Source organism: Lynx rufus, unplaced genomic scaffold (assembly GCF_022079265.1).
Source record: "Lynx rufus isolate CCGP_SWC_20201006 ecotype Redwood Valley unplaced genomic scaffold, mLynRuf1.p SCAF_9, whole genome shotgun sequence".
NCBI classification, from domain to species: Eukaryota; Metazoa; Chordata; class Mammalia; order Carnivora; family Felidae; genus Lynx; species Lynx rufus.
In genome coordinates this window covers 41,408,132-41,552,310 of record NW_025814897.1, presented here as the reverse complement: position 1 = coordinate 41,552,310, position 144,179 = coordinate 41,408,132, and positions in this window count along the sequence as shown.

Sequence of the window (144,179 nt, the reverse complement as noted above, 5' to 3'; positions counted from 1 at the left end):
CTACGTGTTCTGCATTGCATTAGCTTATGTATCCAGTCCTCTTACTGCTTAGTGATCCTTCATATGGTTCCAGTCAACTCCATCCACAGAGACAAATACTTTAATGATCCCCATTTTGCAGCTGAGGAAATCAAGGCTTAGATAGGTTAATTCATCTACTTAAGATTACTTGGCCAAGAAGAAATAGAGCCAGATGATTTTTCTACTTTACCATTTATCTAATACATAACAACTGTTAATTGTCCTTACTCTATATTCCCAAAGCAATCTGTATAAACTTATGTCACTGCCTTTATAGCACTCTCTTGCAATTTTGTTTGTCCATCTTTCTTGCCATACAAGAGAAGTTGGCCATTTCTTATTTATGTCTATGCCCCGTTGCCTAACATAGTGGCACCATCTTCCATGGAATAAGTAAACATTTGTTCATTAAATTAACTGTTTGCCTTTGCTTAAACTGTACCAGAAAACTAAGAAGATGTGGATGGAAGTCAAGGACAGGCATACTAAACAGCAAGAAAAAGCCAAAATTTAAACTTTCTACACAATCTTATCATACTTAAAACTGATTGACCTAATACAAGCAATGTTGACCTCAACCCAACTTCTGCTTTATCTGAAGGAAGTTAAGGAATGAGCATTAGCACAGAGACAAGCTTTTTGGGGCTAATGCAGATGTGCCTCTAAGGACCAAACCCGAAGAGCAAAAGGAGAACTCAAGTGACAGCTCTGCTCTGACCAATACTAAGAATGTTCAGTGATTGGCGGCTGCACACTTGAAGTTTATCTAAGTTTAAATCCTGGGTAACTGTACACCCTTCATGAATTAGCTGGTGCCCTACACAGCTGTGACCCACAATGAAAAAGGAACTTATCTTCAGTTTAGATGTGTCGGTTATATTAGTTTCAGTGGCTTTTTATAAAATTTCCATCGCCTGGCAATCATAGACACTTTATCTTCTCCTCAGGGCCCATAATTGTCCTATTAAAACTAATTATGAGTTTTAATATCTCAGGAAATATCCATCAGCTCAATAAATGTTTAAGAGGAAACTCAAAGCTGACACCATACTTTTTATTTGTAAGGAGTGTCCAGACCAGAAAAACAATCCAACAAGCTGTCCTCTGGAAGAGATCTCAACCTCTCATGCTACAGAGAAATGAATGTGTTCATTTCTTATACAGTAAAGATATACTGAGCACTCACCATGTCCAGTTAATGTGTAGTGCATAATGAGTGATACCTACATAAATAGATAACGCCCCTGCATGTGGGGGCTTATCATCTACAGGAAAATGAAAACACAAAAATACTTAAATTATAATGTGATAAGGGATTTTATAAAAGATTAATCAACTTCTACAAAAGAACAGAGGAAGAACAGATTCATATGCACTTGGTTGGGATGGATGAAGGCTTCACAGAGAAGATACTCTATGAGATGTGTATCAAGGATGGATAAAAGTTTGGCCAGCAGACATGAAAAGAAAATGTCTATTGAATATGTTGTGTCCAGACACTATCTTAATAACAGTAATGGCTAATTTTTTTGGAGAGATTCTATGTGCCATACACTGTGCTAAGGGCTTTACATGCATTATTTCATTCAACCTTCAAATCATCCCCTATGAAAAATACTTTGATTCATTTAATAAATGCCTTTTGAATACCTACCATGTGCCAGGTATTGTTCTAATTATTAATATTATTCTCAAGATGAAGATGCTGAGGCTTAGGGAATCAGCAGAGGTGGTATTTGGACCCACATGCTCTCCAGTATGATAGTAGAGTGCTATATAACTTCCCACAGTGTTCTAAAGTCAGGCTGTCCAATATGGTAGACATTAGCCACATGTGGCTACTGAGCACTTGAAGTCTGGCTTGTCGGAATTGAAATGTACCACGAATATAAAATACATAAGAGATGTTAACTTAATTTTTTTTTTTAATTTTTTTTCAACGTTTATTTTATTTTTGGGACAGAGAGAGACAGAGCATGAACGGGGGAGGGGCAGAGAGAGAGGGAGACACAGAATCGGAAACAGGCTCCAGGCTCTGAGCCATCAGCCCAGAGCCTGACGCGGGGCTCGAACTCACGCACCGCGAGATCGTGACCTGGCTGAAGTCGGACGCTTAACCGACTGCGCCACCCAGGCGCCCCAACTTAATATTTTTTAAAATATAAAATATATCTCATAATTTTTTATATCATTTATATATAAAAATGATAATTACTTACTTGAGAGTAAGTAAATAATTCGGCTTAAATAATTATGCTATTAAAATTAATTTCATCTGGTTTTCTGATTTTAATGTGGCTACTAGAAAGCTACAAATTACAAATTTGTCTGGCATTAAGCTTTATTGGACTGCTCTGGAGATGACAAAGATGAGTACAAAGATGCTCTCAAGGTGACTGAATTGTAGTCTAGTGGGGGAGATGGGACAGTATACACAAAGCAGTATGATGCAAGGCATGTGATAATTGCCAAATTCGGGGGGGGGGAGAAAAATACTATTATTTAAGAGCTCACAGAAGACAAAAATTTCTTCTAAGATAATTGGGTATATTTACTGGTTTAGTTACAATTGACTTTTTACAAAATTTCAAATCTGAATATTTTCTCCCACCTATAGGCTATCATGTAAATACAAAGAAGTGCTGAAGCCCAAAAGAAAACCTCTAAGTATGACTTTTGATGGTTCAATCAGCTACATAGAAAGTGAGAATAAAAATGGATTAACAAAATCTATGGCAGCTCTGGAACTCAATTAGCTCAGAACTGTTTAATAAGTAGATTTCCTTCATCTAGTAAACATTTCTTAAGTGCCTATATAATGCTGAAATTAAGATAATAGATTCCACTCATAGTTAACCTATTGGATCCCTTTTGCCTTCTCACTCATACATTACAGGAGAAATGGCTAGGAAGAGAATTGACCAACAGGTACACAATTGGGTGGGTGTGAGTGGGGAAAGCAAGAGTCCTACAACATTCACAAATTAGGAAGTAGCCTCTGAATAAAGAGACTTAATTGGATCAACATAGTAGCTCCACTGGGATTTCACCCGTTTTTCATTTTTGAATAATTTGAAAAATCTCCATCTAATTTATGAACCAGCAGGATGTTGTGAAAGATAAACAAAGCTGTCTGCAATTTGAATTTCTCCTGACTTTGTCCAGCTCCAATTTCACATTTACCTCATTCTCTCAATTGTTATGGACTACTTGCTCTTTGACAACTCAAAGCACCAGATGTGCTTCAAACCAAGAGGCCAAATTCTTCTCCTGAGAATTCTTCTCCATGGGAATTCCTATAAAAAGTGCCATAAAAAGTGAATCTTCCTGGCAGCATTTTGAAGGCGAGCTCTTTGTTCCACATGGCATCATGTTACCTGGAGACCATTCAGCATTTGTAGTTCTGGAGCTGTAACTTTCAAATGCACATGTGATACAAGCAAGACTCCTTGAGACATGAGAACATATTGAGATGTCATTGTAATTACACAGGACGTAGACCTGGCCAGAAAGCCAGAACTACGTGTGTGTAGAGGTAGTTTGCTTCAAGCCAGTTCTTCTCTCTCCTCAACTCCCTGAGGCCCAGCCAAAAATCAAGACAAACCAAAATTGTGTGAGCACCTTCCTAGAATTGCAAACACTGACAACAAACTCTCCAGTTTATAAGCCAATGCTGAGTCTCCACCATATAGTAGGCACACTACTGACTTTATTTCTTACAATGGTGCTAACTAGACGTTATTCATTCCCATTTCAAAAATTAGGAAACTGAGGTATTTAGCAACTAGGATCAATGTTTAGCAACAATGATCAAAGCCAGAAGAGTTAAGATGCTTTCCCATAGTAGAACAAAGTTTGAAAGACAGGCTTATCTGAACCTATGTCCATGCTCCCAACTACAGGACATAGTTCCTACCACAATATTTCTTATTTTAACAATGTATGAATGCATCCTTCCCATAAGTGTGTGAACTATTTGATATAATTGGGCAAATCAAGACATGACTGTTAGCCATGTTTTCTCATCTGTAAAATGGATTAATGATAAAAGTTCCATCATTACATCTGGCTGTGAAGTGGTCATATGTGGTCATTTCTGCATATGTTTTATTTTGCCTAACCATTCCCCATTTCGTTCAACAAAGTTTTTGAAATGGCTTGACAAATGCTCTAACTGCTCTAGGCCTCTATTTTCCATCTAGAAATGGGAATAATAATAATACCAGCCTTGTGCTGGCACATAGGGTTGATGGAATGAAATAATGAATCTGAAAACACTTTATTGCTAGGTGCTATACCAATATGACTTTTCAGGTGACTACCGAAGCTGAGTAAGAGTTTAAGAATCTAGAGTTTTATTTTATTTCTTCTCTTCATGCATAAGAGAGTAAAGTGAAGGCTAATAAAACACTTCATTTCCTTGTTTCTAACTTTTAGTTACCAACAAACTTGGGATGTGCTTATTTTAATTAATTCATCATGTTCCTAGTTCTCACAGCTTCAAGAGTCCAGAAAAATAAATAAATAAATAAATAAATAAATAAATAAATAAATAAGATAGCAGATTTCATCTGCTGTCAGAATCTGCTACCTGAAAGAAACTTTCTGGAAAGATGGGTGAATACTGAGTGGTGTGCTTTGGGGATACTTAATAACAATCCCCAAGGTATCATTTTCTGGACAGCTCCATTCTGTGAATAAGGTCAGAGAGTAAAGTGAAGCCCTCACAGGTAAATATTGAACCAGGTGTTAAAACACCACCAGACACCATACATAAATAGCAGCTGCTGGAAGGAATGTGGAGATCTCATCACCTGGCAACAGCTCAGATTAAGGCTTCCTTGTGAGAGATGTTGGGAGAAGGAGGGAGAAGGAAAATCAAACATCCATGGTGTGTGGCCAGGCCTCCATGTCTGCACACAACAAACTTCCCTCAAAAATGCAAAGGAAATTACTCAGGGACTGTTAGAAAATAGACCACGGAAAGGGATTCTTCTGGAACAGGAAGTGGGAATGAAGTCAGTCTAGGCTCTTCTGTAACTCTGATCTTCCTACATATGTTTGATGATCCAGAGATGTCCTATGGGGAACTTGGTGCTGACGTGGCCCAGCTTTTTATTCTGCACAGTTTGTGCCAGTCACCCACGTACAGAGAAGAGAAGGAAGCTGGCGCTTATTGAGCACCATCCATAGAACCACGTTCTAGGTCATGTGCTGGGTAGTTAGTTCTCATTCTCACTCTATTCTCCCAAGAGCATCACAATTACTTCCAGGTTACAGAGGAGGAAACTGAAGCTCAGAATCATGCTCAAACTATGTAAGTAATCATTGATCAAATTAGGATTCAGTTCGGGTATCTGTTATTCCAAATCCCATACTTTTTCTGCTTTATCAAGTCCAACACTGTCCCAGCTGTACTTACTCCTAATGGAACTTACCTCATAGTCCTACTCACCCACCATTAAGCACATGGTGCTCCACATGGACTTGGCTAGTTTAAACCTAATTAAGCCATGAACTATGCTCCCTAAAGATTTTCACTGGTGTTGCTCAATTCTCTATTCTATTTTTTCCATTTGGTATCCAAAGAGAATTTAAAGTAGAATTTCTTATACTTAAGCTTTATTTATTTTTAAAAAAAATTTTTAATGTTTATTTATTTTTGAGAGACAGAGAGACAGAGCAAGAGTCGGGGAGGGGCAGAGAGAGCGGGGAACACAGAATCCGAAGCAAGCTCCAGGCTCTGAACTGTCAGCACAGAGCCCGATGAAGGGCTCAAACCCATGAGATCATGACCTGAGCTGAAATCGGACACTTAACTGACTGACCCACCAAGGCTCCCCTATACTTAAGTTTTATTTATAACAGATATTAGTGCTTGAAATGGTTACTAAAAGCAAATGATCCAAGTCCTCTAATTTTACAGATTAGGAAAATGAGTCACTAAAGGGTTAAGAGTATTCGTTTAAAGTCACATAGCAGTGAAGATAATAAGAGTCTAAGCCTATGTCTGTATCAGGATATCTTGAGATTCTGGGTCCTGTAATGTAAGAGTTATAGAAACAAATAGAATAGGGGCGCCTAGGTGGCTCAGGCGGTTGAGCGACCGTCTTCAGCTCAGGTCATGATCTCATGGTTTGTGAGTTCGAGCCCCGCGTCGGGCTTTGCGCTGCCAGCTCAGAGCCTGGAGCCTGCTTCTGATTCTGTGTCTCCCTCTCTCTCTGACCCTCCCCCACTCATGTTCTCTCTCTGCCTCAGAAATAAATAAACATTAAAAAAAATTTTTTTTAAATAGAATATATATTCTATATTCTATATTCTATATATATATAGAGAGAGTGTATATACATAGAGAGAGAAAGAGTTCAATTAGGCAATGTTATGTTTCCATCTAAAGGGATGACAAAATTAAGCAAACACATATAATAACGTAAAATAACAAGCAAAGGCCTAGAATTTAAAGCCAGATGATCTGGATTTCAATCTTACCTTTGCTTACTTTGTGATCCTGAAAAATATTATTCAACTCCTTCAAACTTTGGTTTCCTTATTTACAAAATGGGAATGTTAATCCCTACCTTAATGACTTTGAGTATTTAAAGGAACAACCTAGGCAGAATACCTGGCACAGCCAGGCATATAGTTTCTATGCAATAAGAATCCAATTTTTCCCTTCACTTCTTACAAATTTAAGAAAAAAAACACAAAAGAGGTAACATCACTGCTGCCATGCTTATTAACTTATTTTTTCTCCTGCACACTTAAATCCTAGAATTGTGGGTCATGCTTGAAAGAAACAAAAGACTCAAAACAACGTTAGGCGTCTAAACACAATATACAACCTGGTTACTACTCTAGCATAAAAAATTCATATAAAAACATCCACAGTTACCACATTATTTATTCATGTTGTCATCTGCCCATCAGCACTGTGTCCCCCCATGAGTAAAGCTGTTTGCAGTCCTAATTATACTCATCACACACTCACAATATCATGTTTTAATGTGATTCAGTCAACACCACTCTTCCTTTGGCACAGCTTGGCTTCATACTCTTCCTCTTACTTTTTTCTTGCAAAAAATTCCACTTAATCCTATGCCATACTCCCTGACTCCCTCAAACAGTATATAGAGTCAGGTGTGGCAAAAGTTAATGTGCATGAATTCAAATGTGGCAGTACACCTCTGAAAGCAACCTGGTACAGGCTATGACCAGACTGCTGTTGAGCTCAGTCTGCTGCTAGGATCCTTGCTCTTCCACTCCCAAATCCTGGAGTCTGTCTGAGTCCTAAGTACCCAGGCTGGAAGCCAAGAAATGCACCTCTTCCCATTTCCTAAAATGAATAAGAATTTTCTGTATGATAAGAAAGTGTTCCAAGACTAAAGTCTTCTCAGGACACATGTTAGGAATTAAGACTTAATATTTATTTATTTATTATTATGTGGATTTTGTCTCCAATTTAACACTGTCCTCTTCAATCAGAATCACAGATTTTGACTCATAGAAAGTGGCAGGCCATTCTTTCCTTTCTAGAATATTAGTTCAAATCTGTCTGCACTGATAATGACAGGCAATCGTCTCCAACTGTGTATGTTCTGTCTGTTGGTTTTAATTGAGTGTATACTCAGCAAATATTCATTGTCACTAAACTAATTCTGCTCAGTCTTTCTGGAATTTTCAGCAGGGAGAATGGAGAGGAGAGAGAGAGAGGAAGGGGGGAGGAGGGAAGGAAAGAAGAAAAGCAGGAAGAGAGAAAGAGGAAGGAAGGAATGAACGAAGGAAGGAACGAAGGAAGAAAAGGAGAAAGGACAAAAGATCACACATATTAAGACCCACAAAATTCTGGATGTCATCAGAGACAAAATGGAAATCATGCTCCCACACTTTATATGGGTGACTATAGGTCACTTTATAGGGACATGGTTTCTTTAGCTCTGCATCACCTGTGCCCCACCCTCTTGTGGTCACTGGGTCAATCCTCAACAACTCTAGGCCAGGGAACTCAGCAATAAGGCAGGTCACTATGAACCCTCTAATCCTATCATAGTTCTAATTATTGGGCTTCTTTCTTCTTCCCATGATGAACCTTCCCTCTTGCCTTCCTATCCTAGAATTTAAATTCATATCACTTTCCATAGTTAAATCCCTGCCCTTCCTTGATGACCACCCAATATACCATTTCCTTCTACCATAAAGTTATTATTATGAACTAAACATCATGTAAACCAAACCTTTCATATTTTACTTTAATCCTTACAAAATCCATTCAACACAGGTGTAATTATAAACAAGGAAACTGAAGAGAGAGGTAACTCATTAGAGTCACGCAGTGGTAAGGAAAGAATGGAATTTTAAATCAGTTTTCTAGAACCTATTCTTTTGAACGAAGCACTAGTAATGTCTCTCTTATTCTTGCCTTGAAGAGACTCATAATCTAGCAGTATATGGAGATAAGAAAATAAGTATCTAGCAGTATATGGAGACAAGAAAATGACACATACTCGTAAACTGTTACATTCGCTGAGGAAGAAACAATCCATTCTTCCTGGGAAGGCTGTGCACAACTTTACTTTTATGATGAATTTAGAAAGACAAATGAAAGCATGAGGATGAGCTTTCAAGACAAAAGAAATACACAAATGGCCAGTAGTAGTTTATGGTTAGAATTAAGGTGTGTGGTAGGAATGAGAAAACAGAAGAAGCTAAAAGGTTATTGGAGACTAATTAGAGAAGAATGTGAATTCACACTAGTAAGTTAGGACACAGACCTAGAACAATGCTTTCAATAAAAATTACCTTTTCCCATAGCTGGAGAATGAATGAGAGCTGAGAGAAACCAGAAGCAGAAAGGCCATAATTACAGCCCAGATTGAATAATGGAGCCTGATTCAGGTCTGTATGGCAGGTGGAAGAGAAACAATTTGGAGGCGGGATTAAAAGGTCTATAACTGATGGCCAATTCGGTTATGATGCTTGACAGTAAAGGATGAGTTGAAAATTCTAGTTAGGCAATAGTTCCCGAAAGCTCACTAACCGCAAACTAAGAGATACATCTTGAAGCACTAAAAAGTATAATTAAACCAATGTGAGAAAGTACTAAACCATACAGTATGTTTATACAATGTGTAAGATCATGAGCAGGTAGTCTAAAATAGTGCTTCTCAAATTTTAATGTGCATACAATTCACAGGAATTTTATTAAAATGTGGATTCTGGTTGAGTGGGCCTGGTTGAGGCCCAAGAACTTGCGTTTCTAACAAGCTCCAGGGATGCTGACATTGATGTTGGTCCACAGACCACACCTTGAATAGCAAGGGTATAAAATGCAAAATGGAGATCTTCAAGATGCTTCCAGGCAGATGGTGACTATGTAACAGATCAATAAACCAAACTGCCTGTGGAAGATTTGAGGGTGTGTGGGGTGGGGGGAGGGATAGGATGGATATATCTTATCTTTTGTGAGTGCTGAAGGAAAGCCAACCATACCTTCCACAAAGTGTCCTGAGTGCTGCTTGCAGAGGCCACAGGGACCTAGATGTCTTGGCAGCTGTCCTGGGCGGTCTTTTCAATGTGTGAGATGGAAAGAATGAGGCCCATGAAACTGCCGGGTTACTTCCATCACAGCCAAGAACATTCACCTTCTACAGAGTAAAGGTTCCCCTGGCTTCTTCCTTTGCCAAGACTCAAAGACTTGTCCTGGAGATGGAGATGAAAACATTCTGCAGTCAGCTCCTTAAAGAATGCTAAAAACACACACAAGAGATCTTTGTCCAAAAGTAAATAATTATTGGTTGGCAAGTGCTTAAAACAGTGGATGGGACAATACATGCATTCTGTTCTCTCTTTACCAACAAATGCCTGCCAGCTTTTAACCTGCAGGTGTTGCTGTTGCTGGTTCCAGTTTTAATCTAGTTTCATAATGAAGGTATTCAACAAAATTACTTTTTAAGAAATGCATGCTAGCTTCCACCCAGTTAATTTACTGCTGTTTCTATAAAATTAAACTCCAAGAACTTGAAAACTCAGCTGAGACTGCCAGTGATTCCATGCTGATAGCTAACTAAGCGATCGACTCCTCTCTGCTTGAACGCTTCCAGTGCTGGACAGCTCACCACCATTCCAAGATCTGAGTACACCTGCCAACTTTCCCGGAAAATACTAACTTATGTTATCCCAATCTGGCTTCGTGATTCTTTCATTTAGTAGTCCTAGTTCTACTTTGTAGAGTCACAAAGGAAAATGTAACCTCTCTTTCAGATAAGAGTTCTTCAAATGTTGAAGACAACTACCATGGGCCAACACCATCCACAGCTATCCAGGTCAAAAGTCCTTAGTTCTTCTGACTACTCCTCATGTAAAATGAATTTAAAGCTCTATGATTGTCTGTACTCTAAAAGTACTTTAGCTTTCCTCTTAAACTGTAGTGTTCTTAAAGGGAAAAACCCAAATGTGACTTTGAATAGCATGAATTAAAATGTGCCTAAAATCCTTTCTTTATGTTACTTATTTCTTTTCACCTTAGTGTATATTAAGATCATACTAACAACAAGGCAGAAACAGAAAAAGACTATGAATATTGTGAACGAAGGATCTGATATCAGTAATCTAGTTCCAACTCTTACTAGCTGTGTGACCAAGTTATTTGACCTAAGTTTAAATTTAAATTTATAAAATAGAAAAAATCAAACTTAAAAATTAAAGATGGACATGATATTTATAGATAAATGTATGCTAAGTTCCTAACAATGCCTGGCACATAGTAGACATTCAATAAACTGTAGTAATTACTATTAATTTTGGCGTTTAGGTGAGACATGTCAATGGTTAATCTACATTCCATTTACAATCACCTTAAAATCCTTAAATCCTTTTATGTATCACATTTCATTAGCACAATTATTTTATGGTAAAACTGGTGACATAAATTTACCTTTACCTATTTAAAACCTTTATTTCTTCAAAACATTTATATGTTATTTCAATCACTTGAATTCTTTATGGATAATAATTCTAGCATCAAATATTTTAACTAATATTTTTCTCAACTTTGAACTGTATAAAATTATGATCATTAACTGAATGGCATGTCATGCTTAAAATGTTTTCAAAGAATGCAAGAACTTGTCTTAAAAAACAACAACAACAACAACATGGCATTGTTTAAAATGTAAAAAAAAAAAACAAAACAAACAAAAAAAAAAAAAACCAAAAACTATACAAACACACACATACACAAGGTTGAAGGAAGAGTCCTACGCCTCATAGAACTATCCTTCAGATACACAGTGACTCTTTGAATCTAGCCCTTGTACCTCCCGTCAATCACTCTGTTCATACTAAATCATCCTATGATGTTCACAAAGATATCACAGGAGACTCTGACATCATAATAAAATCAAAACAGGTATCATATTATACCTAACCCACCAAAGAAGGAAATGATTCTACCTTGAATGATTTCTTCTTGGTGAACTCATGAAGTCTAATAAAAACCTCTCCTTCCACTTCTAAATGCTTACAACATTTCTCCTTTCCTTTTAAAGATTATATTTGTTTAGAGCAGTTTAGGTTCATAACAGAACTAAGAGGAAAGTACAGAGTTTTCCCACATACCTCCAGCCCTCACACAAGCATAGCCTGCCTTATTATCACTACCCCCCACCAGGGTGGTACACTTATTACAACTATTGTCTGTAACAACTTATAACTGACACATCCTAATAACCCAAAGTCCATAGTTTTTCTCAGGAATCACTCTTGCTGTTGTACATTCCATGGATGTGGACAACTGTATAGTGACATGTAACCACCATTATAGTGTCCTACAGAGTATTTTACTGCACTAAAAATCTTCCATGCTCTACCTGTTCATCCCTTCCCTCTCCCCAGCCCCTGGCAACCACTGACCTTTTTACTGCCTCCACAGTTTTGACATTTTCAGAATGTCATATGGTTGGAATTATACAGTATGTAGCCTTTTCACACTGGTTTCTTTCACTTAGTGATATGAATTTAAGTTTCCTCCAAGTCTTTTCATGACTTGATAGCTCATTTCTTTTTAGCACATAATACCCCATTGTCTGGATGTACCACAGTATTTTTGTCCGTTTACCTACAACATTTCTTCCTAATAATCCCTTTTCAAATCTTGACCAGAATTGTTAAAAAAAAAAAAAAAGACGACAACAACAACAACAACAACAACAACAACAACAAAACAGTCTATCACTAACACGAAACTAAGGTTGATAAGAAAAAATTACTTCACATACCCCTTCCACATAATGTCTGGTTAAAATAGAGAAGTATTTTTCAAACATATTTTACAGAGAAAATTATTCCAGGAAGATGCTCCATTAACAGCTTGGGAATGGCTAAAAACATGAGACTGTCTTTGAGATTTTACATTAAAAATTTTTTTTTAATGTTTTTATTTATTTATTTATTTTGAGATAGAGACAGAGCATGAGCAGAGGAGGGGCAGAGACAGGGGGAGACACAGAATCTGAAGCAGGCTCCAGGCTCTGAGCTGTCAGCACAGAACCCGAAGCAGGGCTCAAACTCACATAGTGTGAGATCATGACCTGAGCTGAAGTCGGATGCTCAACCGACTGAGTCACCCAGGTGCCCCAAGATTTTACATTATAAAAGCTACTAGGGTGCCTGAATGGTCTAGTTGGATGGGTGTCCAACCCTTGATTTCAGCTCAGGTCATGATCTCACAGTTACTGAGTTTGAGCCCCCTGTGGGACTCTGCACTGACAATGTGGAGTCTGCTTGAGATTCTCTCTCTTTCCCTCTCTCTCTGCCTATTCCCTGCTCACTCTGTCTCTCTCCAAAAATAGATAAACTTAAAAAAATAATAATAAACCTACTAAATAAGAATTCCTATAGAAAAAAAAAATCCAATTTGTTGAAATTGAAAGTTCCTCAATATATTTGGTCACAAAATTATTCTCCTTAGACCACACACGGAAACATCCCTTATAAGTTTTTCAAATCTCTTTCTTTAATCAAAGGTATTGAGGAATAAACTTCCCTCATATAACAAGAGATAGCTGTTTTTTATTATAAAGTTTGATTAGTTCTTTTTTTAAATTTTTAATTTTTATTTTAGAAAGAGAGAGCACACAAGAAGGGGAGTGGGGCAGAGGGAGAGAGAGAATCTTAAGCAGGCTCTATGTGCTGAGAGCACAGAGCCCCATGGAGAGCTCAATCCAACAACCCAGGAATCGTCACCTGAGCCAAGGTCAAGAGATGGACACTCAACCAGCGGAGCCACCCAAATGCACTAAAGTTTGATTAGTTCTTACAAATATATACACTCATGTGTAAACACCAACACAATAAAGACAGAATATTTGTATCACCTAAAATATTTGTCTTGTGCCCCTTTATTATCAGTCCCTGAAAGAACTACAACTTTAGGCAACTATTGATTAGATTTCCCTTTTCTAGAATTCCATGTAAATGATAACATATGGTATATACATTTTTGTTTCTTATATCTTTGCTTAGCATAATGTTTTCAAGATTCAGTCATGATTTTACACTTATTGGTGGGTCATTCCTTCCTTTGTGGCTGAATAGTCTTTAGGAATCCATCGTACAGATATATCAGAATTTGTTTATCTGTTCCCCTCTAAATACACATTTGCATTGTCTTCATTTTCAGATTATTATTAATAAAGCTGCTATGTATATTCGTGTATAAGATTTTGTGTAGACATATTCTTTCACTTTCTTGAGTGAGTGAGGTGAATTTCAAAGAAATTGTCGATTTGTTGTCTAAAGTGTGTTGAACCATTTAACACTCCTTTACATTTTACATACATGAGTGTTCTAGTTGCTTCACATATTTACCAATGACTGGTGTTGCCCAGAATATGTGTTCCGTTCTCACTAGGTGGAATGTTTTCTGTCAAGTCCTATTGGTTAATAGTTACAGTTGATATTCTTCCTGAGTGTATCTCTACTTTTAATTTATCAGTTTCTGAGAGAGGATTTTGAAATCTTTAAATGTAATGTTAGCTCTAATTCATTTCTACTTTCATCTCTGTCCATTTTTGCATCATGCATTTTGAAGCTCTATTATTAGGTGCACTGAAATTTGTTAGGTCTGCATGATGATTCAACTTCTCAATCATTAGGAAAATTTCTCTCATTATCTTGAGCAATATTATCTGTTTTGGAGAATATTTTGTCTAATACTAATATGGCTATTCCTACTTTCTTTTGACAGCTTTTATTTACTTTTAAGCCATCTATGCATTCATATTTAAGTGTTATTGCAAATAGTATGTTTTTTTTACGGTCTGATAATCTCTGCTTTTAAATGTTATGTTTACACAACATATAGTTAATATAATTATCAATATGGTTGATTTCAATCTATTGTTATTTGTTTTCCATTTATCCCTTCTATTTTTATTCCTTTTATTCCCTTTCTGTCTTCTTTTGTATGAAGTGAACATTTTTATGATTCTATTTTATCTCTGCTGGTTTATTAGTTATATGTCCTTTTTTAGAGGATGTTGCAGACTTTACATTTATATCCTTAGTTTATCAAATATTATGCCATTTCACATATAATGTTAAAATGGTCATCTCCCCATCCTGCTGTTCTTTGTGTTATTACCATCATATATTTTACTTTTGCTTTTCTTATAAACCCTATGATATATTTGTGTTTTTTTGTAGTAAACAACGAATTATCTTTTAAAAAAAGCCCTAATATTTACTATTTCTGTTGTCCTTTTTTTTCTCTACATCTATGGTTCCATATGGTATTATTTTCCATCTGTCTGAAGAACTTCCTTTAATATTTTTTTATAGTGCAGGTCTGCCAACAATGGATTCTCTCAGCTTCAGTTGTCTGAAAAAGTTTTTATTTTGTGCTCATTTTTGAAATATAGTTTCATTGGATATAGATTTCTAGGTTGAAATTGTTTTCCCTTAATAGCTTTAAAAATAGCTTTTTATTATTTGCTGGCTTCCTTTGTTTGGGATAGGAAGTATGAACACATTCTTATCTTTTTTTTTTTCCTTTATGTAATTTTTCATTGGTTTTCTGGTATATATCCTGCTAGAAGTTCAATGAAATTTTTGGATTTGTGTGTTTATAGTTTTCATCAGATATGGAAAACTTTTCAACTGTTTTTTACTAGATTTTTTTCTACACCCTCCTCCTTGAATTTCAATTACACATTGGCAAAGCTAAACTCCTGGGTATTGTCTATCAGATGACTGAGACTCTCTTAAAATTTGTAAATCTGGGGCACCTGGATGGCTCAGTCTGTTGAGTGTCCGATTTGACTCAGGTCATGATCTCACTGTTGGTGAGTTTGAGCCCCACATGGGGCTCACTACTACCAGCACAAAGCCTACTTCAGATCCTCTGCCCACCCCCTCTCTCTCTGCCCCTCTCTTGTTCATGCTTTCTTTCAAAAATAAATAAACATTTAAAAACAAGTTAAAAAACATTTTTAATTCTTTTTTCTCACTATGCTACCTTTGGGGTTTTTTGTTACTGATTTCCAGTTCAGCAATCTTTTCTACTGTAGAATCTAATCTTTTAGTAAGTCCACCCAGTAAATTTCTCATTTCACAACTCAGCAAGATACCATGCTGTGCCTTACTTCTTTGCCCATGCCATGGCTCTTAAATGGCCTCCAGGCAGAAAACCAAAGCAATCACAGTATATACCTCATGTGTCTCCCTTTTCTTAGGGGTCGCAGCCTGCAAAGCCTCTTTCTTGTCCAATGTCTGAACACAATTGTTTCATGGATTTTGTCCAATGTTCTCATTGTTCACAGTCTCAGATTAGTTTCTCCTTCATGGCTAGCAGCAAAAATCTCATCCTGTGCAATTTTGGGAAATGCTAAACTAGAAAATTTATGTAGATACTTTAGACCTGTTTTTATATTTCTGAGTCATTACTTTCCAATAATTTATTAAGAGAATGATAATTAATTCATAAGAATTTAAAAATGAGAAGTTTCTAACTTAAATTGGTATTTAATAGCCAGAAGACAAATTGCATGCATATCATGAGGAAGAAAAAGCTTAAATTAAGTCAGAATATTTTAAGTACAGTGATATAGGACACACAATGAGTTATATCATATTGTGTTTAATTTATCAGAAACTCTTACTTCTATATTAAAGAAATGGTTCTTTCCTAGTTCCCCAATTAAAACACTAAATTCAAGTATCAAAAAGATCATCCAATATTAGAACTAGAAGGAAAGTATGTACCATTCCTTCTATACCTCACATTTTGCAGCTTTGGAATGTAGAGTCAGAGAAGGTAAATAACTTTTTCATTCACCCAAAGCAATGTAGCTTGTTATTGAAAGAGCTGATGATACCTGATTCTCAGTCCCATGCGCCACACAAGCTTTGTTCCCTCCTCCCTCAGAATTTAGAGTATACTGAAACTAATCAGTATAAACAAATAGTCTGTTATCTTTCTAAAAATTAGAATTATTCTTCAATTATCATTATGCTATATTATCATCAAACTTTTTTAATTACGTAAATACTAGATTAAATTCTACCACATCCTTTATTGACAATTACTGCTTTTATAAAAATTAAGTAGCCACAGTCAGTTAAGCGTCCAACTTCAGCTCAGGTTAAGATCTCATGGCCCGTGAGTTCAAGCCCCACGTTGGGCTCTGTGCTGACAGCTCGGAGCCCGGAGCCTGCTTCAGATTCTGTGTCTCCCTCTCTCTATGACCCTCCCCCGTTCATGCTCTGTCTGTCTCTGTCTCAAAAATAAATAAACATTAAAAAAAATTTTTTTTAAATCAAGTAGCCAAATTATGGTCTAAAGGAAGTGAGAAAGAGATATATCTTTCAAAAACCATTTGTTTGCCCTGTACACTCTTCAGCACTACACAGTATTATACGGAGTTGAAGTCTTAGAAGATAGTTATTATTTGAGCCCACGGAGAATTTGCAAAGAATTACATTTTTATCAAGAATCTTAAGTCCTTATAAAATATCTGATCTCCTCAAGAGGTCCCTTAAGGTTTTATTTTTACAATCTTACTTAGCAAGCATTTAAGCAAATAATTCATCTGACTGAGTTGTCTACATAGTTGAATTAAATCTTTGGCAAGCTTGTGTTAGACAGATTAAATAATGACCTGAATGATGTTGAAACAGTTCGGAATTAGCTATCATAAAATAAGTTTATAATTCCCTTCACTTATTACTAACACTATATTACCTCATCTGCCTGAAAAAAAAAAATGGACACTGAGTTCAAAAAGAGAAGGTGCCACAATAAATGTAAGCTAAAAGGTGACCCACAGCTTTTGATCCCCAAACAACTTCCCCCTGGTTTTACCAATGCTCCATGTCAGTGTTTTTTTCTGGTCCAGAATTAACAACGACAACAACAAAAACATTATTAAAATGCATCTTTGAGATAAAACATATTAGCTCAAGATTGTTATCAGTTGAAAAAAGCAGAATATTAAACTAAGAGGAAATGATTTTTCAAATATGCATTTACACATTTTAGTCAGCAGATAATTACTGAGAACCTACTAAATGCCAGACATTGTTTCAGGGAATATATTAATGTACCAGGCATAGTGATGATTAGTAATCTATACTGTCTTGCCCATTTGTCTGTTTGTTTATTGCCTGTTGCCCCCACTCAGCACTAGCAAACACTGGAATGGAAACTCAATCAACACTCTGCAAATCTTGCCCATTGATGTATCCCTAGCCACAAGATTGGTTCCTGCCATACAGTGGGCACTAAATCGATATTTGTTGATTGATTACATGAGTGGCACTGCCCTGCCCTCATGAGAGTCTGATGTTAGGAGATGGTTAGGAAAGTTGATAACATGAGACAGAGTTCAAGTGAGAAAGTTGCTGGGAATTTTCAGAATGTTTTACTGCAGTCTATCTATATTTTATGATTCTGAATTTTCTGGGTCTTCAGGTAAGTACTAAAGGAGAAGTATTTATTTACATATATTTATCAATTTATATTTCAGCGGCTTCTCTAGATCTCTATTTCATCCTATCCTTCCAGTAATCATATGCCAGAACAGATATAGAATCTCAGAACCCCCAAATTAGAAGGAATTAGTGCAATCTGGGTTGGAACCCAGACCCCTGGGCAATCTCTCCTCTTAATTGCTGGTGCACATTGAGAGCAGACTCACTGGTGTGTTCCTTCTCAATCAAAAGAATTAGTGAATAATGGAGATGTTATGGACTATTTCTTTGGAAATCAAGAGAAAGTTACACCACGTAGCAAAACATTATTACCATCACTACTTAATACCTCTTCCCTCTCCCAAGTACATCCTCATTCAAGATCCTCATCTCCCTGACACTGCTCTCCACCCCTCACCCTTGCTCAGTCTCTAGAATATACCCTCTCTATTGTACCAAACCATCCATTTCTCACCCTCAATTTGCATGTCTCACTAAACAAAGCAGAGGTCACCAACAAACACCTGTGTTCCTTGGTCATGCCCTTAGAAGACATCCAAGTCATCCAGCCCACAAGCATACTCTGAGTGCAGGGGCAGGTTCAATCTGTTTTTATGCTTCTTCCTCTAAACAACCTTTCACAATAATAGATAGTATGCTTATTTTACACCTAAGGATACTGAGGCTTAGAGAGCACATGCAACTTGACTAAAATGGGATAGCTGGCAAATAGTAGTAGAAATTAAAAACCACATGTGTCTGTCTCCAAATCCTGTTACTTACTAGTTTCTATATGCTTCTTAATAATGGCTACTCTTAATTGAACACCTGCCTGTGTGAAGCATTTGTGCTACACATTTCATACAGATCACGGAATTTATTCCTTACTCTGACCCAACTATGGGTGAAGTTATTATCCCCATTTTACAAATGAGAAATCTGAGGCTCAGCAAAGATAGGGCACTTGCCCAAGATCACAGAGCAAGAAAGTAATAGAGGGAAGATACAATCAGATCAATTTGGCTCTTTCATTTGTTACATTCCATCATACCACACTGTTGAAGGGGAACATAGTGATGCCCAGTTCGACATTCTACATCAATATATTAAGTTCCATGCAGGCATTAATGAATTTCAACTTTCTATGTAAACCTTTGCAGTGAAAAGATGTGCTACAGGTGTGCTCAATGCTGTGAATATAATGGTGAGAACATAGATACAATCTCTTATAGCTTACTGATTTAAGCAGACACTAATAAAATAATTACACAAATAGATACATAACTGCAAAATATGATACGTTTAAGGAAAATTACAGGAGCTTATGAAGGTGTATTCTAAGGGGATATTAGTCTAAGTGGGTTGAAATGGGTGTTTTGGAAGCACTCCCTAAAAGGGGGATATTTAAAGAGTAAGCAGGAATTAACGAGGCAAAGATAGTTAAGAAGTAAAGCAAGTCAGTAAGATTTAGTACAGAGAACAGTATACAAGTCACTGTGGCTGGAAGAAGCACTGGGCCTTCCAATAATGACAGGAAGGCCAGTGAGGCTGAACCTAAGGATTAACAGAGAGGATCAGTGAAGTTAAGGCTGGAGAGGAATACAAGATCCAGTTCACACATGAAAGTCCATACAAACGGCAGTAATAATTTTGATATTCAGTAGCAATAAGTATATTTAACACAGAGGTCTTAGTTTCAAATTCCATTCTCCAATAAAAGGAACCAGGGCTCCTTGGAGAAAGGATTGGGATAGGAAATATACTGGGTGAATCAGTAGGACAGTGTAGTGCCAGGAAGTAAGGAAATGCTCAAAACAAACAAACAAACCAACAGAAAATGATGGAGGTATGTCAAAGGGACATAGGAACCCACTGAAAAAGCTTCTAATAGCCAAAAGGGAAACAGTTTCAGCAAAACAATAAAGTGGTATTGGACTATAACTCAAAGAATAAAATAAATATCCATTAATTCATGCTGATATGAATAATAAATAATAAATAATAAATAAATAAATAAATAAATAAATAAATAGGAGAGAATAGACACATATCCCTGTGCAGAATTCCAAGAGTGCCTGGGTGGCTCAGTCAGTTAAGCATCTAACTCTTGATTTCTGCTCAGGTCATGATCTCATGGTTAGTAAGTTCAAGCCCTGCATCAGGCTCTGCTGTTGGCACAGAGCCTGCCTGAGATTCTCTGTCTCCCCCTTCTCTCTGCCCCTAACCTGATTCCCCTCTCTCTCTCTCTCAAAATAAATGAATAAACTTTAACAAAAAAGATTCCAGATAATTTATACAGATACTCTGCTCTCCCAGAAGTGGAACATAACTTCCATTACTTAAGAGTGAGCTGAGTTATTTCCTTCCAAAGAGTTGAGTGTGGAAACCGGGGCAGGGGGGAATTTACAGAATAGAAACTTGACAAAAACTACCTCAGGATCAACCGTGACACACATAGGACATACTGATAGCATGCACCTTTGATATGATGTGTTGACAATGGCACTTAAATTCTGTCGAATTCCTTGCAAAGCCCAAATCCTTACTCTCATAATGAAAAAAAAAAAAAAATCAGACAAATCCCAGTAGTGGGACAATAGACAAAATACCTGACCAGTAGCCTCCACAAATGTCAGGGTCATTAGAAACAAGGAAAGTCAGAGAAACTCACAGCCAAGAGGAACCTAAGGAAACAGGATGATTAAATGTAATGTATTATCCTGCATAGAATCCTGGAACAGGAAAAAAAAAAGACATAAGATATGAGCTAAGAAAACTGGAATAAAGTATGGACTTTAGTTAATAATGATGTATCAAAATCAGATCAGAATTGTGACAAATACGTAATGTAATATAAGATGTAAATTTGACATGAGTATATGAAAACTCTGCATCATCTTTTAAATTTTTTTGAAAATTTAAAAGTATTCAAAAATAAAATGTTTTCAAAAAAAACGGAAGAAGGAAGGAGGAAAGGAAGGGAGAGAGGGAGGGAGGGAGGAAAGGAATGAAGCAAAGGAAAAGAAAGCAAATAAAGGAGAAAAAAAAAAGGCCTTTATCTGAAGTCACAGGCTTGGTCTATGGTACAATCAGGACTCTGGTTTAAAAGTGCTTCCACAAGATCACTCTGCAGTAGAAAGAAGATGTCCATTTGTCTCTTTATAATGCCAGCCACCTGAGCAACCTCAGCATCCCTGTAAATGATCCTCTAAAGGCACCCTAGGCTCACAATTCATGAACTTGCTGAACCTCAGAGATCTCCACCTCCACATCATGCCAGCACCCACACATGCCCCCTTCAGACAGGAAATGTCTGCTGTAAATCCCCCCAACATCCTGTTCTATTTCTCCTACTCTCTGAACCCAACCTCTACCATCATAGGAAATTCCCATTTCTTGTCACCTCCCTGTCATTTCACTCTACCAACTCTCTTCTCATACCATGCCTCTCCAGAACTTGGAGTCCCTGCAAATATTCCGCTTTACCCCAGATTCTCTTACACTCTTAGCATTAAGCAACTGTTCCTTCCCCAGGCCCCAGGCAGCTGATCTTCTAGTACTTCTCCCAGAATGCTCAGGGTTGTTGACAAAACTCAAAGTACTCAGTTGATTGGCTTCAGAATAATAGCCCATCTCTGCTAGACTCCTAATGGGGTCCACTGATCCCTTTTCTTTTCCCTAAATGCTCATGTACCAAGTCTGTCAACAAGCTTCCTAGACCGTGTCCGTTTGTTTTGAGTCCCTAGCCTACACCCTTCCTCCTTCATTTTCTCAAATAGAATTGCTTCTGGCCTGAGGATATTGTGGCCATCTGACTCTAACCTCCTCAGTGTCCCTCTCCCTGCCCTAGGAGGAACACCCTCCCTAACTCCCATCCTTACCACTTCATCACCCTCATCCTGACAACATGCTTTTCTCTCTCCACCATCTTCTCATTTTTCCCAAAGGATCACATCTCAGAGATCTTTACTGTGCCACCTCCAACCATTGTATAGAATCCCTCTCATTTCCTGAGGGGTCTTATCTCCTTAAATACCCTTTCTCTCTCTCCTCATGACTTCACTGTCTTCCATGTCCACTTACTCTCCTTGGCCATCAAATATTCCCCCATCCTATAAACAAGTTTTGCTTAGCTGTATTTGATTGCCAAGCAATGATACTGCATTCATTAATCATTTGTTAATTAATCTGCTTGATAGGCAAGTTTTTTTTTTTTTTAATGTGAGCTGAGGAAAAGAAAAAATATAATAAAGTGCATCACTGGCAGTGAAAATATGGTCACTACTAATCAAAATGTTCTCTAGACATCAAGATGGTTTCCATTTTCTATGGCTCTCTAATTCATCTGTCATGTTTCTGTCTTTCTGGAGACTCTGGGAAGGGATTCTAACAAAACCTACCTCATCCTGTCTTCTATTGTACTAGTTTGCTGGCTTGCCTAAAACTTTCTTGTGGGAAGATTTCACATTTTATGTATCTCTAACATAGTGTTTTGTGAATAATAGGTATTAATTAATTTTTAAATGCTCTATTCCTGAAAGCATTTGAAGCTGCTGTTTTCATTGTTAAGTATAAAGAAACAAAAATAAGGAACAGAGACTTAGGACCTAGATGATATGGAAAATGATCTCTGCAATTTATTTGATATAGATTCTACATGCTGCCAAGGTAGGTCCTTGAGAACAAGGTCCCATTTTGATGTATGTTTTGTATAGTGCCTATATCAATGGGAATTGATGATGAATAAACTGAGGGTGAAAGCAATGTGACTAATGGTGAGGAACTAGAGTCCTATAATCTATTATCAGCTCTAGAATTACATAGATAGCCTTTAGCCTCTAACATAGGGCTTTCAAAGTTAAATTCTTCAGCCTTAGAATCAGAAATAATACTTGTACACCTAGCTGGTTTCAAAAGGGTTTTGCTTAGGGTAATGGCCACAAAAGAACAAAGTATTGCTCTTCACTGAGTAGAATAAATCAATAGCCAGTACTCCAGAGAGGTCTGTATGATTATGACAAAATCACATTCTATCCATTCTCCTAGGTTCTTTCAATCCAAATCATTGTATTTGTACTCCTCCTTAATTAGAGTTGCTGGGATTTCATAGTTGCTTAATTAAATTGAAGGAATAGCAATTCTGTGATGCCTTTAGGAAAGTGATTCCAATTATAGGGCCAATCTGTCAGTAAAAGTTAAGAGGCCAAAACATTTTAATAGCAAAGTTTCAGGGAACAAAGGATGAATATAATAAGTAGGAGATATACTTAGTAATTAGTCTTGCTATTAGCTAAGTTTTATAGAGAATGCTCATAGTCTTTGACTTAAAAACTCTGAATGCAAGGCATAGGCATGTAATTCAGCACTCTCAACTCAAATGGCTTGAGTAGCTGTTTGGTGTCCCTTAGGGACAGTACCATATGAAGGCTCAGCTTCACCTCTGCTGTGACAGGTCAGACATCAAGCACCAGTAGTGTTAGGTGAGCTGTGATGAGAGGGAGCATATTCTCCATCTGTAGCACTCTGACTACTCTATCACTGACCCACTGTGCACTTGTGGGTGGCTAAGGACAGAAGCTGGCTGGCATTACCAGGAAGAGTCATCCTATCCACACAGTTTTTCAATGTTTCAAGTGATATATGTTCTCTGTATTAGTTATTGATTGCTGTGTAACAAATTATCCCCCAAACTTCTCAGTTTAAAACAATATACATTTATTATTTCAGCTTCTGTGAGTTAGGTATTTGGACACTGCTTACATGGGTCCTCTGCAACAAGGTCTCTGCCAGGGCAGGAAGCTCATGTGAAGGCTATGTCTCATAGGGAAGGGTATGTCTCCAAGCCCTAGTGGTTGTTGGTAGGACTCAGTTCCTTGCAGTAGTCACACAGATGGTCTTGATTCCTTGCTGGCTGTTGGTGAGAGACTGCCTTCAGTTTCTTGCCACATGCCCCCCCCCCCCACTATGGTAGTTTGCTTTATCAAAACCAGCAAGATAGAAACTGCTAGTAAGATGGAAGTAACTTTCTTATGTGACATAATCTTTAAGTAACACTGTATCACCTTTGCCACAATATACTAGCTAGATATAGTAGCCAGGCCAGCCCACAGTAAAGAGAAGGGGATTATACAGGACATTGATAACAGGAGACAGATATCACTGGGGCCATCTTAGAATCTGCCTGCACAATCTCCAATGGACATTTTCATGAAACACAAAGATCCACACATTTTGTGTCCACTCCTATAGGTCCATGCATTCACCTCTTCCCTAGATCTGCTTGACATGTATCTTCCTCTTTCTAGGCTGCTGACCAACTAGCTGAGTCATTTGCTACTTCCCATGAATATGTTGTTATTTCCATACCTTGGACCATCCCTCAACAGAAAGTTGATGGCCAGGTAACTTCAATGCTCTGCCCACTAAGAGAAGTTCCCTTCACCATTGTTTTTCACATCTGAGTGGGTGCAGAGCACTCTGTTTCTCACTTGCATGTTCTCTCTCTCTTTTTTAACAAATTCTCTCTTTTTAATAAATTAAAAAGAACTTTTAAAAGAAGTATACTTATTGCTTTATTCTTGATTGCAAATAATATGTCAATTGTGAAAATAAAATAAGACTAAAATGATGGAAATTAATACTTGTGAAATTATAATCTAGAGATAATCATGTCTGTGTATATACATATATACAAATACTTATTACATATATTTGCAAATATGTAGGTACACATACACAATTACAAATATATATTATTATATATATTATATATTATTATATATTATAACATATATATTATATATTATATTATATTATATTATATTATATTATATATTATATTTTATATATATATATTATTGGATCTAGTATTTGATTTGACTTCTGCTGCACTTTCATAGATATAGGTAGAAGATCTAACTCCTGGGCCACAAACAAGGAAATTTATTGCACAAGGCAAGGAATAATGTGTAAAGCCCAGATTGGTTACTTTTCCTTCAGGCCATAGAGAGCCTGACAGGCTACAAACATAAGCTAAGGGAGAGATGTCAATGCAACAGATGCAGATAGCTATGGATTCTATGCTACCTATTCAAGTAAATCACCATATTTTCCAGACCTGCTTAGGCCTGAGCACTAATTATCACTTGTGTCAGACAATGGACTCTGCCTATCCAAACTCATGATTTGTTCTGACAATATTCTTAACAGGAAACTCCAGCTACACAGTCACTTAACATTCGGTGATCAAGTATTTGGTCTCTATTAAGACCCAACAGCACAACAGGAAGCACATTTTGAACAGTGATTAGTTCTTGCCATAAATGACATGCTCTTGCTCTAGAACTCATCAGTGTGTGCTATGAATTTCCTCAGGCATTGCCAAAAATTGCACTCAGCCTCCTCATCTGAGGCCAATACCTTTAGTACCATTGGATCTACTAGGTCTTGTGGTCCAAAAGGCAGAACTTCTCTTACCTTGTTGGAAAGCCATCTCTTGCTCTGGATAGGACTCAAAACTGACACTCTTCTGAATTACTTCATAAATGAGCTGGAACAGTATTTTCAAGTATGACATAGGCTGTTTCTAAAATTCAAAAAATGCTATCAGCTTGACACTCCTGGGGAAGATGGCAAAGTAGGAGGCCCCCTAAGCTCATATTGTTCCATGGATATACTTAGATAACAGCCACATCCGTGTAAATAACCCAGAAAATGACCCAAAGACTGGCAGAAGAAACTCTCCACAGCTAAATGCAGACAAGAGGCTACATCCAAAAGAATAGGAAGGGCGGGTACACATCAGGAGCTAAATGGACCACCAGCACTGTTCCTGGGAGGAAGAAACACTGCAGGCATACAGATGGGAGAGAAACACTCTCTCACACCAGGAAGCCTACACAGGGAGGATGAATCCTCATAACATTTCACTTTTAAAACCAGAGGGGCCAAGTTTCTTGAGTTCTTGCAATCATCAGGGCTTAAAATCTGACACTTGAAAAATCAGCAGGCTCATGGGAAAGCAGGGAGGGCAAGAGAAAACTGAGTCCCTTCATTTAAAGAGACAGCATAATAAACAGCCTCACAGAAACACAGCATAGAAACAGCAGTTTGAAAAATATCTGGGGAATACAGGAGGGAGATTTGTGTGCTAATTTCAGAGCTCATCTGGAGGGGCAGAGGTCATTGGGAGACTTCTCTAGGAAAAAGGAGCTTGTAGGTACTATTTCCACCCTCCGCCTTCCAAGCCTACATACATGGACACCTGTAGGAACCAACACAGTGCCAAAACCCCCTACCTAACTTGCTAACAGCTCAAACCCACCCCCATGTTCTCCTGTAGACACATCCCCTCCAGTTGAGCCTCAGATCCAGTCCCATTCCATGGCAGACCCTGGTAAATCTTGTTAACATCCAGCCCCTGCATGCTTCTGTGGATCCACCCCTCCAACGTAGCCTACCTTGGTCCCTGCAGCTACAGTTCCCTCCCTCCACCTCAGACCTTGCTATAGCAGCATGCCTACCCACATATTCTCCTGCAGTTCTGTGATACCACAACTCTGGCAAACACCTGGTCTAACTCAACTTAATCCCAAGGTGGCTCCAGACTGACCTGCTAACAACACAGGAACCTCAAAACAGGTAAAGAGGGCCATTGCAGATGACTGCACTGAAGGAGAAAGTAGCTCAGGCACAACAACTGGACACATGGAACACACACAGATGACTCCTCTGAAGCATCAGGTTTTGATGACTAGAGGACATTGCACTATGGACACTACAGGACCTACTCTTCATAAGGCCACTACTTTCAAGAGCATGAAACATCGCTGACTTTCCTAACAAATAGAAAGGGGTGGGGGGTCCTGGGTGGCTTAGTCGGTTAAGTGTCTGACTCTTGATTTTGGCTCAGGTCATGATCTCATGGTTTTCACAGTTCTGCTTAGGATTTTCTCTCTCCCTCTCTCTCGGCCCCTTCTCCCAATCTCTCTCTCCCTCCGTCCCTCCCTCTTTCTCTCTCTCTCTCTCTCAAAATAAAATTTAAAACAAAAAAAGAAACTGACACAGAAAGTTAGACAAAGTGAGTACATAGAGAAATATGGCCCACATGAAAGAACAGAACAAAATTACAGCAGGAGAACTAAACAAAACAGAGATAAGTAATATTCCTGACAGAGATTTAAAGCAATGGTCATAGGGCTGTCTGGGTAGTTCAGCTGGTTGAACATCCAACTCTTGATTTTGGCTCAGGTCATTATCCCAGGATTGTGGAATTGAGCCCCACATTGGGCTCCACATTGAGCATGGAGCCAATTTGAGATTCTCTCTCCCTCCCTCTGCCCATCTCCCCGGCTTGCTCTCTCTCGCTCTCTCTCTCTCTTGCCCTCTCTCTCTCTCTCCCTAAAACAAAAGAAAAAAAAGTAATGGTCATATAGATACTCACTGGAATTAAGAAAAGAGTGGAGGACCTCACTGAGACTCTTAACAAAGAGAACACATAAAAATGAACCAGAGATGAAGAAGTCAATAAATGAAATTAAAAATACACTATATGAAATAAATACTAGACTAGAGAAAGTACAAGAACAGATCATTACCTGGGAACAAACTAATGGAAAGCAATCAGTCTGAAGAAGAGAGAGAAAAAATAATAATAAATGAAAATAGACTTAGGGAACTCAGCAACACCATCGAGCTTAATAACATTTGCATCAAGGAATCACAGAAGAAATAGAGAGAGAAAAAAGGCCACAAAACATATTTAAAGAAATAACTGAAAATTCCCTGAATCTTGGGAAGGAAACAGAAATCTAGGTCCAAGGGGCACAGAGATCCTCTAACAAAATCAACCCAAAGAGGCCCACATTAAGACACAAAGTAATTAAAATTGCAAATGTAATGATAAAGAAAAATTTTAAAGCAGCAAGAGAAAAGAAAAGAGTTGGGGCACCTGGGTGGCTCAGTCAGTTGAGTGTCTGACTTCAGCTCAGGTCATGATCTCACGGTTCATGAGTTCAAGCCTTGCATCAGGCTCTGTGCTGACAGCTCGGAGCCTGGAGCTGCTTCGGATTCTGTGTGTGTGGGTGTGTGTGTGTGTGTCTGCCCCTCCCTGTTCATGCTCTGCCTCTCTCTCTGAAAAAATAAACAATAAAACATTTTTTAAAAAGAAAAAAGAAAACAGTTACATACAAGGGAAACCTCATATGCCTATAAGCTGATTTTACAAAAGAAACTTTGCAGGCCAAAGGGAGTGGCATGATATATTCAAAGTGCCAAAAGTTAAAAAAAAAAAAAAAAAAGTGGAGCCAAGAATAGTATACCAAACAAGGCTATCTGTCAGAATACATGGAGAGATAAATAATTTTCCAGGCAAACAAAATTTAAAGGAATTCATGACCATTAGGCCAACGCTACAAGAAATGTTAATGGGGACTCTTTGAGTGGAAAGGGAAGATCATAAGTAGGATTAAGAAAAGTAGGAAACACAAAAGTGTGTATCTATAAAAATCAGTTAAGAGTTTCACAACATAAAAGGATATAAACTATGATAACATATACCTAAAATGTGAGGGGAAGAGGAGTAAAGAATGGGTTCAAACCTAAGCAAACATCAACTTAACATAGACTGTTATATGCAGAAGATATTATATACAAACCTAATGGTAACCACAAATCAAAAACCAGCAATAGATATGCAAAGAATAAACAGAAAGGAATGCAAGTATATCATTAAAGAAATCCAGCACACTGTGAGAGAAGAACAAGAGAAGGGTACAGAAAAGAACTATAAAAACAATTATAAAACAAATAACAAAATGCCAACAAGGACATAACTATCAAATGATTACTGTCAATGTAAATGGACAAATCTTTCAATCAAAAGATAGGGTGATGGAAAGAATACAAAAAAATAAATAAATAAAGCCAAGAACCATCGATATGCTGCCTATAAAAGACATATTTCATACCAAAAGACACAAGCAGATTGAAAGTAAAGGGATGGGAAAGCATTTATCATGCAAATGGGTGTGAAAAGAAAGCCAGGGTAGCAACATTTATACAATATAAAATAGACTTTAAAACAAAGACTGTAATAAGAGATAAAGAAGGACACTATATAATCATAAAGGGAACAATCCAACAATAAGATATAATAATTGCAAATACTTATGCAGCCAACACGGGAGCACCCAAATACATAAAGCAACTAATAACAAACATAAAGGCATTAATTGATAGTAATTCAATAATAGTAGGGGACTTTAATACCCCACTTACATCAATAGATAGATCATCCAAACAGAAAATCAAGTAAGGGAAGAGTGGTTTTGAATGACACATTGAACCAGATGAATTTAACAGATATATTCAGAACATTCCACCTAAAAACAGCACTATATAAATTCTCCTCAAGTGCAAATAAAACATTCTCCAGGAAAGACACATATTAGGCCACAAAACAAGTCTTAATAAATTCAAAAAGATTGAAGTCATCATTTCTTACCACAATTATGTGAAAATAGAAATCAACCACAAGACAGACTCTGGAAAACACACAAATACATGGAGGTTAAATAACATCCTACTAAACAATGAGTGGGTCAACTTAGAAATCAAAGAGGCAATCAAAGAATACATGAGGACATGGGCGCCTGGGTGGCTCAGTTGGTTAAGCGTCCGACTTCGGCTCAGGTCATGATCTCACGGTCCGTGAGTTCAAGCCCTGTGTCGGGCTCTGTGCTGACAGCTCAGAGCCTGGAGCCTGTTTCAGATTCTGTGTCTCCCTCTCTCTCTGACCCTCCCCTGTTCATGTTCTGTCTCTCCCTGTCTCAAAAATAAATAAAACGTTAAAAAAAAATTTAAAAAAATACATGAAGACAAATGGAAATTAAAACATAGTGGTCCAAAACCTTTGGGATGCCACAAAAGTTGTTATAAGAGGGAAGTTTATAGCAATACAGGCCTACCTCAGGAAACAATACTCAAATAACCTAATTTTATGCCTAAGAAGCTAGAAAAAGAACAAACAAAACCCAAAAGCAGAAGAAGAAAGGAAATAATAAATGTGGGAGCAAAAATAAATGATACAGAAATTAAATAATAAAACAAATCAATGAAACCAGGAACTGTTTCTTTGAAAAGATCAGCAAAATTGATAGACATTTATTCAAACTCATCAAAGCGAGACAGAGAGACAGAGAGAGAGAAAGGACTCAATTAAACAATATCAGAAATGAAACAGGAGAAATAACTAACACCAGATAAATGCAAAAGATTCTAACTGAATATTATGAAAAATTATATGCCAACAAATTGGACAACCTAGAAGAAACAGATAAATTTATAAAACCATATAACTTTACAAAACTAAGGAATAAGTAGAAAATTTGAACAGACTGATTACCAGCAATAAACTGAATCAGTAATCAAAAACTTCCCAACAAACAAAAGTCCAGGACCAGATGGCTTCACAAGTGAATTCTACTAAACTTTTAAAGAAGAATTAATATCTATTCTTCTCAAACTATTCCAAAAATATAAGAGGGATAAAAGCATCAGAAATCATTCTATGAGGATAGCATTACCCTATACCAAAACCAGAAGGACACTCCAACAAAAGGAAACTACAGGTCAGTATGTCTGATTAACACAGATGTAAAAATCCTCAACAAAATATTAGCAAACTAAATCCAACAATACATTAAAAAAAATCATTCACCACAATCAAGTGGGATTTATTCCTGGGATGCAAAAGTGGTTCAAAATTCCTAAATCAATCAATGTGACACATTGTATCAACAAAAGAAAGGATAAAAACCATATCATCGTTTCAATAGATGCAGAAAAAGCATTTGACAAAGTAAGACATCCATTCATGTTAAAAACTCTCAACAAAGTAGGAATACAGGGAACATACATCAACATTTTAGAGGCCATATACGAAAATCTCATGGCTAACATATACTCAATGGTGAAAAACTGAGAGCCTTTCTCCTAAGGTCAGGAACAAGACAAAGATGTCCACTCTCACCAGTTTCCTTTCAACACGGTACTGGAAGTCTTAGCCACAGGAATCAGACAACAAAAAGAAATAAAAGGCATCCAAATTGGTAATAAAGATGTAAAATATTCACTATTTGCAGATGATATGAAACTATATATAGAAAACCCTAAAGAATCTGTGAAAAAACTATTATAACATATCAATGAATTCAGTAATGTCATAAAATACAAAATCAATATACAGAAATCTGTTGCATTTCTATACACCAATAATCAAGCAGCAGAATGAGAAATTAAGAAAACAATTCCATTTATAATAGCACTAAAGATAATAAAATACCTAGGAATTAACTCAACCAAGGAGGTGAAAGACCTATCCTCTGAAAGCTATAGAATATTGATGAGGGGTGCCTGGGTGGCTCAATAGGTTAAGCATCCAACTCTTGGTTTCAGCTCAGGTTATGATCTCACAGATCTCACTGGGCTCCGTGCTGACAGTGCAGAGCCTGCTTGGGATTCTCTCTCTCTCTCTCTCTCTCTCTCTCTCTCTCTCTCTCTGCCCCTCCTATGCTTGTGCTCTCTCTCTCTCATAATAATAAATAAATTAAAAAATTAAAAATAAAATAAAACATTGGTGAGAGAAATTGAAGGCAACACAAACAAATGTAAAGACATTCCATAGTCATGGACTGAAAAAGCAAATATTGTGAAAATGTCCATACTACTCAAAGCAACCTGTAGATTTAATGCAATCCTTATCAAAATAGCAACAACATTCTTCACATAACTAAAACAAACAATCCTAAAATTTGTATGGAACCACAAAAGACCTTGAAAAGCCAAAGGAACCTTGAGAAAGAAGAACAAAACTGAAGGGATCACATTCCCAGATTTCAAAATATACTACAAAGCTATAGTAAACAAAACAGTATAGAACTAGCACAAAAACAGATGCATGGATCAATGGAAGAGAACATAGACCCAGAAATAGATGCATGATTATATGGTTAATTAATCTCCAACAAAGGAGGCAAAAATATGCAATGGGACTAAGAGAGTCTCTTCAACAAATGGTGCTAGGAAAACTGGACAGCAACATGCAAAAGAATAAAACTGGACCACTTTTTTACACCATACACAAAAACAAACAAACAAACAAATAAATAAATAAAACTCAAATAGATTAAAGCTCTAAATGTGAGACCCAAAACTATAAAAATCCTAGAGGAGAGTACAGGCAGTAATTTCTCTGATATCAGCTATAGCAACATTTTTCTAGATATGTCCCCTGAGGGAAGGGAAACAAAAACAAAATTAAACTACTTGAACTACATCAAAATAAAAAGCTTCTGTACAGAATGGAAATAACCAGCAAATACAAAAGACAACCAACTGAACGGGAAACGATGTTTGGAAATGACATATCTGATAAAGGATTAGTATCCAACATACATAAAGAACTTACACACACACACACAAACACACACACACACACACGAATAATAAAGAACTTACACAACTCAACACCCCCAAAAATAAACAACGAAATTAAAAATGGGCAGAAGACATGAACAGATATGTCTCCAAAGAAGACATACAGTTGCCAACAGACACATGAAAAGCTGGTCAATGTCACTCATCACCTGGGAAATGCAAATCAAAACTACCATGAGATATCACCTCACACCTGTCAGAATGACTAAAATTAAAAAAAAAAAAAGATAATAAACAACAAGTGTGGTAAGAATGCAGAGAAAAAGAAAAAGGTACCTTTGTGCACTGATGGTGGGAATGCAAATAGAAATAAACTGGTGCAGCCACTGTGGAAAACAGTAGAGATTCCTCAAAAAGTTAAAGATAGAACTACCCTATGATCCAGTAATTTAACTGCTGAGTATTTACCCAAGGAATACAAAAAAAGACTAATTTGAAAAGATATATGCACTCCTATGTTTACTGTAGCATTATTTACAATATCCAAATAATAGAAAGAGCCCAAGTGTTCACCAACAGATGAATAGATAAAGAAGACATGGTGTATATATTCAATGGAATACTACACAGCCATAAAAAAGAATGGAATCTTGCCATTTGCAACAATATGGATGGAGCTACAGTGTACAATGCTAAGGGAATAAGTCAGAGGAAGACAAATACTATGTGACTTCACTCCTATGTGGAATTTAAGAAACAAAACAAATGAACAAAGAAAGAGAAATCAAAAAACAGACTCTTAACTATAGAGAACAAACTCATGGTTACCAGTGGGGAGGTGGTGGAGGGATGGGTTAAATAGGTGAAAAGGAAAAGGATTAAGAGTACACTTGTCAGGATGAGTACTGTATAATGTATAGAACTGTTGAATCATTATATTGTACACCTGAAACTAATGTAATACTGTATACTAGGATTAAAGGTATAAGCTTTTGTACCTCATTCCTAATGGCTGAAGGTAAAGAACAATAAGTTTATCTTTTAAAAAATGTTTTCATTTGCTCTAGACCACTTTATTATTGTACAGGTTTCTAAAAGATTATAAAGTGTACTCTCTACTCTCCAAGTCACGTTGACTTGATGTTCTCAATATAGTAGACCAGCATGATATTGGATGGAATGAACAGTAATGGTAAATGCCATAAGGCACTAGAGATAGTCTCTAGTCCTAAGCCACTTTGATTAGAGAGAAAAGGAATATAAAAATCAAATACCATCAGAAAATTGTATGTTGTACCTATCAACTTCACTGTAGGGGCAAAAAAAATGGAATACAAGTTTAGAGACAGGCAAGAGCATTGTAATTCAGACAGTTACTATATACCAACACATAAAACCAGAATTATACACAGACTAAAACACAAATGAATGTGTTTATTATTCATGTATACTATGAATATAATCCAAAGAGTTTCCATATCAGCTGGAAGACTTGATACCACACAGCCATTTAGGAATCCAGACAAACAGATGCTTTGTCATCATCAACACATGCTTTCCTAGGTCTCCTCAGACTTTGATAAGCCATTAGGGGAAATTAATGTTTCATGTGTGCAAGTTCTATGAATCTAAAGTGGCACACATCCCTTTCTCTCATATTGTATTGGCTGGAACTCAGTCACTTGCTATACCTATTATCAAGACTGAGAAATGAATTCTAGCCACAGGACTGATTACATAATTAACAGAACCCTGTTCAAAATGAAAATGGGGAATCCTTGTGTAAGAAGCAGGGAAAAAAGTGCTGTTAAAGAAACTAAAATATGAAGCGTTTACCCTTCTCTTATGGTCTCTGTCTCAATTTGCCATGGTGTTTTTTATTTGATTTTGAATGTCATTCTAAGAATGAAAATTTTCAATTATTAACGTGAGTTTTGTCATTCATCCTTGTATTATGCATCTTGTGATGCAAATATTAGTATTTAAAATTCATATGTGAAATCACTAAATGCACTAAATTTAATTTGTTTTTTATAGCTTGTATAATTATATATATTTTGGTCTGAGCAGAACAATGGAAATATTGTGCAAAACAAACTCAACTCCTTTTATTTCACTTCTTGATACATTCTGCCAACACTCTATCTTTAGCTTACTAGTGAATAAGAAGAATCAAATGGAAAAGTCATCCTGGGTCACCCTATCTTTCCCTTTCCTTTCACATCATCATCTTCAGTGTAAGTGGTTAGGTAATATAAGGAAGTAACATGAGTAAGAAATGATATGGTAGTGTTTCTTTGTCATTTATGTTTCTTAGAACATCACTGCCTTCTGCTTTCAAAGCAAGTTCAGGTTCAAAGGGTACCCCAAGGTGGTCTCTTAAGGTTGTCAGTGACCCCATCCCTTCGTCATAGATGTAACACATTTGTCTTGTACTTGCTCTGAGTCTCACTGAATTCCTACACATGGAGGATGCATTGGAATTCTGTGCTCATGAGGCAACGCAAACACTATATGCAAATGGTCAGTAAGAGACAGTGAATGTGCATTATTGTGTATAGTTCTCCTGAACATCCTTGCTTTACCGTCCCACTGGACTTCAGCTATAAAACACACGGTCAAGAATAAAATTATTAAGAAATTTTAGGATGATGACAGCAGAGCATTAAACCAAGCACAGGGCCCTCTGAGGATGGTGTCCAATGAAACTGCACAGGTTGCACAGTCCTGAAGCCAGCCTTGTGTTGAGTACCCAGAAAAAAGAAGAATTTGGTTTTCTGAAAGGAAAGTTTTGTGAAAGAATTAATGCTTGAGAAAATCTAGGTCATAAGAAGTATGGTTTCTGTGGTTTATTTGTCATTTACAATTATGGTAGTCATACACCAATATATATGCCTAATATATACAATATATATGCCAGAGTTTTGTTTTGTTTTCCTAATCTGTATGAATCAAAGACAACCTCAGTAAACCTTATGGAAATGACCTATGGTCTAATCAAACCTAACTACAGACATGATACATTACTCCTTTCTATCACATCACTATGTGGTTATCTATCCATTGTTTGATTATTCCAAGCAGTGGGGAACTTGTTTATTCTCAAGCAGGCATTTCATTTGCAGAAAGTCCTCAACAAAGCATATCAGCATCAAATCCAGTGTTATAAAAGTGTTAGACTCATATTTTCATGGCATAAAGCACTATTCTGTGATAAAATTAGACTAAGACATAAAAATATTGTCTTCCATTCATGATTACTGATGCACAATTTGATAATTTCCCAATGAGGAGGTATCCTGGCCAGGAGACAGCTGGGGACAGGCGAATGAGCCTGCAAAGCCTGTGGTCTCTGGTATATCATGTCTTGCATTTTGATGGGCTGGTGAGAGACAATGTCAGCAAAAGAAAATGAACACTGTAGAGTTTAAAAACATCTAAATTCAAATCTCAGTTACACAGCTTGTTCCAGGCCACTAGCTACATGATGGTAAAGTAGAAACTTAAGCTCTCTGAGTCTCTATTTCCTCATCGGGAAACTAAGAACAATAGCTACTTCACAGGAATGTTAAAAGAATCAGACATATCAGGTGAGTTGACATAGATCAATGTTCTTTATAAATACAAGGTGTTATACAAATATAAATATCATTATACCTTCCAGTACTTAAAGTACATGAGTGAATATAAAATCAGCTGGAGATGAGAGAGTAATTGACTAAAAGCAGTGCAAGATATACAAAGAATGAAGAAAACAGTGAAACAAACATCATGAGGAGAAAATGTTCTGCTGTCTACATTTATTAAGAGTAATATCTTTATACCCAATTTTATGCTACATGTTGTCAGAATTTAAAAAGTAATAATAAAACAATAGAAAAACTGATCCTAACCTTACCAAGTGCTTCCTATTACAATTTTGAGGCAGAAGACCTGGTGGCCTTATTATTTACGTGACTTGTTCTGTGATTTTGGTTAAGGATATGGCCAATTTGAGCCTCATTTTCCTCTTCTGTAAAATGGGAATGATAAATTTCTATCTTCCCAGACTTTCCGGACTAATGAAAATTAATTGAGGAAGCATCTATGAAAATATACTATGAACATGTGAGCTATTAGGGTGATTCTGTTCACAAATGGGCTGGTACAAATATCGATAGGGTAACAATTCATAGGCTCCATCCACCAGGAGTTGGAAAGCTGTGTTACTACCTATTGATGAATGAGGGAGCAGCAGAGCAATAATCAGGATAAAGAATCTTTGGGAAACCATATTTGTTTCCCTATAGAAATTACAATTTAGGCTTTAGCTCAAGAAGAAAGTCTGAGATCTGATGCCATCAGGCTACATTAGAGAGTTTCAGATCCCCCATAGAAGCTTGGAACTCATCATTTCTATTTGACAAATGCAGCCATAAACCTGAAACAGGAGAGGCAGACATAATTAAAGACTAAATGACTGTTCTTTAATGAGAAACAATTTCTGTTTTGACTCCAACAGCCTTGAATGTTGCCTTGAATGTTAAACTCCTTGAGTCGCCAAGGAGTTTAACTTGAAAATACAATTCAGGTAGAGAAATGGTGATTTCAATAGAAGCATTATCACTCTTTAGGTTCCTTTTAAATCTAATTCTTAAACCTCCCCCCAGTGAATGGGATGATGATAACAGCAAATTCACAGTACATGGACTCTTGGATTGTTTGTTTGTTTGCTTGTTTACATGTTCATTGTGTTTGTTTGCTGCATAGCATGCTCCCTTTCCCTGGAAACACCACACCTATTTCCTTTAGTAGAATTGCCTCTGTGCAGCCTTGGTGAATCTTATATAAATTATTATTTCTTTCATGAAGGGAAGGGTGGGCAGTTCATGATTCAAGCTTGGCCAATAAGACATTGAGGGTAAAGACAAAGGGTTCTTAAAGATGGCTGGACCTGACTCCTCCTGCAGTGTTATCTGATGAGACTGTGATTAACTCTTGCTACCTGATTTCCCAAAAGCTCTCGTTTATAAACTCTTCCCACTGTGGTTTCTCAAATGTTCCTTTGGTTCTGTGAGTCAACTCATACATTTTCATTAAACAACCTCTGTTTCAATTAACTAGAATGGGTTTCTGTTGCCGGAAACCAAAACCAAAACAAACACTCAAAAATAAACAAACAAAAAAAAATGCAATGATATCCCAACCTTGTAGAGCTCAGACGGAATTATTTCATTCAACTATAAGACTTGTGGGAATAAGCAAGTTGTTCAGATTTATTTTCCATTGTGCCTTTAACAAAGGAGACAATTTGAAAGTAAATCTACCCACCTTTACAAGGCAGAAACTCCATCTCTTCTCAGTTTCACATAGGAAAAAGCACTCCTTGATGGCGTTTAGAACTGCCAAAAACAGAAATTTTGGTGTAGTCCATTTATCTTTTCATTACTGTTTCATTGCTTGTGCTTTTAATGTCATATTGAAGAAATCATTGCTAAATCGACTGATCCACTGTCATGAAGCTTTCTCTTTTTTCTTCTAAGATTTTCATAGTTTTAAGTCTTACATTTAGGTCTTTGATTCACTTCAAGTTAGTTTCTGTACAGGATGTAAGGTCACAAATAGAAATTTAAACTTTATTATCCAAGAAATCTTGGCATCACTTGGTGGAAGTTCTAACCAAGGTAGTTTACAGAATCAGAATCTCTGAATGGGAGAGAAGAGTGTAAAGGAATAACTAAAGGCATAATGTAAGGAAAACTATGGGTTTGGTAAAGTGTGCTTTGGGTACCATCCCACTTTATGGCAACTCTTTCTGCCCATCTAGCACTCAAAGCCAGTCCTCATCCATATCCTTCAAGATACTACTCTTTTCAAACTTCCAACCAAATACCACCAAGGTATATGCTGGGAAAGAGAGCTGGCCTTTATGGAGTACCTGCTGCATGCCAGAAACTACTGTATGATCTCATTTCACAGCATGTGAACAAAGTTTGCTCATATCTATCCTATATATGGTTCCATCTGCACTCAAATGAGGAATTCAAGACTAAAAACCTTTCAAATCCATTTATTCCTTCACTCATTCATTCATTTAGTCTTGCTTCCTGATAACTATTGAGCACCAACTATGCACCAGGCACCATGCTAAAATTTAGAAATATAGCTATTAACAAGCCCACAAAGAACTCAATACCTAATGTGGAAGGCTGAGATAATGCAAGTGATTCATTTAATAACTTCAAAGAAATCCTTGAGAACAGTAGGTTTGCAAATTGATATTTGGGAGTAAGCAACTCCTTAGCCAAAACACCTTGGGTCTATACCTTATAGGATCTTATTCATGAGGTCATTCCACATTCTTCTTAGGTCACTTATGATACATATAATGAGATTTGAAGCCATAGTGTTTTGAATTTTGATCAGATGAGAGACCAGCTGGTATAAGAACAGACAGGAGAAATGATAGCACATTGTCCCCTCTGGTATCTAGCGGCAATTCAATTGTGTCTCATTCTCACCTCCTCTCACTCATCAAAAGATAACTGCCCGTTAAAGTCCAATAAAAACAAATACAAAATTCCATTTTTTTGCTAACTTCACACAAGGCCACAGATGTTACTTGCATGAATGCCTAATAAATTGCTGACTTTCCACAATTTTGCCACCCTGACTTTGTCCACAGGTTTTCCAGTTGCAATCTCAGGCATTATAAGAACATGTCCTGATTCCCATATTTTAAAGCAATTGTATATTTACGATGTAGGTTGCATATGGTTTCATGAAAATTTTTGCCTGAGGTAGAGAATGAAATTGCCCTTTATTGAGGTTTTAATTTTTTTTTTAATTGAGATTTCTGTTGTTGTTGTTGTTGTTGTTGTTGTTCCTCTGTTTCTTTCTGTTATGGTGAGTTTTTGATTAGGAGATTTGGCTTTGGTTTGCTGAGGGCTTTTCTCAGAAATTTCACAGTCCACCTTCAGGAGGTGGTGTCTTTCAGCATTTCCCATATGTCAATCCTCTGTCAACTTAGGACAAAAAATTAAAATTGAACCAGATGACTCACTTTTATCAGAAAATGAGCTACACTTTAAGCCTAACTTCTGTTAACTCCACTGGGAAGGGGGAGGTAAAAGTCTGTGAAGAAAGGCTTCTTAGAGACAATGAAAGATATCTAAAGTGGATCAACAGGACAAGCACACCCATACCTCGTGTTTTCTGACACGAACAGACACTTTTGCAGCACAATAGCTTATATTCACAAGATGTCGGGCTATTGAAAGATTTCTTCAGACTTTTTGAAATCTCTCTCTAATGAGAAATTAAAGCTAAAAGAGTGATAGTATCAGAGAGATTTTTTTCCCCTCGTTTCTTTAGCTTGAGAAACAAAATCCCTGAATACTCTTTTGTGATTGGACTTATTGACCATTTCTGGAGGCTCAGGGGAATTTCTTTACATGGCTGTTTAGAAGACTCAATTCAGGTGGGGAAGGTTGAGACCTGTCAGCTAACCCATCCTCCCTCAGGGAGCGTTCAAAAGGAAGAAGAGAGTGAACACTGATACCCAGCACTTAGGAAGTGCTATTCACCTGGGTTCAGAGGTTGCTTTACCTCAACAATACCTATTTTCATTTATTGAGCAACTGCACTCCATGAGGCACCTGATCAAGCACTGACCCAACTGAGATTTCAGCTCCTAAATCATAAAAAGGAGGCAGAAAGCACAAAGGTAGAGATAGATGAGAACATGCAAATGTAATTCACCTAATCATCCAGGAGTCCTAGGTAAGCCATAGGGAGCCCACATTTTGTCTCCTTCTCAGATGCAAGAAGTATAAATGACCCACTGTAGAAATTCAGCTTACTTTTCTTCCAAGTAGATAAGCAGGCAACCATGCAGCAGCCTGATTTGTGGAAATCTAACATATTACAACTCAAATTCATGCATGCCCTCAGACTACATTTACGATTCTAAGGCTTCTTGTCTTCGAATCAGTGATATGACCTAGTGTCTGGGGCCTACTGTGTGACCGGGAAAGACCCTGACTGTCTCATTCATCATTATGTCCCCATACCTGGCACTGTGCCTAAAACACAGTAGAGTCTTGATAAGCGGGTGATGAATGAAGGAAAGAAAAAGGGAAAGTAAAATAACTCCAAATTATTAACAATATGTGCTGTATGTCACTTTTTTCTACTTAATCAGGATTCTGTTGGTTTCTGTTTTGACCTACCATTTTGTCTAATATGATAAAATGGAAGTTTGGATGTTAAGGAGTGTTTCTCTGTTTTGATTTTTAGATTAGGGCTGAGGGCAGACATCATAAATGTGGTATTTTTGTCCCTCCCGCTGTTAGCCTCCAGCAGGACTTTCAGCTTCCCTCTATTTCTCTTTTCATGTTATGTCTTCTTTCTGCCCCAACAATGTACACAGGCCCATTTTTTTTCCAGAAGGAAAAACCTTATATAAGAACACAGCTATCAGCACCTATTGGGCAAACACCTCCATGGGCCAAAGCAGTAACAGAACACAGGTGATGTTCTGGCCACCTCTCTTCTTCCACTGCTTCGGCACTCTGGGGACTCATCTGTTATATCTCAGGGGAGTAGGCAACTACCAGAGCCTGCTTCCCCTTTTTCTCATTCCATGTCCCCTACCTTTCCCCTCCCTCCTCTACTTTTTCATGCTCTTTCCTTTCTTTCTCCTTCTTCCTCTTGGCCAGAGCGATTGCATCTGTTCTCAGGCATTCCTCTTCTCCCAGGAGGCTAGGGAGCACAGGCTGGTGCAGCTATCTTTCCTAATCTCTGTTGCTCACCTCCCCTAAGTTGTTTACCTCATTCACATCAAAGCATGAGAGACTTAGGTGGCTATCCTAAAGATGAAATTTAAATTTCCTTAAGCCTCTCCTTCACAAAAATCTCTGCCCATCAAGCTGCCATGATAGCATGCTCTCTTCTTAACTTGCTCTATATTCTATCATTTCTTCCCTGAAGCAACACTGTAGAAGCCGATTATAGAAAGGTCCATGCGATCTGTGATGGAAGAATGGACTGCTTAATAGATTACTTCAGTGTCAACCAATATAGTATACTGGTAAATAGAACAGACTATGGAGTCAGACTGCCTGAGTTTTAATCCCAGATCTTTATTTATTAGCATTAATATTTTGAGCACATCCCTCTTTATTTATTAGCATTAAGACTTTGAGCACATTTCTAAGGGTGCCTGGATGGCTCAGTAGGTTAAGTGTCTGACTTCAGCTCAGGTCATGATCTCACAGTTTGTGCGTTTGAGCCCCGAGTCAGGTTCTGTGCTGACAGCTTGGAGCCAGGAGCCTGCTTCAGATTCTATGTCTCCCACTCTCTCTGCCTCTCCCCTGCCCCCACCTCTGAAAAATAAATAAACATTAAAAAAAATTTTAAAAAGGACTTTGAGCATATTTCTCAGGTTCATCATTTGTAAAAAGAAGATAACTATAATACCTATCCTAAAGAGTTGTTGTGATCATTAAATAAGCAGTTAGATAGAAGATAGATAGATAAATAGATACAGAGATACACAGATAGATAATACAGAATAGTCCTTCACATTTGGAAGCTGACTTGGCACTCACAGGTAAGACCTGTTACTGTCCTGTTGGGCATAAAAAATCTCAAAGAATACTAACTTCAGACAAAGTTATTCTGAGACCATGAGAGAGTAAGACAGAGCATAGCCACTTCATAATTTTGTCTAAGAAAAGACAAAAACAAGGTCACTGTGCTGCTCATAAAATGCTAAATATCCCCCACACACACCACCCTTGGCTAAAATGAGTGACTGCTACTTCTTTACCAATGACAGCTTTACTCTGGCTCCAGTCTCCACTCCCCAAAGACAAGATTTAATGAGATACTCGACCATAAAATTGCCCCTGCTTTTTGACAGCATTCAATTTAGCAGAAATTCCAGCTTTCTTAGACCTTCTCCCAAATCTCTCAATTGGATCCTAAATTCTTTAAGTTTTTTCTAACACCCTAGTGTTGAGACATCCTACCGTTCCCTTCTCATGTTCTCGCATGTTCTCCCTTTTTGGCAACTAGTAATAAACTCAACTTGTTCAGCTTCTGGTGTTCCTGTGGTCTTTGGCTGAAGGGCACTGATGATAGATGGATGAGAGGCACAGAGAAGGATAGTGCCTGCTCGGCCTGCTAGGCATATCACACGAAGTGTTTTAAAGTCTTTCCTAGCACTATCATTATCCATACCTTGAGAATATTAAGTACAGGACAGGGAAATCATGTGCAACATAAGAACCAAGAAGGAGATTCGGAAGGTCAGGCCCATCAATCAAATAATAAGAATAAAGCATGTGTCTAGGACGGAAAGTCAGTACCAAGGCAATGAGACAACTGGGTAAGCACCGAAGAGCAGAGAGGCATTTTTGGTCAATAAACAGAGCATACTAGAAGTGGTAGCACAATGCCTCGCACATAGAAAGCACACAGAAATGTAGCTTTTTTTTTCATCATTTTCATCAAATGTTCAGGAAACCACTTGGAAATAAGATGATGCTGGCCCTCTGTTTATATGGTAGGAGTCCACAAAGGACAAGAACACTCTTTCTACCCGAAACAGTACATGACTAAGTACCTGGAGGTTCTCCTTTCAGAAAGCTCTTGGCATTTATGTCTGTAACTGGAAAGCACAAATATGTTTTTGCACAGCAACCATATCACTGTCATTTGGCATTCTGTGGTACGGCCCGTGACAGCCATTTGCAGTGTAAATTCGAGTCACATCCCAGCAATTTTGCTATCACTCTTACTGTAAAGTCACCTTGCAGGTTTCCTCTATGAGGCTCTGCTTATTTTTCAACTTTATTGCTAAGCTGATTTGTTTTCCATTTGCTTATTGATGAATTGCACTGTTAACCAGAAATATTTGTTCAGTGGCTAGTAGCAAGCCCAGGGAATCTTTGCAGGACAAACCTTACCAGCTGGCAGGAGTAACAGGCAAAACTCATGTGGATCCAGCTCACATTGTTCATTCCACAGCCTGTGTTCCAGGCACTTATCAATTTATTCCACTGATAAGAATGGCAAGCTCACAACAGTCATGGGGAGAGGAAAACAATATATCTCTGTCCATTATTTATTCATGCCCAAGCCACATGGATGAAAAATACTAGCCATTAAGACCAGAACAGCAATCTTTTATGATAATTGTGCCATTGCTTTCTGTACCATTCATTCCATAGTGTACTGCATACAGCAAAAAATGGTAGTTTGGTAATTAGTTCTCAGAGACTCCTCCAGAGCGTAGGAGTAGAGATCAGAGCTTCTGGCTTCTCATGTCAATATTGCTGGTCTCAAATAAACACATAGGGTAACTCACTTCACATTAGTTGCCAGGATTAACAGGAAAAAAAAATTCTATTGCTTTCGCATCCCTCCAAAAAATACTCACTGTTAATATCTTAATGTATTTTAAATATTTTTAACGTCCATGGTTTGTTTCACACATAAACATTTATATATACATATGTGTGTATACATATGTGTACGTTTATGTGTATATGTATGTGTAGTTGTATTTTCATCATACATACAATTTTAAGAAAAACGTTTTCCCCATCTAATATATATGTTCTGGCCATATCTTCCAAGTGTTTGGCTGGAAACCCAGGGAATACCTTTATTCTACCCATATACATATTTTTTTTTAATTTTGCTTTTTCTTCATATGCTTATTCCTCTTTTGTATTAAAAATGCAAAAGAGGGGCACCTGGGTGGCTCAATGAGTTAAGCGTCCAACTCCAGCTCGGGTCATGATCTCATGGTTCATGGGTTTGAGCCCCACACCAGGCTCTCTGTTGTCAGCACAGAGCCAGCTTTGGATCCTCTCTCCTCCTCTCCCTATCCCTTCCCCACTTGTGAGCCTGTGCATGTGCGCACGCGCTCTCTCTCTCTCTCTCAAAAATAAACATTAAAAATATATTTTTTTTAAAAACGCAGAATTTTACTCTGCCCCTTTCATAATGTGTTATATCCCCAAAATACATGCAGTTTTGTTTCATTGTTTTTGTTTGCTTGTTTGTTTGGTTTGTTAGATTTCATCCTTACATCAGTGATAGCTCCTGTTTCTCAAAAGACATTACTTAACGACATCCCGGAGAAAAATCATTCACATAATTGCCAACACAGCAGTAGCAATTTCAGTACTGAAATCTTGTATTTCTGTGTGTGCCATTGTTTAAAGGAGGATAGTGTTGGCTAAATTTCCACATGGGTAGGCAAGACCTGGAGAGATCCTGTAAGGGACACATGGAGAAACACTTATATCAAATAAGGTAGAGATCACAGTGGGAGATAATGTGCAAAGACTGGAGGGTGGGGGGGAAGTGCAAGGAAAAAGGTAGAACTGAAGAATAATTTATCAAAAAGAAATCTAACAACCCAAAGGAACACTGTAGCTTGTTACACAGGTTCCCATGACTGGAAAGGATTAGAAAAGTTCCTGTATAATGAAGGGGCAATTAGAGTGAGTTTAAGGCAGCCTTGTTATTTATGATTGAGCAAGGTCAACGTGATTAAGTCTCTTCCATTATTTATAAGTTTGTATGTAATTACTATAAATTCTAGGTGTTTTGTATATTATAATAGACCTCACAGTAATGTTATTTTAGGTCCTCTTGATGTGTGCATCTGTTCCCCCCCAAAATTTCAGTCATTAAACCAAAAATACACACAGTATATTCTGACACTAATCAAGAGAAAGAGCAAATAATTTTTGGCAGACTCAAATTTTTTCAAAAGTGTATAGTATAATGAAAAGCATAATCACTTTCATTCTCTATCCTTTGCTTATGGAAAACAATTTATATATTTATTTTTAGAGAGAAAGAAAGAGAAAGTGCAAGTGGGGGATGGGCAGAGGGAGAGAGAGAATCTCAAGCAGACTCCATGCCCACTGCAGAGCTAGATGCCGGCTCGAACTCACAACTGTGAGATCATGACCTGAGCCGAAGTCAAGAGTCCAAAGTTCAAGCAACTGAGCCACCCAGGCGCCCCTGGAAAACAAATTTAAAAGCAGTTTACATCAAACTCTTGACTTGGATCTTTTTTGGAAATGTCTCTCTTGGTGGCCACTTATAATTTAACACACAACTCTTATGATTATTGTCAATGTTTGTGACTAAATGAGTCAATTGTTCAATCAGCTACAGCACTGAAATGTAGGCATGAACAATGAAGGAGCACTCTCCTCCAAATTTGCATGACTAACATTTCCACTTTGATGGGAGAGTTAGCTTATAGCATCTGTTTCAGACACATGAAAATTCAATTAAACTATCAGCTATCAGAACTGCCGTGGAGCAAATATCAACAGAGGAAACCATGACCTAATTATATTATGAATTTTAAACCAGAGATTAAAGCTACATTCCAAGTTAAGTCACATTGACTGACTCATTTCCCAGAAAGCTAACAAATATTTTTGAAATAAAATATTCTCTGGAAATATAGGCAAAGGAGAATCTTCTCTAATATATTACTAGTTTTTTTTACTAGTTTTTTTTACCAGATCCTTCTAAAGATACAATTTATTATTATTTATTACTATTATTATTATTTTGAGAGAGAGAGAGAGCATGCAGGCAGGCATGAATGAGGTTGGGGGGAGGGTGGGGAGGGGCTGTGGAGCAGAGAAAGAAAAAGACTATCTTAAGCAGGCTCCAAGCCCAGCACAGAGCCCAAAGCAGGGTTTGATCCCACAACCCTGGGATCATGACCTGAGCTGAAATCATGAGTTGGACCCTCAAGCGACTGAGCCACCCAGGCACCTCTAAAATACAATTTATTATTAACAAATTTAAAGCTTTAGTAAAAGAAGCTCAGACATTAGAGCAAGAGACAAGAGGTTAAATTGGAAGACTGAGCAAAAATTTCTACAGTTTTGCCCTAGCTAGTAAGAAGGACATTGAATCAAGACTTTGACAGCCTTGAAACTCTATTCACACTAGCTCTGACTACAAAGGAAAGCAGATGTGCTATGTGTGAGATCAGAGAAATGGTAGATCCTAGCATGAGGGAATCTACCCAGGCAGAGCTAAAACTAGACAGTCTGTGTGAAGACATGCCACCACACTGGGAGTTTCTTCCATTGGAACTTAACTAAGGAGTTCAAAAGAGGTTACCTGTCACTCTTCCTATTTAAATTATACATGTAGTTTGGTCACAGAGGCATTCAGCCAACACCAGGAAGTGGAAGCCTTAGAACAAGATAGAGCACCAGAGGCCGGCCACCATGCTCACTGAATATACCAAGTAGAGTCTTGCCTACCAAGTCTCAGACATGGAATCCTCTCATCCTCCCTGACCTACAGTACTTATGAATTCTACCTTATTTACTGATTGATGTTCAAAATTGTTTAGTCTCTTCCTAAAACAAATGACTAAAATAGTTACCTAAGGACAAAAGACTTTATGAAGTGACAAGTCTCAACCAGACAGAGTCTTATTCAGTATTAATGAAGCAATAAGACCACGAGTGTCACTATTGTACATACTCATCTTATGTCCCCAGTGTTCCAGCCACACTGGACATTTTACATTGCTCAAGCACATATGTTTGTCTCCATCCCCAAGCCTTTGCTCATGCTGGCTGCTCGTCCTATGCCAGATATGCCCCTGTGCATCTTGTGTAGCCGGTCAATTCCCAATCTCGCTTTAATATCTAATTAAAATGTCTAACAGCACACTGTTACCTCACAAACTCTCTTATAGCCCCTAGTATACTGTATTTTGACATATATTTGTCCCTGTGCCTTTTTGATTGTGAACTCAGTGACAAAAGAGATCTAAGAAAGATGAATTAATTCATATGATAAGGTCCTCTACAGAAGAATCTTTAATTGCTCTGGCCCTTAATTAGGGTAGGAGTATCTGGGGGAAGAAAAAGGACTTACTTCTATTTCCTTGCCTAGACCCTTTTCTTAAGAATGAGGAGATCAAGCTCCCATTCCACCAAGGAATAGGAGCAAATACACAGGACAGTCCATTATACAAACTGGATACATGTGAGGGGGAAAGCACAGTTAATACTCACAGAGGTACTCATGTGTTCAGTTTACTTCCAAGGACACAACACCATGGAAATGAAGACTGCAGACTAAATCCAGACTATTCACTCTGGGGAGTTTATCAGAGCTATAACAGACACCGGTTGATACCTATAACAATAACCTAAGGATGAAGTCTGAGCCCTGGGTCAAACAGAATCTTTAAACTTTGTGATCATGGCACACAGAACTGGATAATAAAAGTTTGTGCCTACTTCAGAACTGTTAACAAGAGCTAATGAAAACTTGTAGCATTTTTCCATTCCTGTATCATTCCATATTGTCCCATCTAGTATTTATAAGTCATTAAAAGAGTTGAACTGACAGAACAAAGCAGTTACCAGATTTCAATGGAAATAGATTAGGGAAAGTGAGAGACCTACCATCTTCATAGAGACACTAATATTTTTTTCTGCCTACATGTTCATGGCAAATCCTATTTGAAATAAGATCCCTGTAGCCAGCAAGCTTGTAGGTGGGTTGTGGGAATCTTAGCAATCATTAAACTCCATATGCTCCTCACTGCTGCTCATGTACATTGTATTTTTGTTACTAGGCAATTTTTTTTCATTGAAGGAAAAGTGACTCTAGCTCCATGCAATTTTTAATATGTAAAAACCCAGAAAAAAGATCATTAAGAATTTGATAAAAATTCTTGTAAATATATGATATCCTGGGGCACTTGGGTGGCTCAGTTGGTTAAGTGCCCGACTCTTGATTTTGGCTCAGGACATGATCTCAGGGTTCATGAGATCAAGCACTGACAGCACAGAGCCTGCTCGGAATTCTCACTCCCTTTCTCTCTACCCCTCCCCTGCTTGCTCTCTCTCAAAACTAAAATAAATAAACATTTAAAAAAAATAAATGAATAAGCATATGATATCCTGTTTTTTTTCTTATATATCTTTGATTACAGAGAGTTGTCTACATTCTCAGTCTATTATCCCTTTCCTCCCAATCTCTCCTAAACCCCACTCTACTCAGGGTTTTGCTCTGTCTTCCTCCATTCTTCTCAAAGTAACCAATGTGACCTCCATGTTTCTATGGAGCTAGTGGGCAATTCTTAGTCTTTATCTTACGGATTTGCCAACAATGTTAGATACAGCTGATCCCTTTCTCCTCCTTGATATACTTCCCTCACCTTGCTTACCGAATGCCACCCTTCCCTTGTGTTCCTTCTTTTTCTCCTTTGCTAGCTCCTTTTCCTCACCAGCCTTTATCATTGGAGTGGTTCAGGTGTTTATCAACCTTTGCTCCTCTTCCCCTCTCTATTTGCACTCATTCCTTTGGCGATCTTACCTAGTCTCTTGAGTTCTATGTACCCTCTGCATGCCAATGAGTCTCAAACATGCACAAACATTGCAATCATGGCACAAAATTCTTTCCCAAAGTCCAGACTCATCTATCCCCTGCCTATTAAACATCCCCCCTACATGTGTCTAATAAAAACGTCATGTTTAACATGTCTGCAGCTAAATCTTTGATCTTCTCCCCCAGATCTATTTTATCTTCAGCCTTCTCTCTCCCTGTTGTTAGCAATGCCATCTGTCCATTTGCTCAGGCCAGAACTTAGAGGCGTCTTTGACTGATTTCTTTCTCTGGCTCCCACATTCAATTAATCAGCCAATCTTTTTGGCTCTACCTTCAAAATATTAATCCGGAGAAACAATCATTCTAGAAATATCTACAGGAAACAAAAACATTGTTCATGGTACTGAAATATAATTTAAGAATCACTCCATGCCCATGCTTGCATGGATTTCTATGCCATGTAATGAACCCAGTAAACAAACTGCATATGGCACCTGAAACTATTGTTTTTGTTTCTTCTCTGAACATACTAAGCAAAAGAAAATTAAGTTTTGGTTTAATCTCTGCTTTATTTTTTTTTCTAAATATCTTTCTCCACTGATGCTAATGTACCACAGCTAGTTCATTATTAGAAATTGACTATTTTTTCTCCCAGAAGAGCATAACACTATTCATTTGGAACTCCAGAGCGCCTATTAATACAATTTAAGGTATGTGAGGATAATCAAGGGCATATCATTTTTAGCTTAGTGTGCTTGCCAGGTAATTAGTAAGAAAGAAATCATTCGTTTCCATCTCTTACTACTGATGTATTTATCCTTTCTCTCTTTCTTGTTTCCGGTTTTCCCTGTATATATAAAACACATTTTTCATCAGATAGGGGTACACAATTAAAAACAGTGGATAGTAACAAATTCACCTCCATGTTCTAATCTATTCAGCTAACATACACGATATGCCAGGTACTTTGCTAGGCACTGGAGATTCAACAGTGGTCAAGGCAGATGTAGCTTCAGTCTCTCAGTACAACTTAGTCTAGGGACAGCTACAGTCAGAGAAATAGTCTATTTACTACAACTGAAGATCTGCTGAGATAGGTGAGGACCAGAGTGTCACAGGAACGCTGACTTGAGCATTTCAGCAATGACCTCTAAGAGAAAGCAACTTGCAAGGTATGGTCTAAAGGATGAGTAGGAAGAGTCCGTTTGTCAGGGAGGAGAGACTACTGTTTTAAGGAAAAGGAATGTCACATGCAAAGACCCAGAGGTGAAAGAACACTAAAACACGCTGGAATTTCAGAGTGTTCAAAGAAGCGGTAAGGAAAAGAAACAAACTTGGGCCAATTCTAAGAGAAGGCAAAGGGCCTGCACTTGATAGTAAGAACTGCAGAGAAACCATCTCAGTCTGCTCAGGCTGCTGTAACAAAACTACCAGAGACTGGGGGCTTAAACAACAAACACTTACTTCTCATAGTTCCAGAAGCCAGGAAGTTCAAGATGGACGCACCTACAGATTTGGTGTTTGGTGAGGGCCCATTTACCATTTCAGAGATGACCATCTTTCCTTTGTACTCTTACATGGAAGAAGCTTCAGGGGAGCTCTCTCCCTTTTTATAAGGGCCCTCATTCTATTCATGTGGGTTCCACCCTCATGGCCTAATCACCTCCCAGAGGCCCTAGCTCCAAATATCACCACGTTGGGGTCAGGATTTCAACATACGAATTTGGGGGACACACAAACACTCAGTCTCTGGAAGAAACCTTAAGCCTGAAAGTGAACAACTCAGTTTTGTTTCAGAAAGATCACTCTCACATCACTGTGAAGAAGACACAAACAAAGGGGCAAGATTAGAAGTAGGAAAACAGGTAACAGCTAACATAATCTTGGAGAGAAATGATGGTGGTCCGAACAAAATGAATGAGAATACAGATAGAGATAAGAAACAAGAGAGACCCCACAAATTTGGATCATTGCCAAATAAAAGTGTGGCTGTCTAGGGGATTTTAAATTCTAGCACATGCCCTCAGCAGCACTTGTGGAGCACCTATTATCAAAACAGGCAAACCATTATCTGGAAACTAAGACCCAAGGAAATTAATGAAATTAATTAAAGTCACACAGATAATTACTGGTATAATAGAGTCTAGTATAGGTCTTCCAGTCCAGTGATTACAGCTCAATGTTTTATATGTAACAATGCTCAAGCTATCTCAATAAAATGAATTCGTATCTATCCATCCAAAATGATACAAAAGCAAGGTTAGGAACTACAATGTTTAAAGTGAGCTTAATTCTGATCCTTATAATTCACATTTTAGAAATGTAATTTGGTTGCACACCTTCCCTCAAACAGTTTAAGTCCCTTTGAATTAGGCTGTACGTACAACTGTATCTCCAACCAAGAAGAGCCTAATACTGTTTGCCAGAGACTGCCTCCAGCCATGCCACTCAATTTGGTACAGCCATCAGCAGACAAATTTATCACATACATTAACCTGCTGCCTTGAGTGGAAGGTTACTGAAATAATGACTAGGAGTATCAAAATCATGAATAAAATATGGGAATTGGGATTGCAAGTTATAAAGTTCTCTTATCAAGTCTGCAGACTAAATGTGCTCTCAGAGGTGGTGCTCCCACCTCGGGTGACACAGATGAATGATGACACTTATTTTAAAAAAAGAGAAGAGCAGATTCTCACCTTAGGTTGAATTTTGTTGGCGTTGTTATCAGTTGGATCCAAATAAAATGTGTTAATTTTTCTGTGTTTTCTCAGAGTTCACCTGTGAAAATGGAGATGTCTCATGGAGAAGAAAATAAGAAAAAAGTGAAGATAAAATAGGTCTTTTCAAGAGACAGAAGTATGGCAAGTAAAAAGAGAGGATATTTGGGCTAAAATCAAATTCTTCTTTGGACCAAGATATAGTCTTAGTTTTCTTAGACAGAGTGAGGCATGGAAAATACAAGGTAATTTGTTGGGATTATAAGTGGTAGGTGGAGAAGAAACTGGAGTATTGCCCTGTACAAAGTGGTGGGGTGGAGGTGGGGGGGGGTTAAGTTTAACATATAGAATGTATGTTTAGACTCCTGGGTTGAATTACCTAGATAAGCTTTGACAAAGCTGTTAAGTATTTTTTAACAATCCTGCCAAATCTCTCCAAATTCAGTCATGATTTAAACACTACAGAGAAGCTAGCAATTTCATAGGGCACCAAGTCTTACCGAAAGAGTCCAAAGTAAGCCAAATTTGACTGACCCTTGCCAAGAACCTCGGAGAGGTTTTAATCACAAGAAGGTCTACTGGAGATCAGCCCGACTTCCTGAGCAATTCTGTAGTGTTTCACCTGGGAATCGTCTTTTGTTTGCAAGTCAGTGCTGGGTAAATTTCTATTTGGGGGGGGGGGGAATTCACCAATCCATTACTTATTTTGAAAGTGTGATTATTCATCTTTGAATTTGGATCTTTGTACTTAGTAAAGAAAACAATCAGGCAGGTAAAATAATCACGTGCATAAAATGAGAAAGAATGTTTGTATATCTCTAGGGAACTAAATGCTTGCAAGCACTTTAAAAGCACCCCTTTGTACATTAACATAAGAATGTCAGAGTGGTCACAGTCAACTCAAAGAGAAATGTCCAGTTTTACTCCACATTACTCAGAACAGACCGTAAAAAGATACTTGCTCCTTCTGATATCTACCTCAAAGTTTATGGATTAAGAAAAAAGGTCCTAGCTCCTGTTTTTAATTCAGGGGGAATTTGTTTCATCCCTTTAACAGTCTTATTATATTTTCATCTATAACTCATCGTTTAATGTTTCATTTAATCCTTATAGAAACACTAAAAAATAGGGATTAACTTATCCTCAGGCTGGAAAACCAGATAGCTTCATCTGGGAATTTATTCATTCAACAACTATTTATTTGTCTGGTTTTTTGGAGGTCATACAATGAATAGTTGAAATTGTTGCCAGATCTAGTTTGGAAAGTTTTGGAGTCAGACTGACTTGTGTTAGAGTCTCCCAGGTTTACTAACTTGGTGAATTGAACAAATTTCCTAAATCCTTTGAGTCTCAGTTTAATAATCTATAAAATGGGTTTAATAATAGTACTCACTACCTACCTGGTGACAAAATGTTTATAAATTGTTCTAGTGATGGCCTTCAGGCGCCCTTCAATTCTAGGAGCCCTTCAATTAATTGCACCCCAAGAGGAAAGAGACCCACTCTTGTTAGATCAGTGTTTATAAGATTTTTTTGTTTGTTTGTTTTTGGCATTGAGCCATTGAAAGGAGTCATTTAGCATTAAATGATCCTTGTTCCTAGTTTGACCTCATTTTCTTCTTTATTTCTTCCTTTGGGGAAAATACCCAGGGTTTACTTGTTCTTATTATCATTCTCGCTTTGCCGTCTCTCCCTCTCTCCCACCACCACCACCGCATTCTCCTGAATGCTGCAACAGTGAGGGAATGAGCCTAGGCCAGTTCAGCTCTAGGATCAAGGGATGCCAACTCTCTTGGTTTCTCTAGCACCACTTCCTGTGCCTAATTTGTTTTTGGATGTTCTTTCCTCCCACTAGTGAGAAAGATAGAAAGCGCTGGTTTGGGCTTGGGGAAAGTATCAAGAACAAGTCTTGCATTGTTTTCTTTCTGGGCTACTTAATCTTAAGTAGCTTAGGGAAAAAGCAGCCCTCTTTATGGTCCAGCTTAACTTATTGGACCAAAGCCCTAAATAATAAAGGGTTAGTGTGCCCTGCTTTGACTTCTTTGTGCATGGACCTCCCTCAAAGACTTCATACCAAGGAAGCAAGGCTGCACCAAAGCTGAAGTCTTGTGATCCTTAGCGTTTAGCCTAAGAACACCATAACCTTCACTATTATTTCAATCCCTGCTACAATTATTAATCAACTATTTGTCTCCTATTCTTAAGTTCTGTGATATGGAGGGAAACTCAGGAATTTAGTTTGTCTACATGTTTTATGATTTTAATGACTACTCTCACTTATAGGAGCAATGTTGTATAAAAACAAATTAATTTTATTCTTTTAAAATTTGTTTTAAGTTTATTTATTTTGAGAGACAGAAAGAGCAGAGGAGGGGCAGAAAGAGAGGTAGAGAGAGAATCCAAAGCAGGCTCTGCGCTGTCAGTGCAGAGCCTGATGCGGGGCGCAAACTCACAAACCGTGAAATCATGACCTAAGCCGAAACCATGAGTTAGACGCTTAACTGACTGAGCCACCCAGGCACCCCAAAACAAATTAATTTTAAATCCCTCTTTCTTATTATCAGATAATTTACAATGTCGAACATATTAAGAAAGACTTTTCTCTGTATAATTATGTGTCACTGGAAATAATAATACTGTATTTTTATAATACATATTCAGACTTTTCACTTATTTACATGGGCCTTTCCCTAGTTAATCCTAAATAACATTGTATTGATTCACAGGCTTTTCTTTGACTTATACTCATTCTAATCTCAGCCTCAGTTTTCTTATCCCTAAAATAGGAATAACAGAAGAGTGCTTATTTCCTGGTCACTTGGAACTCACTAAATAAGAAAAAAAAATGCTGTGTTTGAATAAGATGCTTTACAGTAAGTTTAACGTGACTGAATGAGGCATGAAGTAACAGCCATACACTTAGACCTTGAGTAAACAAAATAATACAGACATTTCAGTTAAAATTACCTTCTCATTAAAGACACTCTGCTGACATAAGCCGTGTTCCAATTGTGGCAAACTTGATTTTATAATCAAGTATTAGCCTTATGGGTTTTCCCAGCAAGCTATAAGATTTCAGAGTATCACTTTTAGGTGTATAATCAAATGCTATAACCCAAGACAGTCAAGCGGTTTTAAAAGGCATTCATAATACAAAGTCTTTCTAAATTGCTGTTTTTAAAAGATAACAGCTCTGAAAATGAAAGAGGCTCGAGAGATAAGATCTAATCTGATGGTGAAGAGATCCAAATGTCTTTCTAAAGATCAAGTCATTGAGGTACCAGGCATATAGCAGTGATATTCTGAGATTGAGATATCCTTTAATTTAACAAGCATTTATTGAATGCCTAAACATGGCAGGCCAGAACTGAACTAGACTCCAGGGATAGAGAACCAACTCACTGTGACTCCAGGCCTCAAGAACTCCTAGTCTGGTGGACAGGGTTGTGTATAGTACAGTGGGGCAGGGACAACTATTGACTGTCTATGCCTGAGGACGGAGAGTAAACTGGGCCTAGTTCAGGAGAAGTTTTATAGCATGAGTCATATATTTCTAAATATGCTTTCCCAAGTAGTAAGAGAACTGATGTAAAATTGAGTAATTTCTTGAGGTGTGGGGAAACAAACATTCATATAATTTATCTCATTTAATTCTCCCAGCAAACCTCAGAGGCAGAATTGTTACCCCTTTCTATAGAGGAAGTGATAGAGATTCTGTGGCTAAAAGACTGTCCCTCACAATGTGCTAATATGTGGCAGGCCCAGATGCTTACCCAGATACAGCTGATTTCAAAGCTCTGTTCCTTCTGTTGTACCACGTGGCTCCTCTGCAAGGGTGTGAATATCAAGCTGTGTCTGAATAGTGTCTGAGCTTCCAGAAAGGAAAACTCTGACTCCTGCTTCAGAGGATAGACCTAGTAAGTTGCTCAAATTGGCTACAGCAGAAAAGACAGTCAAAACCTTAATATAGGACGACACACTAAGAGGTGTATGAAAGAAGTTGGCTGCCAACAGATGGACCATGTGCACTAATTTGCCATCCTTCCTTGTCCAGAGTGTTGTAACACACTGGGGTAACTCTAATTACACAAAGGGGTAGAGCAATGGTGATCACGGTTATGCATAAGATTGTCCATCACATGAGTCACAACAAATGTAAAGGTGATAAAATACTGCATCTCAACTGTTAGCTATGTATATAAGCCCTGGGTCTGTGTCCTGTTCACTGGTGTAAGCTCAGCACCTATCACAGTGTCTTCATACAATAGAGTTTCAATACTTGTTGGAGGAATTAATGAATGAATGATAGCAGCAGACAAAACTCCATATACCTTAGTGCAAATTATAAGTCAGGTTTTTCTTTCTCAGTCTGATGATCTGAGGCCAGAAGGTGGGCCTCCAAGTAAGCCCTGGACTCTGATTGAGGAGCTCCTATTTACCTCCTGGGAATACCCACAATCTTCCAGGTGAATTCAGTGTCTTCATATAATTTCCCCAGAGCTCAGCTGCAGCACCTGTTCAAAGGGCAGCCTCGATGTCTGCCTCAGAATTTAAATACCTAGTGGCCCTGAGTATGCTCTGTAAGCTCATCTGGGTTTTTTTTTTTTTACAAGGAGTCACTGCTTTCTGTCTATGCAACCTAGTCTGCAGATCAGCATAGGTGAATTAATGATGTAGTGCATTAGTGCAGAGATTCAGAATCTCCATCAGCACATGCTGTCTCTCTGCCTCATCAATTCCTAAAAATAAATCTGTCATGGTGAAGAAGCAGAGGACTCATCATAGGACCCACCTGATGTAAAAGAGAAGTGGGGGGGAGGGGCAGTAAGGGAAAGCTGACAGGCAGGGTGCACATGTGTGTGGAGAGGTTTATGTATGCATTAGGAAGTATGAATCTCAATATATTTAGAAGAGGTAAAAATAAACATGTCAGTAAGGTAGTGTGTGATATGGGAGAAGCATGGACCTTGGTGACCAACAGGCTTAAGTTCAAATCTTACCTCTAACATTTACTTTGTCATGTGACCTTGGACAGGTTATTTCACATCTCTGGGCTTAAGTGATCAATTGCATATACCTTCATGGGTTATGGTAAAATTTAATTGAGAGAATTATGTAAATCTAATGACAAAGTGCCTGGCACTTCACAAATACTAGTGACTTTCCTTACTCTCCCTCCTGAAAGGGGAAACATCCCTTACTAGTATGCTCCTTAATTTGGGAGCCTTCTCCTCTCCGTTCATCCAGAGCCATTTTCACCATTACCTAGTCATTAAGAACCATATTAACAACCCCAACCACCAGAGTGACTTTTCTGGTTCGCTATTAGAGACATCACTCATCCTGTTTTGACTGTATCAGAGATACTGAAAAAGCCTCCACCATAAAGCAATGCCATTATTATTTAGATTGTCAGAGTACTTTCCTATGAGGCTGATCATGAGAGAAGTGGCTTCCATGTATGGAGTTCTGATGAGGGAGATAGAATTTCACAGTAATTAGGAATGTTGAATTTGGGGTCAGAACCTCTCTAAAATTTCACTCTACCACATTCTAACCATATGACTCTGGAAAATTTATTTGACTTTTTTTTTAAGACTTTTTATTTATTTAAGTAATCTCTACACCTAATGTGAGGCTCAAACTCACAACCCTGAGATCAAGAGTCACACACTCCACCAACTGAGCCGCCTTCTTTAGGCTTAAGTTTCTTCTAAGCTTCTTTAAGCTTTATAATCTCTATAATATAGGAATAATGATAGTATCTATTTTGCAGAGTTGTTGTGAGGATTAAATGAGATATTTATGTAAAATAGCATTAGAGTCATACCCAACCCATGTTCATTTTTTTTTTTTCATTTTTTTTTTTTTCAACGTTTATTTACTTTTGGGACAGAGAGAGACAGAGCATGAACGGGGGAGGGGCAGAGAGAGAGGGAGACACAGCATCGGAAACAGGCTCCAGGCTCCGAGCCATCAGCCCAGAGCCCGACGCGGGGCTCGAACTCATGGACCGCGAGATCGTGACCTGGCTGAAGTCGGACGCCTAACCGACTGCGCCACCCAGGCGCCCCAACCCATGTTCATTTTTATTGTTACATAGCTGATGCTCCATGGAGACTTTTCTAATGCAATCCTTTCAGCCCAGGGCAGTTGAGGCAGCTGAAACTCAGAGAAGTTAAGGAAGTGTTCCAGATTCTCACACTCTTTTCATTTCTTTATTGATTGCCCCTCCCTCCATAAGGCAATTCTGTCAAAGCTGCCTAGAGCAGGGAGGCTCCTGCAGCGTGGACAGAGAGCAGGTCTAGGAGCTGCGAGAGACCATTTAAGCAGTCGTTACTCCACTTATCAGCTGCACAAGGGGGCAATTCACTTCACCACTCTGTAAATGAGAAGGTTTGACAAGGTGTTTGCTAAGGTCACCCCTGGCTCTGACACACAGATTCCATGTGACAGGTTTGGAGACAAAGAAGCACACTCATCTCATGGGACCTCAGTGGGCCTAACCGATAGTGATGACATTACTGGGATCATCACCCTGCTTCCCTCACTATTCCATTCACCAGGATGGCCCTGTCATCCCTCTTCCCACAGGGAACTAAATGAGGTTCTCATTATAATTCAACTTCCTCATCTGGAAAAGTATATTCCCAAACACCAATCATGTTTCCATATGTACAAAGAATAATTCATTTCCTCTTTTTGCTTCCTTTGATTTGTCATCTTCAGTCTGGGTTGTCACAAGGTAGACTTCCTTGAATATTTTCAGGCCATATCCACTAAAAATGATCACAAGAGTCAGAGGTTGTAAATATTGAAATCATAAATAACATTTTGAATCCTAATTCGAAGGACAGATTTGAATTGCTCTGTTTCTGGGAAAGGGTTCCCACATTTATACTGAAATGGCACGCATAAAAATAATATTCGATGGGGGATGGGCTAAATAAGTGAGGGGTTAAGGAGGGCACTTGTGATGAGCACTGGGTGTTGTATGTCAGTGATGAATCACTGAATTCTACTCCCAAAACCAATATTGCACTATATGTTAATTAACTAGAATTTAAATAAAAACTTGAAAAAAAATAGCATTCAAGATATTCTGTTTAAATTAAAATGCTGATAATCTCATTACACTGGCACAAATATATCTATTCCTTTGCTATATTTAATATGTATCGATCCCTCACCATGTCAGGCACTGTGCTAAGAACTTCTTAGGACTTATCTCATTTAATCCTTAGAGCATCCTGGGGATACTAGAACTATAATTACTTCCATTTTGCAAATAGGGAAACTGAGGCTTCGACTGGTTAAGGGAAAAAAAATACCCCAGATCACACGGAGATAACGGAGAAAATTAGATTCCTAATTCCACGGAGATAACGTGGGCCAAGTTTTGAACCCAGGTGTGTCATATTCTAAAGACCGAGGTCTAAATGGTTAAGCTATTCTGCCCCCATCTGTAGTCTTTCATATTTTTATATAGTGTCGATAACAGTGAGCATGAGGTTCTTTTCTGGAATCACTTGAATTAGTATTTAAAAATGAAAATAACAATGAACGTCAACATTGCCAGCACCAGGCTAAGTGCTTTACCATCACTCTTATTTGACCTTCAAAATACTGGTATAAGGTAAAGAACTACGCATGTCTCCATTTTGTAGATAAAGGAGCAAGCTCCAAGAGGTTATACACCCGACATGGTCACAGCACTTAGACATGGCAGAGCCACAATTTAAACTCAGATCTGCCTGACTGTAAAGCCCAAGCTCTTAACTCGAGCAATACACTGAATAACATTCTGATAACACTAAAATATTCTCCACTTTCTAAAAGGTGCAGAGATAGCAAGAAGTAGTGGGACTTCCTCCAGAAGTGGTATTTCTTTCCATTTTCACCTGTCATTATTCAGGGACTCTGAGCTTTCAATAAAGGCCTAGGACCTCTGCAAACCACAGACGAGATTATAAGAAGCTCTGGTGAGAAAGGGGCTTGCGATGGAAGCCATGCACAGCACTGCTTCAAATGACAAGGCCACCAAGAACTGTCCACATGGAAGCCCCGTGGAACTCAAGAGGAAGGCACAGAAAGTGATTCCCTCAGTTTGGTTCCTCGGTGACATCTTCTACCACTAGGCAAGCCAGAAGCTGCCCCTCGTGGATTTCCATGTGGGTTCTCTATTCATACCCGTTCTCTCCATTGGCAGAGATGGTCTTCCAACTATTTTTTCCAGAAGTTTAGGAGAAGAAAAAATTCAACAAATGCCCACTGATAGAGTCTTGAGCTCCACAGACAATGTCTGTGAAAGAAATGATAAAGAAAGTTGTAGATGTGGGCTTCCATCTCTGTTTTACCCCTTTCTAAGCATGTCACTTCACCCTTTGAATAGCAGGTTTGTCATCTATAAATATGGGCAGTAATGTCCCTCTGAAGACCTTGTAGGGAATGAGATAACCGACAAAAGACAGTTGGAGCACTCTTTTCCCACTTTAACAAAGAACACAAATTCTGGGCCCTCATACAATGGCTACCTTTCCTCACGGACACACATCTCTGAAATCAGAAGACATTCTAGTCCGAAAGACCACAAAAGCTGACTCACAGCCTTGAAAGCTGCCGAGCTATCCAGTGGTACTATACACTCTACATGATTTTATGGCAAGGAATATAGCCATATTCCTTGTAAAATCATCGGTTTAGAGCCTCCTGTCCAGCCCCTATTAATTTTCCTGCGCAGACGATAAAACGGAAGAGAGCTCGATAGTGCCAAGGCTTCAGACAGCAAAGGCAAACTCCCCCTCAGCTGAATTCACTTACACACAGATTATGCTTAAACACTGGTCATTATGCAGGCCTAGATAAGATTTCCAGATGTGCACATTTGGGAGACCAATCCTGTGTGTTGGAAGACTGAAGTGAACTGTGTTTTCACTGATGATAAATGATCTCTTCACCCATGGAATAACTCTCAGGAAGATAGGGACGAGCATGTCTGGCCACCACAGGGCTAATCCCCAGTTTTTAGGCACATGCGAGGCTCCTTTCTTGGCTAAGGCAAGACCCTCATCCATCAATGGAGGGAAATCTGTGTTTTTCAATACTTGAAGTTACTTCTGAAGCTTGGAATGCAGGATGGTGGGACGGCTAGAATTCTGCATCAGACCCTAGTGTTGCCTCTTGTTATGCAGGCTCTGAATCATTCAAGGAACAAAACATTACCCTTTATCTCCTCTGCTACTTTTTATCCCACTAATAAAACTGGAGTTGTAATAGTGATACCTGTGTCTAATTATAGCAAGGGCTAGGGTTATGGAGCACAGTTCAGCCAGGATGGTAAAAGCATTTTTCAAAATATAGTTCATCCATTCTCTCAACCTTCTTCCACTCTCATAAGCCAATTCCTGAATGCTAAAATTATTTGAACAGGCACAGAGCATGGTGCATTAATAAATGATCAAAGGGTGTGCATTTTCTAATGTCCCTTTGGCCTCAATAAAGAAACTGGCAAATATTCCATTAACCACAACCCATGAAGTCATTTTTTAAACTTGAAATATATTTCCCCAATCTCATGCTGGAGGTGGGTCACCAGGATTGCTTACTTTATGCACTTGAAAAGTGGATCCTTAAAGAAAAAGGTTGAGATGGATTATTTATGAACATGTGTAAATTATGTAGTGACTTCATTGAGATTTCTGGGACTTCTATGAAGTGGAATGTCCCCTGTGGTGGCCACATCTCATTTAAGCCAATCGTTTCATCTTTTCCTCCACTTCAGAGAGTTCTCATATTTTAAGGTTCACTTCGAAACAATAGCTCATTTTGAAATGTAATTTAGAAATATATTTATTATTATGTGTTTCTGTGTAGCATTAAATATTGCTATATATATATATATATATATATATATATATATATACATATATATATATATATATAAAGAATCCCACACAACAGGAACCAGAAAAAGGAAGTCATACCCAAGAGTCACCTTTCATTTACGATAAGATGGGCAGGGGTTGGGGGTGGGGGGTGGGGATAAGAATATCAAACGAAATCAAAATACGGAAAAACAATGAGAAAAATTGGAAAATGATAGCCATGAAAACTATATGTGGCATCATTCTCCTCAGTGCTTTAAGGCACTTATTATCTTCCACAAAATCAGAGTATTACTAGTACTATAATACTAGTAAGTACTACTAGTATTGCAGAGTATTACCATTTCTACTCATTAGCCATTTCATGAGTAGAACACCGAGGAACATAAACTCACACATCGTACCAATCTTACATAAGTGAATCACTTACAAATCAGCACTAGAGATCTGCAAAAAATAAACGTAGTATTTTCATCTCAGCTGCAGAATTGGAAAACAGGAAGTCACTGTGGCCCTTGGTCAGTATTCCAAGGGACACAATCCACATAAACAAGAGAACATTCTAAAATGTATTTGTGTGGTTAAACTCCATACTTAATATATGCATATCGGTACCCTATTACACAAATAATATCTACATAGGTAATATATCAAAAATATTGTGTAAAATTAGTCATCACAATTTTTGGAAATGATTTTAATATTTAATAATAAAGGAGTATATCCATATAATAAAATACCAAGTAGAAAATTAAAAATAGCATTAGAGGCAAATCTTTATTAACATGGAAAAATGTTTTTCTTATATTGCTAAGAGAAAAATAAAACAGGCCTCAAACAGTACTTAAATTGTAGTATTTTTATAAAGAAAAAGTATGGAAAACCCTGACAGATCATACATCAAACTTTAACAGTAGTTACCTTTGGTGGTAGAATAATAGCTGATTTTTGTTTACTTTCTAAATCTCCATGTTTTATAATATTATCATGTTGAGCTTTACTATAGCTGTAATTAGGGAAAATTTGCAAACCACTTTTTAGAAGTAAAAATAAAAATACTTTGTAAAGAGACCACACCCAGTAGTGATTAAATGAATTATACAGATTCTGGGTACTCTCTTCTTGAACCAGTCAAATTTTTCACCATGTTAAATATGCATTTTGATGCCTTGATGGTCAAGTTCAAATTGGGAATATCATCATCTGAAGAAGCCTTTTCCTTAATTTTCAAAATGAACAGGGACTCTAACATGAACATTTAATGAAGGTTTATCTATAGTTCTGTAACTCAAAAGAGATCTGAAACATATGAGGAGGCACAGCATAAGGTTTTGAGGTTGTTATCACTCAATGTCTAAGTTGAATCAACAGTCTAGTTTAATCCAACCAATATTTACTGAATACACAATATATGCCGGGTACTCTGCTACGTGAAAGGAAAACAAACATGAATAAGACATGGTCCTTGAAACTCACAGTCTAGTGTAGAAGGCTGTGTGTGCTACAGGAAAGAAGACAGTATATGAAATCAGAGAACAGGTATCCAAACCATACTAAGGACTGAGAGGCAATGAAGATTCCCTGAAGGACATGACGTTGAAGTGAAGAATAAATACAAAATGAAGCACATAAAGAAAAAAGGGAAGATCACTCCAGACATAGGGAATTGCACCAAAAAAAAGGAGAGAGAAAGAGGGAATTAAAAAAAAGACAAATATTTGAGTTATGTTCTAGCAGGAGTCGTGATGGAGGTAGTGGTGGGGATAAAGGCTGGACAAGTAGGCACAGGCCAGATCTTATACTTACTTGGTTATGAAGGAGAAAGGAAGGGCTTGGGATGGAGGGTGAGATTTATGATGACTTTCAAATTTTTTTTAACGTTTATTTATTTTTGAACAGGGGAGGGTCAGAGAGAGGGAGGGAGACACAGAATCTGAAACAGGCTCCAGGCTCTGAGCTGTCAGCACAGAGCCCAACGCAGGGCTTGAACTCACGAACCGCGAGATCATGACCTGAGCCGAAGTCGGACACTTAACCGACTGAGCCACCCAGGCGCCCCATGATGACTTCCAATATCTTGGCTTGGATAGGTGGTTCCATGACACCTCTCACTGAGATAAGAATAATAATAGTAATAATAGTGTACACTTCTTGAGATCTAAAAACTTGATAGGACCTGTGCTAAACACATTCACATATTGGCTCACTGAAACTTCCTAACAAGCTTATGAGCCAGGGTGATGCTGAGATGCTGGGAGATAGTAAATAGAGGCAGGTGAACAGGCTGGGTGGGAGGAGCAGACATTGAAATCAGGTTTAAACACACTGAGGGGTGCCTTGGTGGCTCAGTCAGTTAAGCGTCTGAATTCAGCTCAGGTCATGATCTCACAGACCATGATCTCAGAGATGGTCACCATCAGGCATCAGTAGGAATGGCTGTAGAAAAAGGCAAAGGGCATTTATAAACAGTGCTGTGCTCTTACTAGTGACCTTAAATTGTTTCCACAAAGTACATAAGCTATTTTGAAGGATGTGTGCTTTAGAAACAGTATTTTGATGGGGCACTGGATGGCTCAGTCAGTTAAGCATTCAACTCTTGGTTTCAGCTCAGGTCATGATTCCTTCCTTGGTTCATGGATTCGAGCCCCACATCAGGCTCTGTGCTGATGGTGCAGAGCCTGCTTGGGATTCTCTCTCTCTCTCTGTCTCCCTCTCTCTGCTCCTCCCCTGCTCATGCTCTCTTTCTCCAAACAAACAAACAAACTTAAAAAAAAAAAAAAGAAATACTATTTTGTCAATTTTGTAGAGAATAGACTGGGGGAAAGCCTAAAATGTAGACAGGTAGACCCCTGTGAGTACCTGATGTAATAATTCAAGGTTGGCTAATGAGGCTTGACCTAAAGAGATGAAGATGACTTAAAGTGAAGGTAAAGATTGGGAGGAATGGACATTTTAACATTATATAAAATTAGCAAAAAAGGAGAGAAATATGGAGTGGGCAACATGGTTCCTAAACATCTGATAATACCATTCATTAAGAGAAGGGAAACAAAATAAAGAGAAGAAGTCAGGGTGGAATTGGAACAAGAATCGAGTATTGGCTCATATATGATTAGTTTACATGTCTATGGGTCATCTCACTGGAGATTTGCAATGAGAGGTATGCACAACTAGATTTCAGGAGACCATTATGGACAAAAGATGCTGGAAGCTATCAGAGTAATGGTTGATAAATCTACTGCTAGGCCTGTAAATGGCAGAACCGGAATTCAAAGACAGATGGATTTGACTCCAAATGTTCCATTCTTCCTTCCAAACACTCTCGCTCCCAGTCATGCTGTCATGACCAAGAGTAACTCTAAGCCTGATTAAATCATTTAAGAAATCTACACAAATGGGAAAAGAAAAGGCATAAATGAGAATCCCGAAGAACATCAATATTTAAAGCTAAGTGGAGTAAGGAAATACAGAAAAGAAAAGAAAGAAGACCAAAAATGTGGTTTCACAGCCACAAAGAGCTTAGGGTTTCAACAAGGACTACCGCCATAGAAAGCGGTAACATAAGGACTGATAAGTTTCCATTGGATGGAGTTAAATGAAGGCAGTTGTGACCTGGGGATGGCCTTTTCCATGGAGAAAAGGGATGAAAGGCAGATTGCTTCCTGTTGAAGATTAAACATGTGAGGAGAAAAAAGATAGCTTAGAGGTGAAGAGAGGACAAGAGACAATTAGCAAAATAAGGTAAAGGAAAGATTTTCTTATGATTTTGTTTTATACTCATGGAGGGACATGAGATTTTTACTGAGAGAAAAGGAATGGCAGAAGTTGGAGAAACAGGCCAGAGGAATTAACTGATGAGTTGAGTCTCTCAGGGAAAACAGGTGCCAGAACAAAAATGGTGGGATTAGTTTCCACTTCTTGGAGCCACCTTTCATCTACCAAGATGAGAATGAGACAAAGAAGGGGAGGAGGCAGATAAGACTCTTCCCCCATATACAAGTTAACCACCACTAAGCCACATGAATTATACTACACTCACCAGACCCCGTGGGCTTAAAGATTACTTAAAAGAGAAAAAGGAAGAGACCTTAGGCATTATAATTTTCTAAAGCCCGTAACATGCGTAAATAAATTTGTTAAATTATTTCCTAACCACAGCATATTATTCTAATTGCTAATAGTCTAAGGAAAGAATCAAGAAATCAACAAGTCAACATATCAACTCTCTCATGAACCCTGCTGATCTTTAAAAAAACAGACATTTTCTGAGGCCAAAACAATAATTAAAATCATAAATATGTATTGCTACATCAAGTCAAACAATTGGAAAAGGCAAACTCATTAAGAACATTTTAATCATCTCATTACTTCTATGTCATAGTTGTATATAAATAATTTTAATTGTTCTACAGTTTAAGTGAAACATTTCAAAAACACAACTTGTTTTTTGTAGTGTCTTTTTTCCCCCAAGGCAAAAGCAGAACTTCATTGAAACTGGGGTACTTCCTATGGGATAAACCTTTCACAAGGAAATAGGATACGGAAAGGCATATGGATGAAGTGACATTTTGGTTTAATTATTGAGACCACTGTACAAACAAATGCTGTGAATAACAAAACAAGTCTAATTCCAGGTTGCTATAAACAGAGAAATGAAAATCCCATCCACAGATGATACCTCTAATACATGATGCTGAAAGTGGCCTTGGAGATTCACTTCTCGTTACCTTCACCTCACAGAGTCACAGGCCTCTGAGAAAGGGATGGGAAATATACCCATTCATCCACAGTGCATCAGCAATCAAAGGAATGGATGGAGGCAGCCATACAAGGCATCCATACATCACCCCTCTCTCCATCTCTCTTCTCCTTCCTCATTGCCCCTCTGTAGGCCGGTCATCAGTCTTTGTTCCCGACCTCAGACACAGAAAAAAGGAGTAGTTTTCCAAAATGACAAATAAATATTCACACTGAGATTCAGTCTTTAGCTTTACAATGTACTGCATTATGTTGCACCACTGGCCTCCAGCCCGGTGCAACAAGATGTATTTTCAGAGGTGGTGGGCAGTGGGGATAATGGGAATGAGGCCTTGATTCACATTCACCAGAGAAACAAGCAAGACACCTCTCTTTCGGTGAACCCAAAAGGGTCACTGCCACAAATCAGCAGAACTCTCATCCCATGCAGAGCAAGGCAAGTATTCATAGGAGACGAGTGGTTGATATTTCTCTGTGCACACTGCAAGCCCAGATAAAGGCTTCTTGCTTTCATATATTTTTTTAAAAATTCCAGTCTTCTCAGCAGCCCAAGGACTGTTTAAGAAATATGCAGATTTTAAGTTTTCTTTTTATAGACTTGAGAATAAATTCTATGTACATTAAAAACATATGTGGCCATCACTTTCCACCCCATCCCACCAACCATGCCTTTACTAATAAGCCAACACAAAGGCTAACTTAACCTCTGACCAGACCAGGGAGTTATTTCGCATGGAAAAATATGTTCAAGAATTAAAATTCACTGCTTCCTAAGGCAAGAAACCTGAAGGTGACAAAGGAGTTTAGCTTCCGATGGCAAAACAAAACATGCTTGTGCCAGGTGGGGAACAAAGGAACAATTTTTTTATTCGGTAGCCAAAGCTGCTGAAGCGCCCTATGGAAGAGATGGCAGTTCTATTCAAAAGTGCTAGTAGGCCCAACTTTGGCAGAAAGCTAGGCCATCCTGACCACCCTCTCAGAGCCATCTCACCCTCACACCTATGATCAGAGGACACTCACCCATCAACCTGAGACGACCTGCCCAGCAAGTGCTCTTCATTCCCGAGACAGGGCAGGGTCACTGTCAGCCCAGAATTGTTTACAACACCTAAGGAAAGTCAGAGGAAACCTGAACAGTACCTTAACACTTGCTCATTCATTCAATCAGCCAGTTAGCAGACAATTCATCTGAAAACATTTACCAAATACTCATTACGTGCTTGTCACTGTACCGAAAACTGGTGAGAAGAAGAGGCACAACTGCTCCCCGCAAGGCTTACAGCTTAGTGAGATCAACAGGTTCTGATAATAGTAAGATAATTCGGGAGCTCTGCATGCTCAAGGCTGTGGGCTCTGCTCTACCTGGGATGGAGTGTGGGGGTAGGGTGGTTTGTCAGCAAACATAGCTCTGAAAAAGTTAAATGTGAACTGAGATCTCAAAAAAGGAATAGGAGTGAAGTAGGATGAGTGTCCCAGGCAGACAAAAGAGAGCATGGAAAAGCCCTGAGATAGGAAGGAGCGTGGGATAGGCAAGGAACTGACCCAAGGGACTGGAGAGCAGAAAGGCAGAAAGGAATTCAGAGTGGACACTCAGTAAATGTTTCCAGTGAGCAAATAACGGATGAGAGAACACATGAATGAACAGGTGTCCGGTTACATAAGCATCCAGCATTCCAGCCATTCATTCACATAAGGATACTCAGGCAAATTCCACCTGCTTATTTTCTTTTGACTTCTCCCAGTCTACCTTTTTAAAATTCAAGTTTAACAAAAGTAGAAAAATTAGAGAAAGAAAAAAAGAAGCAAAGCAGAGTCATCCTTTCCAATATCTCCAAACCGAGATCTACCACCATCATACCACAGGAGAGAAGTGTGCCAGACACCTTGTTAGGGGCTTTTAATGCACATTATATTATTTAATCTCTACAACAAACTCATAAGGTAGCTATTATTCCTCCTATTTTTTAAGATAAAGAACAGAAAGGTTTATCTACCTTGCCAAAGTCCTGGAACATAAGCATATGCTCTAACCTTTAGATCAGTGATTCTCATCCAGGGCCAATTTTGCCCTCAGGGGAATATTTGGCAATGTCTGAAGACACTTTCAGATACCATTGACATCTAGCAAGTAGGGGCCCAAGATGCTAATAAATGTTCCGTAATGCATATGGCACCCCTCACAACAAAGAATTATCAGACCCAAAGTATCAGTATCGCTGAAACTGAAAAACTTGGCTTTACACCATTCTGCCTTTGAAAAAATATATATACTTTTGCATCTCAATTCTTGCACTTGCCAGCACATGTGGGGAACTGTAACACCATTAAATGGTGGTTTTATGTCAAACTGTTTACTCTCCCCAAGAGTAAGTACAGTACATGGCACAAAGTAGATGCCTAGTTATCATATGTTCTTACTGCTTTTGAAGTTAGGTAGTTCAAATATGGTAAAGGGAATCAGTGACTTCCACTGGAGAACGGGTATGGGCAATAATTTCAAGGCTGAGTGTCATGCAGTAGCCGAAGGCCTCGTCTCACCCTCTGGCACAGACCTTTCCTCCTTATGATCAGACTGCCTATAAACATTCACGAGAGGGACCTTGCCAAGACAGAAGGAAGAAAGCCAGGATGGTAAGATTTAATATCCTCAAAAGGTAATGGATTTTTCAAAAATACACCTATAGGGACAACATGGTCTCCAGGGCAGAATCAACTTCTTCATCTACACTGGAGATTAAAAAGACATTATGTAAAATGGCACAGACACTTGGAAAAGCAGTTTGTCAGTTGACCCAGTATATACCCAAGAGAATTGAAAACATATGTCCACATGAAAACCGGTACATAAATTGTCACAGCAGCACTACTCAAATAGCCAAAAAGTGGGGGTGGATATTTTCAACTGGTAGATGATTTTTTAATGTGGTATATCCATACAATGATATATTTTTCAGTGGAAATGTACTACATATGCAACAACATTGATGAACCTTGATATCATTATGCAAATTGAAAAAAGCCAGACACAAAAAGACATATATTGGATGATGCCATTTATATGAGATTTCCAGAATAGTAAGCCCACAGAGACAGAAAATAGATTCACAGGTGCTAAGGGCTGGGGCAGAGGAAATGGGGAATGACTATAAATAGATATATGTTTCTTTTGGGGGTAATGAAAAGGTCCTAAAATTAGATAGTGCTAATGGTTGCACAACTTTGTAAATATACCAGAAAACACTGAATTGTACACCTTAAAAGGGTGAATTTTGTGGCATGTGAATTGTATCTCAGTAAAGCTATTACTAGCAAAAGGCGTTTAAAGTATTTTACTTGCTTCAGTGATAGGATCCACCATTATTCATGCTATTCTTGGTACTGTATCTTAAAAAGTATTATTGTTTACCTTTGAATAGGTAATTGAGTGATTACAAATTCATTCGGAGATTTCGTGACTAAAGGGCACTGCTTCTGAAGGTGACTTTGCCTGCCCACTTAAGAATGCAATGTTCTTCAAGACTTCCCTTTCTGGTATTTACAAAGTTAGGTATTCATTTGCTTTCCTCAAGAGTCCACCTCTTCAGCAATATCACCCATTATAAACTTGGCCTGGAGATGTTACAGGATCAGAATAGACAGAACTGAAAGCTAAAAAGGGGGAACTTTATGTTATTTGATCAAATATCTCTAACATTTCCTTGCAATTTTTTAAACACTTCGCCTACAGTGAGAGTACCTGTTTTATTTTCTTTCTACATCAATGCTCAAATCCTTCAGGATTACCAGGAAAATTATATTTTGAAAAAAACACATCTACTGTCAATTTCAAACTAATTCTAATCTCCTAATGTTACCATCCTAGTTTTCATTAACCACATCAGTGGGGAGAGCTTTAAAGATTAAAATTTGAAGGACACTAAGATCCTTCCAACCTTCATTCTTTCTCAGGAATCAGAGCCTTCCCTTCATCCTCCACCTCACACCCTCATCAGTCAGAACCCTCCAGGGAGGGAACAAAGAAGAAATAGACCATTTGATTTCCTTAAGGTCCTTTTCTGAGCACAAAATGTCGACTTCTTCCATCCATTCAGTAGAAAAAGGAAAGACTAGCACAGAGCAGGTAAGTGGATTCCAAGATTCTAATTTACTTCCATAGCCACAATAAGGACTACAGGCAGACACCAGGGCCAATGGATTTTGTGGACCCTTGGGCAGTTCCATGATACCACCTGGAGCTCTAGAGTGCTTATGACATCTGTAGGCTCTGTGGTGCTTGAAGATGTAGGAGCTCATGGGACATCTTTTCATGAAAATACAGAATCTCATAGTTGTGAAAAAACTAAATATGAAGTTTTGAATTTCTCCTCCAAAAGTAATTATCTAGCCCTCATTTGCATTGCGCCATTAATGAGAAGCTCATGACATGGAAGATAATAATTTGAACTTCACTCCCTGTTTTGGGATTAATGAAACCAAAATGAAGAACATATTCTGGTCTAGGCTATAATTGTAGTTCTATCTTTTATCGTGTGATTATTATCACTATTATTTTCCCCCGACCGCCTTTCTGTCATTATTCCCATCTTCCCTCTCAGCAAAGCATCATGGATCACACAAAAAGATAGAAATGCTATGTTAGAGCCTCTTTCCACCTCGAGCCCTGAATTTAAGTGCCCAAACAACAAAGCAGGGCAGCTGGTTAGCAAACATTAAAGAGTGCCACACATCCTTAAGGAAACTAAGCAGAGAGCTTGCTGCCCCCTAACATTTATCCAAGAATCAGAAAGCACCAAGCTATGATTGCCTGATGGTTTGAGTGCCACAACTGAGAAGCCTGAGTGCAATCCAGCCTCTCTCCTTGAGAGAAGGCCTTAAGTAGGTATGGGACAGAGCACACATGAGCACATAGAGATGACCCTGAGCTATGGCGCCAATGCATATTATCGTGTTTCAGGATTTCATTTAGATTTAGGGAGACTGAGATTATTTATTTAATTATACCTTATATTAAATGGCCCTAAATTGGATGAGTGGAAGGAAAGAAAAATCAATCTCATTTTTACTGAGAAACTACAATATGCCAGCCCTGGTGTGAGACATAGAACCATTCATTCCTCAGAAAAGCAATGACTACACCTAGAGATGGAACTGAAGCCTGGGAATTGAGCCAAAACCCAAGAACCTGCTTAGTTACTGAAGTGCTCTCCAGTGCTCATTGTCCCCAGAGGGAGCAGTCAGACCAACTGGTGTCAGCTGCCCCATGGCTTCCTGGAAGTCTCTTGTTTTAAAGCCCGTTGCAAGTAAAATGACTTATGTAAGCATCCTAAAAAAAGCCCTAATTCTGAGATGAACAAATCCAAGAGGAATTCCTTCTACATGCTTCTAACACCAAAATGAAGCACAGAACCCCAAATTAGCCACTCCTTGAAACCAGTAAATTGAGCACCACATCAAGAGTCACTACAGATGAATGGATAAAGAAATTGTGGTTTATATACACAATGGAATACTACGTGGCAATGAGAAAAAATGAAATATGGCCTTTTGTAGCAACGTGGATGGAACTGGAGAGTGTGATGCTAAGTGAAATAAGCCATACAGAGAAAGACAGATACCATATGGTTTCACTCTTATGTGGATCCTGAGAAACTCAACAGGAACCCATGGGGGAGGGGAAGGGAGAAAAAAAAAAGACGTTAGAGTGGGAGAGAGCCAAAGCATAAGAGACTGTTAAAAACTGAGAACAAACTGAGGGTTGATGGGGGGTGGGAGGGAGGGGCGGGTGGGTGATGGGTATTGAGGAGGGCACCTTTTGGGATGAGCACTGGGTGTTGTATGGAAACCAATTTGTCAATAAACTTCATAAAAAAAAAAAAAAAAAAAAAAAAAAAAAAGAAAAAAAAAAAAAGAAAAAAAAAAAAGAAAAAAAAAAAAAAGAGTCACTACTCTATCCCTGGGACAGTCTATGTTCTCTATATTCTTCAGTTAATATATTGAGTTCTACCATGTGTCACTCATTGTGACACAAATAGGGCATTTTATAATAGATAAAAATTAGTTTTGTGTCTTTAGGAATGTATACTCTTTTAAGGAGGTACGAACACACAGCCAGCTCTGCAGGTTAAGATGTTGCTGAGGGTTTTAATGGAATGCAAATGGCAACCTAAAGAATGGAGAGATTAATTACTATTTTGAAGCATCCAGAAAAGCTTCCCAGATCTGGACATTATTAAAAGCCCAAGATTTTTTTAAATCTTTTTCTTTTAAGTTTATTTATTCCGAGAAAGGAGAGTGGAAAAGAGAGAATCTCAAGCAGTCTCTGCTCTGTCAGCACAGAGCCTGACGCAGGCAAGGCTCGATCCCATGAACTGTGAGATCGTGACCTGAGTTGAAATCAAGAGCCAGACGTATAACTGACTGAGCCACCAGGCACCCCAAAAGCCAAATATTTTAAGGCAGTGTAGTACATCCCCTGTAGACAACACAGCATAATAAAGGCACAAAAGTATATTGTATGTTTGAAAAAATCAAGTGGATGACTTATTTTGGAAGGGAATGTCATCCTAAAATGTTCAGCCTTGATTTGTGAGGGGACAAAAAGCCAACAAAGCCCTTGAGCAGTGTGTTAACATAATCAACACTATATTCAAAGCTAATGAGCCAGGAGAACAAGGGAGGGCTTAACAGAGGAGGTGACTTTTCAGGTAGGTCTTGAATACTACTTCAGAAAATAAGAATACTGATCAAAAGAAAGGCAAAGACCCTTCCCTCAAAGATGAGTAAAGACACAAAGGCAGCAGAGCCCAGGGCACATTTTAACAACATCCTGGAATCTAGTTTACCCAGGTTTTAGACAGTACACATGACAGGAGGGTTAGAAGCAGATCATCAAACACCTTGAATACAAAAGCAAAGTGTTCAGAATTTTTCAAGAGATGCTGAAAAGCTACCAGTGTTTTTGCTTGGATTTAGTTCATTAAAGTTTTGCTTAATGAGACTGAAACTGACAGCCTGAGATAGAAAAATTTAGAGAAAGACAATGGAAGAGAGGAGATCAATGGAATGTTGTAATAACAATGGCTAACTTTTATCGAACACATAATTACCTTTATGTGCATTATTTCATTCTTCACCTATGGGGGTCAAAGCTTATTTTATCTGAGTTAAGGGAACTAAGCATTTGAGAGACTGCATAACTTTTACTATGGCTCACAGGTAGAAAATAGCAGAGCTGGAACACAATCCCATTCCATCTGAAACTGTATCTCCAGTACTTAGGATAGCTCCTGACATAACGGTAACTATCTAACAAAAAATGGGTGAACTACTTTTGTTGAACCATCTCAACTCTGAGGCCTAGATCCAATACCATCTATTAAAAAAAATATTTTCCTAATATTTTCAGCTCAAAAACGATATATTTTTCGGCATCCCAACTCTATGGATTATACTAATTTGGGAGTATGTCCCACTCCAAGTTTGGGTGGGTAGGCAAGACATCTACTTCATTTATCCTTGCGGTTCTCACAAGATGTCCACCACACTGTCTACTATAGACAAGAGGCTTGATAAATATAGAATTAATGAAGGGATAGATGAATGAGTGAGTAGCATTTGCTAAGTGGTCTCCTCTCCATTTTAGCACAGGTAAATTTCAATGACGTTTCATGAAACAGCCAAGGCATATAATTGACTCAGGATTCTCAATCAGATAATTCCTTCCATTTTCTTTTCTGATGAAAATCTTTATTGGTTGTGACTTAATTTAATCACTGCATTCATATTCTCTTTATAGAAGCCCAGGGGCTCTAAGGTGGTGGGTTCTGTTTAATTAAATTTAATCAAATAATAATGATCTTTAATTTCCTAAAATCAGGATCATCGAGCATATAAGAGGCCTTTATTTAATGCAATTTTATGACGATGCTCTCATTTCTGTGTTAACAGATACATGGATCGACTAGGTGTCCTCACTGTGAGATTTAGTGGAACTAGGAAGTCTCTTTATTTAAAAATAACTCTCATACTAGCCCACTCCACTCACTAAAATTCCAGCACTGATATCTTATTTCTTTGGGTCAGCAAGGGATTCCTTTTAAAATGCAAATGATTCATGTCAGGGAAAGCAAAACCTTAAGTGACCCTTTGCATCTCTTTTATCTTTTCTGTGCAGGGACAAAGCAAACTAGTATTTATAGATGAACATCTACACACCAGGCACTGTACAAGGCACTTTACAGACATTACTTCATTTAGTATTCACATCTCTGTGAAATATTTCTTCATTTGCAGATGAGAAACCCAAAACTCAAAGGCGATGAGAAATTGGACAAAATCAAACAGAAAACAGTAGAACTGGGATTCTGGATTTGCTATTTCTAATTCAATAGTTCTTTCTTCTTTTTTATGCTGCCTCATCTTTGAGAGAATGAAGTTGTGAAAGGAAAAGGGGGGCATTATGCTGTAATGCAGTAATATGGTAGGGCTATAACAAGAGACTGAACTGCCAGTGGGCAACGGGAGAGATCAAGGGGATTCTAAGAGAAAGGGGAGTGGTTATAAAACTTATTGGCCATAGAATGCTCTAGGCCAACTGACTATAGAGGATGGCTTATAGGTAACTAATTTCAAAGAAAATACTTGCTGATAAATGTCAGCATTTGTCCAATAAATCATATATTAGAAATATACAAATAAAAAGGTACTATTTTCTTTCCATTTAACCTTTGCTTTTAAACCAATAAATTGAGAGATTTTCCCAAAATGTTAACATTTTTGCACACCATCCATTATGAACTAAGTGTTTATGAGGGGAGAAAAAAACTTTAGAAATCTACAGCGTGGATTATGAAGGCAGAATTGGAAAGTCTCCAGCCATATGAAAAATTCACCAGGCTTTTTATCTGATTCAGAATCACAGACCTCTTAACCTGTTTCTGAATGATATGTGACATTTGGTCTGAGTCTTATGGATCAAACATGCCCCAAAAAAGACTGGTCTGGGTAAAACACACACAATGTTACAGCTATATGTTCAACTTTAATGCCTTTATAGAGATGAATCGAATCAGTGTGCATTTCTGCCAACTGCAGTTTCTTGGCGGCTTTTCACCTTTAATTTTAGAAAAACTCACCTTGAAACAAACTGTGATTTTTTTTTATTTTTCACTGCAAATTAATTCTTCACTCTTAATTTTTATGCTCACTAATAATTGTTGTAGGATTTGGGGGAGGAGAGGGATTGTCAAGAAACTAGTGAAATCAACAAATTTAGAGAGAAAGAAAAACCTAGATAAAACAGAATATAATTTCATCCCCGACTTGTATTTTACATCTGGATGAATTGCCTCAACTCAAGTCCTCTTGCAACGCACCCCAATGAGTGGGAGGTGGCTCTATTGAAACACATACATCTTTTCACGGCCAATGTACTGCGAGTTGTTGCTTATAGAGACACCACAGGATCAATATTGCAGGGCACCCCAGTGTACTATATTATTGTTAACATCCTGCTAGATTTCCATTTAATTGTGTTCTTATTTAAAATGTCTGCTGCACCTGCAGCTGACTTGATCAGTATTAGCTATTTGCCTGGTGTCGTGCACATTCATGAACAATGAAAACTTTAGAAAAAATGTCAGAAAAGATACACAGATCATAAATCACAAGATGATAACATCTCACATGAAAAGAAAGTCTCTGAGAAAACAGCCCCAGTGATGTAAATATTGAATTTACCAGCCATGCCATATCCCTATGGAGGCTGGACAATAGGCTGTTTCTTAAATGGCAAAAGGGATGAGCTCTCTCCTTTATCTGTATTCACTTTTCCTTTTATTTCATTCCTGGGAAAGAGAAATGCCAGAGGAGAAGCTTAAAACAGATTAGACTGTGAGTACTGTATATAGGCTATTACATCATAACTGTCTTTGAAAACTCTCAAACAGCTGACCTGTTTATATTACAAGACAGGGTCAATTTCCATTCTAGCGACTCTTTTGAAGTTTGTGAATACTAATGGTCTCCCCAGAATGCTGGCTTTAGAATAACAGCAATTGAACCATTCAGCCTTCTCTGATGCAATCTTTCTGCAGCTAGATAGGATTCTATACATGGATTTCATTGAGCCACACAGCTTGGCATGATCAAAAGCTTTGCTGGAGCCATCAGTAAATGATGTTTCAAATAATAAAGTCACAATGATGCCTACAGTTTCTACTCTAGTCACTGAGGCTGTATGTATGAGCATGGATGTGTGTATGTATGTAACAACAATGCCACAGTTTTGCTTCTGTTGGAATGCAGAATGATTAAACATCAAAATGAAATAACAGGGTCATTTTCATAGTAAATGTCTGAGAAAGAGAGAGCTCCACAGCCACACAGAGTGCTAAAGAAACCGGTGTAGCTGTGGCATGAGCAGGACATGGATTTGACTTCCATTGCTACATCTTTCCAACAACGGGAAGTCAAGCAATTTATTTGACCTAGGCCTCTGATGCCTTATTTCTAAAATGCAAATGACATCATCAACCTGAAAGGTCATAATGTAGAAGGGATTTATATACAGCAGCAACAACAATAATAATAGTGATTAACACTCTTTGGGAAATTATTACATGCCAGGCACTCAACACTTGATGTGCACCATCTCAAACCAATCTTTCTTCACAAGAGCCTCATGAAGTAGGTACCATATTTATCCCCTTCCACATATGAAGAATCTGAGACTTAGAAGTAAGATTTGTAGAGATGAGTAAAAGGCCATTAATACATACCTCTTAAGACAAATCAAATAAGCTATGGTTTTCTACCTAAACAGGTGCAAGTCGGTGCATATTTTTAATGGAAAGGCTGTTCTAATCAACATTTTACCTTTGAATATTAGCAATAGAAGAGACCTTAAATTACGTGCAGTCCAACACTCTAAAGTAGGAATTCAGACATCCTCATCCCTTGTCACCATCCTGGTCAACACCTTTAGCACCATGAAGCCCAGCCCCACAAACCAGCCTATTCCACGTATGGACAGCATTCCCTGTTACAAAGAATTTTCATCTACTTCCCTTTATACTCCACCCAATGTCCCTGTAAAGCTAAACACTGACCCTTCAAATATTGAAAAGTAGCTTCTTATTTCCTCTAATCTTTCATCAGGCTGAGCATCCCCAGATTCTCAACTGTTTCTCCTTAATCTCCTCACAATCCTAAACTTCTCTGGTTTGTCAATGCCCCCCTGAAAATATGACAACCGAACTCTGGGCACTTTAAATTAGTTTGTAAGGGTAGTTTACAGTTTTATAAAGGAAAGATATCAACTCCTCTTATTTGCCACAATCTATATCGAAAATCAGATTCCAGATATTAGTCCCTTCATAACTCAGCCTTCTGTTGAAGATTTTACCACCACTTCCATTTGCAATAGAGAGGCCTTGCTATTCAGAGGGCGGCAAATTATGAATTATTTAAATTTTATTTAAATACTTTCCGAGTTTAATCTCCTTCAGCCAGCTGGGCACCAAATGCTTGATAGCTTCAGTTTTGTACTGGCAGGTGAATCAGACACAGAGTCTTCCAATGGAAATACTGACTCTAAAAGCTTAATCACTGAAATTATAATTTTCTCCCTTTAGGGCAGGAAGGGGACCTGAATTAAAGACATTTCTTCCTGCAAAGTAAGGGATTCATTTTTTTATGGCAATGGTCCCAGGGTTCAAATTGATTAAAATTTTATAGCATTTTTTTCTTTCACTTTGATACAGTGAAATAATGCTCCAGCTCTATTGTTATCTGGCCACATTACTTTGGGCAATTCCTCTACACGTCAAGTCCTCACCTGTGAAATGGGTATAATATTGATCTAGCCAGGTGTGCTCTGATGATTAAATAAGAGAATACAAAGGTGTTAGTATGATTACCACTGAAAGGGAGAAGGGGCCATGGGGGGAAGAAATGGAGCAAGAGGAAGAGGAATAAATTAATACTCAGGAAGGGGAAGCCTATCCCTTTCTGTGGGAAAAGTCACGAAGTTAATTTTTACTTAACAATGAATTATATCTGTATGGTTGTTTTGCTTTCACTTACACCTCTCCATTCAACCTCAAAACAATCCTATGATGTATATAGGTCAAGATCCATTGTTACCACACTTGACACTTAAGGAAAGAGAGGTTGAGGGAGGGTGAGTACCAAACCTCCAAGATCATGCAACCCAATGAGGCAGAGCTCAACTAGAAAGATTTTCTAACTCCAGAAAGAGCTGTGGAGTAGAAAGAGCATGCACAGTCTGTCTACAGACCTGGTCTGCCACATACCAGCTGCATGTCCTGAGATAAGCTATTTGCTAACCTTGTTTACTTTCATAAATTGCTGATAATTACTACCTTTCCCAGTCAGGCTACTTCAGAGAATCACAGTCAACAGGATAAGAAGATGCAGTGGGTAGAGAGGATACAGATGCACGTGTTCAAAGAATGAAAGATTTATTTTAATGAATAGGCTCACACAACTGTGGGGGCCTGCAAATCCTAAATCCACAAGGGAGCCCAGTGGGCTGGAAAACCAGGTAGAATTTCTATGTCACTCTCTTGGGGCAGAATTCCTTCATCTCCAGGAAATCTCAGTTTTGCTCTTAAAGCATTCAGTTGATTGGATAAAGTCCACTCACATTACTGAGTGCATTCTCCTTTACTTAAAATTAACTGATTGTAGATGCTAAGCACATCTACAAAATACCTTCACAGTAACATCTAGACTGCTATCTGACCAAGCAATTGGACACCAAATCCTAACCAAGCTGACACATAAAACTGATTATCATGCTATTTCACAGAGTTTTTGTAAGTTTTAAAAGATAAACTACGCATCTCGTTCAAGGTGGTAAGCCCTATAGATCGGCACAGGGCGAATGGGAATCCAGGGGTTGCTTGATTCAGACACAGGATATCGGGACAGAATTCCCATAAGAAGTGAAGCTTCATTAGGTCCATTCACCTCTTCCCAATGTCTACTCGGGAATGAATCCAGGTATGTGAGGTTTGAAGCTTCTACAATTTGGATGTCCTTCTTTAATGGCCATAAAAATAGTCACAATCATTACAAATTTAAAGTGTTAAAGCAAGTGAGAAATTATACACAATTTGGCCAACATGGAAGCATATCTTCTTTGTTGTCTTATGTCTACTTATTAAAGAATGGAGAAAATCAAATTAAAAGTTAATGAAATATAAAAGGAAAGCACACAAGATAAGCACTGAAATCAATAGAAACTGGTTTGACATGAAGAAAATTGAAACTGTATTTTTCAGATCATACCCAAGGCAATAATTTATTAAAAGGAAGAGATGAATTTTGAATAGCAACCATAAATAGACTTCTGGGTTGTTTGATAATCCAATTAATGAAAAGGAGTGAATCATATGAAAACATTGGCAAAAGATTTTAATTTCCTGCTGATTTGATACTTAAATAACAAAACTATCATGCTTTTTTTCTGGATTTTGTAATGCTTCACCTATTTTTCAGCTTTTAGTCATTTGTGTTTAAAACTGTATACACTGCAGGGACGCCTGGGTGGCTCAGTCGGTTACGTGTCCAACTCTTGATTTTATCTCAGGCCATGATCTCTTGGTTTCATGGGATAGAGCCCTGCGTCCACCTGTGCACTGGCAGAGAAGCCTGCTTAGGATTCTCTCTCTCTGTGTCTCTCTCTCTCTCTCTGCCCCTGCCTCGCTTGTTTGCATGCTCTCTCACTCTTTCAAAATAAATAAACTTTAAAAAATGAAAATAAAAAAAATTTGTATACACTGCATTATTAAGAAACTTTCTGATAGTAAAGGACTTCTTTTTTGACCAGGTATCACTGAAAAATCCTCACATGGCTCATGTTTAGAAGGATTTTCCACAGACCACCTCTCAGCTCCACGCATATGAAATCTTGCTTCTTTTCCACAACCCATGTATTTCTAGTGGGTGCTGGGTGTACAGGGTGTGCTCTTACCACAATACCATTTGCAGTTCTGAGCTTTGGTTTCATGACACCAGTTGGACCAGCACAGTGGGAAGCAGGAGTGTTCCTGGGAACTGTTCCCACACCAGGGTGACTAGTAATTACTTAACTTTACAGAGAATTAACTGTGAGCTACATATATATGACCCACTAAATTGAAACCAAAAGCATCCTCAACTTAGCCTCCTGTTAGCTAGATACCAAAAATGCCATGGCCTCTCCAACATCTCTGGACAAGAGGGGAAGATGGGGGATAGCTGGAGCAGAAATCCTTTTAGTTAAAATATCTTACCCTTCAAAATTATACTATATATAGTATAGTATATAAAAGATAGAACACCTGTGGAGTCGCAGGTGCTTTAATTAGAAGGCTTAGATGACATTTAAGTGTTGCCTTTTTTTTTCATTTTGTTTAAAACTTTTAAGCCTAACAAATAACCCAGTGAAGAAATGGGCAGAAAACATGAATAGACACTTCTCTAAAGAAGACATCCAGATGGCCAACAGGCACATGAAAAGATGTTCAGCATCGCTCCTTATCAGGGAAATACAAATCAAAACCACACTCAGGTATCACCTCACGCCAGTCAGAGTGGCCAAAATGAACAAATCAGGAGACTATAGATGCTGGAGAGGATGTGGAGAAACAGGAAACCTCTTGCACTGTTGGTGGGAATGCAAATTGGTGCAGCCGCTCTGGAAAGCAGTGTGGAGGTTCCTCAGAAAATTAAAAATAGACCTACCCTATGACCCAGCAATAGCACTGCTAGGAATTTATCCAAGGGATACACGAGTACTGATGCATAGGGGCACTTGTACCCCAATGTTCATAGCAGCACTCTCAACAATAGCCAAATTATGGAAAGAGCCTAAATGTCCATCAACTGATGAATGGATAAAGAAATTGTGGTTTATATACACAATGGAATACTACGTGGCAATGAGAAAAAATGAAATATGGCCTTTTGTAGCAACGTGGATGGAACTGGAGAGTGTGATGCTAAGTGAAATAAGCCATACAGAGAAAGACAGATACCATATGGTTTCACTCTTATGTGGATCCTGAGAAACTTAACAGGAACCCATGGGGGAGGGGAAGGAAAAAAAAAAAAAAAGAGGTTAGAGTGGGAGAGAGCCAAAGCATAAGAGACTGTTAAAAACTGAGAACAAACTGAGGGTTGATGGGGGGTGGGAGGGAGGGGAGGATGGGTGATGGGTATTGAGGAGGGCACCTTTTGGGATGAGCACTGGGTGTTGTATGGAAACCAATTTGTCAATAAATTTCATATATAAAAAAAAATAAAAATAAAAAAGAAAAAAAAAAAAAAAAAAAGAAACCAATTTGAGGGCAAGGACTTCTTTGTCCAAGTTCCCAAGCATGAAGTTATCTTCTATCACACAATTTTCCTGCAGTATGTATGCAAAATGGAAATAATGATTGACTTGTTGGTGGTGTTGTTTGGCTGTCTTAAATGAAGCATATTTCCCTGGATTCAAACGCATACCTATTCACTGCTTTTTCAAAATTAAGGGGTATAATATAATTTCTATTGAAAGACTTCTGGAAACTTTGAAGAAACTGTTTGAGATTCATCCTTAATTAACTATGAGTGAACCCCAGACAAGAGCAGTTGAAATAGCCAGACCCTCACCATCCTGTTAGGTAACTGACCAAGACACTTGAACAGACCCAGCTGAAATCAACAAAGGATGTCCCAGATCAACAGAACTGCCCAGAGAACTTGCAAACTTGTAAAAATTAAAATACATATATTTTTTGTTGTTTTAAGCTATTAAAGTTTTAGAGTGGGTTGTTATAAGCAGTAGGTAACTGACAACATTTGTATAAAATAAAAATCATGTTTCCAAAAAAAAAAAAAAAAAACTGAGAACAAACTGAGGGTTGATGGGGGGTGGGAGGGAGGGGAGGGTGGGTGATGGGTATTGAGGAGGGCACCTGTTGGGATGAGCACTGGGTGTTGTATGGAAACCAATTTGTCAATAAATTTCATATATATATAAAAATAAATAAATAAAACTTTTAAGCCTAACCATTTTGTTACTAAATATTTATTGGGTGCCTATTCATTGCTCAAAACTGATCTAGTTGCAAAGGGTACAGAGTGAGCAGTAACAGTCCCTGACTTCATGAGGTTTATAAAAGGTGTGTTACAACCAGGTGATTGCAACCAGGCCGTTGAAAGTGAAGGGCTCTGAAGCTTAAGCTTCATTAGCTTCATGTAAATCAGCCTCTGCCTAGTGCAAAAATAATTTGTTTTTCCCCAAATGGAGAAGATTTTTGAAAAAGTGTGTGACATCTCTGCAACACACATTAGCTGGCCTCTTAGTGCCCTGTCCTTGCTTCTTTTCATATACAGGTAGCCCCCAACCCTCAACTGAGCTCTAAACCTCATGAAGTCAGGTACTGCTCACTCTGTACCTCTTACAGCTACATCAGTTTTGAGTAAGGAGTAGGCACCCAATAAATATCTTACTAACAACATGACTAGGTTTAAAAGTTTTAAACAAAATGAAAAGAAGGGCAACACTTGAAATGACTGTCATGACAGCCTTCTACTGAAACCTGGGGTTCCACAGATGCCGCAGTTTTTTATAACTGCAAACAAATTACTCTAAAACATAGCAGCTTAAAACAATAATCATTTATTTTCACTCAAGGTTTCTATGGGCTGGGAATCTGGTGCAGTCAGATGGTTACTGGGGCTGGGTCATCTCAAAGACTTCTCCATTCATGTGTCTGGTACCTGGGCTGAAAGAACCCAACAGCTAGGTTGCAGCAATTTGGGCATCTCTCTCCATCTCCCTCTCTCCTTCTCTCCACCCCCCCTTCCTCTCTCTCCCCTCCCTTCCTTTCCCTCTCCCTCTCTCTCTCTCTCCCGTCCTTCCCTCCATCATTCCCTCTCTCTTTCTCTCCCTGCCTTAGTGTCTTCCCCGCTCTTCCTCACTCCCTCTCCCTCCCTTTCACAGGCAGACTCAAGTACTCACTCGTGCTCTCTGGTTTCTCTGCATAATCTCTCCAAGTAGGCAGCTGCTAGGGAGCTGGACTTAATGTTAGCTTATGTCTCAAGGTGTATAGCCCAAGGAGAAGGGCCAGGTGGAAGCTATTTTGCCTTTTATGACACAGTCTTGGAAAACATGCAGCCTCACTTCCATTCCATTCTATTGGCTGAGAGGGTTACCAAGATCCCCCCAGTTTTAAGGGGTGGGAACATAGACTCAACCTCCTTACAGAGGCATATTAATGTCAGGCATATTAATTGTAAGTAGATCATCTGGGATAAGATATATACTGGTATGGCTATTTTAGGAAATATAAACTGTCCTATAGGAGATAGAGGTTTCTAAATTTATAAGCATTTTTTAAATAATGGAAATTTTTTGGGCTCTTGCTACTAGCTACCAGCTATTGTTCCTTTGGGGCCAGATCACTGGGTGCCCCTGCTAAGGAAACAAAGCATTGCACATAAACATTGAAATGGCCTTGCTTTCAGGATGCACACTGGTAGATGATGTTACACCTCAGAGTAGATGAAACATGTGATTTACTGTGGTTTTCGAAGTGCCTTCTAGAGTTCCACACAGCAGCCCTCTCTCTCTCTGTTGCCACTGCCATTCAATACAGGGTGGCCAAAGTGAATGACTAATATTAATACAACACAGCTGTATACTGTATTGTTTGTGTCTCCTCCAAATTCATATGCTGGAATCCAATCTTCTATGTGATTAGGAGGTGTACTAGGAGGTGGGGCTGTTTGAAGGTGAATATGTCACAGGTTGAACTTTCATGAATGGAAATGGCACCCATTTGGAGACCCCAGAATGCTCCCTTGACTCTCCTGCCATGTGAGCACATAACGAGAAGTCAGAAGTCTATGAACCAGGAAATAGGCCCTCACCAAATAACAAACCTATCAGACACTTGCTCTTGACTTCTCAGCATCCAAAATGGTGAAAAATAAGTTTGTGTGGTTTATAAAACATCCAGGCTGTTGGTGGCAGCTCAAACTAAGACAAGCCCTATATTCTATTTCACCCTCTGAGGATATAATAGGCACATCTTACGGACCTCCTCAGATTCCTGGACTCATCTCCTTTGTTGTCACCTGGCACTGCTGAGGCAAAAACAACTATGCAGATCTGGGAGGTTCTGCCTCCACAAGCTGATGAACCTCATTCCTCTAGTTGCTAACACCTCCCACCACTTCTACTTCAGACTCCAATAAATGGCCACACAACAAGATATGGGATCTGACTTTGGGAGCAGCTGCCAGTTAATGCCCTGTGGGACAAATTGTGACCAGCTGCAGACAGGATACAGAAGGGAACCAGCAGATAAATTCCCTCTTCTCTCTTCTCACTGATGGTCAGTCTGTAAGCACAATATTATTTGTCTGGAGAAATTCTGCAAGGCCAGACTGGTGCACCTGCCGTAGATCATGCTGTAGTGCCTGGCACAGTACTGCATTCTGTTACATAAATTCTCTTTCTTACCTGCTACACTTCCTTTTTCACTCTCAATGCTCTGGGATGACATCCCCCCCAAAAAACACAGCAACTAATCCTTTACTCAGGCTCTGTATTTTAAAGAACCTAGGCTAAGACTGAAACCATTCTTATTATCATCATTGTCTTCATTTTAAATACAAGAAAACTAAGACTCATAGAATTTTCTAACATCTCGCTGAGTGAAAAACAGTATTTGAAATAAGCATTTTTCCCCCAACTACAAAGTTCACATTTTATTTCCTTTTCCACCATGCTACTTTTTCAAGAAGTATAGCACATAGGAAAGCTGGAAAACAGGGTTGTAGTCCTAACTGCAATGGTGGATTAAATAAACACTGGAAGTAATATAAGAATAATATTAATAATTAGTAAATAATAATAGCTAACAATTGTTAAGTCATTACTAAGTGCCAGACTCTGTTCTACCTAATTTATACATAATTTCTTTAATTATAGAAGTTACTTTATGATTTAAGTAGTATAATCATCACTACTTTATAGATGAGGAAACTGAGACACAGAGGTTTTCTACCAAAGGTTCCACAGGTACTAAGTGATGGAGTCTTTGTATGTCTGTCTGCCTATCTGTTAAATGTAGACATAACTCCTCTCATGCTTACCTCACAGCACTCTCATAAAGATTTGACAATGACATAAAAATGCTTAGAAAAGTACAAATATGAAGCAGCTATAATATCTTATCTGTCCTTTTGATAAATGGAGTAAAATATCCATGTGCATGCAGCATCAGAAAGCAGGTCTTCAGGCATGATCTTCAGCCAACAAAATGCTCTACCTGGCGTGCCATCTGGCTCAGTCAGTAGTGCATAGGACTCCTGATCTCAGGGTTGTAAGTTCAAGCCCCATGTTGGGTGCAGACATTACTTAAAAATAAAATCGTACACAAACAGGTTGTATCAAGTAGAACCACATTCCCCAGTAGGCATTAACCAGGCATCCATACTCCTATGAGTAAAGGCACTCACTCTCTCTCCTATCTTAAGATCTCAAGTACACACAGGGAGCTTTTTGTTCCTCCTCTGAGTTCAGCATACCCATGTCCTTTTGATTTCTATGTATTCTAAAGATCACATTATATCAATAAAGATCACTTAGAAGGAATCATAAATCACCCTCAATCTCATCACCCTCTCAATACCTAGGAGATTAGGTATTTTCATACGTGTGATTTCCCTTTGTCCTTACACATGGACATTTTTTACACAGTTGTAACTATAACGCAGGAAAAATAGTTTTATTCTACTTAATATTACAGGATAATTTTTAACCTATCTCTAAAGAATTGTTGTTACCAACATTGAGTAGTTAGTAGAAAAGAATTTCATCATTAATTAGTCTTTTTTCACCATGAATTTGGCAACAGACAAAATCAAGGCAATGGGCAATCCCTTACCAACCCATTTTCTAACTCCACTGAATCTGACCTCACCACTATCTTAATTCCCAACCCTACAAGTGCATCACTGCCTAATCAACCTCACCCTAATTTCTATGTGGGCAGGGACCATACTTGTGCTTTAATTCATATGTGCTTTAATAAATCACCTGAAAGTGTTCGACACTCAAAATTTCCCTTCCCTATACTTCAGAAATTGCTCAAAATCCCATTACCACAGCATTTTACATGGAATTTCCCTATCAGCTGCATCACCCAAAAGCACACAGCAGAATGCTCGATTCACGTTAGAAGTACACATCATGGGCTGACTATATTTGAAAAGAAATTAACTTTGAGATCACTGCTTAATTATACCTGCAACCTCATGATCTGGCTTAGGTGGCAATCACTATAGTTTCCTTCTAAAAATTGAAAATGTAACATGTAAATAAAATGTAAATTGTTAAGCTCTCTGAGGGCAGAGACTGTTTCTTTGGTCTAAAATCTGATAGTAGTACTGCTCCTGCTTTTCTTTTTTTTTCAGCAATGTTTGCGTGGTGTAACTTTTCTTTCTTTCTCTTATAACATACCTATGTTATAATACTTGAAGTGAATTTCTTGTAGCCAGTGTATTGTTGGGTCATGTTTTTTATCCACTCTGGCAATTTCTGTCTTTTAAATTAATTAACTTTAAACTATTCACATCAATTAGTGATATGGTAGAGCTGAAGTCTGTCTGCCATTTTTTTCCTTGTTGTTTTCTATCTATTTCTTCCATTCTTCATTCCTGTCTTCATTTTCTTCTTTCCTGTGGGTTATTCAAACTTTTTTTTTTCAGGATTCCATCTTGACTCATATTTAGTGTTTTTGATATATCCCCTGGTTTAGTTTTCCTTGTGGCAGTTTTAGGTATCACAATATGCATACATAATTTCTCTTGGTCTACTGGTATCCACATTTTACCACTTCAGTGACACAGAAATCTATTTTCAAACTTCCTTCTTGTTAAATATAATTATTTTAAGTATTTCCCCTATATACATTGAGAACCACAGCAGATGTTTATAATGTTTGCTTCAATCATTAAATACTATTTAAGAAAATCTCATGAGGATAGTCTATTATATTTTGGTTTATTTGTACCCATGCTGATGGTCTTTTTCTTCCTTTCTGAAGCTCCCAGCCTTCTTTTGCTATCATTTTCTTTCTGTTCAGAGAACTCTCTTAACCATTCTTCAAAGACAGATTTTCTAGCAACAAATTCTCTGTTTTCCTTCATCCAAAATTTTCTTTCTTTCCCCTTCTTCCAGAGGACATTTTCACTGAATACAGCACTCACGCATGACTATTCTTTTCTTTCATTACTTGAAGACTGTTGCACTACTTCCTTCTGGCATTCAAGGCTCCAGATGAGTGACATACTGTCATTCTAATTGGTCCTCCCCTATAAGCAATGAATGCATCTTTTCTCTCTGCTGCTTTCATTTTTTCTTTATTTTTTAGAAGTTTAATCATGATGTGCCTTGGCATAGGTTTCTTTGCATTTATCCTATTTGAGTGTTGCTCACCTTGAATCTATAGGTTTTTGTCTTTTGCCAAACCTGGGAAATTTTCATCCATTATTTATTTAAATTAATACCACTCTTGTCTCTCCTTCTGGAACTCCATAATATAGATGGATATTACACCACAGGTTCCCTGAGACTGTTCATTTTTATTCAGTCTACTTTCTCCCTTCAGATTGGGTAAATTCTATTGACCTGTCTTCAAACTCACTGATTCTGTCCTGTCATCTCCATTCTACTTTCTGATCTCATCCAGTGATTTTTTTTTTTCTTGGTTATTTCAGTGTTGTATTTTTCAGTTCTCTAATTTCCATTTGGTTCTTTTTTAGAATATTTCTTTCTTTGCTAGGTTTTCTATTTTCTTAATATGCTTCAAAATAATGATTGAGACTTTTTTTTAGTTGAAGTATGGTTGACACACAATGCTACATTATTTCTGAATGCACACTATAGTGATTCAACAACTCTATAAGTTATGTTGTGTTCACCACACACGTAGCTACCATCTTCCAGCATACACTATTACAGGACCATTGACTATATTCCCTATGCTATACTTTCATCTCCATGACTTATGCATTCCATAACTGGAAACCTGTACTTCCCACTCTCCTTCACTTGTCATACCTATCTCCCCTACAAGGCAACCCCTCTTGGAACCACCAGTTTGTTCTCTGTACTTATGGGTCTGTTTCTGCTTTTTGTTTGTTTGTTTCTTGAAGCATTTTTTGATGGCTGCTTTAAAATCCCTGTCAGGTAATTCTGACATCTGATTCACATTGGTATTGGTGTCTATTGGTTGTCTTTTCTCATTCGTGCTGTGATTTTCCTGGTTCTTGGTATGACAAGTGATTTCCTATTCTGACATATTGGATATTATATTATGGGATTCTGGATTCATTTAATCTTTTGTTTTAGTACTCAGTCCCTCTATTAAGGTGTAGCATGAGGACCAAATGGGCCCCACCATTACCATCTAGCAAAATAGGGGTACTGATTCACAATACCCCATAACAGAACAGTGGAGTGAACATTCAGCTCTCCCTTAGTCTCTGCTGACTCCTTTCCTTTAAAAATGAGGCACTAATAGTCAACTGCCTTATTGTCTCCAAGTGGAAGTGAAGATTAAGATCCCAATTGGGCCCAGCTTCCATCAAGTAGGAGTAAAGGGCTGACTCACACTTTGTTGCAGCAGAGTGAGGATGAGTCTCAGCTCCCCAGTGTATCCCACTGACATGGGGTGGGGAAAAAAGGAGAATGAAGTCCTTACTACCCTCAATTTGCACCACCATGTTCATTGATGTCATATAGGGGTAGACACTCAACTCAGCAATAGACCCAATGACACCAACCTAGTGGGAGAGCCAGAGTCCTACCTGGGTCTGCTGGATTGGGGATGGAAGACCAGTTCACCAATACCATCTGGCACGAGGGAGGTGGAGTACTGACACCTGCTCCTTCCAAGTAAGGAATGGAAGAGAAGGTCTCTGCTCCACTCAGCTGATATCAGCCAGTGGGAAATTGGTGCACAATATTTGCTTCCATGGGGAAGGGACTGAGAGGTAGAAAGAAAGATCAGTTCCTCTCTGGCAGGCTGAAACTATGGAGAAAAAATAGTACGGTTTTTCTGCTAGCATTTGACTGGAGTAAGGTTAAGTACTGCCAAAAAGAGTTCCTATTGTTAGGCTAGCCTTTTCTTGGTCCTTTAGCTAAGGCAAAGCTAAGGCCTTTCCTGGAGATTTTTGTCTGTGCTTATTGGTGGTTCTGGGATGGAGGTTTCTGCAGCACCCTGTTGAGGATATGTTGGAGGCAATAAGGAAACCCAGGAAACTTATCAAAATTTTGTTCCTCAAGTCCTAATGTCCCAAGGCAGTCCACCTTCTTCTTTCCACTTTGAGAGTCTTCCTGACCTTCTTTGTCATGTTATAGTCAGGGCTTTTAGTTGTAAGAGGGAGTACCTGTGAGGAATAAGCTACTCCACCTTGACAGGACCCAAGAGACTATTTATTATTCTGCAAGTATCTTTGTATGTTATGAAAGTACCTGGCACACAGTAGATATTTTGACAAATATTTAGCCTACAATGAAGGAGTCACTAATGCAAAGATGGATATAGTACAGTCCTTCCCTATAGTAGTTTAGAACTGGATTCTCTCGGTTCTAAGTTTATGTTTTACACCTGCCACTTACCAGTTTGGGCAAGGTCGTAAACTCTTTAAGATGTATTACCTCTAAAATGGATATTCTAATCATTTCTGTTGGAAGTAAATGGTTTTCCCCAATTCTTATGCTTCTTTCCATGTCAAAGTGGCTTCATTAACATGTCAGTCCTGACCTCTCTTCCCAGTTTCTTTCTCTACCCCAAGCAAGTGGGGTGACTGCTTGATTGGTGAGTTTGGAAGGAGAGACTGAAAATATATACTGAACTTCTAAATTATTCTAACTTATCTACACAGGCATCAACAGCACTGGTTGGGGGCATGTCTCACAGGGAGGATCAGAGAGGATTGCATGTCTCCACTGGGCATCTCATGTCCAGGGAGACAGAAGGATGCGCTCTGCATACCCAGTGTCATTAAAATGGATTATAAACTTCTGTCTTTCCTAATGCATTGTAAGGTTCTTGAAACTAGCAAGGAATATTCAATAAATACCTCTTAAGCAATGACCAAGGGCCAGAGATTGTGTCGCTAAACAAAGATGAATTATTTAAGGTGCCTGCCTTTGTGTAGCACATTGACTATTTGGGAAACTGAAAATATAAATAGTAACAAGCAAACAACCTCTTAAATGCTATAACAGAATTATGAAAATATGGTGAATTGAAACAAAAGTGTGGAGAGCAGGTAAGCTTTCACAAACATGGTCTAATTAACCTAGCATCAGAAAAAAAAGAAAAAAAACACCTGGGAAGTTAATTATAGTAATAATCACAATAGTAATAGTATTGGGCACTTACCATGATGAAGTGCTGAGTGCTTTACATGGACTATCTCCTTAATATCAAAGTAACCCTTTAAAGGACACACATCCCTACCCTCATTCAGGGAAGAGAAAACTAAAGCATAAAGGGATGAACAAGCTTTCTTGAGATCACACAGGTAGTTAATGATGAGTCCACCCACCCCAAAGTCTACAATCCTAACCAACAGAAGACATTCTCCACTCTTAAAATGAAGAAATTAAGGCTTAATTTTATTTAGTTTTACATCTCCAGCACTTTACCGCATGCATGGCAAACACCAAGCACTCAATAACTACCAGGGGATAAAAATAAGATAGGAAAGGAGAAAAGAAGGGAGGCTCTTTGACTTAGAAAAAAATCATCCATCAGAAAAACAGAATGATATATTATTGTGGCTCCTGGTAGTGGTATGACTGTTGTCACCAGGAAGCAGTCATTGAAGGACAATATATTTGTAAATATTTTGAGTTCTGATTTATTGTAAAAAGGGCAGGCTGAATACACAGCTGTGTGCACTCCTATATATTTGTTTGGTCTATAAATAATAGCAATGTGGTGACAGTCCAGAGGCTACTCAGAAAAAGCACTCCTGGGTGACTTATCTCACCCTAAACAGCCAGGCTTCTGAGACCAGTCTACATGACAAAGCAAGGGCTTTCCATTCTAGCTGACCTTAGCCAGAGAGTCAGGGCAACACAGACGACACAGGTCAGAGGAATGACCAAAGAGTTGGAAAATAGAAACAGTGGTCAGTATTTGATTACCGTTTTTTTGTTTTTGTTTTAAACCATTTTAACTCTCTGGAGTTATATTCTCTATTTCTTCAGAAATATTTCTATTTCTTCTTCTATTCTAAATCTTCTTCTATTTCTTCAAATTCTATGAATTTGAATTGTTAACACCAATTAGAATTAATTCTACCTCTCAGAGAAAATGTAAAAATAGTCTCATTATTTCTCAGGGCATTTCTTCTGCCATGCACTATATAGGTGTATTCTGGCATGTGCCTGTCTGATGTTCTAAATACACACACGTTATCGGTAAAGGCATGTTGTTTTTTAAATTTTATTTATTTCTTCACTCCTAGTTTCTTGCATAATAAAGATATAAAATGACACATGAAAACTCTCAGTAAATGACTGAGAAATTGGTAAGTAGTCATTAAGCATTCCATTTTTCCTCATGCTACCAAATCTAGAGACTGAGTATTTTAGTCAGAAGAGAAAATAGGATTTAACCTGTTGGCAGCTTCCTCCCTGCTTCTCTCCTCCCAATCCATCCAATCTTCTCCACCTACTTCCTGTTTATCTTCTTAAAAGCACATTGGGCTGCTTATTTTCTAAAGCTGAGCTTTCCCATACAGTAGCCTCTGGTCATGAATGTCTGTTTACATTTAAACCAGTTAACATTAAATTAAAAATTCAACACTTCCTCCCCACTTGCTGCATTTCAGTGGCCAAAAGTCTCAAGGGGCTAGTGGCCACTCTACAGACAACACAGAGAACATTCGCATCTTCCCAGATAGTTCCCTTGGATAACACTGCTTGAAAGACTTCCTTCTGCCCCCAGCTCTTAAGGTAACACCTTTATTAAGAGTCTGACTCCTGCTTCCCCCCGCATACATCTATGTTTTAAAATGCACACACATATCTGCTGTGATTTCTCAGAATAATCTGGAGGCAGGCACAGAGCTGGTAGGAAATGTCTAGGGGACTGTTGGTAAAGGGGTTGACTGATGAAAGTGTCTAAAATGTGACTACGCCCCACATGAGAATAGGCTCCCCAGGACCTGTGCTATTTGAGCAATTACATGTCCAGGGTTAGATGATTTGCATTCTGATGGGGTTGAGGGGTCAGGTCAAAAAAAACAGTGCATCTCTCAATTCTTCTCCTAGGATGTGAGGGATTGTGTGTGAATCATTTATATGCTCCCCATAAATATTTATAGAAGATAATATATATGTATAGATGTATGTATATATTTACTCTATGCATATGGTTAAAATTCATCTACATTAGACTTGAAAGACCTAATGTTTGCCATACTAGAACAACTGTTATGCAACTAGAAATCATTCTGCAGGAATGAGAGCAGGGAGGATGCCTTTGCCGAGGCAGAGCAGCCAGGGGTGTGCAGCTAGTGAACAATATGGCTTTTCTCCAGCCATTTTTTTTTCCATCCAGCCACTGCTGATGCAGAGATTCATTGCTGTGACACTGTAAGTCTTGCTGTCTACTTCATCGGGGGGATCTCTCTGATTGTCAGGCTGTTCCATCCTCTCCATTCCCATTGTAGGAATGAACCACACCATTGTTTTTATCAACCCACTTAAATACCAGTGTAATGACAAGAAAAAAACTCCTCATTGAAATAGGTTGATTTTCAATGTGCTTTTATCTGCCTGAAATGGAAATCTTGCTTCATTATTATTAATTTATTGAATGCTTACTGTATACGAGACTCACTCTATCCTTTACCTTATCTGATCATGACAATGCCCTACAAGAGCAGCACCAGTAACATATCCATTTTAGAGATGAAGATATTAAAGCTGAACTAAGTTAAGCTCTTTTCAAAGATCACACAGCAGGTAAGTCTTGAGATTCTGGCTCAATATGAAGCACATCATTCTAAGAAGCTGGGAACGTGGGTGAATTAGGATGGAGGGAAGGGAACCTGATGTTGTACATCTTAGTGATTTATGTTTGCAGCAGAACTGCCACTGTCTTGGGATACTTGTCTATGTGGAAAGGCCATTCGTGCTCTAAACTTGACACTCACTCAGGAGCACACATTCCTGCTCTGTTATTTCCCCACGGACATGTTCATTTCCCAACTAGTCTTCCTTTTTGGCTCCAAAACTGGGATTGCGCACAGTAGCAGGGCTGGACACTAGGTTTTTAGATTGGTGAATTCCCTGCGTGCTTCCCTTAATTTCTTCGGCTTTCATTTTCACACCCTTTGAAAGAGGCACTCACAAATACTCAAACAGAGCAACCAAGAATTGAACCATCTATGGCTTCAGATAAGATTATTCACAAAGACAAAAGCCTGGAACATTTAACAAATGCAAGTGTAAGCAGCCAGTTCAGTCTACGAGGGGCAGAGAAAATAGATTGCAGTGTCAACTTAATCAATGGTTCATCGCTGTACTTTTTCAGTGCTTGAACCTTATTAGGATTGAGGCTGCATTGCTCAGCTGAAAATCAATCTGGAATTTTTCAAACAGCTACAAACTGTAGAAATAAAACTGCAAATAATTTGATGACTTCTCCCAGTACCTTGGGAAAATCCATGCAGAACTAAGTGGGTGTGGTACATGGATGTGCCTCTGGCTGAGGCTCAAGGGCAGGAAAAGGATGAGGAAGCCAGTGGAATCCATGTTGGGGTTCCAAATCCAGGGCAAATTGACTGAACTCCTGTCTGAGCTCAGTTTTGAAGATGCAGTGACTAAACATAGTGGTATGAATATTAGACTCTCTCAATACAAAAACTGACTTCAGGCTAAGGTCGGAACAACAGAACATACACAAGATCATAGAGTTTCTCTTTGGAACCTGACCTAGCATTTAGAAAGGCTTCAGGGATGGTATGGATTGCCAGGACAAAGGGAAAGAAGAGAAGAGACACTGACAGATGAAAGGTGAGATAGTCTTAGTGAACCTAAGCAGGCCACAGTGTATAGAGACTTATATGTCTGGCCCCAATTAGCTTGTGGCTGAATATATGATAGAATGATGCTCAATGCAGACATTAGAAAATAATTTCTAAAGTTTTAAGATACAGGGAATCCCAAAATGGCTAATAGGCTCATAAGTATAAAAATAGACATACGTGCATTGTGGCTAAGAAAATGAACCTTCATATAAGTGAAATCTGGATTAAATACTGCTCCACCATTTAGTATAGGACCTGGCGAGAGGTACTCAACCTCTCTGAGTCTCAATTTCATAGTTAACAATGCTAGCACTTCCCACCTCTCAGGCTTGTTAAGAAGATAAAAACGAAATCATTAAATGTCTAGGACCATGATTGGCATGTAATGCATGGTTCCAAAGGGTACAAGTTGATGCTATTACTGTGAGGAAAAGAAAAAATACAATTTTAGACTAGGTCATTGTTATGAGTTGAATTGTACCCCTCCCCAAAAAATATATATTGAAGTCCTAACCCCTGATATTTGTGAATGTGATCTTAATTCTAAATAGAGTATTTGCAGATATAATCAAGTTAACATGAGATCATTAAGGGAGGCCTAATCCAGTATAGCTGGAGTCCTTATGAGAAGAAACAGACAGACATGCACAAAGGGAAGATAGAAGAGACACACAGAGAAAATGACCATGTGAACCTGGAGACAGAGATTGGAATTATGAAGTCCTTGAGGATGCCAGCAGCTGGAAGAGGCAAAGTTTCACCCCACAGAGGTTTCAGAGGGAGCGCAATCCAGCTAACATATTGATTTCAGACACCTGGCCTCTAGAATTATGAAAGAGTAAGTTTCTCTTACCTTAAGTTACCTGTTTTGTGGCACTTAGTTATGGCAGCTACAAGAAACTAATACTGTCATAATTCATACCCAAAGAAAGTCTGTTTAGCGGACATGTAATTAACTCTCAGTCTTAACTAACTAGAGTCACTTTGGTGCAGTAGGAAAGCTCACAGAAATACAGAAAGACTGCAAAGTTTTGAATGCTGTAATTTTGAAAAAATTTGTGATTTTGAATATAGTTATAAGTTTAAAAGTATGGTACAGTTTATTGCATTAGTTAGCTCAGGCTACCAAAACAAATACAAAAGATTGGGTGGCTTAAACAACATAAGTTGATTTTCTCACAGCTGTGGAGACTGGAAGTCTGAGATCAGGGAACCAATAAAGTCAGGTTCTGGTGGAGACTCTTCCTGGCTTATAGATGGCCACCTTCTTCTTCTTTTTTTTTTTTAATTTAAATTCTAGTTAGTTAACATATGGTGTAGTACTGGTTTCAGGAGTCAAATTTAGTTATTCATCACTTACATATAACACCCAGTGCTTGGGGCACCTGGGTGGCTCAGTCGGTTAAGCATCCAACTCTCAATTTTGCTCAGGTCATGATCTCACGGTTCATGGGATCAAGCTCCTCATCAGGCTCCTTGCTGAAAGCATGGAGACTGCTTGAGATTCTCTCTCCCCCTCTCTCTCTGCCTCTGCCCTGCTCTTTCTCTCCCTCTCTCAAAATAAACATTAAAAAAATTAACACCCAGTGCTCATTCCAACAAGTGCCTTCTTTAATCATCCCCATCACCTATTTAGCCCATCCCTCCACCTACTTCCCCTCCAACAACCCCTTCTTGCTGTGTCCTCACATGGCTTTTCCTTGATGCCATGTGAGAGAGAAAGAGCAAGCTCTCTGTTGTTTCTTCTTATAAAGCCATTAATACCATCAGACCAGGGCCTCATCCTCATGACCTTACCTAATCCTAATTGCCTCCTAATGGCCCTGTCTCCAAATAAATATCATCACATTAGGACTTAGGGCTTCAACATATGAATTTGGGAAGGGATGCAATTATTTACTTCATAACATACGTGTTGAACCAGCATGCTATATATTATTCACTTTCTCCCTCAAATATATCATGAGATCAGGTTCACATACCACTTTGGTTGAGAGGGGACAGAATATGCCCAGTGGTTAATAAGACATGGTCTCTGCCCTCAAGCATCTTACAGACTAATGGAAAAGATAGTTTGTTAACAGAACAACTACAATCTAATATGGAAGATACAGTGCTGGAGGTGAGCCTGTGGGACAGCAGAAGAGGTTCAGGGAAATGTTCCTGCAGTGGACCCCTAAGTCCAGGGAAGGGGTATGCCTCATTCCTTCTCATCCATTCAGAGCACAGCATATTGCAAGTGATATGATTAGTGTTTAATAAATACTCATTGAAGAATAAAGAATAAATGAAGCATATTGCCATTAACTAGAACACCAAAATTCCTTACCCCCAAGGATGGTATGCTAGAATTTCATTATAAATTCTAAAATGTAAGTTGAGTTGTTGTATAGGAAAAAACATAGAACTAGGAATCTAAAGAATAGGTTTTATTCCTCACTGCCTTAAACTAGCCCGGGAACCTTGGATAAGAGACTGGAAAGAATACATCTGAGAACAAAGGGATTCATCCAGCCCCTGTTAGCTCTAAAACTATAATTCTGGGATTCTCTTCTTAGATTTCATCTGAGGAACATTATGAATAACATCAGGATTTCTAAAAGTAACTCATTACTCTCTGTATGGTAAGAAAGGACCCAACGATCCAGATTATAGCCACAGACGTTTGCTGAATACAAACATTCAAATGTTGGTTGAATGTTTGTAAGTAGTATAATGCAGAGGTGCCAATGGATTTTATTCATTCATTTGAAAGTATTTATTCAACTACTTCTAAGTATCACTCTAGGTACCAGGTAATGGTATATGAAATATATGTAAGTATATGTATATAATATTATAAATATATATGTGTGTATATATATATATATATATATATGAATTTTTATAAATACTAAAATATATTTCTCCTGAGCAACTTTCTAAAAGGCTTTTTAAACTTTTCAACCTGACTGCTCTGTTGCCACAATCTCACGTTAGCAGTGCTCTGTGGAAAGGAATTTCCTCTAATGCTTTTAGTGTTTGGCTCTTATATCTGAACCATGAGGTTACTGTAGTTGATAAAAGCCAAAAATAGTTTTATAAAATGCAGCCTCTTTATTCCCCTTATAAGTTGAAAATTCTTAATAAAGTTTCATTCACTTCCAGTTTTTTGGGAAGAATATTTTTAAATTCTTCCTGAAGTCAAGTCCATCCCAGTATCAATGAAGGATCGCTTCCCAGCCTTTCCTACACCCTAAAGAGATAATGAAGTTTAAATATACAAAGAAAATGACAGCCCAAGTCTTGCTCCTCTCTGCCCTTGCCTTAGGTTCCAAAGAATCATAGAATGTTAGTGGTAGAGTGACCAGAGGGCTGATTTAATCCGACTCCTTCATTCTGCAGATAAAGAATACCTAGAGGAATGAATTGATTACCCAAGGTCTTTCAGCTAACTACTTTGTGAGGTTGAGACCATCTCCCAAGTCTCCTTACTTTAAGTTACAGTTGCTCCACTAAACCATGCAGCCCCATTGCCCAGTTTCCTTTTTGTCCTTCACATGGCTTAGCTCATAGATGTGGGCATTCTGAGATCTTTGTCATGCATTCAACTGGTTCATATCTGTTTAGATCAAGGGCCAGAAAACTTTTTCTGTAAAAGGCCAGATAGCAAATACTTTAGGCTTTGAAGGCCATATGGTCTCAGTTGACATTCTCTGCTGTCACTGTAGTGCAAAAGCAGCCATAGACAAAATGTAAACAAATAACAGTACCTGTGTTCCAATAAAACTGTATTTACAAAAACAGGCAGTGAGCTGCATTTGGCCAGTGGGCCATAGTTTTCCAAACTCTGGTCTAGATAGATTTGTCTTCCCTACTCCTGATCCTAGAAGGCAACTTGTCAGGATGAGAATGAAAGATACCATCTTTCTTCCCTTATTGTAAAAACAAGATCTTAAGAATTTTATACATTAGTTCTACAGAAATCTATTGAATACCTACTTTATGGGAAAAGAACAAGTGGTAAAATACGCTGCGATAATAATTATAAGGTATGATATCTGTTGAGCACTTACTATGTCCCAGCTGCCAGGCAAAGTACTTTATGCACATGCTTCTCATTATCCTTACAAAACCCCATGTTACTGCTAAGGAAAGTAAGGCCTAGCAGGAGTAGGAAATTCATCCACAGGCATACAACTAGAGAGTTGTAGAAGTAGGATTTGGATCCAGATACGCATGGCTCTTATCACTGTCACTGTCTGACTTCCTGAGATGTTGGGGAACCTGGTCTCATGTAACAAAGGAGGCATAGCTCTAACCTGGGGTCCATTACTTAGGAGCAGGAATCCCCTCCCCCATCTATTCTTCCACCTCTGCTCTCGTTTGGCAATAATTTGTGTTCCCAGAGATAGCTGTGAATGGAGTGAGTTGTTGAATCAAAAGAACAGCAGCAAACTATGGTGATATATTAGTCTAGGTTTCAAAAAAAAAAAAATGGTTAAAAGCCTAATTATAGACATTTTATTTTTTTTAAAGGTGTCTTTTTCTTCTGAAAGTTTATTTATTTTGAGAGAGAGAGAGCAAGCGAGTGAGCAAGGGAGGGACAGAGAGGGAAAGAAAGAATCCCAAGCAAGCTGCATGTTATCAGCGTGGAGCCCAATGTGGGGCTTGAACCCATGAACCAGGAGATCATAACCTGAGCCGAAATCAAAAGTCAGATACTTAACCAACTGAGCCACCCAGCCAACCCCAAATTATAGACCTTTTATAAATATATATCAATCAGTCTTTCAGTTTTTCCATATGTGTGATTTGTCCACTCACTCTGCCCCACACAGTACTAGGCACGGCTAGTCCCTCACACAAGCAAGACTTTGAAGTCCTAAGGTTTAGCCCTTACTCTTCAGCTATTTAGTCAAGAGAACTTAGTCCAATACCTGTGATCCTTACATTCCCCTTAAGTAAAATGAGGGAGTTTTATTTAACACTGACCAAGGCTCAGATCGTCTTCTTACTGAGTCTACACACATGCAGCCCTCCGGATTTGACTATTCTTCAAAGAACTATCTCTGATCCATAAGGTTCATGTGAAGGATGTTTCTAGGGACCAAAATTTAACTAGGAGCACCAACTTAATACAAATGCAACTGCATTTGTGTGAGCACACATATGCATGTGTTTGCCCAACACTGTAATGCGATAGTTAAGAACCCTGGCTTGGGCGTCAAACACCCCTAGTATCATGTCTTGATTTTACTGCTTTTTGATTGCATGGGCCCCTGCAAAGGGAGGGTTAAAGTGGACTGGACAACAGGTCTTCTCTAGCTAAGACATGAGAAGGGAAAGAAATGGAGGTGAGGGCACTGGAAGCTTCACAGTGTAATAAATTGAAACACTGGTGACTATAGGGGAGGTGTCAGATCCAGATAAATAAAAAAAGGAAATGAAATGAGTAGGAAGGCAGTGAGCTCTCTGTCCATGGGAGGACTCAAATAGCAGCTGGACAATCACTTTTTGAAAATTATGAAAAAAGGAATTGAGTTACCAGATAAGAGTACAGCCCGATAGACTCCAAGATCCCTTCTCTGAAATTCTGTGACACTAGGGTGTATGAAATGGATTTGTTTGCTTATCCTCTGTCAAATATATAAGTAGTCCAAGGATCATTTGGGTTTAGTTTTCATTCTCTTGGAGTATCATGAAGAGCACTCAGCAGACATAGCCTTTCAGCATGCCCGAAGGGCATTTTCTTCCTTCCTTAGAACCCAGATGACCCCTCAAGTTATTTGTCCAGCATGTATGCAATGACCTTGAATTCACTGTCTTTTCAGGCAAAACAGACTGAGAGTTGTCCAAGTGGCTCCATGGAGTTCTCAGTTCAATGTTCCCTAACTTCATGGTCACAATTGACAAAAGTTTACATTGCTATTTAGAGTTTTCCAGTCACTAATCAGAACCCTCAGTGGAATGAGCTGCCTCTACAAGGTGTGGGCCCTCCTCACTGCAATGTAGTAGTTGGATAAATACTCTTTCATTCAATTAACAAGTCATACTGTTGCACTTTCTAAATGACAGGCACCGTACAAACCACTGGAAATACAGGAGCCACTTGCCATTAGCCCTTTGTACCCCTAGTTCCCAGCATTAGTGCTGTGATTGATAATACCTTGTGTCTGGATCTCTGTGTAGGCAATGCCAGCACTGAATGGAACAGAGAGAAGCATCATTACTGGAGCCAAGTGTGATGTGATGAAATGGGATGCAGTGTCAGCAGTAAAAGTACATGAGATGATGTTCTCTCCAACAGGCGCATCTCTATTTCTGACTTTTTTTAGCTGCTTTGAGAGGCTTAGCAATAAATTGTCCAAGAACGTATGTGTCCAAGCTTTTGCCATGTCCTTATCAAAGTCTGCCATTTGAGCTCTGTTTTGGAACTTGTCCATTCCTCCCTACAGATCATCCAACTAAGTAACTCAAAATTCTTGAGGAAGTGTGTGGGGCTCACCTCCAGCTATCATATCCTTTGACTTCCCTCTCAGATTTCCCTTTACATGATTCCTAACAGAACAGAGCTGGAATAGCAATCATAATAATAGCAACAATAGTAACTGTGGTGTATGTTGTTGATTGATACTCAGTACCATCCCTACATTTTTCAGTTCTCCCCTCTATTTGCAAGGACCGAAAGCCTAGAACCTGTATTTTTGATATTCCTCTTCCTCCAAGATGTATGCTTAACCAATAAGACACTTTCACAAGATCTGTAAAACATAAAAAAATATGGGCATGGACAACACAGCACTTCTCCAAATGCTTTCTAGAAAATCCCTGATAATCACCCATTTCCATGATGCTGGCAGCTGAGATCACAGGTAGTGGCTTCTCTGTGAATCCTGAATATCAGGGTTCTGAAACCCAACAGCAGCCGTCCTAATCTTCTTGCCCCAGTTCCTCCAAGTCATGTAAACCTCTCTCTGGACCAAAACTATAGATCCTAGTGGGGCTCATCTAAACTTTGACAAGTCTCAGTCTTGAAGGAACCTAAGTGTCAGAAAGGACAGCATAGCAGGAACTCAAGTATGGGCAAGACGACTGGGATACAGTGACCATTTGAAGTGGTCAGAGTAGAACAATGACTGATAGAAAGTAAGAACCCTCAAAATATGAAATGTGATGGCATGCTCTAGCAGCTTCTTGGCTACCCCTTTTCACACCGTCCTAGAATCACACTGGGATTGTTCTCAGAGACTAGTGAGGAGATAAAACTTTGATGTGGGTGTCAGGAGGCCTCAGTTTTAGAATTTGTAGAAGTGAGAAGACAGAATTTAGACAGTTTATCATTACCATGCCATGCTTTATTCTTTTCCCTTATCATTGAGCCATTGTGTTGTACAAAGAACCACAGGCTACAAAAAAAAAAAAAAGCAATAAAAGCTATAGGGTATGTTAGGTAGGGTTCCCTAAAAATTTATTCAAGCGATTTATTCAGGATGCATTCTTAGGAGAAGGATTAAAAACTAAGGATTAAGGATCAAGGATCAAGGATTAAGTCCTTCCTTCTGATGTCACAGGGAAGCTCTGGAGAACAAACTGCACCACATAGTTAGCCCCACCTTGCAGCAAGTGAGATGGCCTCTTAAATGACCATGCCAATGAGACTTCTGCCCCAAAAGAGGGAAGAAGGGATAGCCTCCAAGGTGAAGTGCTCCATGTTAGTCTAAGGTGATTCTTTAAAGAAGGGGATAGCCGTGAACTATTGCCAGCCAACACTCTCAGCAGGTGGGTTATGGGTACCCTTGGTGATTAAAAATATCTGGGCAAGGCCCCAACAGCATCCACTTCAGTTCACTGCTTACAGCACTTCGATCCATTTGTTTCCTACATTAAGTTCACTCCTTCTGAGTATAGATTCTTGAATTCTCATGTGTCTCAATTTCTTAGAGAACTTACAGGAAGATGGTGAATTGAGATGAACAACATCTGCTACTGCTGCTGCTAAGGCGTAACTGATATTCATTATCTCTAATTTCTTTTTTTTTTAATTTTTTTTTTCAACGTTTATTTATTTCTGGGACAGAGAGAGACAGAGCATGAACGGGGGAGGGGCAGAGAGAGAGGGAGACACAGAATCGGAAACAGGCTCCAGGCTCTGAGCCATCAGCCCAGAGCCCGACGCGGGGCTCGAACTCACGGACCGCGAGATCGTGACCTGGCTGAAGCCAGACGCTTAACCGACTGCGCCACCCAGGCGCCCCGATTATCTCTAATTTCTGATGTCTGTGTTAGATTTTGCTCCCCTTGGGCCACAGTTCTACTGGTCTAGGTGACTTGTCTGATGCCTTACCATGAATTCTCATCCCTAGGGCTCTAAAATCCTGGTTACTATGCTCTGATTAGACAATGGTTGCTCTATTTGTTAATTTGAAATTACAAGTGGGTATAAAGTACCAAGAGATGCCTAAGTGGATTATCTCTATGTTAGGCATATTCCTCCTTGCCTTCATTATGTATAAGGAATCCTATCACCTCATGATAATCAGGGTTAAATACCTCTGCCACTATGGTAGCTCCTTTCTTTGGCTGATGGTCAGCTGGCTTGAGGATCCCAAGGTGACCATGAGGCAGCCATAACTTTAGATTAGGAGTACTCTTACTATGTCTCCTGGTAGAAACGATCCCCTCTGGGACCTAAGACCTTTAAACCCACAGAGCCTAAATTTGCAGGAAAAGTTTGCAAAAATTCCACAAATCGTTTACAGGGAGTCAAAATGAATGGTGCCATTTTTTTAAGCTTATTTATTCATTTTGAGAGATACACACACACACGGCGGGGGAAGGGGGATGAAGGGAGAGCACGCACAAGTGGAAGAGGGTCAGAGAGAGAGGGAGAGAATTCCAAGCAGGCTCTGTGCTATCAGCACAGGGCTCAAACCCACAAACTGTGAGATCATGACCTGAGCCGAAACCGAGTCAGATGCTTAACCAACTGAGCCACCCAGGTGCCCCAAGAATGGTGCCATTTCTACTTCCACTCTTTGCTTCTCAGTCCCATGTATTCTACCTATTGGGAACATAATAACATATAATACCATTAAGGTATATACTGATAACACTCCATCTTTTCAGGTGTCTTCTCAAAGCTGATGTTCCAGCTGTGACATCAGGAGCTTATTTTCATTGTTCTCCCAAGCTGTAATCTTCTGGATGCTATAGTACAAGATAGGAGCAGTGGATGCCACAGCCATGGGCTGCTTATGTCCAAGCTTTTGCAAGCCATCCCAGCACTCAAGGTCCTATGCCAAGGTGCTAAGTGCTATGTCACAAGAGAGTGCCCCCAGTACAGACAGACTCTCCTTATCTAGCTTTATATTCTATTCCCCATGATCTAGCATTGATTCATTCAAAGGTATACTCTCCAGTTCCTGCCAGTACATGTGAGCCTAGTCCTACAGCTATTTCAGCATACAGTCCTGTCCTGTCTTAGTAGGTTGGTTAGGTTATGCTGCAATTTGACTTTAATTATGCATATGGAACAGAGGAGGTAAGACAGATCCTAAAGTGTCTTATAAGGCTCCTGCTTCCTTTGAAGTCTCTCATAGTCTTCATTCAAGGGGGTTGGGGGGCAGGATTCCAGCCCAGATGGTTCCAAGGAATTTGGTGATTCCAGGTTCTCAAGTGCATCTACCAGCTATCCCCATCCCAAGGCTCAGAGTCTGACTCATTCCCTAAGAGGGCCTTGACTTTTTCATAGAAGACTTGCCTAGGCTGAGGTTTCAGGCCTCTCTGAAGTTCTGCTCTCTTTTGATAAGTGTTATTCCTGACCCTCAGCTGTGGTTCCCCTCTAGCTGTTGGAGATGAGGCCTCTTTTTGAAAACTTCCAATAAAATTCCCTGCCTCTCATTTGGCTTTAAATTGCTGATAACTACATCCAAGACTGTCACTTCTCTCTTGAATGAACTGATGATGCTAAGAACAACTATCTACTTCCATAGTCTTTGGACTGCTATTTCCCTGCACATCTCAAATGCCTAATACAATGCATCAGCTAAAGCAACTCTTCCAACCCCAGCCCACCTCAGGCAACCTATACTAACCTATACCAACCCCAGCTCACCTCAGGCAAAGGTGAGCTACCTTTGTCAGAGATTATCTTAGCTACCTCATGCCAGAGATTATCAAGACCCCACTTACTACCAGTGACAGGAGTCCTCATTGCCATCCAGCCAGTGAGTGATCCAACTCCAGAAGCCCATCCCAGGACCATCTGTGGTGCAAACTGACTCAGGTCTAGAAGCAGAGCCCAAGAACAAAAATTGGAGCGCTCTCAAGAGAAGTGCCAGGGAAGCAGGGTCAGGAATAGGACAATTTCTAAGCAAGAATGTTATTGCATCTAAAGATTAGCATAGATTTGATCCCACAGGCACACTCTGGAATACGAACTGCACCATAGAATCAATCCTATCCTGGGGCAAGTGGACCAGCCTCTTAAGCACCTATGCCAGTCTATCCATCTGCAGTTTGCAGCAGGTGAGCAGAGGAGCACAAAGCAATTGCAGCTTACATTTAGCCAATGGTACTTCTCTAGAGGGAGAAGAGCTGTAAACAGTGATCAGCCAACCCTCACAGCAGTTGGGGAATGAGGTAAAGGGGATCTAGGCTGGGCCCAACAGCATCCACTACACAGGAAAGGATCCTGCTCAAGAAAATGTAAAAGCTTCTAACTGAATTAGTTATTAATTTGTTTCGAAATTTTAATAAGCAGTCACCAGTATGGGGTGAATTCCTTATCACTAGAGAAGTATGATCTGAGCTGGCTGGCCATTTGGAACTGGTAAGGAGTCAGTCCACTGGGCTCTGAGGTCCCTTCCACATCTGAGATACTATTATTGCACTTCAGTGGGGAGAAAAGGAGTCGGAAAAATGAATGAGGAAAAAAGGGAGGTTAGAAGAAAAAAAAAGAAAGCAGAATCAAAGCCCTAGAAAAGAGGTCATTTAGCTGGAGCCATTGAGCATGGACAATTGGGGATTGCTTAGGAACCCCTGAATTTGTATGCAAACTTCTGTGTGAATGGGAGTGTGCTTTTTGCTTGGAAAATAGTCTATAGCTTTCATCATATTCTCCAAAGGGTCTGTGCTATAAACAGAATTAAGTGAGAGAGAAAGGCTACTTCTTAGAGAAGCAGAAATCCCTCACTGGAACTCCCTACATACTCCATGGCTGAGTTTTCCTTGTACTGTTTTGAAAATGCATTAATTGAATTTCTACAAGAGGAGATTGAAATCAAAACACCAGAGAGTAAAGACTGTACCTGATGTTCTGTCGCATAACTTACAAGTTTTGGACCGACATTTTTTCAGGACTAGTCTTCCAATGGAGAAAAGGAAACCAAAGTAACTAAAGACATTTAATTTGTGCTGAACTAAAACAAGGCCCTTCCTGGTGAGTGTCACAACCCTACCATAACCCGTGCCTTTGCCACATATATTTTGATTCTGACTCTAGTGAGAGAAAGTTCAAGTTTGGGAAGAAAATTACAAGAGGAATAAGGAGGAATCGCCTCAGAGGACAGAAAAGTCCTACTGTAGAGATAACATATTTCTCCGGAATCCAATAAACCTCAGCTCTGTGTCAACAGCTCACAAAACCAGGAAAAGACACGTAGTCCCTGTTACTCAGTGAGCAGCCCCCCCTCATGATTCAGCGGTGAGGATGGGTCTGACCTGCAGGACTTGCCCTTATGAGATTTTTATTATGACAGCATTGATTCGCTCTACTGGATAGACTCATGGAAGGGATTTTATGGTTTATCTCAACGACTTCCTCATTTTACCAATTAACAAGCTGAGGCCCAGAAAAGAGAAGTGTCATGCTTGAGAGTGGCAAAGGTGAACCTAGCCCCAGATAATATTGTACAGAGAAGACAGCTGAGATTCTTAAACTAAGTTGCCTCAGACCAAATCCTGACTCTGCTGCTTATTTGCTGACCTGCAGCAAGCCAGGTAACCTCAGTCTACTCGCCTATAAAATGAGGACCAGGTTATTGCAGATGGAACGAATTAGTTCTTGAAATCACTTAGCACAGATCTGGTATATGGTGAAGGCATAGTTAACATTAGCTCTAGTATTGTCGTTTAAACAAAAGTCACCTGACTCTCAATCCAGTTTTCTGTTCAATAAAGAACAACAGGATTCAAATTTGGAATATTTCACCTATTAAATGGGACTTTTTGGACAGGTGACTTAATCTCTCTATAGACTCATTCCCTTATCTGGAAGGTGACAATGATAACATGCATATTGCATGCAACTGTGTGAGGACAAAACAAAATAATGAGTGTAAAGCACTTCACATTTAAGAAACACGTCACTTCCCTGAAAGCCTTTGATTTAGGACTTCATATTGTGAGAGAGAAGAGGGTAAATGGTAGAGAACTCAGAGACAATTAATGATTATATCATTTTTATGCAGTGGGTTTGCTTTTACCTGTATAATCTTCATTACCTTCAATCCAAAACCGTGTCTACTATTAACCCAACTTTACAGATGAGGACAAGAGCGTCAGGAAGCTTAAGGAACTTTCTGGTAAGTCTGTAGTGTTAATGTGCACCAGCGTCGGGAGTCCTGCTGAGGTGCCAGGTCACAGAGTTTGTCCACCCCACTCACCAACGCTGGCGAAATGGGGAGTTACCACCACACCCCCAAGCCCCTTCCATATGCACTGCTCTGTGCTAGGCTCTGAGGGGAATACAGACACAGGAGGAGTGAGAACTACCATTGTCAGGTGCTCCTAGATCCAGGTTTTAACAATGTTATTCCATTTAGGAAGACATGACATCCTGTGAGCCTGGAAACCAGTTCCAAGAGGACAGCACAGTGTCTCACTGTCTTGTGTTTCAATTCAGCACTGTCTGATTTTTTTTTTTTTTAATACTAAGGTAAGCAACAGTGGTGAAGAGGCTCCTGTGTCTGTCCACACAAATGTTGACTCAGTCACCATCCCTCAAACAATTGTATTAAGTAAACTTCGAGGTGAGGAATGAACAGCCAAAATCAATTGGAGTTGCACAGTCCACATAGGTTATCTGCACAAATATTAAAATGCCTTCCATGGATTTGGAATTAACTTCTAATCCTACGAAGAGTGATGTCTGGAATTCATTGACCACCAGTCCAGAAGCCATGAGCTGGATGTACCAGCACCAACCCGGATCTGGCTGTGGACAAGCTGGGCTTAGAAAATCAGCTTATCTGAGCTATGAAAGCATTGCTAATTTAGCCATTTCTTGAAGAAACCACAGTTGTTATAACTGTGATGATTAGGCTGATGTGCTCCTAGTGAGCTCCTTTCATATCATTGTCTACGTATTGCCAACACATCATTTTAAAGAGTAAAAAAATAATTATACCCACATCATTGGTGATTATTTTAGCTACACACATCCACATAAATGGCTTATTACCATATTAATAATAATCAGTACATGCATGTTACTTTTCCAAAGGACACTGAAATGTTTTCTTTTATCCTGACAACTCTGGAAATTGCATTTGGGTTGTTATTCCCAATTAACAGATGAGAATGGAGAGAAATTCAGTGATTTTACCCAATATTACACAGCTGAAAATTCAGACATACTTAAGGTGGTCCTGAGTGTTTTTACCTAAAAGCTACTGCTATGTTAAGATACCAGATGTTAATGTTCAAATATCAGTTTGCTCCTCTGTAAAATGAGGACATAATACTATTAAATCATAATATTGTGAGGATTAAATGAGATCATTCAACTAAATCACTTAGAACAGTGCTGGAAACATTATAAGGACTCAGAAATTCTAAATGCATTATTAACAGTTCGTAGATGTAGCAATGGACTCAAAAAGCAGGAAGGTTCAGGTCCTGACCTAATACTTTATAACTGCATGAGTTGCAGATATGCCTAAATATAATATATTAAATAGGATTAGGTTATTCTTGCACTACTAATTTCACAAGATGTGTGACATAAGTGGAAATGCTTTGAAATTTGCAAGGTCCTATGAAAATATCAGAAGTTATTATATTAGTGCAATAAAAACTCATCAGGCAGCAGAAATAATACTAGTTAACAAATACTGGCTCCTTGCACACATGCGAGACACTGTGCTCAGTGCTTTATAAGCTGACTCCTTTGTCATTCTCACAAAGACCTCAAAGGGCAGATACTAACATCCCCATCCAATGGATGAACATGCCAAGGCTCAAAGCAATTAAGTAATTTGCCCAAAGTCACTCAACAATAAGTGATGGATGGGATAAGACCTAAAATGAAATCCAAATCTTAAGTTTAAGCTCTTAAGCACTATACTATAAAGATGAGCTGGTGAACTGTATAATGGTGAAGAAAGGCTCAACAATAAAAGAGTAGCATTCTTTTATAAATGCATGGATCATTTACAACATACCAGTGAGACTGAGTAGATAGGCTTTGTCTGGCCCTGAATGCATTGTCAGAAAACAATAAATTACATTTAGCTAAATAGCTTTGTCATCTTCACATATGGACATTCTCCCCACTTGGGGGCTCTACTGGGGAATCCCAAACTGATTTCTTTAAAAAACCTACCTAAGTATTTGTACCTCTTTCAACTAGAACCCACCACTTTAAAATGAAAACAAGAAAGTATTTAAACAGTGCCTCTCTCCCTCTCTGACCAGGGTATTCTAGAGAAGGAAATTAAAATGCCATTTCAATGGGGAAAAAATTTGAATATTTAATCTTGGGTATTTCAATCTGTTCTTTTGGAGCTTGGCAGTATTACAAACTTATTGGCATGTTTTTTAAGGAAAATACTGTGGGAGGTCCGATTGGATTTATTTTTACATAGCCATACCCCATCACCCCTATTTAGATGAGGTCATTTTGGAGGGATATTTATCTTTTAAAACTCAAAAACAAATCAGAATATTTTTTCTTCAAAAAAAAAGTTTTCAGTGCATTTTAATAAGGCTCAAACTGTCTCCCTGTGAGTTTCCCTCAAGTTATCCATTTTTAATTGTCTTTAGATCTTGGCATCTTGACGCCATGGATAGGAATTGTGGCTCTGTTCTGCCAGTCTCTCCCACCCCCTTCCTTGTATGCTCACTGAAATAAGCTTAGCAGCCATCTGCATCTCCGTGTGGAGGCAGACTGAATGTCAGCCCTCCTGCAGGCTCCGCACATAAGAGAGCTCCAGAGGACCTGCTGGTCTTGCACCCAAACTGCCGTCCCCTTGCCTCGCTGTCTTTTCCTATGAATATTTCAGCGCTTGGGTTGCCTGGGCTTCGGAAGCCCTTTTGTCTCAGTAGGGAGCAGAAGACAAGCTCCATAGAGGGTCTTTTTCTTGCAGTTTGAGAACTAGTATTTAGATCTGACTAAAGAGCAGGCTCCATTATTGTCTCCTTGTAGGCTAGAGAGACTAGATATTCATGCTAACCTTTAGGAAAAGCAGAGGAGAAAAGTACAGGTTGGGCTGAATGTTAAGTAGAAGAGAAGGATAGAAAAGGGAGAGAGGACAGGATGAAGAAGGAGGCTTATGGAGAAACGGTTCAGAAAAAGGGGAGAATCTGAAGGAAGAATGAAGGTAGACAAAAAGAATGTAGGTACTGTGCCTAGTGTTGATATTGCAGTTGTAGGTATATCTACAGTCAGGAGAAGAGAAGTCTCTGAGAAGAGACATGGAGGAAGGAGAAGAAAAATAAAGATACCTGTAATGCCTACTATGTACATACCAAGCAGGTGTTTGGGCTTTTATATCCTCTCTCATTTAATCTTTACTGCAGTCTTATCTGGTAGGTATAAAGAAAATTAGGTTCAGAGTAATTCTGAAAGTTGCTTAAATTTTCAAAGCTAATAGCAGAATCCAATCCTTACTGGTCATTATGTCACCAAGCAAATATTTGTTGAGTACCTTATGAAGAGATTCCCTAGGCTGTGACAGTTGTCCAAAAAAGTGATGTACAGTTTCTGCTCTCCAGAACCTCACAACAAATTGTAACAGACTTATCTGACAATAGGATGAAGCCTAGCCTCAGGTTGACTTGGCAGGGCTCACAGTCTGAAGAAGTCCATATAATAGAAACCAGTCTCTGTGTTTCAGAATCAAGTTAGGAGCTTGTTCTAGGTTGGCTAGAATGTCTCTCAACTCTTTAGATCGTTGATGGAAGTTGCTTGGATGTAGGGCTCATGTGTTACTCAGTTTTCTCTTAATCTAGAGATATTTTATTGAGGTCAATGCTTCCCACACATACGAGGGCAAACATCAGCAAGATGATGGGCCAGGATGCCCTAATTCTTATCTCCCCTACAAAAACAACAAAAACAATAAATAAACTACAAACTGACAAAAAAAAAAAAAGGCTTTGGCAAAGCTCTGGACTATGAAAGAGTAGGAGAAATCCTGCAAAGCTCAAAAACTTAGGATAGCTGCATAGACAAGTATGGGAAATGGTTTACCTGAACCACGGCAGTCCTGAGTCCAGAGCAGCTCAGTGTCCAGAAGGATGTCCACGGGGAGATTTAACCCCAAAAGGAAAAAGGAAAGCAGGAGAAACACAGAAAACCTCATCGCCACTGTGAATGCTTGTAGCCCTTGCTACTGAGGACCTCCATGGTCTTTACCAATGCAGAATCCAACTGATGGAGCCGCCCAGAGTCCTCATCACTGCATTCCCACCCCAAGGCTGGAGTTGTTGCTACAGTGAGACCTGCTCCCAGAGACTCTAGTCGCTATTGTGAACCACTTGTCAGGTTCAGGACACCACAGCACATCGCCATCTATAGGACCAGAGTGGCCACTGCTTGGCACCCCACCCTTTGAGCCCTAAGTCAAGGCTTTAACCTGCCCAAACTGGGTCCAAGCTGCCAATGCTCTGTATCTTGCCCTCTGGCTCCAGACATGAGGCTTCAATGGACCACTGCTAGGGCCATGCTGCTGCTATTCTATGACTGCCTCCTGGGTCCTAAGTCACAGCTTGGACACAACATCACCAAGCTGCACTGCCGCAGTTCAGTGCCCCACCCCCAGAGGTGTAAGTTGCAGCTTTGACCCGTCATCACCAGGGAAAGCTGACATTGCCCTGTGCCCCACCCCCTGGGTGTAGCTTTGACCCTCCAGCTTAAAGACTGTGCTGCTTTGCTGGTGCCCTGTCCCCAACTCACTGGGTTTTAAGTTCTGGCACTGACCCACTCTCACTGATCTGTGCTATTCCATCTTTGTGTTCATCTTCCTGGGTCCTGAAGTGAAGCCGGGCCTAGCAACAATGGCCTGTGTTGTTGCTGCTCTGAGACCTACTTTCTGAGTCCTGAGCTGGGGCTTTGTCCAGTATCACTAGGGCCATACTGCTGATGCTCTGCACCCTGCCCATAGGCCTAAGCCACCACCACACTCTGTCATTCCAGGGTTCACGCTGCTGCTGCACCTCTTGCCCCCAGCCTGAATCACCGCAGAAAGCCCAAAGCCCCAGGCCCCAGACCCCAGCTCCCAGGAGATGTGCACATGCCTGCACTTCTGGCACCAGTACCACCACTGCAGCACGTGTACATGTACCCCTTCTCCAGACACCATGGTAGTTCCACATGTGCCTGACGCCAGGCCACTGGCTCCACTGCTACCTTGAGTACCAGCACACTAGACCTGGCAGCAAGAGAGATGTCCTCATCCAGAACTTCCTCCCATGGACAATAAAGAAGAAGAGGCTAACCCACAAGCCTTTACCACTGAGGACACCAATAGCCTTAAGCTACCTCTGCCATTCACAGGACCTCCACAGTCTTGGACACTGAAAAGACCCATCGTCTTTGCCAACACTGACCTAAGATGACAGAGCTACATGAAGACTCTGGTGCTACACTCTCCCCAGAACCAGAAACACTGCATGCACTCCAGTCAGCCAGCACCCTCTCAGCCACTTTCAGGTGAAAATCTTTCCCCACTGAAGCCAGTCCAAATACACTGCACTCAAATGTGCAGATATCAACACAAAGTCACTAGGAATATAAAAAAAGTTAAAAAAGTAAAAAGAAAAAAAAAAAAAAAAAGACAGCCCCAAAATGCCAAAACAATTTTCCAGTTAATTGACCCCACAGAAATTGAGGCCTGTGAGTTACCAGAAAAAGAATTCAAAATAGTTATGTTATGGAAGCTCAGTGACATTCAAGAGAACACAGACAATTCAATGAACTCAAGAAAATAATGTATTAAAAAATTGAAAATTTCAAAATACAGAGAAATTATAAAGAAGAATTAAACATATCCTGCACATGAAGAATACAATAAATGAAATTTAAAATGCAATGAAGAGCTTTAATAGTAGGCTCAATCAAGCATTAGAAAACTCTGCAAACTTGAACACAGGTATCTTGAGATTACCCAGAGGGGGATGGAGAGAAAGAAGAATGAAAAAGAGTGAAGAAGAGGAGCCTGGGTGACTCAGTTGGTTAAACATCTGACTTTGGCTCAGGTCATAATTTCACAATTTGTGAGTTCAAGCCCCGCATGAGGCTCTGTGCTGACAACTCAGAGCCTGGAGACTGCTTTGGATTCTGTGTCTCCCTCTCTCTCTGCCCCTCCCCTAATCACACTCTGTCTCTCTCTCTCTCTCTCAAAAATAAATAAACATTAAAAAAAAAAAAAAAGGAAAAGAGTGAAGAAAGCCTACATGAGTTATGGGACACCATCAAAAGAAATGATATTTGCATCATGGAAGTCCCCGAAGGAGAAAACAGAGAAGGGAACAGAAAACTTATTTAAAAAAATAATGGCTGAAAACTTTTCAAAGCTGGGGATAGATATGGCCTTCCAGATATGGGAAGCTTGGAGAATCCCCAAAAACATTCAACCCAAAGAATTTTTCACTGAGACACATCATAATTAAACTCAAAAATCAAAGACTAAGAGATTTTTTAAAGCAGTAAGAGAAAAAAAAAATACTCATCATGTACTAGAAACCTGAGTAAGACTATCAGCAGATTTCTTAGCAGAAACCTTACAGGCCAGGAGAGAGTAGGATAATATATTCAAAGTGCTCAAAGAAAAAACTGCCAACATAAAATACTTTACCCAGCAAAGCTGTCCTTTAGAATCAAAAGAGAGTTAAAGACTTGCCCAAAGTTGAGGGAATTTATCACTACTAGACCTGCCTTACAAGACACAGAATTTCTTCAAGCTGAAATGAAGGGACACTAATTAGTAACATAAAAATATATGAGAGTATAAAATTTGCTGGTAAAGGTAAGTAGTGATATTCAAAATACTCTAGTACTGCAGTGGTAATGTACAAAACACTTTGAACTCTAGCATAAGTTAAATGACCGAATAGTTAAAAATAACTACAACTGCTATATTTTATTCATAGGCACACAATATAAAAAGATGTAAATTGTGACATCAACAACATAAGTGTGGAGAGTGGGGCAAGTAATGTGCAGAACTTCTGGTTGTTTTCCGCTTAAAATATGCTCACGACTATAAGATGTATTATGAAATCCTCATGGTAACTACAAAGAAAAAAAATCTGTATGAGACACACAAATGAAAAACAAAAAAGAACAAAAGCATACCACTACAAAAAAAAAATCATCAATACATAAATACAGCAAAAGAGGAAGAAAGACACAAAAGACTACAAAACAATCAGAAAACAATAGTATAGTAAGTCCTTACCTAGCAAAATTACTCTAAATGAAAATTGTTTAATTTCTCCAATTAAAAGATATAGAGTGGCTGTTTTTTTTTTTTTTAAAAGACCCAACTATATGCTGCCTACAAAAGACTTTCTTAAGCTTTAAGGATATTCATAGGCTGAAAGTGAAGAGATGGAAAAATACAGTTTGTTCAAATGGAAACCAAAAGAGAGCATGCATGGCTACAGTTATATCAGACAAAATAGGCTCCAAGTCAAAAGCTGTAACAAGAGACAAACTTCACTATAAAATGACAACGGGGTCAACTCATCAAAAGTATATAACAAAAATATAAATATATACATACCCAATATCACAGCACATAAAGATATTAAACAGATCTGAAGGCAGAAAGAGACAGCAATAAAATAATAGTAGAGGACTTTAATACCACACTCTCAACAATAGGCAGATTGTCCAGACAGAAAATCAATACAGAAACAATGGACTTGAATAACACCATAGGCCAAACGGACCTCACAGACATACAGAATATTCCAACCAAGAGTAGCAAAATACACACTCTTCTCAAGCATACCCAAAACATTCTCAAGGACATCACAAAATAAGTCTTAACAAATTTATGAAGATTGGAATCAGATCTAGTATCTTTTTCTGACCACCTGTATGGCACTAGAAATCAATAACAGGAAGAAAGCTTAAAAAATCATGGATATGTGGAAATTAAACAACATGGTTCTGAACAACAAATGGGCCAAAAAAGATATAAAAACGGACATCAAAAATAACTCGAGGAAGACAAAATTAGAAACACAACATACTAAAATTTATGGAATGCAGCAAAAGAAGTTCTAAGATGAAAATTTATAGTAGTAAATGCCTACATTAAGAAAAAAGAAAGACCTCAAACAATCTAACCTTAAACCTCAAGGAACTAGAAAAAAAGAAGAACTAAGCCCAAAGTTAACAAAAGGGAGGAAAAATAAAGATTAGAGTAGAAGTAAATTAAATGGGTACTAGAAAGACAATAAGAAAGGTCAAGGAAACTAGGAGTTTTTTTAAAAGTTAAACAAGTATGATAAACTTTTAGCTAGACTGAGAAAGAGACATGAGGCAAATTACTAAAATTATAAGCAAAAGTCAAGACAACTGATATCACAGAAATACAAGGGGTCATAAAATACTGCTATAAAAATGATATGCCAAAAAATTAGCTAATTTGTAGAAGTAGATAAATTCCTGGAGGCATAAAACTTAGCAAGACTGAATCATGAAGTAATAGAAAATCTGAACAGACCAATAACTAGCAAAGAAATTGAATCAGTAATCAAAACTTTCCCAAAAAATAAAAGCCCAGGACCAGATGCCTTCACTGACGAATTGTACCAAATATTAATATGAAATGAATTGTACCAAAGAATTAATACTAATCCTTCTCAAACTCTCCCAAAAACTTGAAGAGGAAGGAACACTTCCAAACTCCTTTTTAGAGGATCAGCATTGCTCTGATACCAAAGCCAGACAAGGGCACTACAAGAAAAGAAAATTATGAGCCAATATCCTTGATGAACACAGATGCAAAAATACTCAACAAAATGCCAAGAAACTAAATTCAAGAACTTCAGGAGCACATTAAAAGGATCATACACCATGATCAAATGGGATTTATCCCTGGTATGCAAAAATGGTTTCAATCAATAAATATGATTTACCACATTAACAGAATGAAGGATAAAAATCATACAATCATTTTAATAGATGCAGCATATGACCAAAACAAATTAAAAAAAAAAAAAAAGCATTTGAAAAAACTGAACATCCTTTCATGTTAAAAACTCTGAACAAATTAGGTATGGAAGGAATGTACCTCACTCTAATGAAGGCCATACATGACAAGCTCATAGATAACATCATACTCTATGGCAAAAAGATAAAGCCTTTCCTCTAAAATCAGGAAAAGACAGGGATGTCCACTCTTGCCACTTCTATTTAACAGAGTACTGGAAGTTCTAGACACAGAAATTATGCAAGGAAAAGAAATAAAAGATATCCAAAGTAGAAAGAAAGAAAGAAAGAAAGAAAGAAAGAAAGAAAGAAAGAAAGAAAGAAATTATCTGTTTGCAGATGACATGATCCCATATATAGAAAACTCTAATGTCTCCACCAAAAAAAGAAAAAAAAAAAAAACACCTGTTAGAATAATTCAGTAGAGTTGCAGACACAAAATTAACATACAAAAATCAGTTGTGTTTCTATACACTAACAATGAACTATCCAAAAGAGAAATTCAGAAAGTAATCACATTTACAATAGCATCAAAAACAATAAAACACTTAGGAATAGATTTAACCACGGAGGTAAAATTGACTTCAAACTGTACTACAAAGCTACAATACCCAAGACAGTATTATACAGGCATAAAAACAGAACCATGGACCTGTAAAACAAAATACATACACCAGAAATTAACCCACTCATATATGGTCAACTAATCTTTCACAAGGGCACCAGGAACACACAATGGGGAAAGGCTAGTCTTATATAAATGGTATTAGGGAAACTGAAAATCCACATACAAAAAAATAAAGCTGGACTTCTGTCTTACACCATTCACAGAAACTAACTCAAATGGATCAAAAAATTTAAATGTAACACCTAAAGCCATAAAAGTTCTAGAAGAAAACATAGGTGAAAAGCTCCTTGATATTGGTCTTGACAATGATTTCCTAGGTAAAAACACCAAAAGCACAGGCAACAAAGTTAAAGTAGGACTACTTCAAACTGAAGAGCTTCTGGGGCGCCCAGGTGGCTAAGTCGGTTGAGCGTCCGACTTCCGCTCAGGTCATGATCTCGCGGTCTGTGGGTTCCAGCCCCGCGTCGGGCTCTGTGCTGACAGCTCAGAGCCTGGAGCCTGTTTCAGATTCTGTGTCTCCCTCTTTCTCTGACCCTCCCCTGTTCATTCTCTCTCTCTGTCTCAAAAATAAATAAATGTTAAAAAAAATAAAATAAAATAAAATAAAATAAAATAAAATAAAATAAAATAAAATAAAATAAAATAAATAAACTAAAGAGCTTCTGTACAGCAAAACCTGAGAAGAGGTTAATGTCCAAAATACATAAAGAATCCATACAACTCTTGAAGGGATACATGCACCCCAACATTTGTAGCAGCATTATCAACAATAGCCATAGCCATATTATGGAAACAGCCCAAATGTCCATCAACTGATGAATAAAGATGTGGAATGGAATATTACTCAGTCATCAAAAAAGAATGAAATCTTGCCATTTGCAATGACGTGAATGGAGTTATGGTGTATCATGCTAAGTAAAATAAGTCAGTCAGGGAGAGACAAATACTGTATGATTTCGCTCACATGTGGAATTTAAGAAACAAAAGAAATGAATATAGGAGAAATAAAAAAACAAGAGACAAACCATGAAAACAGGGTCTTAACCACAAAGAACAAACTGATGGTTATCAGAGGGGAGGTGTGTGGGGGCTGGGTTAAACAGCTGATAAGGATTAAGGAGGGCACATGTTATGATGAGCACCAGGTGTTGTATGTAAGTGATGAATTACTAAATTCTACATCTAAATTCTACACTAAATTCTACAACCAATATCACACTGTATGCTAAATAACTGGAATTAAAGTTAAAACTTAATTAAAAGGGCACCTGGGTGGCTCAGTCACTTAAGCATCTGACTCTTGGTATCAGCTCAGGCCACGATCTCAAGGTTCAGGAGTTCAAGCCACGCATCAGGCTCTGCACTGACAGTGTGGAACCTGCTTGGGATTCATTCTTTCATTCTTCCTTCCTTCCTTCCTCCCTCCCTCCCTCCCTTCCTTCCTTTCTTTCTTTTTCTTTCTTTCTCTCTCTCTCTGCCCCTCCCACATGCACATACTCTTTCAAAGTAAATAAACAAACTTTTAAAAAATGTAATTTAAAAAAAGAACTCATACATCTCAATAGCAAAAAAAGCAAATAATTCATTTTTTTAATGGGCAAAGACCTGAGACATTTTTCCAAAGACATACAAATGGCCAATAGGTACATGAAAAGTTGCTCAACATCACTAACCATCAGGTAAATCCAAATCAAAACCATATAAGATATTACCTGTTAGTATGACTATCATCAAAAATACAAGAGCTAACCAATGTTGACAAAGATGTGGGGAAAGCGGTAGTATTACACACTATTGCTGGGAATGTAAATTGGTATAGCATTATGGAAGACAGTATGACAGTTCTTCCAAAAATTAAAAATAGAACTACCATATGACCCAGCCACCCCACTCCCCAGTATATATCTGAAGGAAATGAAATTGGTATCCAAATGATATCTGCACTCCCATGTTCATTGCAGCATTATTCACAATAGTCAAAATATGGAAACGACCTTAATGTCCTTCGACAGACGAGCGGCTAAAGAAAAAAATGGATAAAAGAATAGATAAAATGAGATACTCTTTAGCTACTAGAAAGAAAGAAATTTTGACGCTTGCAACAACATGGATGAAAGTGGAGGGGATTACACTAGGTGAGATAAGCTGGGCAGAGAAAGACAAACAAATGCACAGTGTCACTTATAAGTGGGATCTACCAAAAAAAAAGTCAATTTCATAGAGACAGAGAATAGAATGGAAACTGTCAGGGGCTGGGGGGACAGGGAAGTCAGAGATGTGAGCTAAAAGTTATAAACTTACAGTTATAAGAATAAATTCTGAGGCTCTAATGTACAACATGGTGACTATAGTTAATAATACTGTGTTGTATATTTGAAAACCGCTGAGAGAAGATATTTAGTGTTCTCACTGTAAAAAAAAAAAAAGTGAACCATGTGAGGTCATGGATGTATTAATTATCTTTTTTTAAAGTGTATTTATTTGTTTTGAGGCAGAGAGAGGGAGCGAGTGGGAGAGGGGCAGAGAGAGGGAGAGAAAGAGAATTCCAAGCAGGCTTCGCACTGTCAGCGCAGAGCCTGATTCAGGGTTCAAACTCACGAACTGCGAGAGATCATGATCTGAGCCAAAACCAAGAGTTAGAGGCTTAACTGACTGAACCACCCAAGAGCCCCAATTATCTTAATCTTGATAACCATCACAACAGATATGTACATCAAATCATCATGTTGTACACCTTAAATACATAAAATTATTACTCAAATATGCCCCCATAAAATTGGAAAAACAGAAATTTTAAAAAAGAATAGGAACTGAGTTGAGCTACAAAAAAATAAAGAGATCTATTTCATGCAAAAATGAAGAAAAGAGAGGTACCTGGGTGGCTCAGTCAGTTAAGCAACCAACTCCTGGTTTCAGCTCAGGTCATGATCTCACGGTTCATGGGATCGAGCCCCGTGTCCGGCTCTGTGCAGAACCTGCTTGTGATTATCTCTCTCTTCTTCTCTCTACCCTTCCACTCGTGCTCTCTGTCTCAAAATAAATGAACTAAAAAAAAAAAAAAAATGAAGAAAAGCCAAGGGCTTTGGTATGCAGAAAGAAGAGGCACAAGATCGACACTCTAGCACTTGTCATGTGCTAGGAAAGACAGAGGTCTGCAATGGCTGAATCTAAGAAAAGGGAAGAATCAGAAGGAAAATTATGGTAAGGATTTTAGATTTTTATCCTAAAAAGAAGCCCTGCAGAGTTGTAAGCAGGAGAATTATGTGATCTCTCATCATTCATATGTGTTCAAAGGATGATCTAGGCAGGTGGGGAGAAGGGTAGACAGAGGAGGCCAGAGACTAGTTAGTTGACCAAGTCAGTAGTCCCGGTGATAAAATATGACAGCTGGGACTGGTGGTGGCAATGGAGATGAGGAGAAGTTCAGATAAAGAACGTATTGTAGTGGCATAGTTAGTGGGACTGTCTCATCAATTAGATATGGCAGGGTGGGCAGAACAGAGAAATAGATGATTGCTCAGTCTCTGGTTTGAACAATATAGTGGAAAGTGTTGTATTCACTAAGACCGGGAGGAGAGGTAAGAAACACAATTTTTCATTAAGTTATTGGCATGTAGAAACAATAGTTCTTTTTGGGAATTTTTACTTTGAGATACATTAATTAAATACACTAGTGGACACGTCTAATAGACAGGTGAGTATATAAGTTAAAATTTAATGGAGAAACTGGGGCAAGAAGCACAAGTTTTCAGCACATACAGCGAGAAGTGTAAATAGATGAAAGAAGTCATCCAAGAACTAAGCCACGATGTATTTCAACATATAATAGGCCAAACGGAGAAGAGGGAGCAAGCTCAAAAGTCAGGAAGGAATGACCTATAAGGTAAGAAGAAAATTAGGAGAGTGTGATGTCAGGAAAGCCAAGAAAAGAGAACGTCTCTATTGGAAGGGTCAGATGAGTTATCTACTGCTGAGAATTTGTGGAAAATGAGAACAAGAGGTAGAGCTATTGAATTTGGCCAGATAGAGGTCACTGGTGATATTGAAAAGAGCGGTTTCCATGGAGTGTTAGGTATAGAGGACTAATTAGAATAGTTCGAGGAAGGAAACAGAGAAGAATGAGAGGCACAACATGACTCTTTTGAGACATTCTGCTTTGAAAGGGAGCAAAGAAATGGGGCAGTTTTTAGAGATGGACCTCAGTCAAGAGTAGGCTTTTCTCCCCCCTCATAATGTGGAAAGTCTGAAGTTAGGTTTCCCTGACACAAGAATTCATGCGCAAGGACATTATGAAGGAAGTGTCCCCAAAGATAATAGTAAGGGAGTCAGGGAAACAAAATGGGGAGGAGAGGAGGCCCAGTAAAGGTGGGATCTCTGACAAAGTCCTGCTGAGAACAGCTTCAGCCTAACGCACCAGGGGAGCTGTGTGGTATAAGGTACCTTCAGAGCTCTCCATACCAGAAGCAGGGAATGCTGGACTCTCACAATCATTCCCCACCATCTGCCCCCTCACATTGCTAATAACTTCTAAGTACTTCTGGATTTCTGAGAGGACATTAGAAATGAACGAACAGGGAAGTGAGTAAGGAGCTTACTGAAGAAAAAGGAAAGAAAGGAGGAAGGAAGGAAGGAAGGAAGGAAGGAAGGAAGGAAGGAAGGAAGGGAGGGAGGAAGGAAGGGAGGAAGGGAGGGAGGGAGGGAGGGAGGGAGGAAGGGAGGAAGGAAGGGAAGGAGAGGAAGGAAGGGAAGGAGAGGAAGCAGAGCTGAGAAGTGTACCATCTAAGAGATGGCTGTTCTCTCTTGAAAGAAGTTAAGTGGAGACCTGACATAGACTCTGTGGGAACCTGTCTCCGTTTTGCAGCATGAAATTTCATTCCAAAGATATTTACTGACCACCTGCTTACTACCTGCTTGTCAAGAATCCTCAGTGTTGATTTGTAAGCAAGGATGGAGCCTGGGCCTTTCTGCAATAAGCTGTGTGGTTTCCATAACGGACAGAAACTTATTATATACCATCCAAAGACAAAAACCTGTAAGTATTGAAGGGCTTTAATTATGCTTTCAATATCCATTCAACAGTTATTTTTTTCAACCTCATACCCTGAGTACTTGCCTGGAGTTCACTAGAAAGTAAATTGTTTTCTTCCCGCCTCTGACCGGAAATAAAGATTTTGCAATGCAGACTCTTATGACAGCTTAGTTGTTGGCATGAGCGAGATAATGGATTTCTCTGCTCCCACTGTTCTATTGATGGAAGAAGAATATAGCTAACACTCACAACTTGCAGGAAGAAGACAAAGGCATTACGTAGGCTGATTTCATATACTCCCCAGCTCTAAACACGTATTCAGTCCCCAGAATTGTCCATCCTGCTTGGTGCTGAGACTACAGAGATGAATAAGACAGCCCCTACCTTTGGTAGGCTGGACAAAATCCAAAAGTAATACAGAAACACAGAGCACCAGCAAACATCAATCTAAAATTATGTGAATTCATCCCCATTTCTCTTCCATCCTGACAGAATTGCTCAGCCCAGTAAATTAGCATTTACTCTGAGCCATATTGTGACATAAAAATTCCTTAGTGTCAGTTTTTGATACCTTCTTCCTTCTCCATAGCCAGGACTGTTGTTATATTTTAAAATCCCATTTCCTTAAACAGGCCTGTCAAGCTGACAATGCACGAGCAGTAATAAGGCCCAGAACAGTTCGAGCCTACCTTGAGACCCAGCTCCGTAAATATACATGGTTTCTAAGGCACCTAAGATTCAGTGTTTTCTGAGCACGTGCAGATCCCTCTTTCTTTGTCAGTTTCTGGACACAGCCTCAGGCAGCTTTATAGGACCAGGCATTTCATCACAGTGATATGTGGACATCATGAGAGGGAAGGACAAGTCCATTGCCTACTTCATAGAACTCTTTCAGTGAGAAACATGGCCCCACATTGGTCAAAGCTGGAACAGGAAGGCTCCTTCATCCCACAAACATCATGGAGTTCTGTTAGTAACACTGTGATGTGCACGCCCTCCCCCACCCTTCAGAGCTCAGGTATACACAGTCCCGCTGTCAGAGCACTGGCAACTACAATTGTTTCCCAAGACTCTTGTGACACAGTGTACCACAAACAACAGAATTGCATTGTCTCAGAGCTCTGGAGTTTGGGAGTCCAAAATCAAGATGTGTGTGGATTGGTTCCTTCTGAGGGCTGTGAAGGAAAATCTGGTCCTGGCCTCTCCCCCGATTTGCAGATGGCAATCTGGCTGGGTGTTCACATGGCCTTCCCTCTACACCTGTCTGTGTAAAAATGTCCCCCTTTTTATAAGGACATAGTCATACTGGATTAGGACCCACCCTAATCATATCTTAACTTGATCATCGTGACCTCTGCAAAGACCGTATTTCCAAATAAGGTCACATTCACAGGTATCAGGGGTTAGGACTTTGACAACTTTTGGAGGGACACAATTCTAACCATAACAGCAACTGAGCACTTGTCGCTAAAACTCCTGAGATTGCCCTCAGCTAAAGACAGGGACCTCTCCTCCCAAGTCACTCTCCCTTCCCTGCTTCAGCCCACATCCTATGACTGATCAATGCAGAGAGTAAAAAGGCCTGAATCCCCTGCCCCAATTCAGGGCAACTGCAGGGTCATCCCAGCTCCAAGACTCCCTGTAGTGGTGGCAGAGATCTCTGCCTGGCCCTTCTTCCTTCACTTCTCCTACAGGCAGTAAACTGGAAAATACACCCCACTAAATTTCCTGCATGCAAATGACCAAATCAGTGCCCACTTCCCAGGTCATACCTCTTGTAGCAGGGACTCTCTGAGCCTGCTCTGGGCCAGAGATGCTGGCGAATCAAAGGCAACAAGACAAATGGCCGCCCTCCAAGACTTTCCTCGATGGCAGAAAATGTTATAAGGTACAGAACCAAAGGCTTACCTCAAACACGTCCTGCCTTTGGGACCTCCATTCTCTGTTTTGTGATTTGTCTCCCTTATCTGCTCCTCTCCCAAATCTCAAACAATGGTCACATTCTTCTCTTCATGAACTGTGCTTCTATAAGAAAAAAATAAAGAGGAAAAATAATTGTTAATTAAGTAGGATTGAAAGCTAGGTATTTTGCATATGTGATTCCATTTAACTCTTTCAACAACCCCGCACCTTGCCATTACAAATGGAGAAGGTGAGATTCTTGGAGGACCAGTGACGACCAGCTCTTCTGGCTTGTAGTAGAACTAGAAGGAAGGAAATTCAGGGACTTCCAATGTCAAAGCCTGTGCTCTCTCTACCACACCAGTGGTTCCCAAACTTGCATTACACAGGTCAGTAAATTAAAAACAAAAAATTGGCAAACAGAAATAGAGCTGGCAACTTTGGATGATGCCAAAAACATTTATTAAATGTAGAAACTACCATTTCATAATCAAAGGGACATTCCAACTCAGAAACTTTTGCAAAGACTGAATCACAAAATAGAGGATAAGCACTTATAATTAAATGAATTTAGCTTCATGGAAAATACACCACATTGCCCTTCATTTTCATTTCACTAAAGATTCGTGAAAATTTTCTCAAGAACCAGTACAAATCCTGAACAAAGAAAAAAAGGGATTAGAAATCATTTCTAATAGATTTGGAATTTGTTTACACTGAAGTGAAAATGACCGCTCTGGGTTACTTAGCAAAATATTTTGAGTGTTTCAGAAGATGTATCTAACCTAGCTTTGATGTGATCAAACATAACTAAGGACTACATGGGAATGTTACATTTGAAGAAACAAAGTGAAAGCAAAAGGAAATCATATTTTATAACTTGGCTATTTTTCCCCAGGTCTCAGAGCTCCATCAGAACTCAAGAGCTGGCAAGGGTCCAGTTTTCAATCAGAAGATTTTCTTTTGGCTCTATCCATTCACATTTGAATGCTGAAGTTACATTCGACAATTTTTATTCTGCCATCAGTTATCTCTGACAGGGAACAATAGTTAAAATTCACATGTTAGTAACTGAAAGCTTGTAACGTCACAGCTTGGGTTTGAAATGTATACATTCTATAATGCTTGCTGCACATTCTTTCTAATTATTTGGAGGCAGTGTAATGAGCTAATATATTCAGTAGCAGCAACAAACATGTCATGTGCAGAAACACCACGGGCTTGCATTCACGAGTGTCCTTCATTCTGGGTGCTCTCGAAGCACCTCATAGATGTCGTAAGAATCAGCCGCCCACCAGCAGATGCCTCAAGGGTAAAAACCCTTGTGTCTGAGGTTTTAGCAGCGCAGAGAGCACACTGCAGCATTACATGGGATGAGGCCCTAATTCCCCAAGTATTACAGATTTAGAACTGACGTGAGGTATTTCGTTTGAAGAACAGAAGTATTTTAAGAAGGCTGAGTGCAATTCTGAAGTGGCAATCATTCCTTACAGGCAGCTTGTCATAGCAGAAAGAATGAAGTCTCAGGAGTTCATCAGAACTAAGCATGCGTCCCAGCTTCACTCCTTATCCAGCAGAGTGACCCTGAATATAACCTGCTTCCTCTTTGTAAAAGTGGGAGTGATAAGGATACCTTCCCACAAACTTGCTGTAAATATCGAATGAAAGACTGCACCCAATACATGACAGTCATTGTATTTTATCTATAAAATGGAGGTATCCTCAATCTCAGATATTGTGAAAATAAAAATAATAAAGAACAGGTAGTGAGGAGGTACAACGTGCTGGGAAATGTGCACGGCGCTTTACACATATTATCTCACTGAATCCTGACGATAAACATATCATTTTAACAGGCGAAGAAAGTGAAATCCCCGAGAGAAAGTGACACATCCAAAGTCACTGTGCAGTGAGGGTCAGGTGGTACCCAAATTTGTAGTGTTTAAGTGCATAGATGGACCAAACAAATGGTATTCAGCTGATCTCTTTAGAGAATCTCATCTCATCTCCCTACACCCATTCACGTCTCTGGCAAATTATTCTGAAGGGATTCAAAGTCAAAGTACACACTGCACCCTTAAAATTTGCCCTCTCCAGAATAGCTCCAGTTCCATACAATGCACCAAATCATCATGGAGCTCGGGCAGAGTGCAAACACTGTTGCAGGCACCACAGGCGTACCAATGTTTTTGAGAAGCGGGTCCAGTGCTGTCTTGTACCAAGGCTATAATCACAGCTAATTAACACACAGGTTAGACTGAGGTAAACATGATAAAAGAAGTATTACCAAAATTTTATGGACTCAAAGGAAAAGCAATTAATTCTGCTTGGGAAGAGAGGGAAATCTACAGAGTGGGAGGAGCATTTCAGCAAGCCTCAGAGATAGTACCCTCTCTAAGCCATCCCTGATTGCGGGTAAGGAGTTCATTCCTTCAGCTAAGCAGTGCCCTCTTCTAAAATGTAAACGCCTCTTCCTGGAAGAGGAAGGTATTACATCTCTTACACAGGCACTTTTTTTTTAGATCATTTTCAGCTGTGTCAGCAGGCTCTGGGAATGTCAGCACACAGGGCCCTGGGAGAAAAGGAGCACCAGGGCAGGAAGGAAACAGGAAACCACACACAGGTGAGAGGCACAGTGGGCAACCTTCAGTGAGTTCGCCAACGTGCAGGACTATTAACGTGGAGCAGTGACCGCTGCTTTCTTGGCAGAGGCACAACACCCTTCCCAAAAGTCATGGGCTGGAATATCAGAAGCAGAAGTGTATGTTAGAAATGTGATGGGACATTTCCAAACGACATCTAAGTTTTCAGTTCCAGAGTCCATTTACAAGAGTTTAACTGGAGTCATCTGATTTCTGCACAGGATGCAAGAAACTGGGGCAATGCCCTGTTAGGGGTCTTCTCAGCTCTCCTTAGCATCTTGTTGCATAAAGGCTGTTCTCTAGGAAATTTACTTCATTTTCAGAGGGTAACCAACATATCCAGGGGGAGGGAGGTCATTTTTTATCAAAAAATCTGCCTGAAGCTATAATAATGTCATAGAAAGTATGAGTTTGGAAGCCAAACAGGTGTGGGAATCTATTTCCTCTCCACAGCTAAACCTTGCAGATTCCTAGCCGTCTGGCCTCTCGCAAATTAACTTTTCCAAGCTCCAGTTTCTTATCTGTAAAGTGCAAATTGTACTGTCTACCTAATAAGGCTAAATACAAGATATAAAATAACATGCAACACTAGAATATAAGTCACATGAGGGCAGAGATTCTTTTTTTTTTTTCTTTAGTGCTGCATTCCTGGTGTCTAGAACATTGCCTAACATTTACTAAATGAATGAATCAATAATAACATCCACTCAAAACCCACTTGTGCTAGGTTTTGTTCTAGTAACTGGATTCCTGTAAACAAGAAATGAGATGGTATCTACAAAGCATTAGGTAGGCTAAATATATGTTGTTTCTCTTTACATCTCAAACAAGAGCAGTGGATAGGGAAGAGAGAATCAACCCAAACTTTATTAGTGCCTGCCCTACACTCTCACTAATGTTCTAAATTGATCTGGAGGAGGTTCTCACCCAGATCCCAACCCTTTGATTCCACCAGCTGCTGTCCCTTTATCAACAACTGAAAATCCTTAGATCCTGATTCGAGCACCGCCCCACTTGCAAATCAAAGGGAGCCTTACTTAAAGCAAATTCTAAACGTCTTTCCCATAAAAGGCTCACCTTGAAATAGAACTGATTTCCTGCCAATGCCTATTTTGAACAGACATATATTTTAAGCTCCTCAGGTATGTCTTTAAGTCTCCAGCATTCAGCAAGGCATTTAGCAGTGTTTTGCACACAGCGAGTGCTCAGTGAGTGGATTTTTTCTTAGGAAAGAAAGAGGGGAGGAGGAGGAGCAAAACATGGAGAGTGAGGAGAGATGGGGAGAAAGAAAAGAAGATGAGGGAGAAGGAAAGGCAGGAAGGAAGGATCTTACCCTTGCTTGTGTGCCTATCTGTCCATTTAAGTTGCTCAGGGCAGTAGTTCTTGAACCTCAGTGCACAGAATCACTCAGGTAACCTATTGAAAATGCAGATTCCTGCCCCCACTCCCAAATATTCTAATTCAGCAAGGCAAATCTCCCCAGTCATTTCTGATGCAGGTAGCCTGGGGACATTCTTTTGAGAAGCACTGCCCTAGGAAAGGCATGATAAAGGCTGCTGCAAAGAAAGGAAGTCGTTAAGGAATAGACACCCCATAGACTGAATTCAAAAACCTCAGGGACAAGGAAGGGAGTGGCTATTTTCTTTGAAATTTCACCACTGCAAAGAACAGAGTTAAAACATTGCTATTATTACCACGCTATATTCTTGCTAAACATTACAAAGTGTTCTCCACTGCCAGTAAGATAATTTTAGGAAGACACTCCATAATCTGGGTGCCACTACTTTGCTAGCTGATCCCTTTCCTCATGCATTGTTCATTGCAGGCAGAAGGATTCATGCATTATCCCTAGCATACTACAAACACCCCCTCTACATCTATGGTAGAATATTAAAGAGTTGACAAATAATTTCCACAATTGGGAGTGACTTAACACTTAGAATTTCTTCAAATCCAAGGAGTGATGGCACCTCAGACTTTTGGACAGCTCCTGATATCCTGTCTCCTAAGGCCTCTGAGCCAGACTCTCAGGACTTCCCGGCAAGCCTATGAGTCCTAAAAGCCTTCAAATAAATTCTCCTTTGCTCAAGTGATTGAGAGTATTATTGTTGATTTGAATCAAAGAACCCTGACTCATACATATTCTTCCCTTTAACCTTTATTTTCTGTACCTTTCACTGGGCACCTTACATATACTGCGTTATCCCATTAATTTTTCATACACCTCTGAATTTTTCTGCAACTAAATGCAAGCTCTTTTGGAACAGAGGCTGTATGTTATAATTCTTTATGTGCCCCCACTAAAGGCCTAGGATAGTGTGTTGAATAAAACATCTGTGGTTTGGTTGGGTAATTGACTACCCCCAGAGGTACAAAGTCACCTTTCTGGCCTCAGCATAAAGTGTCCCTAACATTCTGACATCAAACTAGTTCTGGAATTTTCCAAGTCATTAGTAATCCTTTGCCAAGCCAATCTAAACTGTGATGGACAGGAAGCATTCCTGTCTGTAACATTTCCCTGGTGCCGTTGCTTAATAAAGATTGCAGCCCTGTGAACATCTGCTTAAAAACAAAAACAAAATGCCTCTAGGGTAACTTGATTTCTGATCTTCATCAAGATGTCTTGGATTCCAGCACTCATGGGAGCATTAGCAAACCCCACACTATAATTACAGAATGCTAAGCTACCCTTTTCCCTGTTTGGGAGGTAAAGGGTGGGCTTTCAGTGACACGCCCTCTTGGCAGTTCTCCAGGCTCCATTCTCTTGCCCTTTTCTTTCTAATTACCCAAAATATGTACTCTTCTGTACCCAGAGTACAGAATGCGTACCAAGGCTGCTTTTCATGAGTGAAAGGACACTGTTAAGTCAAATGGATTTACTGTGAACGTTGCCTTTCTAATTTCCACATGGAAAGCGCACAAAAACACAGTCTATAACTAAAATACTGTTAGTTTGCCCTTGGCAATACAGACGGTCCCCAACGTACAATGGTTTCACTTAGAAACTTTTCAACTTTACAATGATGCAAAGTGATACGCATTCAGCAGAAACGGTATTTCTAGTTCTGAATTTTGATCTTTTCTCAGGCTGGCAATATGCGGGGCAATCCTCTCTCTCTCAATGCTGGGCAGTGGCAGCTAGATCCAGTGCACAGTCAGCCCCATGACCAGTACGGCCAACACCTGATACACTTAGAACCATTCTGCACCCATACAGTTTTTCACTTTCAGTATGGTATTCAATAAATTACATGAGACAGTCAACACTTTATTACAAAGTTGACTTTTTGTTCAATGATTTAAGGTACTGTGAGTGTTCCAAGCACATTTAAGGTAAGCTAGGTGAAGCTGTGCTGTTCGGTAAGTTAGATGTACTAAATGTATGTTCGACTTATGGTATTTTATTGGAGTATAACCCCACCGTAAGTCAAGGAAGATCTGTAATTTCAGGTATTATGTAAAAAGCTATTTCTTAAGTAACTTCATGTACACTTTAAAAGTACCCATTTTGGGGGTGCCTAGGTGGCTCAGTCAGTTAAGCATCTGACTCATGATTTTGGCTCAGGTCATGATCTTGAAGTTTGCGGGACTGAGCCCCATGTCAGGTCTCTGCACTGATAGCATGGAGCCTGCTTGGGATTCTCTCTCTCTCTCTCTCTCTCTCTCTCTCTCTCTCTCTCTCTCTCCCCCCCCTCCCCTGCTTGCACACACACTCTCAAAATAATTTTTTTTTTTAAATGTACCCATTCCTTAATATAAACTGATATTTGGGGAGGAAATGGTAAAAAGATTTGGATATAAGCAATTGCTTCGGAATCCTGTTCATATACCCAAAAGCTTACACCCTTTCTTTGCAGAGACTCAGGGATATAACAAGCAGATACATAGATATCTTTGCTGTATTCAGTCTTGGAATATACTTTCAAACATTTTTTAGTATTTTTCAGTGTAAGAATAATCCTCTTTCCTCCCACTTCTCGTCATTTTGTCCTTTAATCCCTGGGAACCCAAAAGAAAGGAGTCTATATGCATATACTAATAACTTTCAAGATTGAATTTAATTTTTTGACAAGAAAAATATGTGCTCAAGCCTGAAGCAATCTCAGGGATATTTTCCACTTTCAGGTGACATTTCTTCTATGATAACCTAAGAGAATTCAGCCTGGGGTTACATTAAGAATAAACAAAATATCTTCTAAAGATCTTAATGCTAAAACTCAGACAGTGAGTGACACAATTTAGACTTCATAAGAAATCTGTCTCTATCAAGAATTCCTTAGACAACCAAGTACTACATTTAGAGCTCTTATTCTCTCAACACAATTGAAAGTGTCACATTCACAAGAAAGCCAAAGTTTTTTAAAATCCTAAGAAAACAATGTGACAATGTCTTGCCTTCTACTTCTCTTCACTGCTTATTACTATTATTATTGATAATAAGCATTTCTGTTCCACTAAAATATTCACATTACCCCTTACAGCCATTCTATCTATAAGCTGCCATTCAACCCTTAAATGAGGTGAATTAGTTTTATCCTGATTTTATTAACAATAAAACAAAGACCTCAAGTAAATAAGCTGCTCCTTCTGAAATGCTTTTACTTAGAAGAAATCAAAATTCATATTTTTATCATATATTAATACTCTAAAAACACGATGTAGATAAAAGCACAAAAAATTCCACTGATAGTGGGATAATGATTTTTCTGCAAATATCCTCAAAGGTAGTCTCATAAATCTAGAGCTTTAATTTCTTTGCAATTGTATTCAAGGAAACAAATATTAACCTTGTATCCAGGCTTAATTTAACCTTCTTCAAGCAATTGTCAGAAACCTCCTTGGAAATGCTGGGATTTATTTCTAGAAATTATGACAGCTGAAGTCATGTGTGACAGAAACTTTGTTTTACTAAGAACAAGGTAGAATTCTAACTATGAAGTCAACTGTCCCACCAATGTATCACCAAAATACAGCCACTAGCCACAGATAGTAGGTCAGTAATATATGGGGTGCAATTTTCAAACTTGTGTATTTATTAATACATATTCCTAATGAAGCCCCTAATGCTAAGAGCAGAGCTACTGGGTTATACCCTCCCCCCTCCCCACCTTTTCAATGTCAGTTCATAATTGAGTGAAATACAAACCTTTGCAGAGGAGCTGGGGAAGATGGCAGAACAGGAGGACCCAAAGATCAACCCACACCCATGTTAAACTAGATATCACTCATATCTATGAAAAAAACAAAAACAAAAACAGAGAGCAATCCGAAGACTGACACAATAAATTCCACAACTAAATGTACAGAAGAATCTACATTCTGAGAGGTTAGGAAGGGCAGAGACAGTGGTTAGGAGCTGCCTAGAGGTGGGAAGGAGCTGAAAGCATAGAGAAAGGAAGGAAACGGTCCCTTGTGCCAGGGAGATCACAGAGGGAAGACAAACCCCCGTAACACCTGGCTTTGAAAATCAGAGGGGCTGAATTCCATGAGGAAATGCATAAGGAGCAGGACAAGGAGCTTGGAGCTTTAAAAGTCGACTCCGCACTGGGTAAGCTAGTAAGGCAAGTGATAGCTAAGTTTCCACCCTTAAAAGGACAGCAAACCACAGAGATGCAACACAGAAGGGATAGTTTGCACGCCTGGGGCAAATGGAAGGAAGATCTATTTATACTGATTTTGGAGCATGTTGGGGGACTTCTCTCAGAACAGAGGAACTAGTTGGCAGGTGCTGTTTTCCTGCCCCACCCCACAACATAAATACAGAGCCACCAGCAGGAGGCAGCACTACACAGACACTTGCTATCCGAACTGCTGACAGTGCACCCAACCCATGCATTCTCCTGGAGACCCTCTCACTCCAAGCCTGCTGGCCTTGGCCCTGGGCTAAGAACAGAATTTGCTAATGCCATGTTGCCAAGCACCCTGCCCAGCCACTGTGCACACAGACACCACAGGACCCCACCTGCCAATGCTGTGACTCCAGCTTCAATGTTTCCCAGGAACCCAGACTAGGACTAGTAGCTCAATGCAAGTTTTGCTAACACCACTGCCCTGCTCCCAAGTCCTCTTGTGGTCACACCCTCTCAGAGCCGACCTGCCTGGATCTCACTAACACCACAGACAAAGCACAGCCCACAACAGGCAGAGAGTCAATGAACACATCTGGACTGAAAGAAGTAGTGAATCAGACAACAGCAGGACACAAGCAACACACACTACTCAAGTGCCAGGTTCTGGTGAACAGGGGATACTACACTGCAAAGCACTACAGGACCTCTTCTTCATAAAGCCACTACTTTCTAAAGCAGAAGATATAGCTGATTTCCCTAACGCACAGACAGACAGAGAGAGACAAAATGAGGAGACAGAGAAACATATCCCAAATGAAAGGACAGGACAAAATCACAGCAGGAGATCTAAGCAAAACCAGTAATAAGCAGTATGCCCGGTAGAGATTTTAAAGTAATGAACTTAAAGATACTCGCTGGACATGAGAAAATGGTGGAGCACATCAGTGAGATCCTTACAAAGAGATTTAAAAAAAAAAAAAACACATCAGAGATGAAAACTCAATAAAAGAAATTAAAAATATAATAGATGGAATAAATGTATGCTACAAGAAGCAGAGGAACATATATGGGACCTGGAAGATAGAGTAATGGAAAGCAATCAAACTGAACAGGTAAGAGACAAACACTACATAATGAGAACAGACTTAGAGCACTGAGCAACACCATCAAGCATAATAACATTCACATTATAGGGATCCCAGAAAGAGAAGAGAAACAGGAACAGAAAATTAAATAATAACAATTAATTAAATTAAAAATACAAAAACAAATATAAATATAAGATGGCAAAAAAAATGTGATAAAGCAAGAATTTTAAAGGTTGCAAGAGAAAAGAAGGCAGTTACATACAAAAGAAACTCTATAAGCCTATCAGCTGCTTTTTCAGCATAAACCTTGCAGGCCAGAAGGCAGTAGTAAGGTATATTCAAAGTGCTGAAAAGGAAAAATCCGCAGCCAATAATATATCCAGCAAGGCTACCATTCAGAATAGAAGGACAGCTAAAGAGTTTCCCAGGCAAAAAAAAAAAAAAAAAAAAAAGTTAAAAGAATTCACAACCACTAAGCCAGCCATATAAGAAAGGGGAACTCAGGAGTGGAAAACAAAAACCATAAGTACGAAAAAGAAAACAACATGAAGCAAAAAAGGGGAAAAAGTATTTCTGTAAAAATCAGCTAAAATAAGCACAGAATAAAATGATGTCAAAGATGTTCTCAAATGTTGAGGGGACAGGAGTAAAGAATGGGTTCAAAATCAAGCAACTATCAACTTTATGTAGGCGGCTACATGCAGAAGATAATATAAATAAACTTTATGGTAACCACAAATTAAAAACCAGTAATAGATACACAAGAAAATAGGGGCACCTGGGTGGTTCAGTGTGTTAAGTGACCAGCTCTTGGTTTCAGCTAGTTTGTAAGTTTGAGCCCTACGTCAAGTTCTGTGCTGACAGTGTGGGGCCTGCTTGGAATTCTCTCTCCTCCCTCTTTTTATTTTTTGCCCCTCCCCCATCTCTCTCTCCCTCAAAATAAATAAACAACTTCAAAAAATATGTGCAAAAAATAAAGAGTAAGAAATCCAAGTATTCCATTAAATAAAGTCAACTTATGACACAAGAGAACAAGAAAGGAACAGAGATGAAATACAAAAACAACCATAAAAAAGTAACAAAATGGCAATAAGGACACACATATAATTACTTTGAATGTAAATGGACTAAATGGTGCAATCAAAAGATACAGACAGAATGGATTAAAGAAAAAAAAACAATACCCATCTATATGTTGCCTACAAGCGACTTATTTCGGAACTAAAGATACATGCAGACTGAAAGTCAAGGGATGGAGAAATATTTATCATGCAAATGGAAGTGAAAAGAAAGCCAGAGTAGCAATACTTACATTAGACAAAATAGACCTTAAAACAAAGACTATAACAAGGAACAAAAAAGGACACTATACAATCATAAAGGGAACTATCCAACAAGAGAATATAGCAATTGTAAACGTACATGTGCCCAAAATGGGAGCATCCAAATACATAAAGCAGCTAATAACAAACATAAAGGCACTAACTGATAGCAATACAATAATATTAGAGGACTTTAACACCCCATTTACATCAATGGATAAATTGTGCAAACAGAGAATCAACAAGGAGAGAGTGGCTTTGAATGACATATTGGACTAGGTGGATTTAAAAGATATATTCAGGACATTCCATCCTAAAACAGAATACACATTCTTTTCAAAGGTACATGGAATATTCACCAGAATAGATCATGTACTAGGCCACAAAACAAACCTCAACAAATTCAAGAAGATCAAAGTCATACCATGCAGCATTTTTCTGACCACAAAACTATGAAACTAGAAGCTAACCACAAGAAAAAAACCTGGAAAGCACACAACTACATGGAGGTTAAACAACGTGCTACTAAACAATGAGTGGGTCAACCAAGAAATCAAAGACAAAATCAAAAAAATGCATGGAGACCAATGAAAATGAAAACACAGTGGTCCAAAATCTTTGGTTTACAGCAAAAGCTGTTCTAAGATGGAAGTTTATACAGGCCTACCTTATGCAGCAAGAATATTCTCAAATAAACAATCTAAACTTAAATCTAAAGGAAATAGAAAAAGGACAACAAACAAAATCCAAAAGCATTAGAAGGAAAAAAGAAATACTAGAAAGAGAAACCAAAAACACAAAGAACAAAAAACAATAGAATGGATCAATGAAAACAGAAGCTGGTTCTTTGAAAAGATCAACAAAATTGATAAACCCTTAGCCAGACTCATCAGAAGAAAGAAAGAAAGAAAGAAAGAAAGAAAGAAAGAAAGAAAGAAAGAAGAGAGAGGTCTCATATGAACAAAATCAGAAGTGAAAAGGGAGAAGTAACAACCAACACTACAGAAATACAAAAGATTATAAGAGATTATGAAAAATTATATGCCAACAAATTGGATAACCTAGAAGAAATGGATAAATTCCTAGAAACAAATAACCTCTCAAAACTGAATAGCCTAAACAATCTTGAAAAAGAAAAACATAGAGGAGGTATTACAAATCCAGATTTCAGATTATAAAACAAAGCTATAATAAAGCAGTATGGGACTGACACAAAAATGGGTAGATCAATGGAATAGAATAGAAAGCCCAGAAATAAACTCATGTTTACATGATCAATTAATCTTTGACAAAGGAAGAAAGAATATGCAATGGGAAAAATACAGCCTCTTCAACATATGGTGTTGGGAAAATTGGGCAGCAATATGCAAAAAAATGAAATTGGGCCACTGCTTACACCATACACAAAGATAAATTCAAAATGATTAAGCACCTAAATGTGAAATCTGAAGCCATAAAAATCCTAGAAGAGAACATAGGCAGTAATCTCTCCTACATTGGATGTAGCCACTTTTCTCTAGATAATGTCTCCTAAGGCAAGGGAAACAAAAGCAAAAATAAACTATTAGGACTACATCAAAATAAAAAGCTTCTGCACAGCAAAGGAAATAATGAATAAAACTAAAAGATAGCCTATGGAATGAGAGGAGATATTTGCAAATGACATATCCCGTAAAGGGTTAGTATCCAAACTATATAAAAACTTAAAACACTCAACACCCAAAAACAAATAATTCACTGAAAAAAATGGACAGAAGACATGAACATACATTTCTCCAAAGAAGAAGTATAGATGGCCACCAGACACATGAAAAGAATGGTCAACATCACTCATCAGGGAAATGCAAACAAAACTACAATGAGATATCGCCTCACAACTGTCAGAATGACTAAAACTGAAAACACAAGAAACAACAGTTGTTGGAAAGGATGTGAAGAAATAGGAACACTCATGCACTGTTGGTAGGAGTGCAAACTGGTGCAGCCACTCTGAAAAACAGTATGTAGTTACCTAAAAAAGTTAAAAATGAAACTAGCCTATGATTGCAGTAATCACACTATTGGGTTTTTACCCAAAAACATACAAAAACACAGATTCAAAGGGATACATGAACCCCGAAGTTTATAGCACCATTATTTACAACAGCCAAGATATAGAAGCAGCCCAATTGTCCATTGACAGAAGAATGGATAAAGAAGATGTGGTATATAAATGCAATGGAATATTATTTAGCCACAAACACACACACACACACACACAAATTAAATCTTGCCATTTGCATTGACATGGATGGAGTTAGAAAATATAATACTAAATAAGTCAGAGTAAGACAAATACCATATGATTTCACTCAAATGTGAAATTTAAGAAACAAAACAAACAAGCAAAGAAAAAAAAAAAGAGAGAGAGACAAACTAAAATACAGATTCTTAACTATAGACAGCAAACTGATGGTTACCAGAGGGCAGGTGGGTGGGGGGACAGGTGAAATAGGTGAAGGGGATTAAGAGTCCACGTATCTTGATGGGTACTGAGTAATGTATGTAATATATGGAATTGTTGAATCACTATATTGTACATGTGAAACTAATATAACACTATACGTTAACTGTACTGGAATTAAAATCAAAAACTTAGGCAAAGTAAAAAAACAATAAAATAAAGACAAAACTTTGAGAGAGAAAGAAGTGGTGAAGCAAGCTTTGTTCTGGATATCTCTTGTGGTGATGGTGAGTACTTTCCACTAGCAAGTGATAACATATTAAGCATTTACACACTGTATGACTTAAAGAGAGTACTAAATGATAGATAATTGAAATAAAGTTGAATAGAATCTCAGAAAGTCTACTGTACCAGATTGAGTTATTTACAGTATTTTCTGTTGTCTCTACCTGTTTCATGTCATGTAATCATTATACCAAGTATATTTGCATTTGTGAACAAAGAGAGGAGTCATACCACCTCTACAGCCCCCATGTATCTAGTCATATTTCCAGTATAAACGACCAGGGCCACCCCATGGCCACACTGCTCACTGCACAACTCCAGGCAACCCTCCAGTGGTCACCCATGGGAGTGGCCCTTCCTGGAGGCTCACCACATGATAACCCTACAAAATTCCTTTCAGGCATGAGGCCCTCAGGACAGATGCAGCTTTGATGACTCCTTCTGGACTAGGGTTCAGAGTCTGTCTTTTCCTGTCCTGAGGAGAAAAGGAGATGTAGTGTTAGGTCTTTGGGGATCATCTGAATGAATGTAGTGACAAATGTGAATGTCAGTCCCAGGCTGTGACAAGGGCTTAAAGCTTCATAGAGGACTCATTCACCACTTCCTGACTTAACTGGTCCCTTTCCCTGAGGCTATTATGCCTGCCATAGGGGCCTTCCTCTTACTGTTATCTCCTCCAAAACGTAGGACAAAAGGTTAAGTAGGATCTGACTACTATTAGCTTAACTGCTCAGTCTTAAGAAATACAATAAGCTAATCATCATTTTGGTTAGGTCATGCTGACCAACATGAACAAATCTGGGGGGGGGGGGGCGGGCGGGGTGGTGTTGTTCTATTCATCTGAAGTGAAGACACACTATTTGAACCCTAAATACAGTGTTTATGACTTCTGTTACTCTTTGTTACTAAGGAAAGATCATAAGAATACTGTATGAGAACATTCTCAATATATAGACTGATACTTATATTGCTTTTTCTCATCCTCTAAGTTTAAATTCTTGCAAATAGAATTTTAAAAATATCTTAAAAAATTTTTTTTTATATAACACCATACAGGAAACATTTGCTCACTCCACAAATAATGAATACTTTCATAAGTGCCAGGGAAATAAAGATGAACAAGACAGACACAGCCACTGCCTCAAGCTGATAATAGTTTGTCTCCAGGATCTTGAAAGGAATAAAAGATTTTTCCAACCTGCATACTTCCTGTAAGGAAAACCATCTCATCCAGTGTTAACCCCATAGTAGGAGCTCAGCAATGGTTCATTTATGATAAAGAATAATCAGTCCCTCATGAAACTGATTCAGTACTCCAGAAATGTCACTATTTAAACATGTCCTCCATTTTTCCATCTCTTCATATCAAAGTGACAATTGGTCTCAGCACCTGCAAGGTGCACACGGGTAACTTACTAAAAGTGTAAACATGCACTGATCAGCATGCAGAAGATCTAGATGCTGACATTTATTTTGTCTCTTCTTTCTGGGTGGCATTAAAGTCCCATAGAGAAGGAAAAGCAAAAGTCTGGGTTGGATTATAGACAAATGGGAGCCTAAAAGTCATGAGCAAGCAATTGATCTCTCATCTACATCATTAATCCTAGCATTTAAGTTACTTAAGTAAAAACTGGGGACGTCTTTTAGGCTTCACTGTGGAGCCCCAGCACTCTAAGATCCCAGATATTTGAGATTCAGAGGTCTGTTATAGCTTAAAATATTTCTCAGTAAAGGGATGCCTGGGTGACTCAGTCAGTTAAGCGTCTGACTCTTGGTTTTGGCTCAGATCATAATCTCATGGTTCATGAGTTCGAGCCCCACTTCAGGCTCTGTGCTGCACTCTGAACTATCTCTCTCCCTCCCTCCCTCCCTCTCCCCTCCAAAGCACTCTCTTTCTCTCTCTCAAAATGAAGAAACTTAAAAAAATAATATTGCTCAGTAAGTTATAACCCCACATATAGGAAATTACCCTAGGCCTTCCAGTAGGACTCCAAGAGTTGAAATTCATTGAGGTCCAACTGTTCTGTTAAACTTAACAAGGGTGGCCTGTTTCTATGGCCAAATACCCTTTGTTTCAATAGGACTTATCTTCTCAATATATCATGCCCTTTTGTAATTCAGGATACATTTGAGGTTTATCAAACCCGATTCCATCACCACCACCATGAATACAAACACATGCACACACACCCCACACACACATTTTTCTTCCTATAGGAAATCCTTAATTATCCGTAAGGGCTCAGACCAAATATTCCTTCTTCTGTATCAGTGTCCTACAGGCAGAGCTCCAATATAATGCTGTTCATATTTCCAGTTTGAAATGTAACACATGATATTGTAAGATAAATATTTACATCCAGGTTCCCCAACTAATCAATGAATTCCTTAAGGATAGAGACTGAGACCTATTTATCTTCTTGCCACAAAGCCTAGAACACAGTAAGTGCTTAATAAACACTGAATAAATACAAACATGGTTGAATGCAACAAACCTACCCTATCCTAGAATATTTCATAGGCCCACCACCACAAGGGTCACCTGTCAGAACAACCATCCTCAAGTGGAGCCAGTTTACTTTGGATCTAAAGTTAATCCTTAAAGGGTCGCTCTGAGAACATCTAACTCTCTATGGGTTTAGGGATATTAGTAGAAGGTGTAATTTTTTTTTAATTATGATAGATGAAAGATAGATAGATAGATAGATAGATAGATAGATAGATAGATGATAGATATTCCAAGAAGCTCTGGGGCTTTACAGAGAAATACGTGGATTTAAAGGAAAAGAAATATTCCATCTCCGGCACAACCTCAAGTACCAAGAGCTGATTTTTCTTAATGAAGTGTTAACAAAGTGTCAGCACAGACCAGAACACTGCTGATTTGCATACTCCTTGGTTAATAGTATTAAACTAGGATTGCATGGATGTTAAATCCTGTTTATGTTAAAGAACTAAAATGCCTGTTAAGATTATTGATTCTTTTTGGAGACTCTTCGTACAGAGTAGACTAGTAAATTAAAGGTGGATTCATTTGATTGCTCTGGAATGGTTACAATTCTAATTTTCCTTTTTTTTTTTAATATTTTAATGTTTATGCATTTTTGAGAGAGAGAAACAGAGTATGAGCAGGGGAGGGGCAGAGAGAGAGGGAGACACAGAATCTGAAGCAGGTTCCAGGCTCTGAGCTGTCAGCACAGAGCCCCACATGGGGCTTGAACTCGTTAACTGCAAGGTCATGACCTGAGCCAAAGTCAGACGCTTAACCGACTGAGCCACCCAGGCAGGTGCCCCTGCAATTCTAATTTTCAAATAATATTTCTTCATTGTATCTTCATTGGATACATTTCTTCATTGTATCCAGAAACTAAAAGGTTGACTGGCCTTGAATTTTACAGACAACCTCTTGGTCCTGAAAATTTGAGATTTTGTGTACACCAGAGAAAGAGTTAATAAGCACTGGACCCAAAGTCACTGAACCCAGCCATTCACTGTTGACCACAGAAGTACTGGGAGGCATAAGTGCTAATGAACATACTGCATCACTGTTTTTTAAAATACAGTGTAATTACCTTCTGGAACATGCTGTATCAGCAAAGTACCTTAAACAGAAATGCAAATGTACAAATAGTTATATATATTAACTTAATACATAAATATTTACATAATATTATATAAAATCATATTATAGTATATTTATTTAATATTGATATCTGACATTTAAATATTTAAACATATTTATATAGCTTATAAATAATATATTTATATAAGTTATATATTAGCTTAATATATAAGTATATATTAAATTATATATTGTATATACATATTTATAATACATATAAATATATAAATACTTGGTACATGCATTTAACACAATGTACAATGAGGTTTCAAGCTATACTGATGATAAATACAAATTCGTACATGCATTTTATTTTCCTCCTGTTAGTATTACACCCATATATTCATCTGGAACTTCAAACTTATCAACTCAACAGCCACAAAAGTTACTTTTCATCTTCTTTTTCCTCCTCCCATAGCCCTCTCCCTGTTCGGGTCAATAGCTACCCAGTGAACCTGCAAAAGTTATCCATACTTCTCTATGTCCCTCATTTCCCCACACTGCAATGAATTACTAAATAATTCCAACTTGACGTCTTTAAAGTTTCCCAGAAGATACCTTTTGTTCTGTTCCTACATCTACTTCCCTGGTTTAAACCCTCCTCATATCTCCTGAACATCACTTTCTCTCCAGAATCTGTCCTCCAACCAGTTACCACCATGGTTCATCCAAAATCCTGATGTTTCCTTGGTTTAAAACCCTTCAAGGGGCACCTGGGTGGCTCAGTCCAGTTAAGCACCCTCCTCTTGGTTTTGGCTCAGATCGTGATCTCCAGGTTGGTGAAATTCAGCCCGTGTCAGGCTCCATCCACACTGAGTGGGGAGCCTGCTTGGGATTCTCTCTCTCTCTGCCCCTCCCTCCCTCACGCACAGGTGCTCTCTCTAAAATAAAACGAAATAGAGTAAAGTGAAAGAATAGAATAAAATAAAATAAAATAACCACACAGAACCTTCGACGACAGCACATTACTCACATGACAGGTTCAAGCTCCCTAACAAACCAGGAAAGAAGCGTCTCTGCTCACCTTTCAATCTCATCTCCAGGAACCGCATGTCTTGCTCTTTACATTCCAAAACACCTAAGTATTTATGCTCCTTTACACAGAGCATGACGGTTTTTGTTTGTTTTACTTTTCTGGATTTTTTTTTTTTTTTAATTCTGAGCCGTTCCTCGGCGTTCTTTCCTCATCTTGGCCTTGGGGATTTCAAGACGGAACTCAGATGTGTTCTCTATAAAGCCTTCTCTGACCTCTCAGGTTTCCCTTCTAGGCATTCTTTTCCTCTTCGTGCTTGGGGCTGGCGTCGTTCTTCTCCCTTACTGCTTCCAGGCATGGTGAGGGGGAGGTCAGACCCCGGATCAGGAGGAGCCCTCGGAGGAGGCCCCTCTCCCGCCCGTCTGCCCTCGGGGTGACCTTTCCGCTCGCGTCGCACAGCCGGAGCCATTCTCCAGGAGGCGGCCGGAAGCCCGGAGACAGCAGCTTGCTATTGACACCACCTGGACAGGACACGTGACTCAGCCCCTTAAGGCCTCGTTATAAGCGTTGAAGACCCTGGCGCGCAGGTGCAGAGGTTTACGCAAGTTGCGTAGGCCCAAGACAAGCCCGCAGGTAAGTTCCCTTACTAAACCTGCCACGGACCTATCCAGGAGCGGCCTCTTTCCTTAGCGTGTCCTCGCCCTCTGGGTACGGAACCGGCTTGTAACCAGCAATTGGTGAGCCAGCCGGGGTCGGCGGAAACGAGTCTTGGGGGAGAGGCCTCTGTGGGGGGAAATCCCGAGCTGGCCACCCACCTCTGTGTGGGGAGGGGTGGCCCGTACGCTAGAAGCTGTGGACCACCCTGGGACACCCCCAAAAACGCGCTTGTCTGAGGAACTGGGCCGAGCCCACTGCCGCAGAGAAGGGAAGCGCGTGGCGGCCACGGTGGGCTGGCCTCTAAGGGGGCAGCTTTGCGGGCTCTAGATGCCCCACTCGGGGCTGGAGGTCGCGTTAGAAAGGAGGAGGCGCTGAGGTTGGAGAAGGGCGGGTGCCCCCTACTCCGCTGGCTTTGGGGCCAGCAGACAAGGTGGGAGAGCAAGATAATCATCTGGGCAACTTAGCCTGCAGTTTTGCAAAGCTGGGCAGGCCCATGGTGGATTTAAAGCCTGTGCATTTGGGACAAAGCCTGATTGAGCGGCCAAGACGAGGATCCCAGGCAAAGTGAAGAGAACCAAAGGAAGGATGTTGTGTTGATTGACAGAGAAAGGGAGGAAGTACCCTGTGCCATCGGACCCCTACTGCAAAGAAAATGTTTAAATAGGCATTATCCTTGACTTCTGATAATAGAGAAATATACCCCAAACTCCTAGAAGACTTGCATTCTTTCTCTGTCCCTTGAAGATATAAATCTTACCAGGTCTTTGAAAGGTAAATACCCCAGGAGATAACTAAAACCACAGCCTCCTGTTGCCTGAGACTAGACAATGAGCTTCATGAAGGTAAGAACTATGTTTGTTGATCACATCCCCTAAACCTAACATGTGGCCTGGGAGACACTTGTTGAATGAATGAATGAAGCCATTCTTGTTCACTTCTAACTTCCCTTAAGAATTTTTTTCAGCTCTTGGGGCACCTGGGTGGCACAGTCCATTAAGCTTCTGACTCTAGATCTTGGTTCAGATGAGGATCTCGCGGTTGGTGAGTTCAAGCCCCGCCTGGGGCTCTGAGTTGAAGGTGCAGAATTGGGAGTCTGTCTCTCCTTCTCTGCCCCTCCCCTGCTTTTGTGTGTACATGCACACTCGCTCGTTCTCACACACTCTCAAAAATAAATATTTTTAAAAAATAATTTTTTCAATTCTTAGGCAGGAGTGACCAAAGTTCTCAGAGCTGTTCTTGCCTCATTCTTTTCTACCCTATTCATCTACTTCACAAATGCTTCTCTTATACCTTTCCCCTCCCTGCTATTTTATGGTTTTTAAAACTAATTTCAGAAATTAACAACTTCAGGATGGTCTCTGTTACCTCTATTTCATTAGCTCTAAACATGGCTGCACTTAATTTCCTACTGGATAGGTCTGTGCAATCCTAGAATATACTGCTCACCTCTCTCACACATACATAGTGAAACTACTTGCTTTAATTTTCTCTCCCTCTGCTTAGTTGTGGAGGAAAAGGACCAAAAAAACATTCTTGGCTTCCTGATCTTTCTGACATGACTTCCAACTTGAGTATATCCTGAGAAACTCCCCCACAAAGCAGAAATAATTACCTCCTCCTTAATTCTTGTATTGCATTATGTGGCACAACAATGAACAAGATACAATCCTGCCTTCAAAGGGTATAGATGTGTGAAGAAATAAGACAAGAAACCAGACAACTGCAGCCCAGTTGTGGAAAACATTGTAACTCTCACCAGGGAGTTACTTTGAGAACTGGAGCCCCAAGGACAGGGAGCTGAGGTGCAGGAGACCTGCCCATCTCCCCCAGAAGTGGAATTCTGCCCCTGCAGTGCTGTTCTCCGCCTTGTGCCCAGCGCAGGGGTGTCTGCAGGTGCTCTGGCAGTGACCAGCATGTGTGTTTCAACCCTTCAACCACAAAGCAAAATAAGCAAGTTGCAGGCACTGCCTTAACGGGATTGCCAGTTAAGAGGGTGGTTAGTTCTTGGGATAGAATTTTAGGCTACTCAAAAGGGATGCACGTCCTCAAACTCCTAAATGTACTTGTTTGGGAGAGTGTCAAAGTTATCAGACCTTGGTTCAATTCAGTGCACGGCTCAGAACAATAGCTCTCTTCTCTAAGAATCGTAAAAGCGGTCACAACAGAGCCATGCCTCAGAAAAGAGCAGGCTCACTTTCTTAAGTGTGTTAACCAGCTGGTGTTGCAGTTAATAAAACCTTGAAGTTGTTGCTTAGAAGCCTTTGATGGGAATGGAGAACTTAGTAAACATT